The sequence below is a fragment of the Crocodylus siamensis genome, chromosome 3 (genome assembly GCF_052110815.1).
Source record: "Crocodylus siamensis isolate JL-2025a chromosome 3, ASM5211081v1, whole genome shotgun sequence".
Classification (NCBI taxonomy): Eukaryota; Metazoa; Chordata; order Crocodylia; family Crocodylidae; genus Crocodylus; species Crocodylus siamensis.
Genome location: NC_143397.1, coordinates 37,311,551 through 37,423,989, shown reverse-complemented (window position 1 = coordinate 37,423,989; position 112,439 = coordinate 37,311,551). Strand labels below are relative to the sequence as shown.

Here is a 112,439-nt window from a genome sequence, read left to right as displayed (position 1 = left end):
AAAGCTAAGAAAGATGGATGCTGCCTTCCATGTTTTGACTAGCATCAATATGAAGTTGAGAAAAAATGATGTCACCAAACTAATCTACCAAGAAATTATATAATTAAGATGTTGTGTCATAGGAATCTATCTGTTCTTAAGAATTACCAGAGTTTACTGGAATTTATTATAGAACTGGAATAAAAGAGCTGCTTAGCATAGTCACAGATAACATTAAACTGTATTGCCAAATAGCATTTCACAAGTCTGGAAATATACGTAGTCTGAGGGAAGTAAACATTTAAAATAATGTAAGTTCAATTTATATAAAATATCAATAGTACCTTGGTTTCAAACAATTATTATAAGCTTCTGAACAGAGATGTGGTTAGCTGTGTTAGTCTGAAGTCAGGCAGGGGACACCTTGAAGTGTAACTAGTTCAGAAAGGCATGAACTTTCATGGGCACCAACCTAGTTCATCAGATGCTAACCTGATGACTGGTATAGAAGTAATTGGCTTACTTGACTAGAAAAACAGACAAAGACCAGAAGTGCTGATACTGCTTAATTCAGTTAAATGTTCTGAGATAAGGAATCCTGCACACCTTGGGTTATCCTTAGGTTGTCTTGATATCTTGCCCTGTGCATAGATAGTTTGTTTAAGTAAACTTCCTAAATTTCTGTGTAATTTACTATTGTTTTGTTTCTCTAAGGTGTATTTTTTTTATCTCTTTCTCTGTCTTAAGTATAAATACGCTTGTAACCTTAGAGTCTGAGAAATCCTTTGAAACAGACAAGCGGGTGATTCCCCTTGCTGTATGGAATTCTCCCTGCAATCACAGTATAGCCTTAAATAAAGAAAAGCTGGCTCTGTCAGTTCTGATTCAACCACAACGCGAAGTTTGATTTCTTCCACGCTGGCAAGAAGTTTCTGATTAAGCTATATTATTTGTTTTTTGAAGGTGGTAGTACCCAGAGCTCTTGGTGGGGCCATGCTGTACCACTGACTTTGAGGGGAATAGGACAGGGCCCAGCAACATCCTCGCATTTGTGACGAAATTCAATGTCCATAAAAAAATGTTTAACAGCACGAGCCAACAACAGTACAGGCACAGGTGTCTTCCACAGGTATGTTAACTTTTCTAAGGGGCTGCAATCTACCCTATTAAGTATGCTTCACTAAAAAAGAACTTTAAGCATGTTTTGGACTTAACAGATATTAAGCTGGTCCCCAGCTATACTATCCCACTGTGCTTGAATTTGGTCAGGTTCTTAATATAGTTAGGCCTAAATCATAGTTCTAACTAACAGCAGAATTCCTAAGACTTCAAGGAAACACAGATTTGGTTTTCACACTGGTCTTCCAGCACCGTTAAATACTAATCTTGAGCTTGCCTTTAGCAGAAACTACTATTCATTCCATATTTCTATTGCTTAGACGCACAAAATCTAAAAAGCTACTTGGCTCTCTTTAATAGTCCCTGTGTGCCATATACATCCTCAGTTGCATCAGAATAGGTCTGGATACAAAGGACTGAATACTAGTCAGTAAATATACAGTTCAGCAAATTTTTCTGGTTTTCCAACTTTTTAACTAGTCAGGTATTAATTTGTAAGTGAAACACTATGAATAGCAGTAATTGTCAAACAAATGATTCTGCCACAAGTTATATACTGAAATAGAGATTTTTATGCGACTAACATGATCCAAATGCATCAAGGATTCATAACATCCAAGGGCATTATAAATATACTAAATGTTAAATAATTAAATATTTTGGGGTTTTTTCAGTCAATGAGAAGAATCAGTTGGGAATTGGAAGGTTATTTTCCAGGAAGTCTAATTTTAGAGCAGCTTTTAGACTGTGTGTAAACAGTTCCTGTTTAACTATAGGCTCAGGAAAGTAATATATAGTAATCTAAACAAGTGTCTAACTCATTCATAATACAACACAATCTCTGAAACTACAAAGCTATATACTGGAATTTCAAATCTGGAGAGCTCTTTCCAGAGGAGCTGTGTTTTACATATAGTATTTTGAAATACATGTACTATTATAGTTCATTAACTGACATTAGCAGATACAACACAATGTGGCTCTTAATTTTCCACACAATTTGGTGTCATTGTATTGGACCAGGATTTTGGCAACACAAATGCACAAAATCAGTTGACTCTTGGGATTTTCTAGTTCTGTATTGACAGTATATTATCAGGATTGGGAAAGAATCAAAATGTCTAACTTTTTAGTATCTACAACACGTGATTAAGAATGAAGAAGTAAAGGGTAAAAACAACAACTTCCATGAATTCATAGACCAAGTGTGCCATAAATGTCTGATCCTGATTTCATTTTTAACAGGGATAGAGGCCACAGATAATCTATTGAGTTATACAGTATGAAAACAGCATCAGAATAGTTTTAAAACTTTAAAGCAGTGTACTTCTTTAATCTGAGCATTGAAATAATCGCATATATATAGCTTATAAAACAGATTGTCCTGGGATTTTGATTACAAATATAACATCTACATGTTTGGCACTTCCTGGATAACATTCAGCTTCTGCAGGTTTCCTTATCCCTTGGCATTACCAAACATTTTTCTTCTTTTAAATTCCAAGTGTATTTAAGATGTGGAGTCGACATCTGTAGTTTTACCTATTTCATGTACATCATTTTCTTTACAATGCATGGTCCCAGGGGGCCAGGAATATGATTTTCTAAGTGATCTCAATGAATTTTTAAGTAGTTTTGTATTGCAAGTTGAGCAAGTGCTGTTCTGAGAACCAGGATTTTGGCAACAAGAATATGCACAATGAGATGATTCTTGGGATTCTGTGGTGCTGTATTGACAGTTCTCCTGAGTTATGCTCTCTCCTGAAAGATTATTTTCTTTACTTTGCTTTGAAGTTTCCTCTTTTAATTCCATTGCACGGGCCAGCATGTAACTAACCTTTCTCTGATGAGCCAAAGCTTCCTCTTTATCATTCAGCTATGTGAATATTTCAAAAAGAAAAATGAAAACAAGTTTATAAATTAAGAACAAAACATTGCATGCATTTCAACAGTATTTACATTCATTTAAGGAGAGCACTGCCAAGGCCCAATATGCTCCTTGAATGCTTTTCATGATACTAACCAAATCTACTAACACCCGAAGTGCTTCATGAGGATTATCCAATTCTTCCATTTTCCTACAATCTGCATCAGAAATGAGCATGCCTGCTAATTTTTGTCCCAGACTTTTCTTGTTCCCTTGTAAAGTGATGTGTCCTAAGAAAGAGAATAAATTTCACCTGAAATTCATGAATGTGAACACTGTTTTTTTTTTAAGAAGATAAAAAAAAGGCTGAATTTAGGTTTACAGAGATACTCTAAAGCAAAATATTGCACCTTGTCATAGATAAAGTACAACTCAAATCATCATTTCCTTTACTGGATGCAATAATGTAGTTTTGCCTACAAGGATGTCTTGGCCCACACTAATGATATAACAGTCTTCCAATTGTAAACATGGGTGAATAAAATGGAAAATGTATAACTGCATGAAAACACACTTTAGCTCAGGTGTGGGCAAAATACAGCCCGTGGGCTGGATTTAGTCCAACTGATTGTATCTGGCCCACGGATCGGCTGCCAAAGTCTTAGGATCTGGCCTGCAGGGAGCCAGTTCTGGCTGCTGTGTCATGCCAGGTGGGCAGGCACACCTTAGCCCCATCCCCAGCTTACACCAGCTCCCACCCATGCACCAATTTCACTGCCTGTCCCTTCCTTCAACTAATGTGTTCCTAAAAATGGTTCCAGGAGTACACGCATACATCATTAGAAGCATGCTGGGTGCACACTGGTATCAGCTGTAGACGCTGCCTGCAGGTTCCTGTTGTGGAATCAGGGCAACTGCCTGGGACCGCAGTGTCAAAGATTAAAGTCTTTGATTTCGGATGCCGATGGCAAAAGGTCAGATGGTAAAAGGTGAGAGACTAACACAACAAACTCTGTAATTGTAGTCTCACACTATTATTCTTTAGTTTGTAACAGTACTGCATATATACACCCCTGTCTGTGCCTCATTTCAAATCACTTGAGCTCCCATACGAGAGAGAGAAACTGACCTTGACAGCCCAGCACGAAAGATAAAGTACCTATAGTAACGAGATTAGCTGACTTTAATGAAACTGTAAGATCAGAATAATGTCGTGCTTACCCTCTTGTGACCAAACAGGCTCAGTACCACCTAAACTAAAAGAAAAGCCCCACCTTTTTTGAAGGATGGGCTGCCAGCATGAAACCTGAGCAAACAAAGAAAGCACAAGTGCCAACCTGTTAATTATTCATGCCTGGCATATAGTAATTGGCTACCCTGGCTAAGTATAACTTTGAAAGAACTTCCGCCCAAAGCGGAGAACTTTCCACACACACGCCCAGGAGACACCGTTTGTAAAGTGGCCTCTTACAAACATCTCCCCACCTCCGATCTTTATCTCGGCGTAACCCCGTCCTTGCTGGCTCAATTATCTCCCTCGTTATCTTTCTTATCAAGAGTTCTCGGTAATCTGCAGACTGCAACGGTTTGTGTGAATCGCTCGGAATCTGCAACAAGCAACTTTCTTACCCACCCTGTAAATGCCGGGTAACATGATATCTGCATGCTGTAACTGAATAAATCAACTCCTCTGCCTATGCTGCATCACATCAGTAGCGTAAGTAAAATAAACTTTCTGTGTAACCATCATGCTTTAAATCATCTGACTCCTGCTCGCCGTTAACCCCCACCTGTCCGGTCATAAATCCCTCCTCGCACCAAGCCGGTCGTGCTGACGCAGGCTTGCAGGTCAAAGGTGCACCGGCATCAAAGGTGCGACGCAGCTGACGTGCTGATGCAGTAACATCACCTGTGGACCCAGGAAGACATTCTGGTCCACAGGGGGAAGCTGCCGCCTGTGTCTACAGCGATGCTGGCACCTGTCTATCGCCACTTCCAGCATGAGCTGGCATAAGCTGTGGCGTGCGCTGCAGGCACAAGATGGTTGTGTTTGGGGGGGGGGAGGGGGCAGGAGGCAGAGAAGGGTAGCCTTGTCCATGATGAGTGGCAGTGGCTGGTGCTAGGCACCAGGCAAAAGCAGGACCTGGCAGCAGGAGCATTTGCCACTTCTGGGGCCCTTCTGGCTATGATTGCCTGGAGGCTGCACCGGCACTGCCCTGCAGCCTCTCCCCACTGCTGCCACCCCATGCCAGCTATATAGAGAGATCTGGGGAGCCGTTACAGGGAGGTACTAATCTGGCCTGCAACCGCTCCCCAAAACTTTATATGGGCCATGGGCCCAAATAATTGCCCACCCCTGCCTCAGCTCTTGTAAAAACAGCAAAAAAATACTAAGGGATTAAGGATATTAAACAACAGTTAGGTCAATAGTTCAGTGATGATTAACTAAAATAAGTGCAAGCAATACTGAATGGGGGTATAGGTTGTAGCCATGTTGTCCAAGGACATAGGCAGGCAAGGTCCTGAGCTGAAGAGCCAGAAACACTGAATTACATTAAATATGTGATAAATGTCCAACTCTAAAAATACCAAAGGCCACACCTAGTACATAAAAAGTTTTTTAAATCCACCATCCTTTCTATATTTGTTGAAGTAGCCCAAGAACATGCAACTGTGTGAAACCCACCCCCCGTTTAGCAGCTACTGGTATTTTTATGAAAAAAATTAATCTGATGTCATTACATTCTAAATTTTTGTCCATGAAAATACACCAGTACTTGCTACGTGGGTGGGGGGCAGTGTTCACATTCACATAGATGTTCTTGAGCTACTTCAACAAATATAGAAAGGATGGTGAGTTCTATATGCTATACAGGTTTCCCTCACCAGCCCCTGGGCTTAGGTTCCTGAAAGTTCCTATGGTTGGCAAGACAAAAGGCTTATGGGAAAAATCGCAGGCAGCAAGCTGATGTGCAGCCACAGAACACCGTGGTTACTCAAAACTGTATCACAGTAGCCAAAAGGGTATATAGAATATTAAGCATAGATATGCATATCCATGGTTGGCAAAACCGTGGCTGATGAGGGAAACCTGTAAACAAAAAACACAGCAAACTTCAAAGTATAGTATTAATGATAACAAAAAGAACTGAAAATAAGTTCTATTTCCAGCTCTGGCATGAATTTGTGACCCGAGACAAAGCATTTAAATATTCTATGCCTTGCTTTTCCTCCCTATGCAATAAATATATTGATACTCGCCCCATTTGAACAGTTCTTTAAGATCCAAGTATGATCTTGCTAAGTATTATCATTACAAATGTTTTCTAAATATATGTAAGTTTATTTTATATTACACAATATTTCCGGGAACTTCAGCACAAATATCTGGGCTTAATTCAATCTTTTTTATCCTACATATTTATCATCCACTCATAAAACTTACATAGAAGTGATCTGCATCACATTATATTAGGATAAAAAACACTGTTGATAGCAACTAAAATGGTCAGATTAAACATTAAACTAGGCTCGTTGGGGGAGGGGGAGGGGGAGGGAGAGGACCAAGAGAGCCACAGACCACCGAATGAAGAGACACCCACAAGAACAGCCCAGCCAAGACAGGTGATGAGCACAAGAAATACCCAGGTAAGAGACAGGGGCCTGGATAGCCCTGGGATTGGCGGGGAGGCGCATATACCCTCAGGAGGCCTTAAATGCCTCTGCACTAATGCTTGTAGTATGGGGAACAAGCAGGAGGAACTTGCCCTCCTGCTAGCTAACACAACTCAGACATAGTGGGGCTCACTGAAACTTTGTGGGATCCAACGCATGACATCAAGGGCTATAAACTGTATAGGCAGGATAGAACAGGGAGGAAAGGTGGGGGTGTGGTGCTCTACGTCAAATAGCAATACACATCCTCTGCAAACAGCACTGGGTCTGAGGTAGGGCAGGCGGAGGTGCTCTGGGTCAGAATACAAGGGGGTGGTGGGGAAAGGGACCTAACGGTGGAGGCCTACTATGGGCCACCTAACCAGGGGAAAGAGCTGGACATGGAACTCTCAGGTCAGCTCACAGAGGCAGTTAAGTCAAGGGACGTGGTCATCATGGGTGACCTAAACTACCTGGACCAGCTGAGTTACAGGACCTCCATCTAACCCAGGAGGTGCACAGTCCCACCAGGGGGAAAAGCCTTGTTAGACCTGGTCCTGGCCACAGGCAATGATCTGGTGAGGGGACTGCGGGTGCTCAACTACCTGGGCGATAGTGATCATCGCCTACTGGAATTTACCATTCAATGCAGGGTGTCAAAGGCCTGCAGCAAGGCAGCAGCCCTGGACTTCAGGAGGATAGATATCAATTAGGTAAGAAGACTAGGGCTCGTTCCTTGGGCCCACACTGTTCAATATCTTTATCAGTGACTTGGACAAGGGGGTGAAAAGCACCTTGTTCAAGTTTGCAGAGAATACTAAGATGCAGAGAGAAGCAAGCACACTAGAAGAGAGGGACAAGCTGCAACCAGATCTGGACAGGTTACAGAGGTGGGTGGATGAGAACAGGATGGGTTAACAACACTGACAAGTGCAAGGTGTTGCACCTGGGGAGGAAGAACCAGCAGCATACCTACAGGCTGGGGAACTCCCTTCTTGTCAGCAGAGGCAGAAAAGGATCTTGGAGTCGCTACTGATTCCAAGATGAACACAGGCCACCAATGTGGGGACACAGTCAAGAAGGCTAACCGCACCTTGTCATGCATCCATAGATGCATCACGAGCAGGTCCAAGAATCCTCCCCCTCTGTGCAACGCTGGTCAGGCCGCAGTTGGAGTACTGTGTCCAGTTCTGGGTGCTGCACTTCAGGAGCGGTGTGGATAGCATTGAGAGGGTCCAGAGGAGGGCCACTCACATGATCAGGGGCCAGCAGAATAGGCCCTATGAGGAGAGGCTACGGGACCTAACTGTTCAGCCTCCACAAAAGAAGGCTGAGAGGGGATCTGGTGGCTGCCTATAAAATCTGCCAAGGGGGACCAGCAGGCAATGGGAGAGTCCCTGTTCCCCCAAGCACTACTGGGAGTAACAAGGAACAATGGCCATAAGTTGACTGAGAATAGATTCAGGCTAGACATCAAGAGACACTACTTCACAGTCAGGGTGGCTAGGATCTGGAACCAACTTGCAAGGGAAATGGTGCTCGCTCCTACCCTGGGGGTCTTCAAAAGGTGGCTAGACAACCACCTAGCCAGGGTCATTTGACCCGAGCATCCTTTCCTGCCCATGGCAGGGGGTCAGACTTGATGATCTGCTTAGGTCCCTTCTGACCCTACCAACTATGAAACATGCCCAAAACTTTGGTGTGTAATAACCTCTCATAAATCTTGAAGTCAACAGAAAACTTGCAATTCCAATTATATTCCATTTATGACAAACTGTAAAATATGTTTTTAGATTTTCTGTTTTTAAACAGAAAAACTCCAACTAGAGGACAGCATAATGATGAATTTGCAGTGTTCACATAACATCCCCCCCTTTACCCTGGAATCCTGGATCAGCTATCAGACCATAAATGTAATTTAACTAGAATGACTAAGAGTGCATGTGCAGCAGAGAGAGCATGCCCATGCATGCACAACTCATGAAGTTACTTCTCTTTTTTCCTACCAAATACACCAAGTATAGGCACATGCGCACAATCATACAACATGCATAGTTACCATCCTCTTTTAGACGCTTCCAGTTTATAAATTTTGTTTCTTTTTTACGGAGCTTATTCACTTGTGTGAACCTCAGAGCCTGGTCCTTCCTCTGCATTAACTGCTGCTCAAATGCAATCCTGAAGGCATCTGCCATTACGTAAGCTTCATCTTTACTTTTCTTCAGATGTTCAATCTATTTGTAATTGAGAGAACGTTTAAGATGTGTTACAGAAGTTGGGAAGCCTAAACATAATTTAAAAAAAGGACAGACTACATCCATTAAAACCTTACAGAACCACTCTGTACTCTGTCCCGGTAACCCCCTGCTAACCCGATACACGCACACGCAGGCAGGGCCGGGGGGCGCACGCACACACCTAGGCAGGCCTGGGGGGGGGGGCCCCACACGCGCACGCAGAGGCTCCTTTTACATGTTACAAGTATTGTATTACCTCGAGATCAGCTACGTGTGCAAATTACACTGGCAATAAAGTGCTCTTTTGCTGTATAAGCTCTGAGGATTTCTTGGTATAGTCAACCTATGAAACTTAGCTCTAGTGTAGACTAGATCAAAGTTAAATTTAATAGGGATGGTTAATAGGCAGGGCCGGGGGGGCATGCGCGCATGCACCTAGGCAGGGCCGGGCATGCTCGCACGTGTGGGTAGGGTCAGATTGGGGGGGGGGGGGTGCTTGCGCTCATGTGTGGGCAGGGTCAGTGGGTGTAGGGAAGAGGGGGCAGGGGTTGTGTGTTCATAGGATGAGTCCCACATACACACCCCACCATACACATGCACCCACACCTCCCCTTGCAATGCCATTCACACAGCCCTGCACACCCACATCCCCTCATACACCGCTGCCATCCTCCCCCAACACACAATCCCACACAAACCCAATACCCAGACACCACCACAAGCCTATACGCACCCCCACATATAAGACTTCAGTTTAAGATATTGTTCAATCACCTCTGTGTACACTACACAAACATGTAAACCAGGGTAAAATATTTTTTTAATCAAATTAATGAATACTACAGATGTTTGCTTTTTAGAATATAATTTGCTATTTTTCTGGTTCCAAGATAGCAAAACCCCTTGCTGAATGGAGTACTTCCAGGGGCAGTCCTTTATAGCCTGCCAGAACTCAGTGAAACATCCCTCCGCCCAAAATAATTGCCCGCCCAATCCCCTGTGTGACTGCCATTCCTAAACCCTCCCAAATGACTCACTTAAAAAAAAAAAAAAAAATTAAGCAGGATATGAAATCCTTCCTCTCCCCTTCACTGTTGATATGCATACTCTGCCCCTTATGCCTTTATGGTAGCACTGTTTAATTTTGGGACAGCTTGAAGAGTAGCAAGAAAAATCACATATCACTTGTACTCAGAACTGCTATCATTCCATAGCTGTGTATGTATGCAAAAGAATCACGTTATTAGAAACTGATGAAAAAGTATCATGGGAGCAACTCAGGAAAAAATAGTGCCATGATATTAGTTAGGCTCCTTTTACATGTTACAAGTATTGTATTACCTTGAGATCAGCTACATGTGCAAAGTAGCTATTATACAATACAAAGCTCCAACCAGCTATGAAGTTAGAACTCGAAAATATGTACCAACTTCATAGCTAGTTGCTATCAAGATTTAATTTGCATTTGTAGCAGGGGCTGGGAGTCCCACAGCTGGGGACTCTGGGTCTCAGCAGCACCCCACAGCTAGGGTGCTTGGTCCCTGCAGTGTACCTCCTTGAAAGCCCCCATGGTGGGAGGATCACTGCTGAGGCAATATCCCAGCCCTCAGGATGTGTGAAATGCCACGGTGGGAGCATTGCCATAGGAGTGATCCCCCCTCCCTCCCCCACCCCAGGAGGCAGAGAAACCCCCAGAGCTGGAGGATCACTCCAGGGCTCTCTCTCCTTCACAAGGGTGCAGGCAACCACAGGGCTGGAGGATTGCTGTAGGGGTGATCCTCCAGCTCCAGGGGTTTCCAGCATCCCTGGTGATCCTCCCACCCTAAGGGTTTCATATACTCCTGGGGCAGGCAGAACCCCTGCAGCTGTGAGCCCCTCACCTGGGGTGTGTGGGCCTCCCGATTGCTGGAACTTGTTTCTTGCTGGTGTGGTAGGAGCCTAGGATTGGGCTCCCCCTGCACCAGAAAGAAGACATGATGAGATTTAATGCACGATCCCACATTTGCACGTCCTGCCATGTATGTGTGGCACAACAGGAGGCGTGATCATGTGAACTGCGCATTAGATCACATTATGCCTTTACCTGCATGTGTGGCAGGGTCTTTATTTTCAACATTGCTACTTGAATAGGAATTTCAAACCTATACCTATAGAAGCTTGAGGAAGGGTACTATCTTTGAAGAATGCAAAATAAATTTACCACTTCCTATCCTTTGAAAAATTAAAAATAAATTTACCAAATTACAGATTAACAAAATTTATGCTTTAATTGATACATATTGGATTTTTCCTCTCAAAATATACTGCAATTTATATGGAAAGTGATTCCTAAAAATGAAAAAAAAATTTAAAATTGTAGACTTTGCTTCTTGATTTGAACAGAGAAGCTGGGGGGAGGGAGATTTAAAATCAAGTCATACTTTTTTTGGCCTAGTTTTTGCATTTATATTTTTAATCTCATGATTTTAATAGCCTCATTCAGGATTCTTTAACCATTGGGAATGACAAGACTGCAGTTTTGATTCAAGACAAACATTTTTCATGGATTACTGAAGATTGTGTAGAGTCCAAATATGATAATCTGGATCTAAAGTGTCATATCAGACTCAACAGAAAACTGCCATGCGATAATTTAGATATCAATTCTACAGCCCACCCATGACATCACTGCTGGAAAAAAAAAAGTCCCATACTGATTGGGAGGCAAAAATATTACCCAATATCTAGCCAAGTTCATTTTCTAGCAACTGCTAAACCATCCCTATTAAATTTAACTTTGATCTAGTCTACACTAGAGCTAAGTTTCATAGGTTGGCTATACCAACAAATCCTCACAGCTTATACAGCAAAAGAGCACTTTATTGCCACTGTAATTGCATTTTTTGGGATCTTCTGCCAGCACGGAAGTATTACTAAAAAAACAAAAAAAATCCAAAAACAAACAAACAAAAAAACCTCTCCCCTACCTAGCATTAGTCAAGCAGCAAAAGTTTCTAGACTATGATTATTATTTGTATGACCCACAGCACATACCAATATTGATTTTCAGAAGTTTTGAAACCTTTTGTTTTTTAAATACATTTGATTGCTCAACTAGCAGCTGATTTGGAATATTTTCTTGAAAATGAAACATCTGTTCTGCTCCACATCCAAGCAATACTGTCTTACCTCTTGTTTGAGCTGCAGGAGCTTTTTTCGAGTTACAGCTGACATTTTGGCACAGGAACAGGGCTCTCCAGAAGGATTACAGGTGCAGGCTCCAAGAACTGCCAACTTCAAATTCAAAAGCATTACACCAGTTACTCAACTATGTTCACATTAAAATAAAATCTAAAGAATCCAGTCTGTTTGAAGCAAAAATACCCAGAGATCATAGTGGTTGGTGGGGGTCAAAGAAACCAAACATGATTATGTATGCCTGTTTAAACTTGAAATGTGACAAGTAATATTTGCTAAATACACTTTACAAAAACATTAGATTTGTTGTGGTTCCCAAGTTCCTTTATACATAACCATTTACAATACAGCCTATAATACTCATTATGGCAATTCAGTGCTTGGTTTGAAGTCTTGCTGCAGTATGTCAAAGGTGAGAGCTGAAGGGGGATTTGGGTATTCTCTATTCAGGGCTCATCCACATGGAAAAATAAGATAATTAAACTAATGATGTGAGGTTAAGGAATGTTCATTAAAGCATAATAAAACTTAAAAAAACTTCTCATTCAGAAATGACATAGATTTAGTTTACTGTACGAAGATTAAATTGCAACCTAAAGCCACTTTACTTCTAAATGAGTGTACTCGTATAGGATTTTTAGTGTTATTACAAATATTCCTTAACTTCTCACCTTTAGTTAATTCATCTTAATTTCCTGAATATTTCTGAAAATGGGACCCCTAGTAACTGAATAAAAGGAATCAGGAAAGGACTGCATCATAGCCAGGCTAGAAAGAACACTTTTGGGAGCAGGGAATCTATTTGCTATAACATGTGATTGCCCTTGCGAATGTTTGCACTCTTAGCTTGGGAAATTCAGTTTTGCATACATTAAAATGATCTCTGAAAAATCCATCAGACCTTTAATCATATAAACTAGATTCATAGCCATCACTGTTTTTGCCACATTTACAGCATAACAGACAGGATAATGGACCATTTACAGCTTCAAATGCACAGGAGCCAGCTGCAAAAGCAGCTCCCACCGAACTGAAGGGGGACAGAGAAAAGATTCAATGGACTATTTATACTTTAATAGGGTTTTCAGGGAATAGATCTGTTTTCTTGTTAAGAAAAAACGTTAAGCTTCAAGACAAAGTAATAGCCACGCAAGCTTGATGTTTCTTCCTTCCCTAAAGTAGCCTCAAAGCATCCAAATGCTCAAGTTTGGATGCTACTATTGCAAACCTGTAGGGGCATGTTTACTATTTGCTACTAAAAGTCCATATTGTATTCTCAAAAATTATCCAAGTGAATGTACTGGAAAGAAATCTATCTCCTGAAACTTTGTTACATAGTAAGCAAATTCAGCAAACCCAAAACATACTTCTAAGCTACCTTTATTAAAAAAAGGGAGGGACGAAGGAAAACTCCTACTTACTTCAAGCCCTGTAATGTCTGTAAATCCAGTTTTAAAAGACATGTTTTCCTGAACAACCTTCTGTTGTTTCACATCAAGCATTGCAAGAAATTCCAAGCGCTGCTGACTCAGAACTATGAAATCAAACATTAAAATTAAATTTGTTATTCTAATCGCTCAATGCCTAACTACGCTCAAATTAAACAGTTCAGTTAAGTGTTTAAACATCAGGTTAAGAATATGTAAACTCCATAGAACGGTGATGTTGAGTATACTGCGAAAGTGAAAGAAGTGTGCTGTGAGATTCTTCCTGGGTAGAGGTAAATGCTCTCCTCCCCCATCCAGAACCCTGCCCCCACTCCAGCTGTTCCAATGTCACCTGCGGCTGCTCCTCTGGGGACTGCCACTGCTGCTGCCACCTTCTCCTGCCCTTCCGTGTCCCTAAGTAGCTCCAATCCCATCCCCCAACCCACACTCTCAGTAGCATGGTCTCTTGCAAGCATATGGACACAGACAGAGCCACACTTTGCTGCTGGGCTCAGCCCCTCCAAACTCCTAAATTGCAGAAGGAGCCGCAAGGATGGTCCCGGGCATGAGATCCTGCAGGAGTGGCCTCAGCAGCAGGGGGCTGCCCAGTGCCCCCTGAGGTATAGGGCCAGGAGGGGACAGACAATGGAAAGAGCAAGGCACAGTAGGGTGAGGGCCTGCCCCCACTGCCCTTAAGTGGTACCAGCTAGATCAGTGATTCCCAATTTCCTTAGCCTTAAGGCTCCACTTCATATCTTTTTGGAATTTAGATCCAGCTCAGTGATTTTTTAGCTGGGGTGCTACAAAATTCAAAAACAGTTATGGATGGGTGCCTTAAAGGGTAAAAAGGCTGAAACCATTGGTAAGGAGACTAATACTTTTCTTTAAGGAAAGAGGTGTTTGGTGTCATTTTTTAAAGAGTACATCTCAGAACTGGTATGATTTCCTCTTGTAGGTGATGGAAATATGTTATATGTTTTGAAAAACACACACACACACACACACACACACTTTTTCAGGTGTAAGAGTGCCACCAATTTCAATCTGGAAAAAAAGCACCTCTGGGTATAATAAAATATGGGAGAAACTGCCCAGAGAAAAAGTGTCTCAAACCTGAGCAATCTTTCCTCCTTCTAGGACAAGAATCTAAAGTGCTTTCATAAAGAGGACTGTATTTTAAACAGCTATTATATCACAACATGCCTCTTCACTTATTTGCCAAACACACAATCACTTCTGTTCCAATTACAACTACAGTAATTGTTCGAAAAATATTGCATGGAAAACATTTAGCACCTTTTTGATATTTGGAAATAAAGTGAAAGAGTTTGCACCATCCATCTCTCTACAGGCTTCAGTCTAAGATCCTCTGCTCTAAAATAAGTAACCTATGTATCCTACAGTTCATGCAGTGGAAACCTTCTAGCTGAGTTATTAAAACTAGGATCCTCACTTCCCTGGGAAGTCATAAATGCTTGCATGGTGATGTTCATAAGAACAAGAGTTTGCCCTGGCTTTCTTGGGCTCCCTGCATCCAGCATAACAGGGAGACATTGCCTTCTGTGCCCAAGTCAGCAGTGTAAGGATGCAGACAGGTGCCTGGGGCACACGAACAGTAGTGACTCTGGTTGCTGCTTCAATCACAATTATGATTGCACGGCTGCTGGCAGCAGATGCTTTTTTCTGCATCCCCTTCAAGTCGGCACCCAGGACTGTTATCCCATTTGCCTAGCCACTGCCTCAAGTGGCCACTTTTCAGTGGTTTTATATATTTTGAAGTACTTCACGATTTTTGGAATAAAATCTACGCTACGCTATACACGTGTGCACATTTCTGTATGTATAGGTTTGTACATCATTATAGCTTTATATATCATATAATTTATAATAATTCAGCAATACATGATATAATAAAACAATTTTTATATTTTGTACTTGGATGTAAGAGTTTGCTCTAAAGTAAACTCTGAACTTTTAAACCTTTTTTTTGTTATAGTTTCATAGTTTCATAGTAGCTAGAGTCGGAAGGGACCTAGGTAGATCATCTAGTCCGACCCCCTGCCTTAGCAGGAAAGAGCACCGGGGTCAGATGACCCCGGCAAGGTGCTCATCTAACTTCCTTTTAAAAATCCCCAGGCTAGGAGCCTGCACCACTTCCCCTGGAAGCTGGTTCCAGGCCCTAGCCGCCCTGACTGTGAAGTAGCGCCTCCTAATATCTAATCTAAACTTACCCTCCGCCAGTTTGTGACCGTTATTCCTGGTCACTCCTGGCAGCGCACGGGGGAACAGGGACTCTCCCAATACCTGCTGATCCCCCCTGACCAGTTTGTAGCAGGCCACAAGGTCCCCCCTTAACCTTCTCTTGTGGAGGCTAAACAGGTTCAGGTCCCGTAGCCTCTCCTCATAAGGCCTGCCCTGCTGACCCCTGATCATACGAGTGGCCCTCCTCTGAACTCTTTCCATATTGTCCACGTCCCTCTTGAAGTGTGGCGCCCAGAACTGGACGCAGTACTCCAGCTGCGGCCTGACCATATCTTCATAGATTCTCCCAATTTTACTGTCTTTCTACTCCATCTTCCAAAAGATGGACTATAAGCACTGGTTTCATTTGAAACAATGTTATTTTGTTTACTGGCACTCTTGATAATATTATTATTACTGTTGTCTTTTTCATGCCAACTGCATAGTTTTCTCACAATATTCTAAGAGAGCAGTTGAACGTGAACACACACATGCAAAATAAACAAATCTCCACTTTATTCTTTTGTTCCCAAAATTTGTCATTGTGTCAAAGAAAGAAGTCAAAGTTAAGTTTGCTTCCAAATTCCCTACTTTATAGTAAGAGGTGTAACAAACAAGTGAATAGAAGGCAAGGATTTTTGCAGATGATCTTATTAAAATGCTGGTTTTTAGCATTTTACTTGAATTCCAATTTTACTCCAAACAAACCTCAACAGAAATCAGAAGTCAAATTAAATCTAATAAATACGAAACACCATTCACCATTTTAACATAATAAAAAGTAAACATTAATAATCTGAATAAATGTATGTTAAACTATGTAACAATTTAAAAGGTATATGTAATGTATATTTATGGTTAACCAATAAATATCAATTTTAGTGTAAAAGCTACATGTAGTAGTAAATCAGCACAATTAAATGTGTACCAGATGGTGATGACCAACCTTTTCTCTGGCAAACAACCCAAATACAAAACCAAATAAAAGTGATTTAAATCAATGTTTCTTGCTTGTTAACGTAAATGATCATTGAAATCTAGTTGGTTTATATCAATCTACATCCTAGTCCATTTCCTTCCTATACACTCATATCTTACTATTGTACATACATATACATTTATAAAATATATATATAGCTGTAAGTTGAGATCTCCAAGCACTACCTGTTAACACAGATCTCTACACCCAAAATTAAACAAAGCAAAATCTGATGATCATCATAGAGCCATCATGGGATGAGAATCCACTGGTTCTAAGAGTGACAAAGTTCTACACTAGGAGTAATGCTGTCTTTAACATGCACACAATTCCCTTTAATACCATCTTGACTTCCATCCCATGACATGTCAGTGATATTACACCCTCCCCCAGTAGTACTCAGGGGGAAATGACTAGGTGTGGGGGTCAGGTTGAGGTTTGGGGCCTAAACATGAACAAAAGAAAAAGAAAGGAGCTCTTTTAATATTACACTCATTTGAGCTATTACATACCATCCATTCAGATATCACAGTCTATTGCTAATGGAACCCCTTGTGAGGAATTACTACTCTTTAGCATATTCAGCCCAAAATTTTAAAGTAAACATCCTTCCTCCCACATCCCAAAAATAACACTAAAACCATGGAATACAGTCATTTGTCATCAAGCAGAGGCTGCAGGATAAGTGTACTTTTTCAGCTCTACAATAGCATTGCTGAAGTTACAAGTTATGAATTCTTGTCTTTAGTTATTGGGTCCTGGAGCTTCAAAATTCATGAAATAATTTGCTAAGTATGGCAAATTCTAATCTGGTAGTATAGTTAAGGCTAAAGCATTCCCATGTGTAACCACTAAAAACAGGTACCTTGATTATGCTTCTCTCTTAATAGCTATGTCAAAACAGTTAAATCCTTTTTCATAATTTGATAAGATTAATTTTTAAGAGATGTAAAACTACCAAGAAAATTTGCACTTTCTTACTTGTATTTTCAGATTTAAGACTTTTAACTTCATCTGTTCTCAGTTTCAGTGTTTCCTTAAGAGCTGCATTTTCACAATATATCCTGCAGACGTTGGAAACAGAGTTTTATTGCCTTTGAAAAAGTTATTAAAATGGACACACAAGTTAACAGACAAGCCCACATATACACGCATCTTAAAATGTTATATGTAGTATTTTTGTAAATTATAATCAGGAGTAGAGAAACATAAAAGAAACTTCTTAATCTTAAAATTTTTCATTTGTGTTTTTGACAAAAATGTTCCCTTTCTTGTCTGTGAAAGTTTTACACAACAACGAAGGAGCAAAGAAAATATTTAAAAAAATGAAGATATAAACCCACAAAAACCTGGTACATTGGTCAGCAGCCAGTAAGTAATGGAGAACTACTTTTCATTCATTTCGGAGGAGAAAGGTGAACAGAAACCCTTGATACCAAGATGATGACAACATATTACAAGAGGCAATGAATTCTAGCAGGAGATTTTAATAATATTTATAACCCCGCTATTTTAATAGAAACATAAGTCCTTGTTACATATTTTAAGAATGTGAAAATACACCTTCAAAGCCTTTTCAAAAAATACTTAATACTTACACATTTATGATTTTTAAGGATACCTGAAAACACATCATCTAGAGAGACTACAGAAGATCAGTATCCTATTGTCGCTATGAACAGTCATTAAGACATGCAATTGTGAATTTTTAAATCTTTCTCTTAAAGGAGAAAACTGAAGGTTTCTTGTTGCAGGTTGGCAGCCTTCCAGCCTGCAAAAAGCTGCTTGGGGCTGGGGAAAGCAGGAGGAGGGCGACTGGAAGCACAGGGTGCCACGTGCATCTGCGTGTGCACATGCATGTGGTCAGCATACAGTCAGGCAGGGTGATGGGAGCAGCCCTGGCAGCTGCATGCAGGTAAGTCTACAGTGGGTGGGGTTGGAGTGGTGGCAGAGATGTGCGGAGGGGTGGGTGCCTGCTGGTGCTGGTGGGAGGTGTCTAGAAGTGGGGGCTGCGATGGGGCAGGCAGCTGCCAGTGAACCCAGCTCCGTACTGTTGCCAATGGGGCCCGCCCAGAACCACCTGCCCCTCCAGCAAGGAAAAGGGGTGGTAAGGTCTTTTGAGAGCACGGGCAGTGGGGAGCTGCATCGCCAGGCCAGTGACAACAAGTGCCAGTGCCCATGTTGTCAGGGGCAGGGCAGCTGGGAAACGCTGCCTAGGGTGCCATGGTCAGGCTACCTGATGCAGCATAGGAGCCCCAACCCAGGGTGGGTGTGCCATAGACACTCCCTCCTCCTTCCTCTAGCCTGCGCCAGGATCAGACTTGTGCCGCCACTGCCTGCATAGGCCTCACCTGGAGCTCCTCACCCTGCTTTTTCTGCCTGCAGCACAGCCAAGCCAGAGCCACACCCCACTTCACACTGCTGCTTTGGAGTATGGCGCTGGTCCTCCCTGTTGCACCCCAGCCCCAGCCAGGGGCGCAGGGCAGTGTGTGGTGTCCCAGTCACAGCCTGTGGTTATGCATGAGGTATGCTGCAAGCATCTCATGCTGGAGGCTGTCCCCCTGTGTCTTGCAAACCACCATCCTGTGAGTCTGCATGGGAACAGGGCAACTGGGGGCCCCCCCTCCAGCAGGGCCTGTGGGTTAGGAGTGAAGGGTACTGGCAGGGCCAGGGGGCCGCAGCTCAGTAGTGAGGGGCACCAGGGGACCGTAGGCTGGGAATGAGGGGCACTTGCTCGGCCAGGGGGGTGTTGCAGATTGGGAGTGAGGAGCTCTAGCACAGATGAGAGCTGTGGGGTTGAGAGTGAGAGGCAGCAGCAGGGACTAGAGGCTGTGGTTTGGGAATGATGGGCACTGGCAGGGATGGGGGCCTGCGGGTTGGAAGTGAGGGGCACCGGGGAACAGAGGACTGTGGGTCAGGAGCAAGCAACAACGGCATAGCACGGCACAGCTGTGGGGGCAGGGGGAAGAGGGGGGAGGACTTGGCTTGGGAATGAAGGGCAACAGCATGGGCAGGGGCAAGACACCAGCATATCAGGGCTACTCAGCTTTGTAAAGTTTGGAGGGGAGGGGGAAGCCACAGCTGGACCCCCATCCTAGTGAGTGAAAGGGGCAGGGGCAGCTATTTTTCCATGGTAAAAAAACAAAAATCAAACCCCCGAAATATGTAAGTATTTAGGATTAATTTTATTATAATGATTGAGGCACTGGTAGGCTTCCAAAATGCTTTAAAAATATAAATATATCAATAAAGCATTTGGGTGTATTGATTTTCAACACAGTGTTGTGTTTCATTCTAATCACAAAAATGAGGATTTGGGACTTTTTAAAAGCAGAAAATTCAGAGTTGTTTTTTTTTAAGTTACAGTATTTGGGATTTTTAGAGAGAAAACCAGGATCCCTGCTGATAAGCAGAAGACTCATTTTGACTATGTAGCTGAAATACAAAGATACACAATCTTATCTAGTTGTTTCAAACATCAGAATATTTTTTGCAAAGCTGAATGAACTCATGAGCTTAAGGGAACACTGGTGATACTGCTGACTTTGCTGGAAAAGCGATAAGGAAAAAAACAAACTTAAAAACGACTAATTTCCATGTTTTTATCCACTCGTTCTATGCTTATTTAAAAAATTTAAATAGTCTTCACTAAAATATCTTACTCCACTTTTTGGGACTTCAGATACATTTTTTAATTTTAAATAACCAAAAGAAAATCATCTGGTTACTGCTCATCATTGTTCACAAGCGTGTTACTGATATAATATTTTTTGGCATACCCTACCACGTGACTGTCATCATCAGTAAACAACTCTTATTTAAAACAGTCATCAAGTAGGAGTATCACATTCCACTTGAGCTCTACTCTGACTCATACATCATGTAAAAAATAAAACAAGCAGTCATTAATCACTGCGTGATTTTTCCACATGAATGCATGTAGCAGCATTATTTTCTATTTTTCATTAAAGAACAAATGAATGAACAGTTTTAAGCCAGACAGCTAGTAGGACAAATTAGTCAGACTGAACTGAAAACTCACACTGGCAAAGCCACTTGACACAGAATAAAATTTTCAAGACTAGGGAATTAACAATTATGGTCTTCCAATTGAAAAACCCACCCCAAAGAAACAGGCATGACTAGGCTACTAGGGAGGACTGGTATATTTTCTGAGATCCAGAATGAAATTAGAAAAAGCAAACAAACAACCCCCACCAGAGAATCTCATATGACTACACCAATTATAATTAAGAGGTGTACAAGATGCAGTAAAATCCCCGTTATCCGGCATTTTACTATCTGGAATTTCCGGCCGGACGCAGGGGAGGAGGGAAGCTTGCATGCAGCATCCGCCACCACCCTGCACTGCCACTGCTCCATGTGCAGCTGCTGCCACCCTCACTTTCAATCCCATCTCCACATCTGTCCTGCACTCCCCAAGAACCAGCATTTTTAGTGCCTGGCAACCCCCGCTCCTCACTCATGCCAGATTCCAGGGATTTTACTATATTTAAAAGATGGAAGATTACATAATTGGATTCAAATACCTATCATATTTTTCTGTCCAAGTCTCTTCTATGTTTTTAAATCGATCCTGATCATATTCAATCTCCCATTGCAAAGCATTTATTTCCTAGAGAAAAAAAAAAGCTACAGCAATGGTCCATTATAAGAACAACATCATAACACAACTTTAAACATGTCACTCTCCCTATACCTACCTCTTTGATCCAAACAGCTGCTTAATTCTCAGCACCATCTCCCTTAACATCAGAGTTCAGTTCTACTCTGCAAGGTGCCAGTTAGTCACTAACCCACCCAGTAATTCTCAGATTCAATTTAAAAAGTACTTGCCTTAGAAAACTTAAGTGTCAATTCCTAACTAGTCTTGTAAAATCATCAAAATAAGAGCAATAAAAATATACACACTTAAACTAATCCTATAGAAAGCATCTAAAGGTAGGCTCTACATTCAGTTGTGAACTATAGGGAGGTCTTTTGCAATATCTTCAGATACTAAAATACATTTGTTTAGTCAAATTACTGCAGAAGTCTGTGTGGACACTTATTTGATTTAAACCAGACTTATTTTGGTGTAGTTTAAAAAACAGATCAGAAATAGATTTAAACTTATCTGAAATAAAACACCCAATTTGTAGTTGGATGTTTTTACTTAAAGAAATTATTTAAATTCTTTGTTTGTTTAATAAAAATCACTTACAGCAAAACAAAAATTAATAAAATGCACTTTTTTCTGTTTGTATCTAGCATTAAAAGCTAGTTTTGTGCACGTTAAAAAAATTCTTAGTTTCCAATCATGTGCCACTTGACATAGAAGTAAGATATTTTTTAGTAAATAAGAAACATCATTAATACATGTTACAACATAATAAAAGTCTGAATAATTGCATCAAGATATATCAACTTATTGTATATGTATAGACAACATGCGTCTATCTGACTAACAAGTACTACCTATAGTATTAACCTTTAAGAAGCAATAATTCTTTTTGAAGGAGAACAGCTAAATAATATGAATGCAAAAACAGATTAAAAATGCTAACATTTTTAATGATTCCTGCTTGCTGATTTAAAAAGTAACTCAATTTGGTGGCTCAGATCAAATCAGCAGAACCTTCAGTGTAGTTGTTAACTATACTAAAACCTTAAATAATGTCCAAGATCCTGCTATGCCACACACTGTAATTGCTATAGTATGTTTTTTTGACAGTTTTATTTTTAGCATGAAAAGATCTTTAGGCTAGTTACAGTTTGATAAGAAGTTAATTCAATCATTTTCCAATTGCATTCATACAGTCTCTTTACCTATGGTTTATAACCTTACATCTCATGGTAGCCTTCAAAAGATCCAGTAGCACACCAGAGCACTCCAGCACTCTGCTTGAGAATCACTATTCTATACTATATTCCAGGGATCAAAAGCCTTTTGCTAGCATGCCTGGAACTTGAGATCAAGCTGTGGCTGTGAGCTGGAAGTCTCTACCCATCACCCTCCAGGGGCCAGCCAGGTGCCTGCACTCATTTTTGTTGTAGATGCTTAACCCCTTCACAGTGAGGGTAGTGCAGCAGGCTTTGCAGCAAAAGAGAAAGCTCCAGAGGGGATAGGTGGCATCATGAAGCTCTATGCCACTGATCCCCCATGCCAGGTTGGACCTTTGAGAGCTAGACTGGATTTTTTTTCAGTCTAGATCCAGCCTGCAGGCCATAGGTTACCAATCCCTGCATTAGTCAGGTGGAATGCTGTCTCGTAACATATTACTGTACAAAATGTACTGCATGAGTTCTCATATGCAATTCTTACAGATAGAAGAAAATTCCATGTTAATATCCAAATGCAATGTTTTGCACTTGTCCAGTTCCCACCAATGTATCTGTACACTGTTCACATATTTGACATTGCATATTACAACCTGGTAACATTACCTAGAAACACCAATAGATAAAAAAGTTCAATGGTTGACTGCAGTGATACAAATTCATTTAATAAAAAAAATTAAAAAATAAAATAGACAGTATTTTCAGATTGAACAGGGTAAAATCACTTGCCCTAAAGTCCTTCTGCAATTACATCCTCCTGTTTTTAATAGGAAAAAAGTCCATGAACAAAAGTGGACACTGTTTAAAACTCAGGTTTTCAAAGGAAATGGAATTTTGGTACATCAAATAATCCCAGCATAAGTAATTTTACTTGAAAAATAATGTAAATTACTATCAAGTCTCATTAAATGCACAAAGTAAACCCACTGGAAGCATAGTACTCTCTTCTCACTTCTTTAAGATAGTCTAATACATTATTTGTAAATCATGATGGGTAAAAGTTGGCCAAGCCTAAGTGCAATAAATTAACACTGCCACTTACAGCTACAGGGATAGAACCACCATCAGTCAAATCCAAGCAGAAACTAAGACCTGTATTATGCCCCAAAATAGCAAGACCATCTATTCATTATAAAATAATGTAGCAGATCTCAGGAGGAAAAGAAATGTCTGTACATTTACCTTTTCTAAAGTTCGCTTTTCTTCCTCAGCTTTTTGAAGCATTGCCTTTGTATGACTAGTGGCTTTATTAAACACAGCCTGCAAAAAAAAAAAAGCAGCAGCTGATATAGTCAAGCCTCAGGCTTTATAAACTAATTAAGTCATTGTATTATTTTATATTGTCTGGAGTTGCAAAACTAGGATCATAAATAATAATTAAAATATGACTAGTTCATGTACAGGTTAAGGGCAAAGGAAATAAGGTAAGAATTGGAATATATGATTTTAAGTTCCAGTATCTGAAACTTGTAAAAGGCAAGGCTGGAACTCACTAGCATATAAGTACATCTTTTGGGAAAGCTGGGATCACTAGCTCAAATGACTTTTGAAAGACAAAACCTTACATATGTGACTAACAGCACCTAAGAAAACCTTGCTTCCCGCAAAAGCAGTACACAAACCCCTAAAAAAAAATGTCAACTATATTGCAGTTGGTTTTAAGAGTACCTCTCAGTTGAGGGATATGATCAGACTAGACTTTGCCTCTTTCTGTAACTGCCATATTGAAATATTAATAGATGCTAATATATTAAAGTTGCTAACTGAATAGTTATTGTAGCAGGTGTTGGCAACTCATAGTGTAAGACCAAATTTAGGCCACAGAGACATTTTATCTGGCCCCTGGAGATGGGGTTCCTTTGCGGCACTTCAGCAGTTGATGGTTACTCTCACATTTGGGTCAGATGGTGGGGAGAGTTGTCAGTGCCAGTTCTGCAGGCTGCGCTGGAAGCAGTCCATGCTGCAGGCTAAGCTCTGACCCCCGCCCCAAAAAAAAACACACACACACACACCAAACTTTGCCAATGCTTTAAAATTAAAACCTTGTTATTTAATTTAGCTTTTTATTATTTATTTTTAAATAAACATCACTGATTTCAAAACAGTTCTTACCATGTTTTGTAGAATTCTTAATGCTTCACCTTTCCCTTCAAGTTGTCTTTGTGATGTTTCCAGTTCAACTTTTAAAATCTCTATCTCCTGGGGTAAAAAAAAAGAAAATAGTGAGTAAAAGCCAAGATATTTTTCTTAAGTCTCAATTACAGCAGGATTTATCATCAAATGTGACCTTTTCAAGCAATAATCTTTTCCTATTATGTTTTAAAGCCTGCTTCCAATTACTTAACACTAATGAGAGTGCACATTAAAGTGAAATCTATACTAAAAATACACAGTTAAGTAATCTTTGTATTCTCTGCAAATGTATTTTGAAAATAAGTTACTGTATTTTGCAGTTGTCACTCCCATGGTCAATTATTTATTCTGAGACAGCCCTCCGTGTGCTATATTCTGCTCACTTTCTTTAATTTTGCTACAGTTCCAGTGAACTTTGTGCTTCTGGATGGCTCCTGGAACATTACTAGAACACGACTTCAAACTAGCTCTCTGATTTGCAAAGCCCATGTCTATCTGGGGATCTTTGAGTATTTCTAGATCTCCAAATAAAACGTTGCACTCTATTTTAATACAGTAAATACAGATTTCAAAAGCAGCACACTTGGGACTAGTACTAACCTCTAGAGCTTCTTGTAGGTGCTGCTTTAATTCTTCATTCGGCACTTCAGAATTAGACTCTGTATAAAATTGATGAGAGACACCAAGACATTCACAGAACTCCCCTTGTTTTCTTGTTTCTTTACTTTTACATTGGTAAGAAAGCATTACAGCCTTATTAAATCAGTCTTTGTACTTTTCTGAGGCTAAATAAAAATTATTAAACATACAATAAAACTGTACGTATGAATTAATCTATAATATTTCAGTTGCAAAACAATCAAGTTAGAAAAAATGCAGCCCTAACGAAATATGAACAACTGAAACCCTGTTTTTCCCCCCAGAAGAAACCCCCAAAGACGTTCCATTTTAAACTATTTTTTCCAACATATTTAAACTAATGTTTTAGATTTTTAGCAATTAAAAAATAAGACATCAGGTGTCCACAAAAATCTCAATTCTGCAAGCTGTTTGTACTGAAGTATGTGGAGGGGAGTACTCTTTCCTTTTACAAATATAAATCCCAGGTGGTTTTTGTGGACTCTGATTTTTTTCTAGGCCCTGAACCTGCATTGAGTTCCCCAATCAAAGCCCTGCTGAATTGAACATGGAGCCACATGCGCTCCGAATCCATTTGCCTGAGCTCATTATATGACAGAGGTCTAGACAGACTGCCAACACCAGCAGAGTAAAACTAACTGGAAGTGTTCTATTCCCATAAATTTCCCACACATTCTGCTAACAACACAGGAAAAGAGTAAGTATATGTGATGGTTTGCCATGTGAAGTGGAAGGCAGCGGGGATAAAAATCAAAAACAAAACCATGGGGAAAAAAACTCGGGCTGCAGATAAGAAGGAATATCTTTAAAAAAAAAAAAACAAAAAAACTGACACCCAGGGGACAAAGTAGTAAGAAATGATAGAGTAACCTTTTTAACTTTGAGATTGTGGCTGCACTACTATCCCAATTATGTATCAAGAGACTTAATGCTTAGCTGAAAACTGATGGTCAGATACAATCCAAGAGGTGATAAATATAAACAAAGCTCAGCCATGAGGAAGTTGAACAGGACCACATCATTCCATTTCCACTCTAAATAAAGGAAAGAAAAGAGTTCACTCCCTTCCCCTCCCAATTTCCTGCTTCTCTACCAAACTTTGGAAAGCAAAGTCCATTCCACATAAGGAAGGGCCGCAGACGGATAGCCGGAAGAAATAAACACGAACATAGCTTCCACCCCTAATGTCAATAGCTTCTGAAGGAGGTGAAGGGAGAGACCATTTCAGCAGACAACTGAAATTGTAGCTCCATGGATTTGGCTGCACCTGCATATACCACTTCAGTATCTATCACATCAAATCAGTTCACAAAAGTCTAATTAAAATTAACATTTTTATACATCAGTTTACACAGTCTATATATTTTATAAAAAGTATCAAGGTGTTGGCTAGCAGCATAAGAACTAAGATACAGGTAGTATAATAAAGGCTCTTAAACATTTGTGTTCTTTTAAAAGCAACCTTAACTTTACAGTTACCAGACATAAGTTGGATAAGACTACACAACACTTACTTATAAAATCATACCAGATACCAAGACATTATGCAAACACTATGCATCTTGGAACCTTTCAATCATTCTCAAAATTTTATATATAAAAGCACACCCCCACAACTGTAAAGTACAATACTACCTCAATCTTATAAACAAAGATATTTTCAAGACAAATAATGAATTAGTAATGAGTCTTACCAGAACTATTTTGTCGGCTGAAACTAGCAGCTCCAATTATTCCAAACTTCTTAGATGAAACATCATATAACCCATTACATTTTGAACAGTGAAAAACAGCCACATCCTTTTCTTCCATTTTCTTCATGGAGAGAAAAGGGCTGAAAATCTTATCGGAACCTTTCCTAGATCTAAATGTGTGCACATTTAAACCACCCATTTCATAGACACCACCAGGTCTTCTTCCAAGTCCATTTCCCAAGTCTCCACATGTCATGTCATCTTCTTCACTTTCCTCTGCCTCCTCATCCTCTTGCTTTTCCTGTAAAGCGAGCACCTCGCTCATTGTCAACTTCAACAGCAGTTCCCTCAGAGATGTGTATTTCTATTCTGAAAGGAATAAGATCTTCAGATGAAGTAGCAGAGCACCACCGCTTTTTACCAGCATGTTCAGGATTGCAGAAAATGTCTGTTATGCATAAAAAGAAACCAAAAAAATTTACACCATTCTCCCATAAAATTAGCTGCTAGGTATGGAAGACAGATTCCAGGAATTAGAATTAACATTAAACAAACAACTGAAACAGAAGCAGCAAATATTTTGACTCTGTTCACAGGATGTTTCTAATAAATAAATGCATAACTGCATTCCAATCTCTGCCAACAAAGCCAAAGAGAACACACCCAACTGTTACTTAAAAGAAGCAGCACTGTTCACAATTCACTGGGTACAAGAGACCTATCCAGTTGTGTTCTGCATGTGGTTTATGCATAAATAGATAATTTGTATCAAATATAAAAATAAATCTCTTCCAAACTTCAAGTATAATGCCTTCAGTTTGAACTTAATTCCATGTAGACACCCTCAATCCCTGGCCTGCAGAGCTATGTAATCTAGTCCAAAGGTATCCCTATGGGTCCACAAATTTAGCAGTAGGGAGTGGCACCAATTAACACCCGCACTGCTCCCTGGCTGGATCAGCCCTAGCCAGACTGATCCCATGCTAAAGGATTGTTCACATGCAGCTGGGTTGAGCCGGGGGGCCCTATCCAGGTGCACAGATCTGGCCTGGACAGGGCCTGATATACCCATTTGGCTGTACTGGCCCCACTGACCTGATCTGGCCAGCAGATGGACCTGGCCCCATTCACCCTGCCTGCAGGCAGGAAAGATGGGGCACCACTGCAATTTCAAAGGTTTTACAATCCTCAGTGCTGAGCTGTAAAATCAAACGAACCTTTATAAAACAGCAAATTTTGGTTTTTTTTAGCCTTCCCTTACTCCCAGAGCATCTTTATTCCATTTATATTGTTGTGGCCTGTTGAAACTTCCCCCAGTCAACTGCATTCATAACAGCTATTACTCTGCTAGCCACAATTAGAGGCATACACGCATTTCTAAATGACATCCCTCCCTCCGAGTTTACCTCTCAGTTTTCAACAACACAAGTGATGCTGGGACGACCAAGCTCGTGGTTCAATTCAGAGCAAGGTCCCCATTCATCTCCCAGGCACCTCCACTGAGCCCACGGCCACATCACCTGTGTGCCAGGCACAGCAGTTAAGACTGGAAAGGACACATCTAAAAACCGAGCCTTAACTCTTCTGCGGACAGGGACTTCATTAGCTGAGCTGAATAGCAAGTCTTCCCCCGAAACCCCCTGCTTGCACGGCGGGACAGGTCGCCCCCGCCCCCACAAAGGAAGCTCTGGGCGGCTTAGGAGACCCGAAAGCACCGTGGCATTAGGAGAGGAAAATGACAAATGCCTTTCAAGTGGGCCTGACCGCCCGGCGAAGACAAGCCGGAAGCAGCAGCAGCGACGCCCCGGAGCCGGGAGGGGGAGCGGGCGCCGGAGCGCGCCGAGCCGCCCTGTTGGCTGCCCCCGCCCGGGGAGGGGAAGGGCCGGGCCCGGCCCGCGCGGGAAGCCGAGGGGCTCCAGAGGCTCTCGGCAGCACCCGCTCGCGCGGCGGGGGGGAGGACCCCCGCTGCCCGGGCAGAGCCCTCCTACCTCCGCCCCGCCAACCTGCGCTCCGGCCGCCAGGCACTGCCCCGGCTCCGCCCCGCGGGGCCGCACCTGGGCCGCCGCCACCTCCCCCGGGCACGGAGGCCATAGACGCGCGGGCCGCCACGGGGTGGAGGTGTGGCTGAAGGAGGGGGAGTAAACGGCCGGCGAACATCAGGGCCCTGCCACACCTGCAAGCTGGAGAGAAACCAGGCCTGCGGGTGTTTCACTTCTTTTTTTTTTTCTTTTCAATTAAAGCAACAAAAACGTCAAAGTTCCAACCACGACAGATCCAAGAATTGCAACACAAAAAGCAGTGTGTCTATATCCACCCGCAGTACTTCTGGGGGTGTTACACCTGCTCCAGATGTCTGAGTCCTGTGGCACTGCACAGTCGTAGTGAGCCCTGCTGGTGACCTACGTTTATGGGAGATTAGCCAATTAAATGAATATCATGACTTTGTACCTGTGGGCCCTCTAAATTGATGCCCTGGGTTGCCAATTAATTGCATTGTAGATGTAGCAGGGGCCTAAAATTATGTGCCCCCCTCCTTTCTCATTCAAACAATCACCCTGAAAAGCAACTAGCCGAGAAAGGTGTTTAGTCTCAAATCAGGATAGAGATGCACCTTATAGACCAATTTGTTCAGTGGGCTCTGACCAGATGTGAGCAAATGAATCACACAGGGGATTCCAGGTGACTCCCCACCCCTATTCCCACAAGTTGTGCTTCATTCAATCCAAAATTCAGTCTACAAGGTGCACCTCTACCCTGTCTTCTTATGAATGATGGGACCACTTGTTCCTGATCCAGTGTTGGGTCCAGTTCTATTATCAAGTTTTTTCTGTCCTTGACCCCCATGACACAAGGTAAATGAAAAGCAATGCTTAGTGTTCAACATATAGACACTTTTTCAAAGTGGTACATAAGGACTCGCATGCTGTATTTCATGTTATGAGCATATATATTTTTAATTATACTCCTTTCAAATAAAAAAAATGCTGTCAGACTGTTGGTTGATGGTTGCACTGCCATAAATTCAACTCCTTACTTCACAGGCCATCTAGGGTTGAATGGCAGAAAAGAATCACCAGAGCGCCCCAAGGGATGACGAGGTCGAACGGTCACAAACTCCTGCAAGACCGTTTCAGGCTGGACATAAGGAAGAATTTCTTTACTGTCCGAGCCCCCAAGGTCTGGAACAGTCTGCCAGCGGAGGTGGTTCAAGCGCCTACATTGAACACCTTCAAGAGTAAATTGGATGCTTATCTTGGTGGGATCCTATCACCCCAGCTGACTTCCTGCCCTTTGGGCAGGGGGCTGGACTCGATGATCTCCTGAGGTCCCTTCCAGCCCTGATGTCTATGAAATCTATGAAATCAGGCAGAAAAACAAAGTCCAAAAGGTTCTCTCTTCTCTACACAATTAAGAAGCAGCATTGATAAACACTGGAAAGAACAGTATCTAAAAGGCCTGAAGTCTGGATATAGATAAAACAACCTTAAGGTATCTGCTAAGCATGATACAGACACTTTCATAATGCTTCACACTACACTTGCAAAGTAGAAGTGTTATTCTCATTTTGCATACTAGAAGTATAGTAAAGAAGAGTGACTTGTCCAAGACTACACAGGAAATTTGTAGTAGAGGTAGAAACAGAGAGAAATTTGGCCATATTACCATCTTTGAACTATCTACTTCAAGTAAATAAGCATTTCATCATGGATGCATATACAAAGCCTTATATTATGGTTAGGGACCTACCTAATTCATGGGGGTCTGCTCCCCTTATTTTGCATACCAGTTGATTTTTGTGACAGAGCACAGCAGAGCCCCTCCATGCTTCTGCTTGGCTGAGGGGTCCCAGAAGCCCCACCTCTCCCTGGAGATTGATAATAGCCATCTGTCAATCTCCAGGGAGGAGTGAGACTTCTGGGGCCCCTCAATCAGATGTGTGTGTGGGGGGGGGAGCCCTGCTGCACTCAGCAGTGAACATTTTCCCCTTTCCTTCTCCCTCCCTGCCCTTGTGCTTCAAGACACCAGGACTTCCTGCCTCTGTTTTCAGCTTCCTCTTCCCCCTGCCCTTGCTCCCCGATTTGCTGGCAGTTTTCCAGCTTTTTTTGCTGCCCCTGCACTTTTTTTGCAAGGACCTGGTTTTTTTTTTACTAAGGACCTACCAATTCGCAGCTTCTGCAAAAAATGTAAAATCACAAACTTGGCACACCCCTAATTATAGTACATCTATATGAACAGTTTGTTAAGATTGTTAAAATATTTCCCTAAATTTGCAGGTGCTAAATTGAAGCCACTCAACGGCTGCATTGTCCCTCCTAGATCCCAAGTATTTCAGTCCGTAGGCAAGCAATGGTCCCACTGAGTTCAGTGGAAGTGCAACTTGTAGGATCTGGCTCAGATGACTACTGTGAAAAAATACAAGGCAAATCCACTCAACATTAAACACTAGCCTCCTTCAGAGATCTTGATGGTTTGTCTACATCCATGGAAACTAATTTTGATAAGAATCTTTAAATAGTAGCCAAATACCCTAACACTTTTCTAGATTAAAAAAAATGCCAATGCATATAGCAGTACAATAATAGGGACAAAGTTCTGAAGGAACAGAGATTTTATGGGTCACCGGAATGGGTGAACCATGAACGTTTAATTCAGCTTTCACTGTAACTGCTTTTTATGTCTTCATACATAATTTCTACAAAATGATGTACTGCAAATACTGTCGCATTACTGTCAAAAGGGAGATCTTTTATTATTTTATTGTAAAATACAAAAAATGCTTCATATATGCCCCCATCTCAAAGTTTCTGAAGCTTTTAAATACCTAAGCAATTAAAAAACTGCTTGTAAAATCAGCATATCACTTACCTCCACCATAATCATTCTTTAAAATATAAGAGCTTCACTTCATTAACATTCTAAGCTTTCTTCTTTTAAATAGTCAATTTGTGCTCTTGACATCCTCTGCAATACACCACGCTCCTCAGTATGTTAATTCATCTTTTAGCAACTGACATTTCTCACTACGATCAGTCATTCAGATTCTTACAGTTTCACAAAGAGAAAAATAACACTATTTTTTGGTTACTCAGAAATATAGGGCTGGAAGAAACCTGCTGGAAGGGACCTCATGCCCCTTCCTATTGCAAACTACCACATCATATAATCCTTTCTTTATAAACTAGCCAGCTTCACTGGAAGCCAATTCTTTTTTTTTTTTTGGTCCCAATATTCCTCCTGGGAAGCTCTTTGACAGTCTCACTGGTATGATGGGTAGATGTTTTCTTCTAACTTCCAGCTTATATTGACTAAAATATAAATTAAAAAGTTAATTTACTAAGCAAGAATTATGAATGTCTTTTATTGGATGGGCCGAAGAGGAGAAAATAACTTAAGTGGATCAAGTTTTAGTTGTTGTCTTTCATCCACTGCTCGATCCACTGTGTAATTTGATCTAAATTCCGCTCTAGGTCCTCTGGTGTATTGCTGGGCAACTGGTGTACAATCTCTTCTTTGTAAGATAACATGGCTTCTTCATAAATCGTCTGAAAAATTTCACACTGAATGTTGTCTTGTAGTTTTTTCCCTTTGTACCCTCTGGAAAAAAACCCCAACAAAGCCACAATTGTTTAGATATACAAATAAAAAGAGGAGTCAATTATAATCATTTTATACAATACTAAAATTCTGTATCCCCAAGTGGCTTTTGCGAAGCTGCCTGACAATACTGGCTGCATACAGGTCCTATATTTCTACTAAGAGAATCACCACTCTTCCAGCAGAAATTCGGAGTGTGCAAGCACTTAAATTTCTCCCTGAGAAAATATGTCCCTGCCAGCAGAAAGATCTTCCAGGCTGATACCTGGAAGATCTCCCCTGCAAGAGAGACTCTTTCACAAGAATAAACACCTGGTATTTGCCCTGCTCTGGGGAAGGCCCAGGGAGCAGTGGAGGGGATGTCTGTAGGCTGAATGTCTGTACTGGTTCTTCTTCTGAAAGGATTTATAGCAGTAGAAATTTCTCAGAAATAGGAAATAAATGATTTTCTCAAAAATTTCCATTGCCAGAAATGAGTATCTGTTCATACCCACAGTGTCTTTCCATTACTGTACTGACCTACCTGCTTTCAAGCCTGTCATATAGAAATGAATTTTCAGTACGAAGTACAAATACTATATGAAACCACCGTTCTGGGAAGAAGTCACAGCCATGATAATCAACAATAATTCCACCTTCGCTCATTTTGTCTTCCAGCTCGTCAATTACCTACCAAAGAAACAAAGGCCTGTAAAATCTAACTACACCTTATCTGGCATTACACGAGTGACAAACATACATTGGACAAGTTTGAAGTCGAACTTACCCGATCTTCATCCAAAATTGGACATTCATATTCCTCATCAAAACCTTCATATAATTCCCCTAAAGGAAAAAAAAGGTAATTTAGAAATATATTTATAACATTCATACATTGACAAATAAAATGCAAATATTTTAGACCCCATAAAATTCACTATTCTTCCCCCCCAAAAAGCATAAACATCAAGAACAGCATTGTCTTGAACATAAAAGAACTTTTCATACTACAAGCCATTGAGTAATAAAATATGTCTCTACACTGCAAAGTTATATGGGTGGGCAAAGCGAGAAAGTGAACTTGGCTAAGGGTCGCCAAGGTAGTAAGACCAACTGCTCACCCTACACCTTTAAAAAGATGTGGGCAACATCCTCCATGTGTTTGTCTCCTGGTTTTCTTAAGGCCTTAAGTAACAATCCTCGCTTCTTTAAGTAGTCCTTTTGATTAGACAGGCTCTGATCAATCATCTAAATCTGTCAGGTTCTGTCTTATGCATACATCATATCAATGTCATGACATGACTGTGACCACCAGGAACGCTCAAATGAATGGGAAATTTACAACAGGGTCTTAAGGGCATTGAAAATGTTCGTATTACATGAACTAGCATTTTTCATATCATTAACATAAAGCACATTTGTAAAGGAATAGAGGAGAAAGTACGCATCAAATCTTGATCATAGCATTTTCTGACTCTAGTACTTTATTACTCTACCTCAGTTTTTCTTATATCCCTTGGCTGCTGTTGTTTTGTTTACTTATTTCATATAACTCTGCCTCCTTCTCAGGCTGATAAAGGAGGATGAGCATGGACTGCCATAAAAACCTATAGAAAAAACCCTCATTAAGTAACATTTGGGGAAGAAGGAAAGGAGAAACAAGAGATTGTTTGATGGGGAAACTCAGGAGGAAAAAAATTGTAGTGGACATTGGTCTGAACTGCTCATTAACACACTCAAAATGATGCACAGACATATAAACAAGAGTAAGTACCTATCTGTCTAAGCAAGGAAAACATGGGTTATTTTTGTGTTAACATCAACATGAACACAAAGCTGGTGTTTATCGCAACGGAAGTCACTATACATGAGCTCTCCTTAACCAATCCAAGCAAGTAGTTCTCTTTAAAGAATTCACGTACATTCAATCAATATCCAGATATCCACCATGTTTTATACGTAGCTAATAAGTGCTCTACTGGGTCATACCATCATAAATACAACCCACCTTCTTTTGCCAGGTCCCCCACGTTGATGTATGTCAGCCCTGCTCTTGCGGCAAGCTCCTTGCCCAGTGTAGTTTTCCCCACGCCAGGTGTACCTAGGAGATGCATCGCAAAGCATGAAGTCATAAGAATACTTTAATCAATATGGATGCAGCAATACATTACTATACAATGTGCAGGTGTCAAAGGAAACTTGCTAATGAACCAGAGACAATGATGCTCCAGTGACTTCAAAAGAGCAGGGGAAGTCCGCTCCATACGAGGCAGCTCCCAGCAAGCCCCAGGGGAAGTCTGCTGCGAGTCACTCAGAGCCGGCCGCTGTCCTGCAGACGCCGCAATCCGAAGAGCGAATGCCAGGCAGCTCCTGCGGGCCGCGGGAGAGTGCTGCGACCAGACGGACGTCCCAGCCCCCGCTCCCCGCTCCCCACCTGTCAGCAGGACGTTGGGCCGCTTCATTCCGCTGCCAGGAGAGCGCCGTCACCGTAGCAACACGTGCGCGAGGCCTTCCGCCACCTTGCGGCGCACGCAATAGACGTCACCGGGGCGGGGCGCGCAGGCGTCACCATGCTGGAGCCGGCCGACGCACGACCCCGCCCCCACAGGTAGCACCACCGTAAGGCCGGCCCAGCGCCTCCGGCCCATTCGGTTCCGGTGCACGGGGGTGGCTGCACAGGTGCCTGTGCCCCGCCCCCGAGAGGCGAGTGACGGGAGGGGGCGGGGCCTGAGGACCACTGCCCCTACTATGCCAACTCTGCCCTGCTCCTCTGGCCGTTGGGGAAGATAAGTCGCGCTTAGCCCGCTATACGGGCCCGTGTCGTGACCTGGCTCCCCGCCCTCCCGGTCTGGTGTTTTTCTTGGAAGACGGAAGTTTTGTTGCTTTTCTTGCCCCCCGGCTCCAAGTGGTGGGGCTGACTCGCTGCAGGGGACGCAGCGCATGGGGCGAGGCAGATTGATGATGTCTGAAAACTCTGGAAGGAAACCAGCTGCAGTCCAGGTAGGTAGCGAATGACCTGCGATTTGAAGCAGGAAAGGCCAGAGAGGCTCCCTCTGTCGTCCTGGCCAGCGGTGCTGCTGGCTCACAAGTGGTGCAAAGCAACTAGCCAAAACTTCACTTGGGATTCACCCGCAAATGAGAAGCAAGGCCAGGTCGGGATGCAGTCATGGACCAGACACAAAGGGAAGGGAGGGAAGATCTCTTTTTCTGTTCCCTGGTGACTTCTTAGTGTGCTCTTCGAACAGTTTCTGTATCTTGCTCCTTGCCTGGTTTTCATTCTCTGTACAAGTCTGTAGTTTGTGTTAAGGCTTAGACCAACTGAGGTACCAAATGCTTTTTATAATCTGCTTTCTCTATGACTATCACTTCCCTTATTGGTGGTTAGAGCAAGCCTTTTATCAGGTCTTTTAGCTTGAAAGACGGTCTCTCTCTGCCCCTTCTCCCCCCAAAAAAGAAAAAAAAGAACTAAAATGACAGCTCTCTGGAGGACAAAGGTTCAATTTCAGTGAAGTGTTCAAGGTTTTGAAGCTTGTGGGTCATCCCTCTCCCCCATCTTTAAAATAAAAACAAAACCTTTCAGTTGCTTTTACCAAAACAGCTGTGCTTGAAATGACAGGATTGAAACTTGAGCGTTTTTGGTTCAGAAACGCCTTTTGGTTCTTGGTTCTCTGGTCACTGCTCACAAGAGAAATCAATTTGCACTGTGGCTTGATAATTGGCAAAGCCATTTTCAAGATCCTCCTTTGCCTGATTCTGGGCATAATATTTTGTCAAAGATTACTCTGAGCACATTGCCCGTAACTATTGGCAGGGCTACGTGCCTTCTGTAAAATACGTGACTGGTTTTCACCCATCTTCACAAGATTCTGTTTCAAAATCTGTATCAACATGTGATCTCCTAATACAGGGGTCAGCAACGTTTTTGGGCAGAATGGAAAAAAAGCAGCAACCTTGATGTATAAGAAGTTGGTGTGCTGGGGCAGATGCCTGGAAGGGACCCGATCCTTGTTGTGGCAGCCAGGGCCGTCCTGGGGTGGGGGGAGAATCGGGACGTCTGCCCCAGGCCCCGCAGACAGTGCTGTACAGGCCCCACTACGGCTGCCACATGCCGCCAGCTCCGGCCACTTCCTCAAACAACCCCCCCCCCCCCCCACGCGCTCTGTCAGCTCCAGCTACCCACCACCCCCGTGCTCCTCCAGTGCGGCCGCTTGCCCCCCCCATCCTCATGCAGGCTGATATATCCTGGGCCCTGCGCACCCCTAGGGACGGCTCTGGTGGCTGCACAACAACAGCCCCTTCCCCGAGGCGCGAGTGCCAAGCAAAATGCCTTCACATGCCACGTTTGGACATGTGTGCTGGGGGTTGCCTATCCCTGTCACATTGGTTCCAATGCCTCCATCTGGGTTTTTTTATTTTCCTGACAACCTTCTTTTCCATGTTCCTTACCTTTGCATCCTACACGTGGAAACTTAATCACAATACATACAAATGTTGGTATAATACCAAAAAAACCCAACCAAAGTACAGAGACAGTGTAAAATTAAGCAGAACAAAGTTAACATAAGGGCCTTTCTACAGTGGCCACATTTATTTTTAACTTGCTCTGAGCCTTGTTTTTCTTTTGTCTTTTAATTTGAGAATAGTGAACTGCTACAATTCCCTGTACTAACATGCTGACAAGTATGAGGCCATGTCTGTTGATTTTTGTTGGGATGCATAGGGCATTTCATTCTAGAACTTCATTAAGGGTGAGAAGTGCATTGTTTGTTTATAACCACAATTATCAGTTTTCCACATGTGATATTTATATGATAGCAATGTCACGGCTCTATAAAAGTTGGTTGTTAATGAAAATCTTCTAGAGACAGATTTATCTGCTAGAAATGGCACATTATCTATAGTCAACTGTAAGTAATAAAGAACATAAAATTTAAATTGTCTAGCATTTACCTTTTAACATGGTGTGTTTTTTTGTTTGTTTGTTTGTTTTTTTGTTCTTAGGGGACAGATTGGTTGGCACATTCATTTGATGATTTCTTTGGGAACACAGATACCTCGTCAAGTACCCTTCCTGTGAAATTACCTGGGGAAGTCAAGCAGCCTCAGAAGAGAAAAGATCATTTCTCTGTGCCAGAAAATAGCAAAAACATAGTTCTTGCTAGAAAGAAGGGAAAGGCATCTTCAGTACATCAGATTTGTAATCGAGCCAAACAAAATCAAAACCAATCTCAAAATGAACCATGGGTGGATAAATACAAACCAGAAACTCGGGTACAAAACTGTTAGAATTTCAGCTTGTATGATAAAAACCATAAAAACATCTCGGTGTAACTTTTAATATTCCTTGCTCTCTACTAACTAGTCCTACCCAGATGCAGTTTCTAAATGTTGTGGCTTATCCCATCAGAGCGCAGTCTGTGGTATTAGCAGATTACGCTAGTTCTTTATTTGCTGAAGTACTATTACTGGTGTGTTTCAAAACTCTCAGTGTATGGACTATCTATCCCACAGGATTGGATCACTTAGTGAAATGAACAATTAATATAAATTGCATATTCAAGGTATTTAACCTAAAAATACTTCATCTATGGACAAAAACAAATAAATGAGTTGAAAGTATACAAACTTGCAGAAAAGCTTAGCAAAAAATCATGTTAATGTTTTAATATTTCCATGCTTTTAGAATGATGCTTTCCTGAAATGGTGATGTAGGCTTGTAAATAGGAAATAAAGTTGTATCTCTGAGATTATCGCAAAGCTTATTTTCTTCTTGGACATTGGAAAGCTGACAATTAAAGGAAGAGGAAGAAATAAATACATGCTAGATTATCTTTAATTGCTGCAATTAGGATCTTTTTAAATTGTCAAGATTAGATACAGATTTCCCATTTAGCATTTCTGCAGGCATGAATGCTGTTTCTGAACTATATCAATAAAAGCACCTAAAATCCACAGTTAGATATACATTTCACATACTTTATCCTTGTTCTAGAGTGATCTTGCTGTGCATAAGAAGAAGGTTGAAGAAGTTGAAACCTGGTTAAAATCTCAAATATTTGAAAGGCAACCAAAGCAGGTAATGCTAATGCATAATTTGTTTGTTTTTAAATATCTGACCAATAACGATGTTTTATAAGAATTCATCTTAAGTAATTGTACAGGCTACTCTAGACATGTTTTTTATCCATGTTCTTGTAGCAGAGTCATTGAAATAGAATGGAGGTTGTAGAGTACAAGAAGCTTCTCTGGTAGTATATGCTGGTATAAGAATTCTGAGAACATAGGCTAGAAGTTTACATTTAAAACTTATTGTTCCCATGTCCCTTCAGTCCTTATACTTCTGAAAGGAATGGCTATGTTATATTCTTCCTGCTTCATTGGCTGGGTAGTTCATCATTATTTTTTATCAATTTTCACCATTTCACAGCATCATTGAAAATTACAGGATTGAACTTCTGTGATTGAGTGAAATAACTAGCTTTGAATTTCACAAAACAAAATTTCTTTTCTAGAACTGGTTGTTGTAAAAAGGATTCTTTTTTCCCCTAACACTGTATTGTCAGTGTCTCCAGTTATATCAAAATAATATTGCTGACACTGGGTTCTGTAATCTGTCACTGGTGTTTTTAAAAACATATAAAACTGAATTGCTTCTTTCCAGGTGAACTTATGCGTTTGCTAACTGTGGGCCATTTGGTTCAGAATTCTAAAATGGCAAGGTTGCACATGCTTATTTCTTCTTTTTTACCCTCTCCCTCTGAATTGTAGCAAAATTGTATTTTCTGCTTTGCAGATCAGTTCTATAGCTGCCTAGTTATTAGTATATAGTATATAATATCAAAGTCACATTTGATGTAAAACGATTGAGGTTTTTGTATAATTCAGTGAATGAGGAGAAACGCATATATACAAATATTTTCCATTTTAATCAAGTTTTAATAGTGTATTTTTAATACTGAAAATAAGCATTTCACAGCTACTGTGAAGCTCTGCTTTCTAGACTGTCTCCAGGATGTGGTGCTTGGATCCCAGTGCTGGACCTGTGCTTTTGATTTGCTGAGCTTGAGCAGAGTCAAAGTACTTGCCTCTGACTTCAAGTATATAAGCACACTCTTGGGACCTAGACAGGATTGGTGCCCCATTTCGTAGTCATTTCACAAACCAGTTGCCTAGGTTTGAGACTAGCGCCAGTTCACTGTCCCCAGTAGCTGAAACAGACCATTCCCATAACTGTAGCCTTTTAGGTCCTCTGGCTTATAGTTTGTTTCATCAGAGATACGTGATAGTTGAAGCAAATAAACACAGATTTATGCTTGGGGCCTTACATCATTCTTTGTTGTAGAAAGCTTGGAAGATACATGGGTCTAGGCAGAACATAAATGCCAGCATATGAATTGATGTCTAAATTTTCTCCTCATTCTTGGCAGGCAAGTTTCTTTGGGTAGATGTGATTATCTTTTATTTGACTGACTAAATACTTGGAAAAATATTCTTTGCAAGCTTTTGGGCATAAACACCCTTCTTCAGGCAGTAGGAGATTCTGTTGCTGAGTCTCCCACTGCCTGAAGAAAGGTGTTTGTGCCCAAAAGCTTGCAAAGAACCTTTTTCCAAGTATTTAGTTGGTCAAATAAAAGATATCACATCTACTGAAAGAAACTTGCCTGCCTATGTCCTTAGACCAGCATGGCTACAATCAACAACCCTCATCATTCTTGAGCATTCCTTGGATTTGGATAAGTTCCCTTTTAGGACTCCAGTGCTCCCAGCCAGATCTTAGTTATAAATTAAGGAGACTTTTTCTGATTTTTACAGTTAACAGCCTTGCCTGTTCCTGCAGTCAAAAATGGTTCTCTTTACCTCTAAAATCTGCCTGTGTTCTTTCCTCTCAACAGGGAGTTCCTTGAGTTTTCAAATACTAGCACCTGGTTTCTTTGTTCTCCTGCTCCAGCCTCCTTGTCTGCTGGTGAATAAGGTTGAATTGTTCTTCCCTGGCATCAGCTTGTCACCTGTTCTAAGTTGCTCCAGTTTGAATGGGAGCTACTTATAGAAATGATCCTCTGTTGTCCCTGCACTGGGGAGAGACGTGATAACCAGTTTTGTTGGTATCTAATATGGCATTCAGTGAGAACAGGAATCTTGTAAAAAAAATCAATCTGCCTTTGTAAGTTGGACCTAAATAGATTTCCCCAAATGATAAAACAGTAGAGTTGTTCTCAGACCACGGAACCGGTAACCCAGCACTTCATCTCAAGGCCCTTACTAGTTTTGGTTAATGGTGTTGCCTTTGTTTCAGGGTGGCTCTGTTTTACTGTTAACTGGTCCCCCAGGTTGTGGAAAGACTGCAACTGTACAAATATTAGTTCGAGATCTTGGTATTCAGGTGCATGAATGGATCAACCCAATATCTCTAGATTTTACGAAAGAAGATTTCAAGGAAAGTTTTAACCAGGGTGAGTTTTTGGGGGTTTTTTTGGCTATTGCTGTATTCCAACTACTCTTTTAGTCTGTCAACTTTAAAGCTCTATACATATAAAAACATTTAAATGAGTTTTAATTTGAATTTGTCCTTCCAAAAAATTAGGTGCTAAAACATAGTTGGTTTAAAGATCGTCTGTAGCCTGATTTTGATATGCAAAGTCAAATTAAGTCTTCATAATGATATTTAAAATTATTTAATACAAATATTCTGCTTAAAGCTGTTTGTTTGAATGTATTTTTTTTAAGGAATTATCCCCAGAACTGTGTGAAATTCATTGCGGTAGAGAAGGGCCTCCTTTAATGTCCTGGGCACCACTTAAACCTTTCAGGAAAAACTGAAATAGAATTAAAGAGCCCTTTGCCAAGTTTTCTGTTCTGGCATAAACTTTACTTTTCAGCAATGATTTATAATATATTTGAGAGGTGTACTTGACCATTACTGTGTAGTAGCTACCGACAGAATGTACCAATGAGGATTCATTAATTCTAGTAGTGTTTATATAATAGGTGATGTAACATGAAATGTATATTTTTAACTTTTTTTTTCCCCGGGTCAGAATCAAGCTTCCGTATACTTCCTAGTCAAGCCCAGGCAACACTCTTTCAAGACTTTTTGTTAAGAGCAAATAAGTATATCAGACTTCAGATGCTTGGGGAATCCACTGAGACTGATAAAAAGCTTATTCTCATTGAAGTAAGTGAATTTTGGGGGTGGGAGGCAGGGTCTTTGTAAAAGGGTTGGTATACTGCACTCCCTCCAGAACTGAAAGACCTGGCTGGAACTCTTAATGTAGCAGACCAAATTCTGTTTAATTACCCATATGAGTATTTGGTCTGAGTTGACAGCATACCCGCATAAGTTGTCTACTACCAAAAGAAAATTCAAAGTAATATTGAAGAGGAGCATCCCTGAGTATGCATAGCTTGAGAATTGACCAGAAAGGGAAGTTACCACCAGCTTGGTACTTTGTATATAAACAAGTCCTGGAAGATTTTTTTTTTTTTTTAAATACTTTAATTCTCTTTGGTTTTCGTTTTACACATATCAAGACTGTAAATATAAAGCCTATTCCTTCTGTTTTGTTGTAGGTCAGTCTTACAAGTCTCACATGGTTTTGGCATGTTAATGAACCCTATTCTTACTTTAAGGGCCCAAGAACATAGTCAGTTATACAGATGTTTTTATTTGACACCTATTTAAATTGGATTTAAAGAGCTCAAATAAAAATCATCTTCTGTGATTGTGTTGTCTGTCTTGTCTCCAAATTTGTTATTTTTTCTGATCTCCAGAATCTTCCAGGAAATTAAATAGATGAGACCCAGATTTTTAATTTGGAAAATAAGAAGAAATATTTTTGGGAATGTGGGGGGGGCGGGGAAAGAGAAACTTAATATAGAAATCAATAACATACATTTAATATTAAAAGTAAAAGTTACTAAAGGGACCCAGAAAAAATGAGTTTATGGCACTTGTGGAAGATTTTCTATGTCAAGTTTATTTGAAGAGTTCTTTATATAATTGCACAATTATCAGCTCAGCTAACCACACATGTACTTTGTTATACCCAGACTCAGTAGAAATATACTCTCTAAGTACATAATGTACTATAACCTTCACTTCCTCAGAGGACATAGAGACTTGAATTACATTGCTTCATTTATTTTCAATAGGATATGCCTAACCAGTTCTACCGTGACCGTAGCAGTCTGCATGAAATTCTGAGGTGAGTTTTGAGTAACTTTATTATAGGTACTACACCTTAATAACTGTTAGTATGCTAATTTGTGACCCATATTTTGTGTTTTAGGAGGTTTGTACGTACAGGTAGATGTCCCCTTGTGTTTATAATCTCAGACAGTTTCAGTGGAGACAGCAACCACAGGTTACTATTCCCAAAGGAAATTTTAGAAGAACTATGTATAGTTAATATAAGGTAAGATCTATTGCCAAATAAATGTTGAACAGAGTAAGTATGAAACTGACAGTGTAACTAACACAGCTTCTTGTGAAAATTTGACAGTTTCAACCCTGTGGCTCCAACAATGATGATGAAAGTTCTTAATCGAATAACTACAACAGAAGCCAATATGGTAAGCTACAAAACCTGCTTAACTTCCACATGGTCAGCTCAAAACATTTCAGGCTGATTATTTAATAGTGTTTTAGTTTAATTTCTTGACCACAAGAGAAGAAGAGCCTGGTTTTCAAAAGGGCTTTCCACAATAACATCCGTAGCCCAGCAGGAAGTTTTGGCCTAGTAGCCAAAGTGACTCTCTTGAAGAATCTTCTGTATGTTATAAAAACACTGTGCTAAAGAAGAAAACAAAAATTATAAGTAAAAGTCCTTGCGCTTGGCAGTAATTTTTGCACTAGAAGTCTAATTCGAGCTGATTTGCATACTTTTTTGATAGTTCTTTATTTCAAGTGATGCAATTCTTTTAAATTTGTTTTTTCTTGTAGAACGGGGAGAGAATTTCTGTTGCTGATAAAACCTCTTTAGAGTTGATTTGCAAAGGCTGTTCTGGTGATATTAGAAGTGCAATAAATAGCCTTCAGTTTTCTTCTTTGAAAGGTAAGTATAAGGCTTTTTTCAGTATTTGGCATAGTTTCTCCTCATTTCTGATGCAGTGATATTCTTCACTTTTCTAGAATGATGATTTAACTGGATTTCAAGAAAAAAAAATACAAAAAAACCCACATTGTCCTGTACTATCAGCAGAGATAAAAAGGACAAAGCTTTTGACAAGTGTGCTTAAGCACTTTTTCCTCCCATGCCTTAATATGGTAAAATTATTGCTTACATTAGCCAGCTAAATTTTGAAGTTTATATATAGTCCTGTGCCCCTTCTGTCCTCCCAGGGCACCTCCCCTGCCTCTTCTGGTAGAGGTACAGAGGGGCATACGGCTCCAGTCTCCTGGGCCAGCAGGAGGACACTCCAAGAGAGTGGGGGCTGAAGAGCATTTGCTGACAGTTTGCTTTGCTTCCCCCCACCACTGTCATTTACAGCCCTTTGTTGCACTTCATGACTGGAGAGCATGCCAATGCATGTAGCTGCAGTATTTTTGCAGAGCTCTAGCAAGGGAGTTAAAATACAGAGGCTGTACATTAGGGCTGTGCGAAGCTTTGGGTGCAGATTCAAGCTGGAGGAGATTTGGCCTGATTTGGTGTCTGAATCTGAATTGAATCAAACCAATGAAAAGGTCCAAAGCGATTCATAGATGCCAGGGTCAGAAGGAACCTCAACAGATCATTGAGTCCAACCCCCTGCCTAGGCAGGAAACAGTGCTGGGGTCAGATGACCCCAGCCTAGATGCCTATCTAGCCTTCTCTTGAAGACCCCCAAGGCAGGGGAGAGCACCACCTCCCTTGGAAGCTCATTCCAAATTTTGGCCACCCTTACCATGAAAATTTTTTTTTTTCTGATATCTAGCTTAAATCTGTTCTCTGTCAGTTTGTGACCAGTGTTCCTTTTTACCCCAAGAGGTGCCCTGGTGAGCAGAGAATCTTCAATCCCTTGCTGCCTTCCCCTAACAAATTTGAAGGCAGCCACTAGATCATCTCGTAGCTTTCTCTTGTGGAGATTGAAGGGGTCCAGGTCCCTCATTCTCTCCTCATATGGCTTGTCCTGTAAGCCCCTAACCATATGAGCAGCCCTCCTTTGGACCCTCTCAAGTCCATCAATATCTCCCTTGAAGTACGGCACCCAAAACCTGGATGCAATATTCCAATTGAGGTCTGACCAATGCCGCATACAGATGAAGTGTCACCTTGGATCTATTCATCATACATCTGCTGATGCATGATAGCGTGATTAGCTTTGCTGATGATTTTGTCACACTGATGACTCATGTTTACCTTGGAGTCCACTGTGACTCCAAGATCCCTTTCTGCTTCTGTGCTGCTGAGAGTCATTTCCCAGCCAGTAGGTGTTCTGGATATTTTTCCACACTAGGTGTAGCACTCTGCACTTGTCCTTGTTGTACTGTCCACTTTTCTAACCTATCCAGGTCTGCCTGCAATCGTTCCCTACCCTCCAGAGTGCGCACTTCACCTCACAATTTAGTATCATCCACAAACTTGGACAGAGCACACGTCACACACGCATCCAAGTTACTGATGACGATATTGAAGAGTACAGATCCAAGGACCGAACCCTGAGGGACCCCACTACCCACATCCTTCCAAGTTAATACTGACCCGTCTATTACCACTCTCTGGGTGCAGCCACTAAGCCAATTTGCCACCCACCGTACTGTATAAATATTTGTCACAGCCTTTTAATTTATTTATGAGAATGGGATGAGATACTGTATTGAAGGCCTTGCTAAAGTCAAAGAAAACAACATCCACTCTACTCCTGTGTCTAACCATTTTGGGACCGTGTCATAAAACGAAACAAGATTGGTCAGGCATGATCTACCTGCTACGAATCCATGCTCGTTTCCCTGCTATATTCTTTTTCCCAGTGGATTCACACAGATATGATCCTTCATAATCTTTTCAAAGACCTTTCCAAGGATGGAGGTGAGAGTGGCTGGCCTATAATTACTCAGATCCTCCTTTCTTGAAAAATAGGGACCACACTGGCCTTTTTCCAGTCCGCCGAGACCTGACCCGAGCACCATGAGTGCTCAGACAGCCATGGCGGTGGTTCTGCTATGACACTGGCCAATTCCTTCAGTACTCCCAGATGCAGCTCATCCAGGCCTGCTGACTTGAATACATCCAGTCCATCCAAGTGACTCTGCACCAAGTCAGTCAGTGCTGACAGTTGGTGAGCTGGTGTCCCTCCAGTGCCCATCTAAGAATGCATTAGGAAACTTATCTTGAGCCCTGTTCAAGAACGCTGAGGCAAACTCATTGACTAGCTCGGCCTTGTCCTCCCTGTCTGTCACTAATTGCTCCTTGTTCAGTAGGGGTCCTATGCTGCCCTGCACCTTTTTTACTCCCTACATACCTTAAAAAAAAAAAAAAAAAAGCCTTTTTCTTGTCTTTAATTTGTATTGCCAGCCTCAGCTTTGTAGTTGCTTTGGCCTTTTTCACTGCCTCCCTACAAGTGCAGGCCCAGTAGGTATACTCCTCCTTGGTAGCTTCCCCTTTTTTCCACTGCTTATATGCCTTCCTTTTTTTGCCTTTAAGCTCACCTGGATTTCCCTGTTTAGCCAAGGAAAGTTTTTTTTGGCTCCTTTTTCCCCCCTTTTCCCTCATACTGGGATAGTCTCCCTCTGTGCCCGAAGGATTACTTTTTTTTAGGAATGACCACCCTTCCTGGACTCCCATCTTGACAATACTCCTATCCTGCAGTGCTTCATTGTCTAGACTCTTAAGCACACTGAAGTTAGCCTTCCTAAAGTCAAGCACTTCCACCCTACTAGTTATCTTACTTACTGTACGCCATATGTTGAATTCAGTTGATTGGTGGTCACTATCCCCAAGGTGACCACAAATCCACAGCTCCCCTACCAGGTCCTCCCTTGTAGCCAACACCAAGTTTGGTAAGGCATTCCCCCTAGTGGGACTGTATACCTCCTGCATTAGGTGAAGGTCCTGCACACAGGTTAAGAACCTATGTGAACAGTTGGATTTGGCTGACTGCTCCTCCTAGCAGATGTCAGGATAGTTTAGGTCCCCCCCATGACAACTATGTCCCTAGACTGTATGGCCTCTGAGAGCTGCCTCAAGTCTAGCTTTTCCTCTTGGTGCAGTGGTCTGTAGCAGACCCCCACCACCAAGTCCATTTCCCCAAGACTTCTATGTATCCTAACCTACAATGCCTCAACTTTCTCCTCCTGATTCCATTTAGATTAGGGTACATGTATAACGCTCTTTTACATAGAGAGCAACCCCACCCCCTTTCCTCCCTACTCTGTCCCTTCTGTGCAACCTGTAGCCCTTAATGTGTACCACCCAGTCATGGGTAGGGCCCCTATCAGGTTTCTGTTAGCCCCACTAAATCAAAGTTATCTGCAAGCAGAAATGTGAGTTCTTCCTACTTGTTCCCTATGCTCCTAAGCATTAGTATAGAGGCACTTAAGCCTTTTGAATGGTGCCTTTGGTGCCCCCCCATTCTGATGCCCAATTGGGCCTCTGAATACTTACTTGGGATATACTGTTGTGTGTCTCAGAGTTTGTAGGTTCTAGACTCTCCATCTCCTGCCTCCCCATCCCCTATTGAACTTAGTTTAAAGCCCGACATAGGAGGTCAGCCAACCTATAAGAAAAGAGAATTATATGAAGCTCTCCGAATCAACTGGGAGAGCTTCATTGATTCAGGCAATTCCTGCTCGCTGCAGCAGAGAGCTGGACTCAGACTCCATGCTGTTAAGTAGAGGGTGGGGAGGGGAGGCTGGAGGAAGGGACCATGGGGTGGACCTCTGCCAGGCACCAACCCCTGCCCCTGCCCCTGCCCCCTCCCCCTCCCATAGCTGTCCCATCTGCCCCAGCTCTTTTAAAAAAAACAAAAACAAAAAAACCCCCAAAACCCAAAATCCCTGGACTCAAGCTGCTGCAGCAGCTGGTTGGTGGTTCTGGGGACTTGGGGATCACTTCCTGACTGGCAGCAGCTGGTGAGCTTTTTAAAGCAGCTGGGAGCTTTTTAAAGAACAGGGAGCTGGGAGAACAGGCAGGGCAGCCACTGAGAGTGGGTGGGGGACGGGGCTGATTTCAGCTGCAGTTGATTTGGCTGAATCGATTTGGGACAGTGATTTGAATCGTTGAATTGAATCGCTGTCCCCGGAATCAGCTGAGTCCGAAGCAAATACTAGTTGCTTTGCACACACCTACTTTACATCTTTCCATGGCTGAAGCACTCTATTTGGGTAGGGGCGGCGGGTGTTAACACTTCAAAGTGTAGCTGCACTTTCAGCTGCTTCAAATGTTATGTCTGTCCCTACCCTCTGCAGTGCCATCAATTATATAGTTAATATTATAGTATTTTTACATGCTCACATCTCGGCTTAACAATGTAACTAAAATATTATTATTAACATGGTCAGTCAGATTCCAGCATGAGTCGAATATTTGACACACATTTATGATATTACATAATATAACTTTTATAGCAAGTATGACAAAGGTGGTATTAGTAAAGCAGTAACACTGTTGGTGTTTCTATGAGAAGATGTATATATTTTTTGTATTTAGTCCACTTACATATGCCCTCCAAATAAATAAGTATGCTATTTCATTATTAACAAGAAAGAAATTTCTAAGCCACTGAGAGAGGATCTGTTTGGAACTGAAAAATCAGTCAACTGAATGAATATTGGGATTAATATTTCTTAAGTGGTTTTACTGCTGTTCTGAATACTTCCTTTATGTAAGTTGTCTTTTGCTTTGATTGATAGACTACTCCTCAGAGACAAACTTATGGTCAAGGAATAAAGGGAGTTCTACATTAAAATGTGAAATAGCATCTAGAGCCAAGAAGAAAAAGAAGTCTGATAATGTTTTAGAAAGCCAGGCAGTACAAGCAGTTGGTGGGAAAGATGCCTCTATCTTTCTTTTCCATGCCTTGGGAAAAATACTTTACTGCAAAAGTAAGAGAACTTTTATTACCCTGTTATTCCTCTTGATTTCATTGTGAAACAACTAACATTCTGTAGCTAGTGATTAGGTTTGCGGAGTTAATTTAGTGGCACATAATTCTAGGAAATATGTGTTAAAAGTCTGCCACAACCATGCAGTTGGTCCAAGAAAAGATATCCCTCACAAAAGTCCTTGCTTCCTGTGTAAGTAAACTGTTGGTTTGGTAACTAATAACTTCAGCAATTGCCAATAGCCTTTTTTAAAGTAATAAAATAGCAGTTGCTAGTTATCCAAGTATCCCAGGTATATGATGTACACTTGGCATGGGCCATGTATATACTTATGCCCTCTGTTGCCAGTCCTTGCCCAACCACCAGACTGTGGGCATCCCTAGGTAGCCAAAGTACTCACTGGGCATGTCTACACTATGCCCTACAGCGACGTAGTGATGCACTACATTGCAGTACAGTGTGCTGCATTGCCGTAGCGATCATACAGGTCTACGTGCGATTGCTAGCTCATCGGTGTAGCAGCGTGCTCCCTGCCTATAGTGCATGGCAGTGTAGTAGGGAAATCTTCACATGTGCCGCTCGTGTGGTGCAATAGGGGCAGTTACTGCGCCGTGTTTTAGTACTTCTAAAAGAAAGTGCTAAAACACAGTACAGAAACAAAACTGCTGTACAGCCACATGTCCACTGTATTCCCATAACACAGGAACTCTAGGAAGCCCCAACTGCAAAGATGGAGTGCATCAGCGAGCAGAAAATGCAGGAGTTTCTTGGCTATAGCAACTAGGTGATGGCAAAAGCCTTTACTTAGTAGAGATAGAGTTAACTACCAGCAAGAAGTAGGGTTCTGACACCTAAAGAGAGCTTTGAATATGAATGCACTCAACTTCGGTCAGGAGAACTAGTGTTTGGCCTGTAAAATATTGTGGTGTAAAACAAGGCTGTAATCAATCACAAACTGTGTTCCAAAGAGGTGATGAGAAAATGGTGGAAGACAGCGGAAATCATTTTCAGTAATTATATTATGCATGATGTGTGATGTCATTAACTTTATTTCTGACTAGATAGCACAGGGCAATTAAGTAATATTGCTTTGATAAACCATGTGCTATCGAAAGAAGCTAGCAGTTCTTAATGTAGTTATTAATTGCCAAGAAATGCCTGACGGTTTCATTGTTATAAATCACAAATCATTCTTTGTATTTTAGTAAATAATTAATTATTTACATGGTTCACTTGGCTCTGAGCTCGTTATCAACAACACACAAGTTGAAATTTATATTTAAATTAATTTTTGTTTCTGGGCTAATGTTCAGCACAAATGTAGTTTTTTGGATTTTAATGTTAAAAGACTGAAACACTGTTTACTTGTAGGAGAACCGCTATCCTATTCAGAATCTCCTCAGCTACCCTCTCACTTATCAGAACATGAACGTGACACCTTACTTGTTCAACCTGAGGTAAAAGCTTTCATTAATCATTTCATGCTGGGTTTTTGTTTTGTTTTGGTTTTTTTAAAGTTGTAAAAACACAACTTGGTATTTATGCATGTTAAAAAATGCAGGATCCACTGTAAAATGTAAATAAAACTGAAGGATGGATATATGTATGTGTATGTAATAGGTAACCAAACATAGGAAAATTTACCAGGGAGTTTTTTCTTTCACCCTGTCATGAACATGAACTAATTTGTATACTTCTTTTATTAAATAGGATGTAGTAGAAAAATCGCATATGAATGGAGACCTGTTCAATTTATACCTTCACCAAAACTATGTAGAATTTTTCATGGATATAGATGATATTGTGAGAGCCAGCGAATATTTGAGTACTGCTGACTTCCTCTGCAGTACCTGGAGTGTAAGTTGTGTTTTTTTTGTTTCTTTTAACTTTCATGCCCCAAACTACATATTAATAATGTATAGTCAAAATAAAAATATTTTTTTCCCATTTTAAATCCTTGAACTAGGGAAATTTTAAGTACTCACAGGATGTAGGCAAAATTAAAATTATAAGAGTAGAAAAGAGGTTTGTTATGCAGTTTAATGCATTTTTCATGTGCTTTTCATTAATATGTTGCTGTAGTTTTTTTAGGATTTTGACAAATGCATTTTAGAAGTAATTTATAGAATATGCCTTTATATGAAATAACTGATTCCATTTATTCTTTCATCTTAGTAGTACTCTCTTGGTAATCTAATGTGTCAAGTGTAGGTGCAGAAAAAATACAGATTAACAGCAGTGTTTGTTCACCTTTAGTCTTCTATACTGTCACTTGCTTCACATTTTGATAATGCCTTAATTTGTTTTAGTCACGACCTACTCTCCAGCAGTACAGCGCATCTGTAGCTACAAGAGGTGTGATTCATTCAAACAGGGCTCGAGCTTTTGCCCATTGCCAAGGAGGAATGGGTTTTCGACCTTTGCATAAACCACAGTGGTTTCTAATCAATAAAAAGGTAATATCTCGGATTTTAAGGAGAGATCCTTTGTGGCTGAATTTCTCTTAATGACTTGCAGTAGTATTTATGATAAACTTTATATGAAAAACAGCATATTGGTATAGCACTATGCATGCAAATGCATCTTTTAAAAAAAAATGTTGGTTTTAGTTTAGGTATGGAAATAAATCTGGATTTTTTTCTATTAATGAAAAAATAACGTGATTTGCAAAAGGAAACTTTCAAAAACAAGATTTCAGAGTTAGCCTTTAAATATAAGTTAAAGACAAAAAAAAAAGTTATCTTGGACTCAGGCTAATTAAGCTACTTCAAATTGTTTGTGTAAGCTCAACAATTACCATATATACCCATATCCAAGATGACTTGGAATTCAAGATGAGCCCATGCCCTTATAAATTTTTTCATGTATAGAATCTAATATGTTTCTGATTTTTTCCTTGTATAGAATTTAATAATTGGGGGCTTTGTTTTAAATTTGTTCTCCCTACCCCTTCACTACTGTGGTAGGGAAGGCGGTGGAGGAAAGCCAGACCACTGCCCCTTGTTTTCCCTGTGCCTATCTCCTTTGCTTCTTTTTTTCCCCTTCAATGCCTATCCTCCCTTTGCCTCTGTATGCCTATGCCTACCCCTTGGCCCCATCCCATGCCTGCCCACTACCCTGTTGCCTGCTGCAGCTGTGCTTTAGCTCTAGGGCAGGCAATGACAGCAGCAGCTCCCAGTCAGGCTGAGTCAGAGCTAGAAGGATTGGAGCCAGAGCAAAAGATAAGTGGGGGAGGAAGGGGCCGGCTACACAGTCTCCCCCACATTCTCCATCAAGCCACATGTGGGTTTTCACCATTGCCCATATTCTGCTGCGCTCTCCTGGCAAGCCTCCTCCCCTGCCAGATGAGCCGCTTGGACTCGGGGCAGGTGATGGCTCAGCTCTGGCTTCAGCCCGGAGCCTGGGGCTGAGGCTGGAACTGAGGAACCCACCACAAATATAAGGAAAGGCTTTCCCTACCCCATGTGGATTAAGGGGACCTCGACTTGGATTTGATTAAGTATGGTATTAATGTACGTGGCACTATCGTGATTTTTGCTGTTTATTACAGAGAACTCAATCATGAGATCACAAGGCTTTTGTGGGTACCTGGGCAGCAGGGCCAGGTCTGGTGGTAGACAGGCAGCAGCAGCCAGGCAAAGTGACCCTCCACCGCTGCAAAGCCTGCTGGGAAGTCAAGCCTGGCTGCCACACTGTCCCCACCTTGCTGCGCACCCAGGGGTGGTGGGACCAGCGATACATACTGCAGCTTAGGGTTCCCCCTATGCCTGGGACAGATTGTACTGACGGACCTGCTGCTGGCTGGATAGAATCCCTTGGTGGGCCGGATCTGGCCTGCAGGCTGTTTTGCCCACCTGTGCTGTAATTAAATTGTAAGAAGCTTTAGGAAATGTAAGTGCAATGCAAAACGTTAATACAATATCTATGAAAAAGCATAAATAAATCTGGTTTAGTATTTTGGCCACGTTTTTCAGACCGTTTTTGGTAGAGCAATCCAAGAGCTTATGATGAAGCTTGTTACGCTGTTTACAGTGAGGAATGCTTAGCTTGCTGTTTATTACACCTTGCAGCATAGTATATTAACATCCACAATTAGACATCCATAATCTATAACATCCTGAGGGATAGCCAGGAGCCAAAATAAGGATTTTGTTGTTTGTTTTGAAATGTTAACGAAGCTTTTGTGTATTGTGTCTTCACTTATTTTTTTCCAATTCTTTAGTATCAAGAAAATTGCCTTGCTGCAAAGTCTCTCTTCTCAAGTTTCTGTTTACCACCGTTGTGTCTTCAGACTGAACTGTTACCTTATCTTGCCATGCTGACAAATCCAATGAGAAATCAAGGTAATATCAACATCATTTCATATTTTAAAAGTTAGATCTTCATCACAGTACATTTTGAAAATGCCTGTGAACCAAAAATGAAATGCAGTCTTCCCTAGATATGAGGCTGATTGTATACATGTGCATAGGACCCCCAAATTCTTTTCCGGAAGCATCTTTTAAAGCTGGTACTGTTTTGTTCTGTTAAAGTTCTAGGAAGCTTAATGTTTATAGTACAGCTTTCCACTAAAATGATCAAAAAACATAATTAGCACAAAAGATGTAACTTAGGCGTATAACTATGTTGATAAAGTTATGTTTTATAAATATGTCTGGTGCTGTACAAACAGGTTTGCTAAGGTCCCTGTGCTGCAGGGACTGATTTCAGGCAGCAAGAAAAAATACTTTGAAGGATTGAGGCTCTGAGTCCCATTCCATACACCTTTTTTAGTTCCCATACTAATAAGTAGTGACTAACAGGGAATTAATTATTATAGGTGCTAATTAACGACTGATTCAATAAGAATAAATTAAGACAGGATGCTGGATTATCTGTAGGAGAGGCCTATATACATTTAAAAGGTGTAAAAATGTACAGTAAATCTTCACTTGCATGTATGGACTCCTCCCCCAGGTCAGATTGCTTTTATCCAGGATGTTGGAAAGCTTCCCTTGAAAAGATACTTCCAAAGGTAAATTTTAAAACAAAAATTATAGTGTGTGTCAAGATCTCTGATATGTGACATTTTCTCTTTCATTTGAGCCCTGATCATCTGAAATCTTAACTGTTGCAACCTTTCCTTTCTTGCCTTGATCTCTGCAATTTTTTAAGAAAACATGCTGCTAAGTCAATGACTCTCTTTTGCATCATCAGAAGGTAGCTCTCTTTCCTATGTTTCCACAGTTCTTAATACAAAGAGGCTCTAACCTGAGTTTTTTGTATGTTACTGCAATACTTGTATTCAGTGACTGCAAATGAATTTAAAAGCCAAAAAAAATAGCTCGTTGAAGCCATTTTTTCCTCATTACATGTGAAATCACCTTGATACTTTTGTTAGATCTCTATATGACTCCAATACTGGATAAGTAATAAAGTTATAAAACACTGAAACAGTTACATGGGTATACAATTATAAATTCATAGATTTCATAGATATTAGGGCTGGAAGGGACCTTGTAAGATCATTGTGTCCAGCCCCCTGCCTGAGGGGCAGGAAGTCAGGTAAGGTCAAATGATCCCAGCAAGATAAACATCCAAATGTTTCTTAAATTATGTTCTGAAAAACTAAGTTTTAAGGAGCCCCTATTCTCTTGGGTAGTAAAAATACTGTTTTGGGCTTGTGTAATGTTAGATTGACTTCTTGGGGGATGTATGGTGTTACCAAGTGGGCACAGCAACAGCAGATCTGTTGTTTTGTGGCAAGTTTATAGTCTACTACATGAAGTCACTGAATTTCCGCTAAGACTGTCTTGTACAGCCCTAAAAGAAATGTACAGTTATTCTTTAACTGATGACCAAAGTCTCCTTCATCACAGAATGCATACACCTTGTGTGACAATACTACATGGTCTTCTGAGTGAGCCTCAGCCCAGTGAACCTTTCTAGGGGTAGGATGATAGCAAGGCTTCCTCCTTTTCTCAGCTGTTGATCTTCAAGAGACCAGGAGTCTTTTAATTGTGGTGGTATGAGATGAACTGGAATGAGCTACCAATTAATTTTACTTGCCATACTGGTCACTGAACAGTCATCAAATGGATATGACTTTTTTAACTACTGCCCAGTGAAGTGAAATTTGAAATAATGATCTTTAAGTGAAGCCTCTGCTTTTTGAATTATGCTGTTCCCCAAGAAATGTAATTAATTGAAAGCCTGTGAAATGATTCTGCAGATGCATGGGAAGACATTCCAAACTGTTAGACTGGTGTTTCTTGCAGTCCCACTAATTAAAGTGAACACTTTTTATTATTGTCAAATTTTAGATTGCGGGGGGGGGGGCAGGTGTCTATTTGAAATACATCATTAAACAGTAATATGTTAATAGATGCAGTAAGGCTCTGTTATTTAAAGAGAATTTTCTCTGCAGGACCACTTTCTTACTGATGAGACTTCAGGTTATAATTTGCTCATTATTTTGGAGAAGAGGTGGGGAGGGGGGAAGCTGGTCCATATGTGCATCAATAATACTGAACACATTGGTGTTTTAGTACTGCTTTGAAACCCTGAGTGGGTAGGAGCATTGTCATAGCAAGAAGTTAGAATACTGGTATGTGGTAGACAAGGTTCTTTGGGTGAATCTGATCTTTTATTAGACCAACTTAAGTAGCTGGAAAACAATTTAAGCAACCTTGCTTAAAAAATTTTTTTCAACTACTTAAGTTGATCTAATGAAATATCAGATTCACCCAAAGAACCTTGCCTGCCTATGTCTTTACACCAGCACGGTTACAACCTACACCCCTGTAACGTGGTATGTGGTAGTGATTGATGAAGGTTAGTATCAGGGCCAGGTTTGTCAACAACTTCAGTCCAAAAGAAGTTTATGTTCATAAACTAAATTTTGTAGGTGATATTAAATCAGGGGTATCTTGAATACCAGTCATGATAAAAGTTCAAAAAGACTTAGCTCAGAAAAACAAAATGGAAAACAAATTGTATCCCTTCCTTCCCTTGGTGTGCTTGTCTATTAGATGAATGCTAAGGAGCAGTGGCATCTTTTTTGTTTTTAGTGGCACACAGTACGTTAGTCGTTTTTTTTCACACATACCATTGAATTTGTAATGATTCATACTTTTGTGAGAGAAAATAATGGGAATCCCCCATTCAATAATCAGTGTCAGGAGCAGTCTAAAGCAGTAATAGTAGACTTTGGAAATGAGAGTGCAGCAACAGCTACGATACAAGGCAGCCCTTAAGACGGGAGCGTATTATACTTTTACACAACTCTGCAAGTGGGCCTGGAATGTTGTGTTATTTGGGACACCCAGTCTGTACAATTGGGCAGTGTTTAAGGATAAAAACTTATGAGTATATTTTTATGAAGAATGTATATGACTTAGCTGAACTACGATTTTTAATGTGATTTATAGCAGTGCAAGGATATTTGAAAGCTATAAACATTAAGGAAGAAGAAATATTCCATGTGATATGTGGGGGACCTCTTCCATTTCAACTTCTGCGCCTGTGAGAGAATAAAGCTTTTGTTATTGATGTTTGTAATGATCATGATTTTTCAGGTTAAAGCTTGAAACACTGACAGATAAGGATCCTGGAATGCCAGACTTTGACAGTAATTATGAAGGGGACGTTGCTGGTGCACAAGCAGTGGAGATGTTTGTACAGATAGAGAATAACAAAACAAATGAGGCTGAACTAGGTGGATTCCCTCTTACTTCCAGCCAACCTGGTAGAAATGATCTACCAGGCAGCCAGCCTCAACCTGTTACAGCTCAAGCAATCATGGAGGAAGATGAATTAAAGATAGAGGAATACGATAGTGACTGAATGCATCAACATTTTAACCTATTGGTTTAATGTTGCTTACCGGATTCTTCATCTTGTGTTTTGTGGCAAAACATTTATACTTGAATAACTGTAACATTGATGGCTTTTTTATGAAGAATGGGACAAATCTAGACTGTACTTCAGTTGCTGCTATAGCTGTTTACATGAGTGTGGGCTACAGGATCAAGTCAAGCACGTATTGGGACAACGTTAAGGGGCTATGGTTAGGCAGTTTTCCTTGACTTCGCAATACAGGGTCCTTGGTGTGTCTAGATTATAACGTTTTTGCTCCCTGCCTACCTGAGCCATCAAATAATTCTATATTGTTTAAACAATATAAAATAAAACTTTATAAATAACTAGCTGAAATAGTTTGAAAGAGAACTATTGATGGAGAGTGTAACACACAGGTTACTTTTACACTTCTCATTTGATATACCCAATGTACAGAAACTCTTATTTCTTTGTACACATTTAATCTTTTTGTTGAAGGTCTAACTACATCTCACAATTTTAAGGAATGCTACTATTTGGATCCTTTAATCCTTTTGAGGGAATAGAGTATAAAATGTACATTGTAATAATAAAAAAAGTAATGTAAATAAAACCCCCTCTAAATATGTTACTTATTGCTATTTTATACTCTCTGCTGCAAGTAATTTATGTTTTATAAACTAAAGCATGTGTTGTACAGTAGATTTGTCTCTGATATTTTTCTTTTTGGAAAAGTATTTGTTTGAATTTATCAAGGAAAATATATTATTAAAATGAAAAAGCTGCTTCTCTTGTATCCTGACAAAGCCTTTCCCGTCCCCTGAAACCATCTAAATGTAGGGAGAGGAGAATGAATAGGTTGAAGGTGGGAGACACTGTCTGGATAAACGACGACAGGAGCCGGCTCTCCGCTGTCTGAGCACCGCGGTGCTGTGAGCTTCGCGTGCTGAAGAAGGGACCGAAGTGCCTCTTTGCCGGTGCCCATCCCCCGGGGTGAGGCCCGGGGAAGAGGGCTCACAATGACCCTCGTCCCTGCGGCTCCCCGGCGCTGCCGAGGGGCACCTCTGGGCCGGCCATGGGCCCTGCTGACCGCCAGGGTTGGAACCCCAGCGCGGGGCGGAGCCGCCAGGTGTGCCCCGGGGCGGGGCTTCGGCGGCACGTGACGGGGCGGGGCGGGGCAGCCCCTCGGGCGGCTGCAGCCAGGTGAGCGCGGACAGTCCAACGGTCTCGCCCCTCCCCCGCCGAGGCAGCGAGCGGCGGCGCGGGGTGGGGTGCCCCGGGGGGCCGTTCCGGGAGCGGCGAGCGGGGCCGCTGCACGGGCTGTGACGTCAGGGCGGGCCGGGCTATGTCCGGCGCGGGGCAGCGCGGCGAGGCGGGGGACGCGGATGCGGACGCGGCCTCGCGGGGCTCGGGGGACGTGGAGCCGCCGCCTCTGCCGCTGCTGCCGCCCTTCGGGCCCGACTTCTACCCCAGCGACAGCGAGGAGGAGGCGCCGGCGCCGCCGCCCCACATCAAGCCGGTGCGGCGCTTTGTGCCCGACTCGTGGAAGAAGTTCTTCAGCGGGCAGCGCCATGTCCCCAAGTGGGGCCAGGTCCAGCCCCAGCCTGTGGGCACCCGCTGCTCTCCACCGCCCTCCCTGCCACCAGGCCCCGAGTCAGGTGCCAGCACCTATCCAGACCCCTCTGGTGTGTCAGGGGGCAGCTGCCCTTGGCGCCTCGAAACAGAGGCCATTCTCCCATCAGAGCCCAGTGGGGCGGCACGGGCCTACAGCGAGGAAGTGGAAGCCTACCGCCAGCGCTACGGCTACATGAAGTCGTGGGCAGGGCTGCTGCGCATCCTCGGAGTGGTTCAGCTGCTCCTGGGCGCTGCAGTGTTCGCCTGCGTCACTGCCTACGTGCACAAGGATAATGAGTGGTACAACATGTTTGGGTACTCGCAGCCCTATGCCTTTGGGGCCAGCAGCATGTACGGAGGCTATTATTATAGCGGACCAAAAACCCCTTTTGTGCTGGTGGTGGCAGGGTTGGTTTGGCTCGTGACGGTCGTGCTGTTGGTCCTGGGCATGTCAATGTACTATCGGACCATTCTTCTGGACTCCAACTGGTGGCCTTTGACCGAATTTGGAATCAACGTTGCCTTGTTCATTTTGTACATGACTGCTGCCATCGTGTACGTAAACGACGCTAACCGGGGTGGACTCTGCTACTACCCGCTATTTAACACACCACTTAACGCATCCTTTTGCCGCATAGAAGGGGGACAGACAGCAGCAATGATCTTTCTGTTTGTCACCACGATTGTCTACCTTATTAGCGCCATAGTTTGCCTAAAGCTGTGGAGACATGAAGGAGCAAGGAGGCACAGAGAACTGATGGATCAAGAGGTGAGTCACAGCTTATCAGACAAAGGTTAAATCATTTCTCTTTTGTGCAGCTAATGTGATCATTGCAGGGGAACTCGGGAGGAAGCTGTGAGGCTGCCAGTGGGTGGCTTTGTCACTCGGAACAAGTCATCATGGCTTTAGTTTTCTTAACAGGAATATTGACAACTTTCAATAGCTGACATTGTTGAAAGGCTTTGAAACCGAACCCATTGGCAAGCCATTGAAATCTCTGCTGTGTAGTGATTTCAGTGGAGTTTGGATCAGGCTGTTCTTGCAGTACTTATAAATACTTCACTTCCGTCAACAGGAGAACTGCTTCCTGATACCTACTCTTTTCCTGAACAAAAGGGAGGGAAGAGGAATAGAAACTGACGGAGTTAACACTTTAGTAGGAGGCATTAAAACAACACAGTCTTTGAAAATGGGACTTGGTGTACCTAGTAAGAGCCGGCTATGAAAGACTGAGTTTTGTGTAGTGTGGGTAACTCTAAACCACTGCAATTGATGTTTTTGTGTTTTAGCTTCTTTCCTTCTAGTAAATCAGCTACAGGTGCACTGATATATCAGTGTCATATTGGATTGGCACTGATAAAAGGAAAATTAACATAATCAGCTACTGGATTTTTGTGGCTTGTGTAGCTAATAATGTCACTGATAAATATAATATGCCTTCTGGTCAGGGCCCCAAGACTGCATGCATGCCTGCAGCCATACACATGCACATGGCCAGGAATGCAACTGGGCACCGTGGAGAGCAGCGCCCTGCAGAAAAGTCTGTTGAGGGGAAAGGACATGGGGAGGGGGAAGGAGCATGGCAAGGCAGATCAAGGTTCCCGCAGTGAGTGAGGCTGGGGCTGGGGGCACTGCTGAGCCAGGGCAGCGAATGGAACCTCCGTTTTCTTGTGCAGGGACTGGGACTTCCCCGCTGTGATGCCAGACGGACTCGAGGGGAATGCCTCCAGACCTCAGGTTGAGGAGGACCGGGTTAGAGAGCTTCTGGAGGGGCTAGATGTGTTCAAGTCAGCAGGTCCAGATGCTCTCCACCCCAGGGTGTTGAGGGAGCTAGCTGGGGTTATTGCAGGGCCCTTGGCAGGGCTTTACAAGCGCTCATGGTGCTCGGGCCAGGTGCCAGATGATTGGAAGATAGCTAACATGGTCCCCATCTTCAAAAAAGGGAAGAGAGAAGACCTGGGCAACTATAGGTCTGTCAGTCTTACCTCAATCCTAGGGAAACTCTTTGAGAAGATCCTCAAGGAGCACATCTGTGATGGGCCAGCTTCAGGGATGATGCTCAAGGGCAACCAACATGGTTTCATTAGGTGCAGGTCATATCAGACCAATATGATTGCCTTTTCTGATCAGGTCACAAAGGCAATGGATGCAGGTGTCGCCATGGACGTAATCTTTCTAGACTTCAGCAAGGACTTTGACACCATCTCCCACCCCATCCTCATTAAAACACTAGGCGACTGTGGCATTGATGCCTACACAGTCAGATGGATTGCAGGTTGGCTCAAGGGTCGTACTCAGAGGGTGGTGGTGGATGGGTCATATTCAACCTGGGGGGAAGTGGGCAGCGGAGTCCCCCAGGGCTCGGTCCTGGGACCTGCGCTGTTCAATTTCTTCATCAGCGATTTGGACGATGGAGTGAAAAGCAACCTGTTTAAATTCGCTGATGGTACCAAAATTTGGGGTGAGGTGAGCACGCTAGTAGGGAGCAAGATCTGGATAGGTTACAGGAGTGGGCTAACATAAACAGAATGCGTTTCAGTACTGACAGGGTGCTGCACACTTATAGAATGGGAAACTCCCTGCTTGAGAGCACGGAGGCAGAAAGGGATCTTGGAGTCATTATTGACTCCAAGATGAGCATGAGCCGACAATGTGAGGTCATGGTTGGCAGGGCTAACCAGACCTTGTCATGCATCCACAGATGCATCTCAAGTAGAGCTGTGGAAGAAATCAAACTTCACGTTGTGGTTGAATCAGAACTGACAGAGCCAGCTTTTCTTTATTTAGAGCTATACTGTGATCACAGGGAGAATTCCATACAGCAAGGGGAATCACCCTTGTCTGTTTCAAAGGTTGTCTCAAACTCTCTAAGTTTACAAGCGTATTTATACCAAAAACAGAGAAAGAGATAAAAAATACACCTTGGAGAAACAAAAACAATAGTAAATTACACAGAAACTTAGAAAGTTTACTTAAACAATTATCTATGCATAGGGCTATCCCAAGGCATGCAGGAATGCACAGAGCAAGATATCAAGATAGCCCAAGGAATGCAGGAACGCGGATTCCTTATCTCAGAACGTTTGAATTAAGCAGTATCAGCATGTCTGGTCTCTGTCTGTTTTTCTAGTCAAGTAAGCCAATTACTTCTACAGAGCCAAGGAAGTGATCCACCCCCTCTATGCGACTGCGTCCAGTTCTGTGCGCCCCACTTCAGGAGGGATGTGGACAACATTGAAAGGGTCCAGAGAAGGGCCACCCGCATGATCTGGGGACAACAGGGCAGACCCTACAATGAAAGACTGCGGGACCTAAACCTGTTCAGCCTTCACAAGAGAAGGCTGAGGGGGGACCTGGTGACTGTCTATAAACTCACTAGGGGGGACTAGAAGGGTTTGGGGGAGACACTGTTTCCCCTAGCGCCCCCTGGCATAACAAGGAATAATGGACACAAATTACTGTAGAGTAAGTTTAGATTAGACATCCACAAGAACTACTTCACAGTTAGGGCAGCTAGAAGCTGGAACCAACTTCCAAGGGAAGTGGTGCTGGCTCCTAACCTGGGCGTCTTTAAGAAGAGGCTTGATGCCTACCTGGCTGGACTCATTTGAGCCCAGTTTTTCTCCCGCCCAGGCGGGGGGTCAGACTTGAAGATCTACAAGATCCCTTCCGACCCTACTTCTATGATTCTTTGAACCCAGGGGCAAGAAGTGGGATAGAGCCATGGGTGGTTTGTTCAGGGGGCGTGGGGCAGGATGGGGGTGTACAGCAGCAGAAAGCCATTCTCCATCCTGCCCCACACCCCCTGGACAAGCCACCTACGGCTCCATCCCACTTCCTGCCCTGTCCCTGGGTCCCATTTAGTGCCCTGGCTCAACAGTGTCCCCCAGCCTCATTCCCTCCCTCACAGTGGGGGCCTTGATCTGCCCTCCCGTGCTCCTTGCCCTCCCCCACACCTCTTTCTCTCCACAGACTTGCTTTCAGGGCACTGCTCTCCACGCTGTCTGGCTGGATTCCTGTAAATCTGTTATCAGATCAGTATCGGCTGGTATGCATGGTGAGTAATCAGCTATCAGTATCGGCCAAGAAAATCTTTATCTGTCCACCCCTATAATTACACAACTTGTCTGTGAGAAGCCAAAGCTAAATCTAGTCAGTACAGTAAAATCTGCATTATCTGGCACCTTACAAGCTGGCATGCTCTATTAACTGGCATGCCGGCTTGTAAGGCAAAAACAAAACCAGAAGCGCCTACCGTGGCACTTCCGGTTTCGCCAAGCCCCCACAGCCCGGGGCATAGCAGACTGCACGGGGCCGGCCTCCCTGTGCCTCGGGTCCTGTGGGAGAGGCGGCAATGCAGCCGGAAGGGCGACAACGCCCCGGATGCAGCAGCCTGAACAGGCAAAGACGCCTGTTTGGTCTTCTCAGTTAACCGGCATGTTTTGTTATCTGGCACCCCCCCATTCCTCATGGGTGCTGGATAACAAAACTTTTGTTACAGTTTTTTTGTGTTTCTGATAATGGTTTTCTGATTTGTATAGTGAAAAAGGATTCCAGATTCTCAATTCTAGAGAAGATAACTTAGTTTGGCAATTGGTAAAATTTTAAGAATCCAATATTTGCATCTGAAGCAAATTTTACAGTGTTAGCTTTTAGGTTCTAGGTCAGTTTTCAGGTCTGTTCTGCATTCTTACCTGCTGTTCTCCAGGAGCCCGCGTTCCAGTTATTTGCTTGGAAATACCTTCAGAAATTTCTTATAGTGGGTCGTTAGGCTGACCTGAGAGATTCTTGGTGTTTATTTCCGAAAGCATGAAAGAGTTTGCTAACATCCCTTTCAAACCAATGAGAAAGAGTTGCCCCCTCTTCCCTGCCCCAGTAATCTTAACAAAATAATATGGACAAAAATATGTGAAAGTAATAGGTGCTAAGGAGGCAATGGGAGTATTTAATCTAAAATTCACTGAATGGCTACAATACTATTGTTTTTACTCTTTAATTATGTGATATTTTCAAGAGAGGTTTGAAGAAACTTAATGTTATTATAATTTCTATTGGGGCTTTCCAACTTTATTTGACCCCATGGGCTGGATCTGGCATGTAGGGCTTCTCATGGACAAGCCCTACATGCCAGATCCAGCCTACCTCTAGTGGCTGCCAACGTCATGACATTTGCATAGCTCCAGAACCATGGGGAGGGTGAATGCTGCCACCATTTCCTCCACTTCTCTTTTCCTTGCTGTCTATTTGAGTTGCCAGTGGTGATTGAAGACCCCAAATATGGCAGTGAGCAAAGAGTTAGGATGTGAGTGGCAGCAGTGTTCAGCCTCAAGTGGAGCCCTGAGAAAATCACAGATTTCTTGTAGAAAATTCACAGCACATGCTCAGGTAAAGTATCATTTTTCACGGAATATTCATGGAACTACACTTGATCTTGGCAAATGGGTCCTGGTAGTTCCGTGAAAATGGTACTTTACCAGCACACGTGCTGCCTGTGTGGCAGGCACTGTAAGTAGTTGGAGAAAATATTATTTGGGGGGGGGAGGGGGGAGCTGACCCCCACCTGACCCCTGCTCCTCCCTTCCATGGGACTTGCTAAACCAGCACATGCTGCAGCTGTAAGCCACGGCGGAGAAGCAGTTGTACACCGAGTGCCACCAAGCGCTGCAGGATGGCAGCACTGCGGTGCTACTGCTGTCACCAGCTGCTGCAAAAAGTTTTGGGGAAAATAAGCCTCGTCAGCCCTGGTCTTCAGCAAATCTATGGCAGGCACATCTCCTCTCCACCCCAACCGACAGTCCCCAAGCCCTGGCCCTCCCAATTCTCTTCCCCCACCTGCACTTACCTTACACTTACTTTCATCTGGCTGCCTGGCTGAATCCTGGCCACACACTCAGCAGCCTCTTGGAGGCTGAGAAAGCCTGGGCTTCCCTTTACAGGCTGGAACGCTGCCAGCCTACAAAAAGAAACCTGTGCTTTTGCACGTTGTTCTGGCACAGGCTTGCAACCCTTAAAAATCATAGAGTGGAGCTAATTTCATGGTGTCCATGAAAAAGCTCCAGCGGTGGCACAGGTCACCACTTGGACAGCCTTGATATATATATTATTTATTTATAATAAAATATTAGTAGAGCTCATAAATGCTTGATTGTTATAAGGTTAAGTATTTATGCGTTAGTGTAGTTGCAGACTGTCCATACACTTAACCTTTTATGTTGAACAAGAAACTCATTCTTATTTTCTTTCTCCTTTTTTTATTAGATGAAAACACAAACTGTATCACCAAAAAGGATGGTAAGAATCAAATTTATCTTTGTAATTTACTGATATTTCAAAATTTATCTTTGAAATTTATTGATATTTCAAAATGCATAAATGTGGGGTTTTCATAGTTTCATAGTAGTTAGGGGTCAGAAGGGACCTGAATAGATCATCTAGTCTACCCCCCCCACCACTGGCTGGAGCACACACTGGGTTCGTCCAACCTCTTTTTGAATTTACCCAAGGTAGGAGCGAGCGCCACTTCCCTAGGAAGTTGGTTCCAGATCCTAGCCACCCTAACAGTGAAATAGTGCCTCCTAATCTCTAACCTGAACCTGTTCTCCAGCAGCTTCTGGCCATTGTTCCTCATCACCCCTGGTGCTGCTGGGGGAATAGGACCCTTCCTATTTGCTGCTGATCTCCCCTAACGAGTTTGTGGGCAGCCACCAAGTGCCCCCTCAGCCTCCGCTTGCTGAGGCTGAACAGGTTCAGTCCCTCAGCCTCTCCTCATAGGACCTGCCCTGTTGCCCTCCAACCAAGTGGGTGCCTCTGAACTCTCTCAAGGCAAGCTTCCTTCTTAAAGTGTGGTGCCCAGAACTGGACCCAGTACTCCAATTGAGGCCAGATCAGTGTCGCGTAGAGGGGAAGTATCACCTGTCTGGATTGGCTTGAGATGCATCTTTGGATGCACGACAAGGTACAGTTGGCTTTGCTGGCTGCGGTCTGGCATTGGCAGCTCATGTTCATCTTGGAGTCAGTAATGACTCCAAGATCCCTTTCCGCCTCTGTGCTCACAAGGGGGGAGCTGCCCAGCTTGTATGTATGCTGTGGATTACATCTCCCCAGGTGCAGCACCCTGCATTTATCTACATTGAACCCCATCCTATTACCATCCACCCACTTCCGTAGTCTGTCTAAATCTAATTGCAGCCTATCTCTCCCTTCAAGCCTGCCTACCTCTCCCCACATCTTGGTGTCATCGGCAGACTTGGACAACATGTTTTTTCACCCCCCTCGTCCAAGTCGCTGATGATGATGTTGAACAGCGTAGGCTCCAGGACCAAGCCCTGGGGTATTTCGTGACTCTTAGAGTTTCTGATTGACTTGATTACCTGGGAATAGGTTGAGTAGGGACTGGCCAGAAAAAGTAAATTTGCAGTAGTCCATACAGGAGTCGCATTTTGAACAGCTGTAAATAGATGTCACATTTGATGTTGGCCAAATTATGCTGGGGTTTGACCTGGATCAAAACAGGAGTGGCACAGTCATTTACACACATTGATAGTGTATTTTATTCTGCATACTTTGGCAAGAATTCAAATGGGACAGGAAACTTACATCTGTTGGGTTGTGGCACAAAATGTTTTCTCCTGGGACAAATGCGTCATCTATTTATGGCCTAGGTTCTGTGCTCAAGACTGATGGAAAGCGCCTATTTTGGTTGTTGAGGGAAGCAGCAATGAGAGATACTTGCAGGGACAGTTTGGTTGACATTTTATAGATGCTGCCCTGTGAGTACTCTAGCCAGTGCTTTCTTGACTATGGTAAGTAAAGGAGCTCCCCCAAAAAACTGGTAGCACATCATCCTTTACTGCACCTTTCTTCTAGGTCCCAATGACTTGGGCTTTCTCAATTTTATCTTTGCCTTCCAGTCACACCTGTTTTCAGGACGCTTTGTTTACGATCTCTGTCTCAATTTCGTCCAGGTGCTCTCCTGCCCTTTTTTATCTGGGCATGTCAGTATCTGCATTGAGAAAACATTTTAGAATATTTGTGCACAGCACCAGCTCTACTGCTTCTCCAAATTTGTTTTAGGCTCAGCACTTCCATTAGTTTGCTTTGGTGTTTCCTTTGAGAAGTTCATCCTTCTCCCCCCTGCCTTTTTTTCTTTTTTGTAGGTGGAAGGGGAAGAAAGGGTTAGTTAAAATGCTTAATAAAGGTGGAAGGTAATTCATTGTTTTCAAATCTTGGCCATGTTGTGGAATTTGGATATTGTCTAAGATGACCCAGGTTAGGTGTCGCCTATCTTGATATATGTATGATATATCTGCACATGTAATATGACAAGCATTAGAAGCGCCTCTAAGCCCTCTCTGAGGCAATCTAGAACATATTTCAGGTAAACCTTTCAAGCTGAAGCCTGAATTGACCAAAAATGCTGAGGATTGGGATTTGGTGCCAACACTGCCTTGCATCACCACTCAAACCCTTCCTCTGCTTGATAATAAGATCAGGGCAGCTTTGCCATAAACTGCTTTGCACTATCACTAGCAAAGACAGGAGCTCCAGATCTCTGCACTTGAAGTCAAAAGTACCAAGTGCTGTCTCTGCAAATAAGGCAGAGCCTCTGAATAAATTGTTGAAGAGGTGAGAGAAGCTTAGTTGCTCCCCAGTCTGTCTGTCTGTATTGAGTCCCTCTTAGGATTTTCTGTTTTCATGCTCAAAATAGATTGGGGAGCAGTGATTCTGGACACGTATGTGCTCAGTGATCTAACCCAGATGCCCCTATAGATCTTTGTGGGGCAGCACAAACCCCACGGTGTCAGTTATGAGATATTCAGGGTTCATATGCCTCACTCTATATTAGCAGAAGCCAGGAGATTTTAGTTCATCCAGAACAATGTGTATGCCCAAAATATAGTGTTTCTATTGCAGAAAGATGCTAGTACCCTTAGTGTGTCTTGTACTGGGATTTCAGAACAGATGGGGTTGATGCTTCCCAGATCACTTAGTACAACACTTCTCATGCAGGTTTTGATCTGTTCTCCTAGAGCAGTGATTCTCAATCAGGGTGCCATGTCCTTTCAAAGGTGCTGTGAGTTGCCATGCAATGTTAGCACTGTTGAGTGTAAAATCATGATTAACAAGACAAACCAGGGATTTCAAATATGAATCCAGCATTAAAAACATCCTGACCTATTGTGATATTTTTATAATAAAAGAATTGCTGTATTTGTTTTTTTCTGTAGCCAAAAAATGAATGAAAACGAAGACCTGGCATTTCCCAAGGAGTGCCTTGAATCTAACTGAAGATTAAGTTTAAAAAGGTTGAGAACCTCTGCCAAAGACCCTGAGGGCTTCATACTATGCTAATCCTTCTCAGAAACCATTATTTTCCCAGTCGCGTACTACAACACTAAGTCAGGTTTCTTATATGCTCCAGCAGGACCCTCAGTGTGCTCTCTGGAATACCTTATTAGCTCTAGGGAAAGATTGTTGATGGCTGAGAGAGAAGAAGCCGGTTGCTTTGAACTTCCTTTTTTTCTAGCATTCTGTTGCACAATGAAAATTAAAGACTGTCAACATACCTGAGGCAGGTTCCTTTAAATTACTTTCCCCAGACAAGTATTTCCAAATCCCCACAGAAAGTATATCAAGAAGTTAGCCTTGGTACTGAAGCCGATGTAAGGTGATGGTTCTGTGAGAAATGTCACTAACGTACTTAGTTTTCAGATTTTCTTTTCATTTATAGTAATGCTTATAAGAGAGATGAGATTTGGGAGGAGTTTGGGATGCTGTTTTAATACCTGCAACTTTTAACTCTTCCCTAAAATGTGTTTTGTATATGTGCATGCATGTATTGTATATGAGATAAAATTGACTAACTGTTTACTTTTAAAACTTAGTATGAAAATGATGACAGACCACAAGAAGAAGTCAGTTACAGGAAGTTAAAATCAGTGGAAGTGAAACCTGAGCTACTCAATGGCCACATACCAGCAGGCCACATTCCTAAGCCTATAGTGATGCCAGACTACTTAGCGTAAGTGTCTTAACAATACTTTCCATTAAATTTCTCCACTGAGTTTAGCAGGGTGGGGTGGGATTTCACCCCCCAGTGTCTCATCTAACAATTTCAGCCTTTATATCATACTTCATTCTCTGTGGGTCTCAGACTTCTTCCTGAAATGAATGTTAACTACTGGGTCCCTGTCTGTCTTGTATGTAAATGCGGAATAGTTGGAAAAATTAATATTTAAAATGGAAAGTTTGGTTCAGTATTAAATCCAAAGTTAAGCTAATTATCAAGTAAATGGGGATGAACATAAATATAGAAAAATAAATCAAAAACAAAAGTACAGGAAATTCCACTACTTAAGCTTGAACCAGCTGGTGACAAATCTGTAACATAGCCCTTCTTTAAAGTGTGTAACTGAACCTGTAATTGGCAAAAATAAAGTTTGAGGTTTGACACTTAATGACTGGATATGGGATCCTGGAGTAGGAAAACTGAGGCACAATCTTTTATTGTTTGTAGGCTCTCTGGTAAGTAATATTCTTTTACTAGTATTTAACTATTTATGGCGTTGGGTCAGTTTTCTGCTTGAATTTAAAAGTGACCTGTGGAGTAGATTTGTCTCTTTACTACTTTGACGTACCTTTAGATGCAAGATTGCTATAATGTCTTAATGCAGATGTCTGAAATAGTAAACAATAAACATAGCACATGGGAGCAAATATATTACTTTCTTAATATTTCTAAGAAGTTAAAGAAATATTCCTTGCACTGATCGTACCTAGTGCTGCCTCCTTTATCTCTGACTTCTCTGCACATTCCTGGTCATATTTGTTGCTTTGTAATTTTTTTTCTGCTCATTTTACCTATTTTTTGATTTATTGGTCAGTAATTACTACAGAACTTAGAGAACTGTAATTTTTTAAAAATTCTGATCTTGCTTTTCTCCAAGCAGAGAGATCCAGCAGTAATGTCCTTTGACTTCAACTATTTTCAGGGAAGATTTCTGAAGTTACTTTTTTTCCTTAACATGAAACGGGCATTCCATTTTTTTTACAAACAGCAGTTTCAAATGTAGTTTCCTTTGCCTCTTAAACAGAAAAAGGACAAATTATATTTCAATCCAGGTAATCCAAAACTATTTTTTTGACTTTCTAAACAGGGAAACAAATATCCTCAGGCACTCAGAGAGAGACTTCTGATGTTAAAGAAATAATCATGGTTTTTAAATCAACTCTTATATCCACCTTTTTATCATGGTTAAATCTTGTAAAAACGGTATAATGAAAATTCAGTTGTTGGTATGATTTTCCTGTAGCATTATATGCATTACAGTGTCCAGTATGACAAGTTAAGCAAGTGCTGATAACTTCTGGCCAAGGAAATTTAAGATATGGTTAAAATTCATACAAAATTAATAGCCTCTTCAAACTGATAGATCAGCAGCTAGTTTCACAAGGTACATTTTAGGGAATACTAATTTGTGTAATCAACTCTGCATTTCAAAATCGTATGTATAACATGCTGAAAGTTTTGTGTAATATTAACAACAATTACTTAGGAAATCAAATTCACAATTTTTGGGAAAGTTATCATTCTGGTGCAAGTGATAGATTTTTTTGTTTGGGTTTTTTTTTTTATAGGAAATACCCAGCCATTCAGACAGATGAGATGCGAGAGCGCTATAAAGCTGTGTTCAATGATCAGTTTGCTGAGTATAAAGAGCTCTCTGCTGAAGTTCAAGCTGTCTTAAAAAAATTTGATGAACTAGATGCATGGATGAGAAAGTTGCCTCATCACTCTGGAAGCATGCTTGTAAGTACCTAAATAGAAAGAAAAGAAACTCAAAGTCGTTTATAAAGTAACTCAGAGTTGTGATGTAGAAAACGAAGAACAGAAGAGACTAACGAACTCCACTTCCTTTTGTCACTGGTTGCTGAAAAAGCTGTTGGTGGAACCATTTGGCAGTTTTGAAAAATCTTTAGATGCTTTTGGACTAGGACCAGTGTTTCAAATCTGGATATCAGCTCTGTGCATTAATCCATATGTAGCCATAAGAGTAAATGGATGCTTATTAGAAAAAAATCCCCTTTAAGAAGTGTATATCAAGAATGCCCATTATCATCCCTCCTTTTTGCTGTGAAACCATTTGTTCAAACAGTCAGAAATAATCTGAACATGCAGGGAATAAACATAGTACAAAAAGAGCATAAATTAGCATTATATGCAGATGATGTTAGGTTATACTTTACAAAACCAATTAATGCACTATCTGAACAACAGAAAGAAATAATAAAATATGACAACATTTCAGAATTTTAAATTAACTATGAAAAATCAGAGCTTCTACATTATTGCTATCGGACCAGGCATCCAAAAGGTAGCAAAGATATATAGATATCCATATATAGACATCTATATATGGATATATGGGTAACTACATTAAAACACTTAGAGGTGAATATTACTAAAAAAAATGGCAGCACTTGTACAGTTTTAATTAAATTCCTTTGATTTAAAGAATCAAATTGGGTCAAAATATGAAATGTCATAGTTAAGTAGATTCACACCAGTCAAAATGAGTATTTCAGCTTTGATTAATTTTCTGTTCCAAACTACTTATAGTACGAACAAATCTCTTAGTTGAGTGGCAGGCTATGATAAATAAATGTATTTAGGGAAATAAGAAGCCTAGATTAAAAAATTCCATCCTGCAAAGAGCTCAGCAAAAGGGGAGATTGATGCTTCCAAACATTCGATGTTACTACCAAGCCAGTGAACTTAGAAATCTGGTGTACTGGATAACACCAATCACAATAAACCAGAGTAAAGATGGAGCAAACATGCTGTCCAGCAGTCAAACAACCTATTACCATGGCTAAAAAAATTTCCAGGCAAAATTCTGTATATAATTGCTAGGGGTGCACCGATAGAGATTTTGGGGGCTGATACCAATAGTCGATATATAAGGAGGCATGTCAGCTGATACCAATCTGATTTCCAGTACAGTTGCCTCCAGGTGGTGAGTCTGTTGTGGTAGAAGGGGTGTGGGGGCGCAGATCAATGCCCCTGCAGTGAGGAAAGGAGGCGGTAGGGGCAGGCGCTAACTGTGGGGGGATGGGGGCACAGGATGGAGGCACAGCTAATGGGGATGGAACAACTCCCACCACTGCTTGCACTCCAGGAAGGCAGGGGGGTTATGCCCCCAAGATCTGTGTGGGGCAGGCTGCAGCCGGCACTGCACATCTCTTCTTGGTGGCACTGGAAGGGGCTGCAACCACCCCAGATTTTGCCACTGCTCCACTCCTAGCCCTGCACCACCAGGTGCAGCCCGGATCTATGTCCTGCTTCTACCCACATGCTGGGAAGAGCAGAGACTGTGTCCAGTGGCAGCACTGGGAGCAGAGCAGCAGTGAAATTTGGGGTGGCTGCAGCCCCTCTGTGCCGCTGGTATTTGCTCCGAGCCCAGCCCCTGCTAAGAAAAGCCATGCAGCACTGGCTGCAGCCTGCCCTGCCCCACCTCACACACATGTGGGGGGCATACCCCCTTGACCTCCCAGGGTGCAAGCAGTGGTGGAAGCCACCCCCCCTTGGAGCCGTGCCTCCATTCCACGCCCCCACCCCCTTGGGCAGCCCTTGGCCCCTCCCTCCCTCACCGTGGAGGCATTGATCTGCCTCCCCCACACCCCTTCCCTTCCCCCTCCCCTTCTGACTTAACAGATGGAGGCAGCTCTCCACATTCTTGGCTTTGCTCTGTGCTGCGCTGTAGCTGCACACAGCACGGGTATTTATCAGCCCTCTCAGGACGATACCCGATGCAAAAATTTTCTTTTATCGGTATTGACACCAGTCTGTACCGTATCTGTGACCAATGTATCTGTGCACCTCTAATAACTGCCCCTTTATGAAAATAACAATGAAAACCAGGGTCAACACGTATAAGAAATTAAGCTCATAGCATCTATAATAATAATATTGAATTTAATCCTGATAATTTATTAGGAAGCTTTAATATCTGGAAACGTTGTTATCATATGCATTGGATAGTTATTTAAAGAAAATATATTTAGATTTTTTTTTTTTAAGTGTTTGTACTGCAGGTGACATTACAATTTATTTTTTTCTAATACCTGCAAGTAGAATGCTTTTCAATATACTCCTAAAGAAAAGTAAACCTCAGTAGACAGAATTTGAGAAAAATATTGGTCATGCATATGATACATACAAGTCTATTTTCTGTGTTTATATAAAAGCAATTTTAAATAGCTATATAGTGAAAAAACACAAAGTGGGCTAGTGATATTGGAATAGAAAGTGATGCTGTAGATTGGGAGACCACCTGGAACAATGGGAGACCACCTCCTCACACATCCATGTGCACAACAATAAAAGAAACCTTTGATATAGGATTTTAAATTATCTGGACCCACTTAAAATTAAATGCGTTTATGATATAGGTGCAGGCAAATGATGGGGGGAATATAATCAGTTGGGAGAATTCCATCACATGCGGTGGATATGTCCCAGAATTAAACTGTTGTGGAAGAAAGTTAGAGACGTGGTAATGGAAATAAGAGGATTCCAATTATCAGATAACCCCTTAGTGTTCCTTTTGAACCTTCCTAAGAACTCTGCAACACAAGTGTCATGGGGAATTAATTCCTTGTTTTCTAGTGGCTGAAAGAATTACAGTTGCAAAGCCTGGAAGAGAAGTAACACTCCTAACTGACTGTTTTAAAAAAAAGTTTGGGAAGTTTTAGTAATGGAAAAGGTCTCCTGTTGAGTCAGCATTCTGCAGGAGAGAAGGTATAAAGATGCTTACTTTGAAATCTGGCAAAAAGTTTTGGGATTTTCTGAGAAAGAATTATCTTCTGTGTCCAAGCCAGAACCTTTGAGAAACATTTTTGAATACTGAAATGCAAGTTCTTTGAGTTAACACTTAAGTTTTAAATTTATTCTTAAAAGCAGAGATGGGTAGAAGATAATGAAATTTGTGTTATGCAGTCTTAGGAAAAAGGATGGGATGAATTGTTGCACAGAGCTGAAAGAACACAGGGGCTTGCTAATAGCAGAAATATTGACAAACTGTTGGAGACTGAGGCTAGGGACAGAAATTACCTATAAACTGGTACAAAGTGATCAGACACCTGTTCAGATCTGTAACACAACAGGAGTTCAATGCACATAAGCCTCTTTCAAAATGGCTGAAACCAGTGTAAGGTAAGCACTGATAAATGTAGTATCAGACTTAACTGATTTAAGTTCAGTTGTTTCATTGAGCTTATGTTCCAGATCCCCTCCAAATTCAATTTAACTCAGTCTCGCAGCAGCCCAGGATGTTTTGCACCTTCCCCACAAACCCCCTCCCTGCCACTCTCCGACAGGGAGAGTGGGCTGGCCCAAGCTGTCTGCTCCAGCAGAGCAGGGAGTTGTGCTCTAGTGCTTCCTGACCTGAACCATTGCAGGCCTGTGGCTGCATTTCTGGAACCAAAATTGAATGTCTGTTCACTTGCATATCAGTTCAATCTATGCAGTTTAGAGTAACTTGCAGAGTCAGCCTCAGGCTTTTTGATTGTCTGTACTTAACCTGGGGGAGGAAAGGAAGGGAACACACAACTTCTGTGGACATTGAATTGGTTTGTGGTAGTACTGTTGATAAGTTAATATCTATCTTTATTTATATTTTGGGGTATGGGTATGTTTTTGAATATTAAATCTCTTATGAGCTATATTAATTAATAATAACGTTTAAAAAGAAGTCTTAGCCAATTGGAAACTGTTTCTGTGTGGAGAAATATCCTACAATAAGATGACCAGGCATGCATGATGGACTTAATGTTCCCCCAGAATTGTCTTTGTATTTTAAGTCATCAATTCTGTAAAACTTAATCATGAAGAACTTCCACCCATTTTACTATTCCATCATTTCTTAGCAAACTTGAAAACAATTCAAATAAATTACTAAATTTCAGTTTTAATAAAATTTTATTGTGACATGCTCGACAATTCAACAAATTACAGTTTATGGTTAAAACAAAAACTAACAGTAATTTTAACCATATCAAATTACTTCTAACGTATGACAGAAGCATGAACAGAAGAATACTAAGCAAACATGAGTCTTATCAACTCTTAACCTCCCCTCATCCTTTTTTTTTTTTTTTTAATAGGAACAGGAAAGGATTTCAAAAGTTCTACAGGATTATAATAGAAAAAAGAATGTGAGTATGATCAGCTTTACATCTTAACACTAGCTTGTAGTACTAATCTAAGGTTAGTTGAGAGGATACAAGTCAAAAGTTAGCACAACCTGTTGGCTAGAGGTATGCCCAGCCTTCTTGCATATCCACAACTGTTAGAGAGATATGTGTTTGTCATTTAAAACTCTGGATATTAAAACTAGTGGGTAAAATTAGTACTCAACCTATCCCAATCTTCAGTGATGGTCACTTCTTCCAATAAGATTAGATCTGTAAATCAGCCTTGAAAGGAAACAGTTGAATGTCTTAAAATAAAATATTTATCAGTTTGTCAGTAGGTCCCACCTATGAGCATTTGCCTTCAGAGGGTGCCCAACATCATTCAGTTAATTCTTGGAGCCAGTACATTTCTATTTACCTGTATAAGAAAAAAACAAGAGTTTTGTCAGTGGCAGAACTACCTGGGGCACATTCTCAAATTTTCTTTTGACTCAGAAAATATTTGGTGGAGGAGCAGAATAGATAGCATTCTTGCATTGCTGGAATCCTTTACTTGATGACAGTTATGGTAGGCCAGTTTTGAATGAGGATAATTGTTTGTATCCCATTAAAATCTTGGGTAAAATGAATCTATTTATAAATTTCTTTTTTATTTGGTTCATAGTGAACATTTTAGTGCTTTTTTTTCACTGTTTTTCATTTGAGTTTGTACATAGTTTTTATTTTTATCATCGAGTAAATTATGCCAAAACACATGTGCACACAGAGAGTCTGAACAGGATTGCTGAACATAACATATTCAAATAATATTAAAAATACTTTTCTATTGAATGGTTAACATGTATGCTAAAATCACATAGTCTCACTTAAGGCCACAAAGGGAAGAAGAATGGGGATAAGAAATTATGCCCGAGGAAAAATATGTTCTTTGAGGGCAAGGATCCATATATGATTGCAGTTGACTGAGGGTTGCAAATACTAATGAATGATTGTTGTTAAAGAAAACTGAATGGTACATTGTATAAATTACAGAATTGCTTACGTATTTCTTACAGGATCCTTCCTTTCTGGAGAAAAAAGAACGCTGTGAATACCTAAAAAATAAACTGTCTCACATAAAACAACGAATTCAGGACTATGATAAAGTTATGAATTGGAATGTGCAAACTTAGAATTATCAGAACTTTATGTAGAAGATATTTACTATTTTTAACTAGAAATTATAATTTTTAAATATTTATTTACTGTAAATTTCCAGCTGTGAAACCAATTACTTTCTGAATCAATGCTTTATATGTAACCTGTTTAAATTATGTGTATTTGACAGGCTTTGCACAAAACAGGCAAAATTTGAATGCAGTTTAATGAAGTTATAGGACTTTTTTTTCAGGGCACCTATACTAATCTGATGCTTTTATTAATAGCAGATTGAGACCAAAGTCTGTTCCATTTCTTTCATTCATATGTGAAATAATGTATTCATTTTCTTTTCTCTTGGCTCTGTTTTTTAAAATGTGTACATCACCCAGCATTCAGTCATATGGCTAATAAGCAGGGATCCTTATTTTCCGATTTAAAAAGTTGCAAATTATTTTATAAAGCCCCCCAAATCCGTGATTAAAATGCAAGTCCCTCCCCCCCTCACTGCACCCCCAGTCCTGCCGGTGTCCCTCGCTCCTACCCCCCCTGCCCTGCTGGTGCCTCTTGTGCCCCTCATGCCCCACCACCACAGGCTGAGGCTCAGACTCCTGCTCTGCTGCCCTCCTGCAGGGCCTCTGCAGCTCACTGGGTGCAACCTAACACTGCAGGGAACAGCAGAGCTGCTCAGGAAAGCTGCTTGCCTCTGCAAGTTCTGCACTACCTTGGTGACATGTCCCCTCTGCGCATGGCAGCAGTGAGGGGCACAACCCCACACCTCTGTCCCTGCTGCTGCCCTAGTGCAGCATGTACCCAGGAATGCACGTAGCAACAGGGAGCCAGGCCCCCCACTGCCCCCCCGCCCCCGATGAGCTACCCGCAGCCCTGGGCCCCAAGCCCCATGCACCATCTGGCTGGGCAGCAGTCCCAGCCTTGCCCAACTCCCTCGCCATGGGGGCCTCAATCCCCACCACCACTTACCTGCTGAAGCTGCTCTCCAGGCTGCCTAGCTGCCATGTATACATACACATGGTACCCCATGTCTGACTGCCACCTCCTGCTCCCTCCCAGCCCCTTGCAGGCTGGAACTCTGCCAGCCTGCAGAGAGTTCATTGCAAAACTGCAAAATCCACAGGTTTCTCTGCTAAAATGAGAAATCTGTGTTTTACTCCTGTAAGGGGGGAAATCTGTGTTTTACTCCATTTTTCCATGGGACTTGGAAAACCCAGATCCCTGATAATAAGCATATGCACATGCACTAGGAGCTCAGGATAATGACTTGGCTTATTGCCCATATGGTATAAGATGGGCTCTTCTTATTGGATTTATTCAGCAGAGCATTTAAGAATATTGAGTATTTTCACTGATTTCAGTAAGACTATAATTGCAGTGTGTCAGAACAGACTTGATTAATTGAGGCTGCTGGAGCATGGTAATTACCCCATGGTAATTACACTCCAGTGCCTCCTGCATCTCGTGCATCATCAGCATTCCCATGCTTAAAAATAGTGGTAGAGGCACTTGAACTAAAGTTTACTGAATAAGCTTAAGTTCAAGAGCCCCCCCAGTGCCATTTTTAAGCACAGAGATGCTGATACACAAGATGCTGCAATGTTTTAATTGGAGCAATTCTCGGAGCCACTGTAATTAAAGCATCGCCACTCCCCATCCCCAAAACGCATGTAAAAGTGTCCTTAATGTCTTTAAGTGATCTGTTAAATCAGATTCATTAAGATTTTTCAGTTCTGATTGAATTTGTTGACTTAAGGATCACTTCTGTCTTATAGGGTGAGCCATAACATTCTCAAAAGTCAGTGAGTGGCAGTAGCTAGCAGAAGGGTGAAAAATTCAGTTCCAGCCTCCTTTTTTTCTCTCTCACTTTGCTGCCTAAACCTGATTATTTAACTAGGTCTTATATTTTTTCAGTTCTTTATCATGCAGACCTTCAAGAAATGGGAGTTATGTCTTTATAATGATTGAAGAACAGGGTCCTATATTAGCAACCACAGCATAGCATAATTCTAACCTCCCCTTTGCAGAGGTGAGGTAACTAATTCATACATACCCATTACTATAATACTGTGTGAATTAAGCGGTTAAACTCATGTCAAGACTGCTAATATTACTACAGAACTAGCCGTTCGGGTGATGTTAGTAGAAATGCATGTGTTTAAAATAAGAAAGGAAACACCTGTACTTTCACAGAGGAAAAGAACCCTCTTGTTGGAGTGAACTGAACTGTTGCTGGGCCAGTTAATGGTAAACTGATTCAAGTGATGATTACAGAATAAAATTTATTTCTCAGTTCAAAAGAAAAATCAGAAGCATGCAGAGTGAAAAATGGAGACATCTGATATAAGTCCCAGTAGAATATTTTGTCAGTGAATAACAGCAAAATCCTCTTTAGAAAATTCAAGGCCAGATTGTATTCTACCTATTGAGTGTCTCAGTCCATTTAAGCACTGCCCACATACTTCAAAAACAGTTCATGTAAAAGATGAGTGGACCTCCCTCCTTCTCAGTGCTTTTTTGTGACTCAATCCTAAAGGCATACTACAAAATAAATACATTCATGGATTTTCAGAGACTTAACAGGGTGAAAGGGTACCTAAAGCCACTTTGGATACTCATTAAATGGAATAGAGTCCGGCACTTAGTTTATATTTGTATACTAAAGCATATGGTGAATAAGGATTGAATTTGTAAAACTTTCTTTTATAACCATTGTAAATGTTTTAATAACTTAGTAAATCATGTCATTTTCTTGATCTTTGTATGACTTTTCATATCTTTGTATGAGCTTTTTTTTACTAAATAAATGCACTAAAATAGTCTTATGCTTCCTTCTCCTATAACCTGTTTGCTGTGAAATTTTCTAAAACAAGCATGTTGCTGGACACTTTATTCTGAGATGCATTATTTAGATTTCCAAAATCAGAATATAACCACAGTCCACATGGTCTTATTTATCATAGCATTTACTTGGAAGCAAGAGCTGTTATTAGGATTGCATCCAGGATTTTGTTAAAGATTTCTTCCTTCCCTCTTCTGCCCCCTTCTTCAACTGAATTTTTTTTAGGCTTGGTTACAACTTAAAGCACAAAAATAATGAACGCCATCTCAAGCCTAAAATAAGTAATACGACTTTGTAGCTTTCCAAATCTTTAAGAAAAGATCTATTCCAGACTCCTAAAGCTTATATCACTGTTCTTCAGCACTAGTGTCTAATTGAAGTTGGTTTAAGTTACAAACTTCTCACCTCAAAGCCCTTTGAAAGAAAATGGGGAAAACTTAAAATGAAGAACATTCTGTCAATATACATAATATCAAGTTGATGGGTACTCAGGATATGAAATATAAAAGTTTGACATCTTTGCACATTACTGCTATGGTCCTATTGCTCGTCCCACTATAAATGTACCATGTTTAAAGGCAAGAAAAAAGAAATGCAACATGCATGTTGTGTGAGCAGCAACTTATAGTCATGTTCTTCTATAGGAAATTTAAACTTGAAAACTTGTATTTGATATCTGAAATGTATGTTTTCATGTATGTATATACATACTTCAGATATTAATACAAATATATATATTTGTATAATAGGTCATTTCTTGTTAAAACTACCAGTAGTAACTCTTCTTAAAATATGTACCCAGACAAACCAATACATCTATAAAGGACTTGTTATGGGACTGAAATTAATTAGACTTGAAAGTAATTACTATACAGCCAGATGCTTTGGGGGCACTATGATATATGGTTTGGGAGTTATTCTATAAATGTATGCTTTGATTTCTACATATGTACATTGTATTGTATGCAACTGTTTTATTTGTTACAACCTAGACATGTCCTCTGTTCTGCTTGATCACCTGCTTCTTGTAAACAGACACAAACCCTGACTCCATATGCTTCTAAGACCTCCTGGGTGTGGGTGGTGACTAGGCAGAATTTAGGGACAGGTAAACAACACAGGATTAGTACAGGAATTTCCTTACCTCAGATTCCTTTTAAAAGCACTGGAGGGTTGCAGCTCTTTGTAAAATGACCAATAGTCTTGTAGACTCTCCTATGAATGCTTAGGTTTGAGTAGCCTTTCCTGCCAGCTTGGCCCGGGTGCTGTCAAAAGTGTAGTCCACTCCTCTCCCCCTCCCTCCCCCCAATAAAGTTTCTGATCTCCTTAGTCATGTGGCTAGAGACTGAGCAGCTCTAGCTCATTTCCCCCTGCTAAAATTCTGTGTATAATTGTATAATCCTTTTATGAATGTAACTAAGCTATTTTGTGGCAGTGATTTTTGTTTTTCCCCAATAGATTTATCCACAGTGAAACAGAGAAATCTATTGCCTTTTAGTGTTACTGTAAACAAAAAAAAAAATTATGCTGCTATCCAGTTGCCTTTGTCCTATGACGGAGCTTGTCCTGCTTCTCCGTGTAGTAAATCGTGTCTCCACTGTGTAAATACAGGGATGAAAATGTCTTCCAAAGTGAATGTCTCACATAGCCCATGTGCTACAATGCTATTCCAACCCCACTGTTTGGGTGACTCCACATTTGGAGAGCTTGTTTTGATTTAATTCTGTTGTTCATGGATTATTTTCTGTGAAAGCAACTGCCTTACCAGTAATTACTTGTGGCACAGCCTGTCTAAGAAGTACCTGGGCTTTTCATCCAACTGTAAGATGCAGGAGAAATAAGCTTGAAGTCTGAGGGGACTATACGAGGATAATGATGCAACAATTCCATACTAGTAAACTAAGACACAGGACATAGTATGTGTAATGAGTAGGTGGTTTAATTTAAAATACCTTTTCGTTGTTTTTCTGCAGTTTAATAATGTGTTTTTGTACTCCGAGTTTCATGTAGGTAAAAACTTAGCTTCCAGCTAATTGTTAAATATATGCTTGTAGATTTGTGGAAAGCATACTCCTCCTTCGTAATGCAGTGACCGTGCATTCAATTGGTTGCACTTCCCTGTGTTTTACAAGACTCTCTGAATTGGCACAAGATGAAAGAATGTGCGTGTGCTCCCTGATCAGGGGTTTGAATGAATTCATTTTGAATCTGTTCAAAGTGAAGAGAGGTTGATTCTGGCTGAACAAGTCTGAATTTCTCTACTCACAACATGGGTGTAGTTTGAAAAGTGGCATCTATGTTCTTTAGTAAGGGCTACTTCAGAGTGAAGAGAGACCAATGCCTGTTGAACAGGTGTGCATTTCTCTAATCACAAAACAGATTTACTTTGAAAAGTAGCATCTACACCACCAGTGTCCTTTACTAAGGGTTACATCTAGCCCAACTCCTGTATTCATAGTTTCTAGGGTCGGAAGGGACCTGAACAGATCATCAAGTCTGACCCTGCCCTGGGCAGGAACAAGTGCTGGGATCATAATACCCCAGCCAGATATCTATCCAACCTCCTCTTGAAGACCCCCAAGGTAGGGGAGAGCACCACCTCCCTTGGGACCCATTCCAGAGCCTGGCAGCCCTAAACTGTAAAAATGCCTCCCGCTCTCAATCAATTTGTGGCAGTTATTCCTTGTTATCTCAGGTGATGCCCAGGGGAACAGAGCCTCAACTACTTTCTGCTGGTCCCCCTTGGTGAATTTATAGATGGCCACCAGATCCCCTCTCAGTCTTGTCTTGTGGAGGCTGAATAGATTCAGGCCCTTCAGTCTATCTTTGTAGGGCCTGGCCTGCTGCCCCCTAACAATGTGAGTGGCCCTCCTCTGGACCCCTCAAGGCTAGCCACATCCCTCTTGAAGTGCAGCACCCAGAACTGGACTCGGTACTCCAACTGCAGCCTGACCAGCACTGCAGAGGAGAAGGATCATCTCCCTGGACCTGTTTGTGATGCATCTGTAGATGCATGACAACGTGCAGTTAGCCTTACTGACTGCTTCCTCACGTTGGTGGCTCATGTTCATCCTGGAGTCAACAATGACTCCAAGATCCCTTTCAGCCACTATGTTGATGAGAAGGGTGTTCCCCAGCCTATAGGTATGTTGCTGGTTCCTTCTCCCTAGATGCGGCACCTTGCACTTGTCTGCGTTGAATTCCGTTCTATTCTCATCCGCCCACCCCTGTAGCCTGGCTAGATGTAGTTGGATTCTGTCCCTCCCCTCAAGCATGCCCACTTCTCCCCACATCTTTGTGTCATCAGCTAATTTGGACAGCCCACCTCCATGTTACTGATAAAGATGTTGAATAGCACAGGCCCAAGGACCAAGCCCTGGGGAACTCGAAGCTTGTTGATGCTTAAGAGTGGTTCCTCATCTAAGTTGCTCCAAAAACTGATGTGTGAGCCAAGTATCCATATACCTTTCTTATCTCAAGCTTACAGGATCATCTTATTCCTCCAGTCCTGAAGCACTCAGCATCACGGACAGATATCTCACGGTGTAAACCTGTGTCTAGGCTGGCTGCAGCCTGGGATTTTTCTTGCTGCGCTTTGTGGGAAACCTATGGGAAAGCAATGGTGTTTCTGGAGCCAAATCAAATTAGTCTCAGAATTTCCCTCCTTTTATGTCTTCCTTTTTCTGATTTTGACAAACAAGTGGCATTTCCCAGTGTTAGTGGGCGACGTGGAAGAAATGCAGCTGATGGTCTACAAACCTGATGGTCATTCGCATGAACAGGCTGCTGTAAGTGTATGCTGCAGTAGCTGGAGAAGCAGGATGATACAGGCCCCTCTGCAGGAGGAAGAATCGTTCACTCCGTTATTCAGTGGACTAGAGTTCCAGTGATCAACAACAGTGCAAACGTGTTCTAACTTTGGTTCGGAAGGTACTTCCAATGGGGATCCACAGTTTATTTGGCAAAAGACTCCAGCCAATGTATATAATAGTGTACGATTCAAATCTAGTGTCTTAGATGGTATTATCTACTGAGTAGATGCATCTTTTTTCCTCGCTTGTGCCATCTAAATGGGGTTACTGTTGTGGATCCCAGTTCTCCACTGGCTTCAGTCATGCATATCTTTTTCCAACTCCACTCTCATGTCCCTCGCTACTGTATCTCTCTGTCTCATCTTTGGTCTTCCTTTTCCCCTTCTCCCTGGTAGTGCTATTCTGGTAACTTCTATTCCCATGAATTCTTCTGGACTCCTTTGAACATGCCCATACCAGGACATTCTTCTCTCTTCTACTTTCTTAAATACCTCTACTACCTTCAACCATCTTCTGATGTAAGTATTCCTCATTTTATGCATCTTTATCATTATACATCCATTAGAGAATTCTCATCTCTATCATATTCAGTCTCGTTTCTTGAGTTTTCTTCAGGGGCGATGTCTCCACTCCATACAGCAGCACAAATTCCCCTTCCTCACACACACTCCGAGTGCTCCGATTGAAGCAAGGGCCTAACTCTGGGCCTCGACATGGCACGCCGAACCCCAAAAGGGATTCAGCATGCCATGCTGAGCCCTCAAGTTTCCACTCAGGAGCCTAGCCACTACTCCGTTTGGTTCTGGGGACCATGGCAGCTTCCATGTATCATGGTGGAAAAAAAAAAATTCTTGAGGCAGAGGCACACCCAGGCTTGAACTTATAACTCTATGGCTGTAGAGTCAGCACACTCCCTGGTAAGCTAGATGAGCAAGTTGAGCCCAAGCTCTCTCCCACATCTCTGCCTTCCTTAGCACCACAGTCACATACATACATTTGCCCACCTCTGGCCCACACTTAAAAACAAAAAAACCCCCCAAAAATTCAAACCCTTGACAGACGGGCCTATTCCCTGCAACAAGAGGCCATAGGCAGCCACAGACTTTCCCCTTTTGCCTGCCAGCATCATGCACTGCCCAGGAGATACAACACAAGCCTCCAGGGCTGCTGGCTTCTTCATGATCGGGTCTTAACAGTCTCAGCTGCCCCAAAATTAAAAAAGAACAAAAAAAAACCATTTTGGCCCTCACAAGTTCCCCTTTCTCACACACACTGTGAGTGCTCTGATTGAAGCAAGGGCCTAAATCTGGGCCTCAGCATGGCATGCCAAGGCCTCAACTTTCTACCCCAGAGCCTTGCTGCTATTCCATTTGGTTCTGGGGACCATGGCAGGAAAAAACAAATCCTGGATGCAATAGTCCATCCAAGGGCCTAGGCAAACACCCAGGCTTGAACTTGCAACTCTATAGCCCCTGGATGTACACATCTTGTAGACCTTTCCCTTTAACTTCACTGATATTCTCCTGTCGCATAATATTACTGTCACCAATTTCCAATTCATCTCCCCTGCTGGTGTTTGATGAGTCAGCTCTTCATCTAACTCTGCATTTTGCTAAATGGTTGACCCCAGATACTGTCAACTTTTCAAATATGTTTCTCATTGATTATTACATTTATAAAATCAAATACCTTAGAGAAATCACAGTGCATATATTCCATTTTGCATAGACTACTCTTCATTACGCTTCCCTTTAGCACTTATCTCCATTGGACCAATCCAGCTTGAATTCCATTTAGATTGGGAGCGGGCAAAATACAGCCCATGGGCTGTATTCAGCCCTCCAGGTGACTGGATTTGGCCTGCAGCTGCCCCTGCAACACTCTGCATGGGGCTATGCCCTGCCTCCTTACACTGGGGCAGCCTGTGCTGGGCTCCTGCCAGCGCCCACCAGCCTGGGCCTCAGCCAATATGCAGCTTCTGGGAGGGTTGTTCCTGGTGTGTCTGCAGCCAGATACTGCCCTGTGCCCTCTGCCTCCAGCAGTGACTTCTGCTTCTCCTCTTGCCCCTGCCGCACCATGCCACTTTGGCAAATAGTTTCAGCTAGGTGGCTTCTACCCCAGTGCACGGGGCTCTGGCTTCAGCTCCCAGTTGCCTTCTGGTGGAAGGCAGCCGGGATTTGGAGCTGGAGCCCTGCACACCCACCAGGAGGAGTCCAACACAGTACATCAGGGTTGGAAGAGCTGCTGCTGGAGACTGGGGCGGGCACAGAGCAGCTGCCTGCTGGAAGCTGCTTCTGCCCCTGCCCTGCTATGCTATACTATTCCAGGTGGGTGGTTGAACAGCTTCAGCTGGGTGGCTTCTGCCCCAGCACCAGGGCTCCAGCTTCAGCTCCTAGCTGCCATCTGATGGGTTGGAGCCAGAGCATCACAGACTGAGGCAGAAGCCTAGCTCAAGCTGCTTGCTCACAGTGGCACAGCACGGCACAGTGCTGCAGGGGCAAGGTCAGGAACAGAAGGCACCACTGGAGGTGGCAGGGGGCAAAGAGCAGCACCCAACTGGGCTGTGAGCACTGGTGGGAGTGTGGCACCCCAGTGAGAGCAGGTATGCCCTTCCTGACACTAACCCTCCTCCTTTATCTCAGGTTGGGACTGGCATTGGATAGGTATAATTGTTCTTCTACAGCACTGAGTAGACTGTACACAATGCAAGCAACTTAAAAGGTTATTAAGGGTTAGTCTCTTTATACATTGCACAACAAAACATCACCTGTCATGTTTTGGCTCAGTAGGCACAAATTTATTTGCATTGCCTTAGGAATATGGCATTTCCTGGTACTTCATTTTATCATTCATTGTGTCCATGATTTTAGGGAAGCAAGATTAGATAATAACTCTACATTAAACTGAAAAGAAAGGACAGAAGGAGCACACTTCAAGAATTTAGTGAAACATATTTTGCATGCGGATAACATTTTTATTGAAAGAACCTGAATATATTTGATCACAAAATAAATATACTGTTTACATGTATTTTAGGTTCTGTGTTTTTCTTTTGTGTCTCTCATTCTCAATGATTTATATACACTGGTAATATATCATGTCTAAATGAAACTGTGAGGGATGAACAGCTATTCAAATTGGAATTTGTCCAACTTTGTTTCTTGCAAAAGCCTGTCACAAACATCACATCTTTTTTTGTGATCAAAAAGTGGCTTTGTGCCTGGGCTGAAAAATAGCACCAGCAATAGCATGCTGCCCTAATACACAATGCCTCAAAGCAAGGCACTTTTTCAATATTGACTCAATTACAGAAAATTACTTCATTATTTTTGCTGTTTTAATGTCTGTCTTCGGTAGGAAAATATTTCTAGCCTATGTTTGAAGAACACCACTTTCCCAGTGCTGACATGGCTGAAGCTCCTACCTAATCAAGTACTGTATCATGCAAGGCTTATTTTTATACTACTTCCACTTCTTGTGTGCATTCTGAGACCACAATAAGGCTTCCACATATCTTATGGTATAGTTGTCTGGGACTTCCTCTTTACCATCCAAGTACTGTCCAAATTTGCCTCCTTAGCTTGCAGAACTGGTAAAATACCTTGTGAGGGCATGTCTTCACTGTAGAGTTTCACAGATTTCACAGACGTCAGGGCTGGAAGGGACCTCAGAAGATCATCAAGTCCAGCTCCCTGCCCCAGCAGCAGGAAGTCAGCTGGGGGTCACAGGATCCCAGCAAGATAAGCATCCAATTTTTTCTTGAAGATGTTCAGAGTAAGTGCTTGAACCACCTCCAATGGCAGGCTGTTCCAGACCCTGGGGGTCGGACAGTAAAGAAATTCTTCCTTATGTCCAGCCTGAAACGGTCTTGCAGGAGTTAATAACCATTCGACCTTGTCATCCCTTGCGGGGCTCTGGTGAACAAACATTCCCCCAGATCCTGGTGAACACCCCTGATAAACTTATAGGTGGCCATCAGATCATGCCTGAGCCTGCGCTTTTCCAGGGTAAAGAGCCCCATGGCTCTCAGCCTGTCATAATAAGGTCTGTTTTCCTGACCTCTGATCATGCGCGTGGCTCTCCTCTGCACCTTCTCAAGCTTCTCCACATTCTTTTTGAATTGTGGAGCCCAAAACTGAACACAGTACTCCATCTGCGGCCTCACCAAGGCCGAGTACAATGGGAGAATGATGTCCTGGGATTTGCTCGAGAAGCATCTATGGATGCAAGCCAGCATTTTGGTCGCTTTACTAGCTGCAGCATCACACTGAAGGCTCATGTCCATCTTGTGGTCAATCATGACCCCCAAGTCCCTTTCATCCGTAGTGCTAACCAGCGTAGCACTGCCGAGCCTATAAGGATGTTGCAGGTTTTTCTTTCCAGGGTGGAGAACCTTACATTTTTCAGTGTTAAACACCATCAGGTTCTCATCTGCCCATTTTCTGAGCCTGTCAAGGTCAGCCTGGATCGCCCTCCTGTCCTCGGTAGTGGATGCTTTACTCCAAAGTTTGGTATCATCGGTGAACTTGGCCAGTCCACTCCTGACTCCAATGTCCACATGATTAATGAAGATGTTGAACAATATAGGCCAAAGGAGAGAGCCTTGAGGGACCCCACTGGTCACAGGGCACCACGACGATCAACTTCCATCAACCACCACCCTCTGGGTCCGACCACGGAGCCAATTCCCCAGCCAGCGGATCGTGGTAGACCCAAGCCACATTTGGCCAGTTTTGCCAAGAGACAAACATGGGGTACCAGATCAAAGGCTTTTCTGAAGTCAAGATATATGACATCAATCTCCTCTCCCTTGTCCAGGTTATAGGTCACCTGATCATAAAAGGAAATGAGATGGGTCAAGCAAAACCTACCTGCAACAAACCCGTGCTGGCTATCTCTCAGGATGTTGCCATCGGCCAGTTCGTTGATGGCCTCTTTGACGATTTTTTCTAAGACCTTCCCCAGGATAGAGGTCAGGCTGATGGGCCTGTAGTTTGCCAGATACACTTTCCTCCCTTTTTTGAAGATAGGCGCCACAATGGCCTTCTTCCAATCTTCAGGCACTTCACCAGAGCACCAGGAACTCTCAAAGATCCGTGCCAGAGGCTGAGCTATGATGCTAGCCAACTCCTTGAGTACCCTGGGGTATAAACCATCAGGGCCGGCTGACTTGAAGTTGTCCAGCCTCTCAAAGTGTTCCTTCATGTGGTCAGCATTGATGGAGGGCAAGGGATCTCCCTCACCTGGGCCTCACTGTCCCGTAATGGGCAGGGGCAACCCGTGGGACTGACGAAAAACCGACGCAAAGAACCCATTTATTAAGTTGTCTTTTTCCTGGGCGTTGGTTGTCAGTTGTCCCTTCTGATTTAGCAGGGGTCCAACGTTCCCCTTGCTTTTCCTCCAGCTTCCCATGTATCTAAACAAGGACGTTTTATTGTCCTTGATACTTGTAGCTAGTTGGAGTTCAGTCACAGCCTTGGCTTTCCTTGTTTGCTCCTTGCAGGTCCAGACCATTGTGGAATATTCCTCCTTGGGGGTGCATCCCATCCTCCATTCTTTGTAGGTCTTACTTTTTAGCTGCAGAAGGTCCTCTAGTTCCCTTGAGAGCCAAGGGGGGCTGCTCTGCCCTTTTGCTGCCTTTCCTCCAAGAAGGAATGGCATTAGCTTGTGCATCAAGGATTGCTCCCTTGAGGAGCAACCACTCTTCCTGAACTCCCCTCCCCTTTGGGTCATGGTCCCTCAGGGCCTCACTGACAAACCTCCTGAGCTTGTCAAAGCCAGCTTTCCTGACATCGAAGACTTCTGTATTGTTGGCTGTCTTGCCAGCTTTATAGCAGACGGTGAAGGTGATCAGCTCGTGATCGCTGTCACCCAGCTTCCCATCGATTGTTAGGTCGCCAGTTATGTTGTCCCTGGTTGCCAGTACCAGGTCAAGCAGCGCTTTACCTCTCGTTGGCCCGTAGACCTCTTGTGTCAAATAGAGGTCATAGAGTTGACTTGAGCTATATGCCCTCAAATTATTTTCCTCAATTTAGCATAGCTCAAGCAGCCTGTGTAGACCTTGTCTAGACCACATTACCAGCCCTGGCAGTGATGCCCTCAAACATGCTATCCCATGACAAGAAGCAATGTAGCCCTGTGTACATGGCACCAAGGATGAGTTATTTAGCACTGCAGACTGCCAGGGTCAATAAGCTGGCTCCCAGCATTGTGTGGACATGGCTACACTGCTTCAAATTGGGTAGTTTGTGCATAAAGCAATACTGCTGCTACTGTTAGGCACAGTAAATATGGAAAAGACATGACCACACTGATTCAAATATTATTTAGTTGTGGCATTATTAGCACTGTACTCAGTCAGGTATTGCACTAAGACTCCTGGGAGAGTGGCCCATGGTTCTTAGAACTGTAATGAGTTTGGTCACTCAAGTTCTTGTTTAGGAAGCTCAGACATTGGAGATAGGAAGGTACTGGAGGACTAGCAATACTGAAATAGAGCTATACTGTGTCTATACTGTAAGGGGATCAAATCAGAAGCCAACATGCTTATTCTATTCCTCTTCTTGAGCTGGTGAAGTTGAAATAAAACAATTTTACTTGTTTGAAGCATTCTTGTGCATGAAAAGGATTTGAGTTGGGGTAACAACTGGGTTATAACTTACCTCAACTTTGTAGAAAAAGGTAGTTAGCTGTGTTGGTCTGTCGTCAGACAGAAGGCAGGGCTGGGTGACATAGTAAAGCTGATACACTAGATGCAGCCTTGTCCTGTCAACTCTTTTACAAACATCATTCTAAAACATTCTCAACTAGGGTGCTGTGGTAACCTCAAGATCTTTTCAAGGGTGCTGTGGGATGCCACACAATGTTAACACTATCCGGAGTGGAAGCATGATTCACAAGATAAACCCAGAGATTCAAATAGGAATCTGTAATCTAAAAAACATTCTGCCCTGCTGTGGTCTTCCTGAGTTCTTTGCAACAGAAGAATCGCTCTATTTTTTTCCTTTAGTGAAAACTAAGAGTAGATATTTTCCGAGGTGTGCCTTCAATATATCAAGGGGTACTCTGAGTCTAAAAAGGTTGAGAAATGATGTTTTGTAAGATACAAAAATCTATCCAAGTCTGGCTGCCCCTCAGGCTAACTAGTGTGTTTAAGAGCTGTACTAGCTCTGTGCCCCACTTGAGACTATTGCTGAAAATAATCACTGCCCATGTGGTCCCACTCTGTTGGTGCATCTACATGAGCAATTAACTTGGAGCAACAAACTCCAGTACAGTTTGCACCAGAGAAAATTGCTCCCAGCTGCAATATTGACACATGTACCCAGGACCACAGCAATTGCAGCCGGGACATACCAGCCCCAGGCTGTTGGGAGGCCCGGTGGGGTGGGAGGGAGAGAACTATAGGTGACAGCATGGGGTAGCAGAGGGGCTGGCTGGGGCATGAGGGTCCTACAGTGTGGGGCTAGCCAGCAGGCATCCATATATTAACACCCTTATACTCCAGCCAGCCCTTGCCAGTCATGTGTTTCAGTACATGTTAACTACTTCACTGTAGGATAGTACTGTCCCAGAAGGTACAATTGTATGGTGGAGCTAATTAATTTAAAGCACTCTAATACTGATGCACATGAAGATTGTGGTGCTTTACTGCAGAGCTGATTAGTTAACTCTGCAGTAAAGTACACGTGTAGAAGAACCCTGTGTGTCCCAGGCCTGGAATGGAGGTGGTAAGGATTCTTTGCAGGCACCTCACACTGCCACTTGAGAAATTTCAAGCCCTCAAAATCCTTTTTATGGAAAAGCAATGGGAGATATCATTGCCCTCAGCCCCTCAGTTTCAGATTGGAATGGGAGAAGGAGCAGGTTGCCAGGGTTAATTTTTGGTTTTAACTTTCAGTGGTGTGCTGGTGTAGACATAGCCTAACTCAGGGGTGGGCAATTATTTTGGCTGGAGGACCACTTAATGAGTTATAGTGAGCTGTCATATGCTCCACACAAAATCTTTCAGAAGATATCATTAAACAAATTATAGATTTAAAAAATCATATATTAAAACTCAAACAACTATTATAACATATTTCAATTTTATTTAAAAACATAATTTTTGTCCTGAATTGTTTTGTTTTTTTTGAGTAGTGTATATAGAGGCACTTGCATAATAGCTCAAAAAAAGTCTTTTTTATATTGGGGGGAGGGGAGGGGAGGTAGGTGTGCACATATGTGTTGGGGGGCTGCCTGTGCACTGGGTCCTGGAAGCTGGCTGGGGTGGAGGAGCAGGGGGCATGTGCACCACAACTGACCTGGGCAGTGCAGGTGTGATCCTGCCCCTCCCCCCCTCCGTTTGGCCCACAGCTGCCCCCATGGTGCTTTGCATGGGATTGAATCCCACCCGAGGCATCCTGCACCACCCTCCTGCTTGCCCACAGCCCTGGCCCTAGCATCCTGGCAGGGCTGTTTCAGGCCCAGCTGCAGCCACTTGAATACTGTTTGGCTCCCCCACTCCAGCAGCTCCTCCTCCTCTTATCCCTGCTACACCATGCTGGGCAGCAGGTAGCACTGGGAATTAGTTTGCAATTTGGATCCAACCCGTGGGCTGTATTTTGCCCACCCCTGCCCTAAACCATGCCCATTTCTAAATCTAATAGCAGGAGAAGGAATGTGGCTAAGATAATTTCATAGTAGGTAGGGTCGGAAGGGACGTGAGCAGATCATCAAGTCCGACCCCCTGCAATGGGCAGGAAAGAGTGTTGAGGTCAAATGACCCCAGCAAGGTGTCTATCTAGCCTCCTTTTGAAGACCCCCAGGGTAGAAGCGAGCACCACTTCCCTTGGAAGTTGGTTCCAGATCCTAGCCTCCCTGACTATTTCATAGATTTCATAGATTTCATAGACATTAGGGCTGGAAGGGACCTCGGGAGATCGTCGAGTCCAGCCCCCTGCCCAAAGGGCAGGAAGTCAGCTGGGGTCATAGGATCCCAGCAAGATAAGCATCCAATTTACTCTTGAAGGCGTTCAATGTAGGTGCTTGAACCACCTCTGCTGGCAGACTGTTCCAGACCTTGGGGGCTCGGACAGTAAAGAAATTCTTCCTTATGTCCAGCCTGAAACGGTCTTGCAGGAGTTTGTGATCTCGTCATCCCTTGGGGTGCTCTGGTGAACAAACGTTCCCCCAGATCCTGGTGGTCACCCCTGATAAACTTATAGGTGGCCATCAGATCACCCCTGAGCCTGCGCTTTTCCAGGCTAAAGAGTCCCATGTCTCTCAGCCTGTCATCGTAAGATCTGTTTTCCTGACCTCTGATCATGCGCGTGGCTCTCCTCTGGACTCTCTCAAGCTTCTCCACATCCTTTTTGAATTGTGGAGCCCAAAACTGGACGCAGTACTCCAGCTGCGGTCTCACCAAGGCCGAGTACAAGGGGAGAATGACATCCTGGGATTTGCTCGAGAAGCATCTATGGATGCAAGCCAGCATTTTGGTCGCTTTACTAGCCGCAGCATTGCACTGCAGGCTCATGTTCATCTTGTGGTCAATGATGACTCCCAAGTCTCTTTCTTCTGTAGTGCTAATCAACGTAGCACTGCCGAGCCTATAAGGGTGCTGCAGGTTTTTCCTCCCAAGGTGGAGAACCTTGCATTTTTTGGTGTTAAACACCATCAGGTTCTCGTCTGCCCATTTGCTGAGCTTGTCCAGGTCAGCCTGGATCACCCGCCTGTCCTCTGGCGTGGATGCTTTGCCCCAAAGTTTGGTGTCATCGGCAAACTTGGCCAGTCCACTCCTGACTCCAATGTCCACATCGTTAATGAAGATGTTGAACAGTATGGGTCCCAGGACAGAGCCTTGAGGGACCCCACTGGTCACAGGGCATCACAATGAGTGACTGCCATCAATCACAACCCTCTGGGTCCGACCACGGAGCCAATTTCCCAGCCAGCGGATCGTGGTGGAGCCAAGGCCACAACTGGCCAGTTTGGCCAAGAGGTGATCATGGGATACCAGATCAAAAGCTTTTTTGAAGTCAAGATATATGACATCAATCTCATCTCCCTAGTCCAGGTGATAGGTCACCTGGTCATGGAAGGAAATGAGATTGGTCAAACAAGACCTACCCACAACAAACCCGTGCTGGCTGTCCCTTAGAATGTTAGCCTGGGCCAGTCCCTCAAGGATGGCCTCCTTAATAAACTTTTCTAGGATCTTCCCCAGGATAGAAGTCAGGCTAATGGGCCTGTAGTTAGCCGGATCCACTCTCCTCCCTTTTTTGAAGATCGGCACCACATTGGCCTTCTTCCAGTCTTCAGGCACTACACCAGAGCGCCAGGAGTTTTCAAAGATCCGTGCCAGGGGCTGGGCTATGACGCTCGCCAGCTCCTTGAGTACCCTGGGGTGCAGATTGCCAGGGCCAGCTGACTTGAAGGTATCCAGCTTCTCAAGGTGTTCCTTCACAAGGTCAGCATTTATGGAGGGTAGGGGATCCCCCCCACCCAGATTTCCCTGTCCCATAGCAGGCATGGGCATCCCGTGTGACTGATGAAAGACTGACGCAAAGTACCTATTTAATAGGTTGGCTTTTTCCTGGGCGTCAGTTGTCAGTTGCCCCATCTGGTTTAGCAGGGGTCCAACATTGCCCTTGCTTTTCCTCCAGCTCCCCACATATGAAGTACTATGAAGTAGTGCTTCCTGATATCTAGCCTGAATCTACTCTCAGTCAACTTATGGCTGTTATTCCTTGTTACTCCCAGTAGTGCTTGGGGGAACAGGGACTCTCCCCTTGCCTGCTGGTCTCCCTTGGCCAGTTTATAGATGGCCACCAGATCCCCTCTCAACCTTCTCTTGTGCAGGCTGAACAGGTTCAGGTCCCATAGCCTCTCCTTGTAGGGCCTACTCTGCTGTCCTCTGATCATGCAAGTGGCCCTCCTCTGGACCCTCTCTATGTTGTCAACATCCATCCTGAACTAGACATAGTATTCCAACTGCAGCCTGACCAATATCATATAAAGGGGGACGATCACTTCCTTGGACCTGCTCATGATGCATCTGTGGATTCATGACAAGGTGTGGTTAGATTTTCTGACTGCATCCCCACATTGGCAGCTCACGTTCATCTTGGAGTCTATAATGACTCCAAGATCCTTTTCTGCCTCTGCACTGATGACAACGGAGTTCCCCATCCTGTAAGTGTGGTGCTGGTTCTTCATCACCAGGTACATCACCTTGCACTTGTCAGTGTTGAATCCCATCCTATTCTGGTCCACCCACCCCTGTAACCTGTCCAGATCCAATTGCAGCCTGTCCCTCCCTTCTAGGATGCCCTCTTCTCCCTACATCTTAGTGTCATCTGCAAGTTTGAACAAGGTGCTTTTCTCCTCCTTGTCCAAGTAGCTGATGAAGATGTTGAACAGTGCAGGCCCGAGGTCCGAGCCCTGGGAGACCCCACTGCCCACACCCCTTCAGGTCGAAAATGACCTGTCCACCACCACTCTCTGGATATGGCCCTCCAGCCAATTGGTGACTCATCTGCTTGTGTAGGCATTGACACCACGATCTCCTAATTTTTTTAACAAGGATGGAGTGAGAGACAGTGTTGAAGGCCTTCCTAAAGTCCAGAAAGACTATGTCCACTGCGACACCCATGTCCAAGGATTTTGTGACCTGGTCATAGAAGGTCACTAGGTTAGTCTGACAGGACCTGCCTCTAATGCCTCTAGTTGGTTGCTCCTAAACATACACTCTCCTGCTTGCCCCTCGCAGATGTGCACCTGGAGAATTTTCTCAAAAAGCTTTTCCAGGACCGAGGTAAGACTAAGAGGCCTATAATTTCCTGGGTCGTCCTTCCTCCCTTCTTTGAAAATGGGAACCACATTGGCCCTTTTCCAGTCCTCTGGCACCTCGCCAGAGCACCATGAGTACTCGTAAAGTTGTGCCAGGGGTCCTGCAATGACCTCTGCTAGTTCCCTCAGCACTCTGCAGTGGAGATCATCAGGACCTGCTGATTTGAACACATCCAGTCTCACCAGAAGTTCCCTGACTAGGTCCTCTCTGACCCTGGGCCTGGCTGTGCCTCTCCTGGGACCATCAGGGATCCCGGTGGGGTGGATGATCTGGTCCCTGCTCAGAAAAATGGAGACAAAGAAATTGTTAAATAGGTTAGCTTTGTTGTCTGGTGAGACCACCAGATTTCCAAGTGTGTCCTGCAGAGGCCCCACGTTACCTGGAACCTTCTTTTTACCCCCTATGTATTTAAAAAAGGACTTCTTGTTATCCTTGATCTGGGGCACTAGTCCCAGTTCCATCTCCGCCTTGGCCTTCCTAAAAAGCCACCCTACAATCCCGAGCAACGGAGGTATAGTCCTCCCTGGTGATGGCCCCTCCCTTCCATTGGGTGTACACCTCCTTTTTGGCTTTAAGACATTCCTGGATGCTTTTGGTGAGCCATGGGGGCTTTTGAGCACTCTTGCCCCCTTTGGGCTTGGAGGAGTATCTCCTTCAGGAACAACCTCTCTTCTTGGATTCCCAACTCCCCTCCCCTCCGGGACCTCAGTGCCTCCCCTGACTAGTCTCCTTACCTCATTGAAATCCGCCCTCCTGAAGTCCAGGGTTGCTGCCTTGCCGCAGGCCTTTGACACCCTGCGCTGGATGGTAAATTCCAGTATACGATGGTCACTATCACCCAGGTGGTCAAGCACCCACAATCCCCTCACCAGGTCATTGCTTGTGGCCAGATCCAGGTCTAACAAGGCATTTCCCCTGGTGGGACTGTGCACCTCCTGGGTTAGATGGAGGTCCTGTAACACAGCTAGGAACTTATGTGAGCGGTCAGACCTGTTTCCGACTGCTCTTTCCAGCAAAAGTCCGGATAGTTTAGGTCACCCGTGATGACCACATCTCTCGACTTAACTGCCTCCATAAGCTGACCTGAGAATTCCTGGTCTAGCTCTTCTCCCTGGTTGGGTGGTGTCAGAATCCCTACTCAGAATATGGCCAGGCCAGACAAGCCTCTGGCAGGGCCCGTTGACCAGGTCAAACAGTCTCTGAGCAGGTGGAAAATTACCACCTACAGCCAGATGGAAAATTACCAGCAATAGTTATGCAGCAAGAAACAAAAGCCCGCCAAAACCCACAGCAACACGAAATATAGCAAACATGCATACTTGCAATGGTGGATAAAGTTCCCGCCAGAACTTTTATAAAAGGTGCAACGCTCCAAGCACTTATCGGAGGAACCACACGACCGAACCTCAAGTGACAAAGAGCGACTGGACTGATCACCTAGGAGCTGCCTCCCCCAGGGTGAATCCCTGAGCGACCTTCAGGTCTGCCGAACGGAGTAATCTTTATTTCTCCAGCAACAAAGATGGAACTGGGTGAGCTGCCGTGCCATTTTCGCTTAAGCACTGTAAATAGTTTAGTGTTAGCTTTACTTTATAAGGACTTTTACAGTTCAGTTTAGTTTGTTAGGTAAACTACCCTATGCCACCTACCCAGTCTGGGACTTACTGGTGGTCAGCTGCACCAAGCCCCAGGGCTTGAAAGCAAGGGATCACCACGAACCCCATGACCCGATGACCCCTTTGCATTCTACACCTATCCACACAAATAAAATTTTCCATCATATTGTTATCCTGTCTCCATGTCCTGCGTGCTTCCCTTCCTTACTGGCATTCATGAACTTTAAAACTCTGACAAGTGGTCTGTAGTATACCCCCACCGTTAAGTCCCTTTCCCCCAGACCGCCTTGTATTCTGACCCAGAGCACTTCAGTCTGCCCCTCCTCTGACCCAGTGCTGCTCGTTGAGGCTGTGAATTGTTCTTTGATATAGAACACCACATCCCCACCTTTCCTCCCTGTTCTATCCCTCCTGTATAGCCCTCGATGTTCACTGCCCAGCCGTGCATTGGATCCCACCACATTTTGGTGAGCCCTACCATGTCTGCATTTGTGTTAGCTAGCAGGAGGGCAAATTCATCCTAGCTGTTCCCCATACTATGAGCATTAATGAATACGCATTTAAGGCCTATGAAGGTGTATGCACTGCCCCCCTAATCCTGTCTGGGTCTCGTACCTTGGTAAATGATCACACACAGCTGCCTTTAACTCCCCAGCCTTAATGATCTGGTACACATTTACATTTGGGTGAAATGAAGGAGGTCTTCCATACAAAGGTATTTAGCTCAGATCCATAACTTTTACCATATTTAAGCAACTAACTCCTATACAGACAACTAATAGCCATTGACTGTAGAAGCTGATAAGTGCCTAAATATCTCTGTGAAACTGACCATCAGCCCCTTGGGGGGGAAAAAAAAACAACCCCCCCCAAAAAAACCCAGATATTATCTCATCATCCTTGCTGTGGCATGAATTTGAAACCATGTGTGAAAGAGCAGCATTTCATCTGCTCATCTCCAACTGTCTGGAACTACAGATACTATTTAGGTAGTTCAGAATCAAATTACTAGAGGAATTTAGGAGTGAAGGGGCTAGTCCCGCTGTCTTGTTCCAAAATAGGAGTCTCATGGGCTGTCTCATGATGAGTATATCAGTGTATGGTTTTCCCTTTCTTCTGACAAGCGGTACAAGCAGCAGGTGCACCCAGAGAAATATTTTCCTTCTAAGTCAAGACTGAACTAAATAGATCATAAACTTTCTCGACTGTCATGTAGTTTCTACCAGCAGCTTAATGGAACTTCTGTTGTTATATTTGAGGATGGCTTTATGATTGATGGGACCAAATTGTCCGTGGGAAGTCAATCATTGATGATAAATGGATATCAGTCAGCAGCGTGCCCTAGTTGTCAAGAAGGCTGACAGCACAGTGGGCTTCATTAGTAAGAACATTGGTTCCCACAATCTGCTGGCAATTATTCCTTTCTATTCTGCACTGGTGAGGCGACATCTGGAGCACTGTCTGGTTTTGGGGCCCCCACTACAGAAAGGATGTAGACAAGTTGGAGAGAGTCCAGTGGAGGGCAAAGAAAATGGTTAGGGTGCTGACTTCTGAGGAGAGGCTGAGGGAACTGGGCTGATTTAGTCTGCAGAAGAGAAGACTGAGAAGGGATTTGATAGCAACCTTTAACTACCTTAATGATGATTCCAAAGAGGATGGAGCTAGACAGTTCTCAGTGCCCAAGGGTCTTCTGCCAGACCTCATGAGAGGGTTCTCTGGCTCACTACTATTTCTCACCCTGTAGCCTCTTCTCTCACTCTGTAGTCCTTCTAGCTATCTCTTCCCTAGCTCCCTTCTCTGGGAGCTTTTAACTTCCCTTGGCCAGCCAATCATCTATATCAGCTGGCCCAATTATCTAGGCAGCCTGTAATTGCTTTTGACTGCCTGCAGCTGGGCTGTAGCTCCTGCAAGCCTGCAGAATTGCTATAGCCTGATGCAGGCCTATGCCAGCCAGCACGCTTCACTGCCCTTTAATTTATTTCTTTTTTCATTCAGTGAGAATAAGGGTTCATGAGAATATTTCCATGCATCTCACCGAATACACATTTAAACACAGGTACTCTAGAGATGTGGACAACATTGAAAGGGTCCAGAGGAGGCCCACCTGCATGATCTGGGGACTACAGGGCAGACCCTACAATGAGAGACTGCGGGACCTGAACCTGTTCAGCCTTCACAAGAGAAGGCTGAGGGGGGACCTGGTGACAGTCTATAAACTCACTAGGGGGGACTAGAAGGGTTTGGGAGAGACCTTGTTTCCCCTAGCGCCCCCTGGCATAACAAGGAACAATGGCCATAAGTTGTTGGAGAGTAGGTTTAGATTAGACATCTGTAAGAACTACTTCACAGTCAGGGTGGCTAGGATCTAGAACCAACTACCAAGGGAAGTGGTGCTGGCTCCTACCCTGGGGATCTTTAAGAGGAGGCTTGATGCCTACCTAGCTGGGATCATTTGAGCCCAGTTTTTTCTCCTGTCCTGGCAGGGGGCCGGACTTGAAGATTTATGAAGACCCTACTTCTATGATTCTATGATTCTAGAGCTTAAAATTTTGCAGATGAAACTATATAGAATCAGCATGGACCTGGCCTTAAAATAGCCAACAAAAATAAAATACTCCTTACAGGAATACTTTACTACTCATTGCAATAACAAAATGCAGTAAATATTCTTCACAACTATATACTGTTAATTGCAAAGTTGTTCCACTATCAGAATCTCAAAATTGTGTAGTAGAAGAATTTTGAAACAGACTTAATTTCTTTAGTCATTCTGAAATGTTTGCAGCAATAATCAGATATTGCATTTGACACTGTAAACATCTTGGAAATTTTTAGCTATTGAATTTGTTTTAAAAATATATATTCTTACTCTTAAAAGGTGATAAGGGTATTATTGCTCTTCCTTAGGAATGTTTTTAGTATTAGAACTGTCAAAATAAAAGTAGCTTTTATAAGCATTTTCATTAATAAGATAAATAATTACTAGAAAATACAAGTTGCTGTAAATGCACATTTTATAACATGCTCCATCTCAGCATAGTTTACAAACTATTGCATGTAAAAATGCATAGGAATTCCTGTGGCTGCCTCTGGCATAGGCAGAGGGAGAAAAATATTATTTGGGGGGAGCTGAGTGCTTGTGCACTTGCATGCGCATGTATACACCCCCTACCCCCCCCAGCAGGTAAGTCTGTCATGGCAAAGGGACATAGGGGGACAGATCAACACCTCCACAGTGAGGGAGGGAGTGGGGACCTGGGGCAGGTCATGGGATGCTCAGAACCTGGGTGGCTCATCCAGGGGTATGGGGGGCTCCCACCATTGCATTCATCCTGGCAGAGGCCTAGGAGACACGTTCCCCCCTGGATTTGTGTGTGGGGCAGAAATGGGCTGTTGCTACAGGCTGTGCTCTGTGCCCCATTGCCACTGCCTTGAGAGTGGCTCAGCACCATGTGCCTGCCACCACCAGGCAGGCAGGGGACACACCACAGTCAGAACACAGCAGGCACTTTGCAACGCCCTGCTCCTGGGGCAGTGGCAGCGGAGCCCAGAGCCCAGCCCACAGCTACAGCCCACCTCTGCCCTGTGCCAGGGTGCGCACAGCAGGGACCCTCTGTGCTACCACTGCTGCCCTGCATTTGTGGGGGCTAAGGCCCATTAGCCCCGGCATTCTGCTGCCTGTGGCCTCCGGTAAATACAACAACATGTAAGAGGACAGGAGACAAACCAGAATTAATACTAAAGGGGCAAGTCAGATGGGTAGAATGAAGTTGTCCAAATTGAAATAGAGCCAAAACATAGATCAAAAAGTGTCTCTGGGCCTCAGTTTAACAGGTATGAAAAATGGCAACTCCAGAAAGACCTTCTAATGGATTCTATAGAGCTACCTTATTATATATAACTGAGGTATTTATTCCAAACTGACTTTGAAGGTAAAGTTATACCTTGAAGATATGACAGCAATACTGCTTCAAGGGTAAGGCGCTTTACCTCAAAACAAGCTGCGGCTTGGTTGAGGTTGCAGTCCCACTGGGATCAGCTGACAGCCAGCTCCTCCCAATTTTTGATGCTGGCATCTATTTTCTTGCCAGTATGCATTGTAAGTAATTACTGGGAAAGCAGCAAGCCAGATGTACAAAGCCACTTTCACAGTAAATTACCTGCAAGCAACAGAATGAAATTAAAACAAGCTTTCCCAAAGGCATAGTCATTCAAACCTCAAGTACAAGCCCTAGGTAATGGGATTGGAATGGCATTGTAGTATCTAAGTTTGCTGTTGATATCCTGTGTCAGATTAAAGCATCCTGACAGGCATTGTGATAGCCATTCTGAATTCTTCTCATTTACAAGGAGTGTCTTTTTTTAAACAGATAAGTAGAAGCTATTAATTTTTCAATTCTCATTCATCATGGTGGAGTGGGGGTGAACAGGTTTTGTATCTAGTCTAGCAAATATTCATAGTAGTTTTACAAAGCCATCCTATATAGCATATTACATTTTTTTAAAATGCCTTGCAGAGCAATTGCCATAACTGGTCATGCATCCTGCTTCTGATGGGCCATTATTAATGGTTTCAGAAGGGAATTCTAGAAATTCCATCATGGTAAATTATATAATTACTCACCCAGACAGGAAGTTTCTTCACAAATCAGGTCATCAGTGGTTGCCTGACACTCAAAACACACACAAGGTTCTCTCTCTTGTAAGATATATCTATATCTATATCTATAGTCATAGGGGATGTAACTGTATTGTCTCACTGTCCATCTAAATGCCTAATTCTTTTGTGAATGTTGCTGAGCTCTTGTGTAAAAAAGGGCTATTTATTGTGTAACAAATAAATCTATTGCCCCTAGTGTTAATGTAATAAACGTCTGTGCCTGGTACCTGAATGCTTCCCTCCTATAACAGCTGCTAATTACTTCATGCATGAAATCCTATTTCCACAGTGCAAATATGGCAATAAAAATGCTGCATCTTCGGAAGTGAATGCCTCCCATTGCTACATGGCCTATGTGCTACAATGCCATTCCAATCCCATTACCTAGGTCTTGTACTTGAGGTTTGAATGACTATGCCTTTGGGGAAGCTTGTTTTAATTTCATTCTGTTGTTTGCAGGTAATTTACTGTGAAAGTGGCTTTGTACATCTGGCTTGCTGCTTTCCCAGTAATTACTTACAATGCATACTGCAAGAAAATAGTTGCCAGCATTAAAAATTGGGAGGAGCTGGCTGTCAGCTGATCCCAGTGGGACTGCAACCTCAACCAAGCCGCAGCTTGTTTTGAGGTAAAGCGCCTTACCCTTGAAGCAGACAAGAGAGACCAGAGAAAGGAAAAGGAGAGGAATCCTGGCCTGTAGCCTACTCTCCTCTGTGGAAAGATCTGCAACTTCTGTGGATGAATCTGTGGCTCAAAGACGGGACTCTTAAGTCATCAATGAGCCATGGTAGAGATCTCTTTCAAGTTACTGGTATGGTATACCATGAAGTATAATGTGTAATGAATGGATGTCTCACTTTAAAACACCCTTCTCATCTTAGTTTAATAATGTGTTATTGTACTCTGAATCACGTGTGAAAGAATTTTGCTCCCAACTAATTATTAAATATATGTGTATGTCATTTAATGGAAAAAAATACACCTCCCTAGTAACGCAGTGGAAGTGCATTTAATTTATTGCACTTACCTGTATTCTTTCACAAGACCCTTCCAGTTGGTTCACAATGAAAGAATGTGCATCCCTTAGATGAATGCATGGCTCAATTTACAACTTCTCATTGTTTCCTTGCAGTCGAATAATGTCTTCTTGTACTCCAAATCACATGTAGGTGAAAGAATTCTGCTTCTGACTAGTTGTTAAATAGCTACATGTAACATATAGATCTAATTGTTAATAACATTTACATGTCTTCCCATTGTTGCTGCTGTGGCCTGGACTTGAAAGAACATTTGAAAAGAGGACTTTTCCATCTATGATATAGTTCAGATGGACAAGAAGCCAGTCTGAGGGGGAGAGGAGAGAGCTGGCTGTACTTTAAAAGAAGCCTTACTGGGAGTTCAGGGACAAAATATCCCAACGTATCCACAAGCAAGGCAGAACACCAGCTTGGCTTAGTAGGGAACTCTTCAGTAAACTAAATCACAAAAAGGAAGCTTATAAGTGGACAAACTAGGAAAGACTACAAGAACTTTGCTCAGCCATGCAGGGATGAAGCCAGGAAAGCCAAAGTACAACTGGAGTTGCAGCTAGCAAGGGATGTGAAGGGTAATAAAAAGGGTTTTTACAAGTATGTTGGCAGCAAGAGGAGGGTATGGGAAAGCGTGGGTCCTTTACTGAATGTGGGAGACAACCTTGTGACAGAGGATACAGAAAAGGCTGAGCTCAATGCCTTTTTGGCTTCAGTCTTCACAGGCAAGGTCAGTTCTCACACTACTGCAGTGGGCAGCACAGTTTGGGGAGGAGGTGAGCAGCCAACAGTGGTGAAAGAACAGGTTAGGGACTGTTTAGAAAAGCTGGACATATACAAGTCCATGGGGATGGATGGGATGCACCCAAGGGTGCTGAAGGAGTTGGCTGATGCGATTGCAGAGCCACTGGCCATAATCTCTGAAAAGTCATGGATATCAGGAGAGGTCCCAGATGATTGGAGAAGAGCAAACATAGTGCCCATATTTAAGAAAGGGAAAAAGAAGGATCTAGGGAACTACAGACCAGTCAGCCTCACCTCAGTCCCTAGAAAAAACCATGGACCAGATCCTCAAGGAATCCATTTCTAAGCACATGGAGGAGCAGAAGGGGATTAGGAACAGTCAGCATGGATTCACCCATAGGCAACATGTGCCTCCCAAAGCTGGGGCAGGGGGCATGGCAGCCACCCACAGGCAGCAGCAGTGGTGTTGGCAGTGGGGCATGGCAGCAGCACGTGGGGACCAACTGCAGGCAGCCGCGCTGACATCAGCAGCAAGGACAAGCCAAGCAGGGACTGTCCACAGGTGGCTGTGGCAGTGGTTGCGAAGGAGGGGTAGTTCCCCTGTGGCCAGACACCCGGCAGCACTTCTCTGGGGGGCACTTGTTCTCTGCCTACTCCCCCTGCCAAAAGCATTCGTTCTCAGGGGGGCACCAGCATTCAGGGGCTACATGTGCACCCCCATATGTTCTCTACATGTTGCCTATGGATTCACTAAAGACAAGTCATGCCTGACCATCCTGATTGCCTTCTATGATGAGGTGACTGGTTCTGTGGACACAGGGAAACTAATGGATGTGGTATACCTTGATTTTAGCAAGGCTTTTGATATGGTCTCCCACAGTCTCGCAGGCAAGCTAAGGAAGTGCAGGATGGATTAATGGACTGTAAGTTTGTGTGAAGGAGGACCTTTGGGGTGCTCGCCACATGGCAGGACAAAGTAGGCTGGGACAAAGCCAGCAGAGCAGGATTCATAGATTCATAGATTCATAGATGCTAGGGTCGGAAGGGACCTCAATAGATCATCGAGTCCGACCCCCTGCATAAGCAGGAAAGAGTGCTGGGCCTACATTACCCCAGCTAGATACACATCCAACCTTCTCTTGAATACCCCCAGGGTAGGGGAGAGCACCACCTCCCTTGGGAGCCCGTTCCAGAGCTTGGCCACTCGAACTGTGAAGAAGTTCCTCCTAATATCTAATCTAAATCTGCTCTCCTCCAGCTTGTGGCCATTATTTCTTGTAACCCCCGGGGGCGCCTTGGTGAATAAATACTCACCAATTCCCTTCTGTGCCCCCCTGACGAACTTATAGGCAGCCACCAGGTCACCTCTCAACCTTCTCTTGCGGAGGCTGAAAAGGTCCAGTTTCTCTAATCTCTCCTCATAGGGCTTGGCCTGCAGGCCCTTAACCATACGAGTGGCCCTTCTCTGGACCCTCTCCAGGTTATCCGCATCTTTCTTGAAGTGCGGCGCCCAGAATTGCACGCAGTACTCCAGCTGCGGTCTGACCAGCGCCCGATAGAGGGGAAGTATCACCTCCTTGGACTTATTTGTCATGCATCTGCTGATGCACGATAAAGTGCCATTGGCTTTTCTGATGGTTTCATCACACTGCCGACTCATGTTCATCTTGGAGTCCACTAGGACTCCAAGATCCCTTTCCACTTCCGTGCCACCCAGCAGGTCATTTCCTAGGCTGTAGGTGTGCTGGACATTTTTCCTCCCTAGATGCAGCACTTTGCATTTCTCCTTGTTGAACTGCATTCTGTTGTTTTCTGCCCACTTGTCTAACCTGTCCAGGTCTGCTTGCAGCTGTTCCCTGCCCTCCGGCGTGTCCACTTCGCCCCATAGCTTAGTGTCATCTGCAAACTTGGACAGAGTACATTTCACCCCCTCGTCCAAGTCGCTGATGAAGACATTAAAGAGTATCGGTCCAAGCACCGAGCCCTGCGGGACCCCACTGCCCACACTCTTCCAGGTCGAAACCGACCCATCCACCACAACTCTCTGGGTGCGACCCTCCAGCCAATTCTCCACCCACCGGACTGTGCAGTCATCCAAGTCACAGCCCCTTAACTTGTTCACCAGTATGGGGTGGGATACCGTGTCAAAGGCCTTCCTGAAGTCCAAGTATACGACATCCACCCCTCCTCCTGCGTCGAGGCGTTTTGTGACCTGGTCATAAAAAGAGACTAGATTGGTCAGGCACGATCTACCTGCCACGAACCCGTGCTGGTTTCCCCTCAGCATAATTTGTCCTGCCAGGCTCTCACAAATGTGAGCCTTGATGATTTTCTCAAAGATTTTGCCAAGGATGGAGGTGAGACTGACTGGCCTATAGTTACCCGGGTCCTCCTTCCTCCCCTTCTTGAAAATGGGAACCACATTGGCCCTTTTCCAGTCCTCCGGGACTGGACCCGTGCGCCACGAGCGTTCAAATATTCCCGCCAGTGGCTCTGCAATGATGTCGGCCAGTGCCTTCAGTACCCTCGGATGGAGCAAAACCCCTGAATGTCAATTTTAAGGGGGCGGGGGGAAGGTGGGGAGAGGTGTGTGGCAGAGCACCTTTACGGCTACTTGCCACTTGAGGGTATTCACACGCTCTGAAGGGAGCCTGCTTTGGAGGAGCAGCAGTAGAAACCTCCCCCAGGAACTATTTCAAGGGGGAAGATATGTGGCAGGGCACTGTTGGTGCCTGCCACTTTAAGACCAGAGCCAAGCAGCCAGCAGGTGCTTGATTGAAGCAGCCATTTTAGATCTCCGGCCACCTGAATAAATAAGGTAGTTCGCTGCTGGTAGGGTAGGGCAGGTAAGGGTAGGAGCTGTAAGGGATGGTTTGGAGGGTCCTGGTCTTGGGCATGACCTAAAACTGCATTCTGCCAGGAGTGGGTGGCCTGATGAGGTTTGCAGTGGCACAGAAGCCCCCAGGAAATGCTAGGCCAGTTACCACCTCAGTGAAAGGCAGGTAGGGGCACCTTAACCCCAGCCCTCACCTTTGGGTAGGTCACTTATCAGAGGTAGTTGGGGCCAGGCATGGCAATGGGCATGTGAGCCCTGTGGTGTATAAGACCCCGTGAAGTGAGAGCAGGGGCTAGGCATAGCTGCAGCCACCTGAGCCCACCAGGGAGGGAAGCCCTGTGGCCCTAGTGAGGGGGCAGAGATGTGGAGTCCCAGTGAGGTGAGGGAAGCCAAAGGGTTGGAAGCCCAGTATGTTGGAATGTATAGAGTTGCCCCAGAAGGGGCCAGGGCAAGCTTAGACCTGGTTGGGTAATTGGCTGGCCAGTACCCCAGTGAGGGTTGCAGGAGAGGCCCAAAAGACAGTACATCTGCCACCCAAGGTATGAGCTAGCTAAGGTCTATGGCCGAAGGGGCCCACTCCAAGAGGGAGCAAGGAAGTATAAGTTGTTCGCACGTGAAAGAGACCCTGTGAGAGAGGGTGGAGTGAGAGGCCACCGGTACTAATGTGAGTGTGTCTGAGGCCTGACAATGAGGCCTAAGCTTGGTCTGGCTGTAGGCTGGGCGCATTGTCACCTGGATGTCATCTGCGAGGCTTGGGCTATGGTGTAGGGGAGGAAGAAAGCTGCAGCTAGTGCCCCTTGGCATCAGGGCAAGAATGAGAAGCCTCCTGCCTTAATTAACAACGAGGCATGGGAAATGAGACAGGTGGATGGTGTGCCCAAAAGCAGGTGGGGAAACTAGCACTGTGGCTAGTTGGGGAACCCCACTTTGCCACAGTTGGATAGAAAATTGACTGGAGCATCAGGCTCAGAGGGTAGTAATCAATAGCTCAATGTCTTGTTGGCAGCCTGTATCAAGTGGATCAAGGGGTCTGTTCTGGGGCCGGTTTTGTTCAATGTCTTTAAGCCTGTGCAAAGCAGATAATATTTGCTTCGGATTTGGATTCAGCCAGTTTGGGGGGCAGTGATTTAAATCAGAAATATCCCGAATTGATTTGACCAAATCCGACTCAGAGATTTGGCCGGTGCTGAATCTCCAAAAATCACACAGTCTCATCCCCCGCCTGCTCTCCCAGCCCAGCAATGACTGCCCCAGCTGCCTCAGCTCCCAGCACTTTTTGGGGGGAGAAAAGCCCACATTCACTGGATGCTGTCTGGCAGGAGGTGATCCCTGCTGCCCTCCACTGCCCCATGCTGCATGGGGGGGCTCTGCCTGAGCCCCCCACCCCATTGTCCCAGCCCCCCCGCCTCAGCTCCAGCCCTTTAAGAAAAAACAAAACAAAACAAAACAAAAACAGAAACCACCCAACAAGAGACAAGCCAACAAAAACAGAAAAATCCAGCCTCACTGGTTCCTGCCCAGCAGGGGGTGATCCCTGCTGCCCTACGCTGTCCCACACCATGTGGGGGGCTCTTCCACAAGCCCCGTGAAACCCAGAGGTCGCTGCAGGAGCTGGTGAGCTGGGGGGAAGGGGAGAAAGGAGGGAGAAGGGTTGTTGTTTTTTTTCTTAAAAGGGCTGGAGCTGGGGTGGGCAGGGCGGCTTGTAACAGAGCCCCCCCATGAAGCAGCGTGGGACAATGGTGGGCATCGCCCCCCTACCCAGCAGCATCTGGTGAGTGGGGGCTTTTTAGAAAAAAAAGCTGGAAGCTGGGGTGGGGTGTGGCAGCAGGCAGGGGATGGGGCCTGGCAGGGGTCCCCCCCCCATGGTTTCTTCCTCCTCCAGCCCCACCGCTCTGCCCCCTACTTACCAGCACAGAGTCCAGGTCTAGCTCCCTGCTGCAGCGATCAGGAACTGCCCAAATCATCAAAAAAAACCCCCAAACAAATGAACAAAAAAACCCAAAAAACCCCTCACACCTCTCCAAATCTTTTCTGAATAGATTCAGAGAGCTTCAAATTGATTTGGACCTTTCTATTGGTCCCTGATTCAATTCAGGTTTGGAGATTCGGCCACTGAGTCAGGCCGAATCTCCTCCAAGTTGAATTCAAGGACCTGGAAGATGGCATAGAGTACACCCTCAGCAAGTTTGTAGATGACGCCAAACTGGGGTAGTAGTAGACATACTGGAGGGTAGGACTAGGATTCAGAATGATCTAGATAAATTGGAGGATTGAGCCAAAATTAAATCTCATGAGGTTCAACAAGGACAAGTGCAAAGTCCTGCACTTAAGATGGAATGACCCCATGTACCAGTACAGGCTGGGGGCTGACTGGCTGAGCAGCAGCTCTGCAGAAGAGGACCTGGGGGTTACAGTGGACAATAAACCAAATTTAAGTCAACAGTATGCCCTCATTGCTAAGAAGGCTAATGGTATATAGGACTGCATTGGTAGGAGTGTAGCCAGCAAGTCAAGAGAAGTGATTTCTTCCCCTCTATTCAGCACAGGTGAGGCCACATCTGGAGTACTGTGTTCAGTTTTGGGCCCCCCCCTACAGAAAGGATGTGGACAAGTTGGAGAGAGTCCAGTGGAGGGCAAAAGTGTGTGGGGGATGGGGCACATGACTTCTGAGGAAACTGGGCTTATTTAGTATGGAAGAGAGAAGACTGAGAGGGAATTTAATAGCAGCCTTAAATTACTTGAAGGGTGGTTCAAAATAGGATGGAGCTAAACTTTTCAGTGGTGGCAGATGACAGAACAAGGAGCAATGGTCTCAAGTAGCAGCAAGGGAAGTTAGGTTAGATATTAGGAAGAATCCTCTCTAGGAGGGTAGTAAAACACTGGAACAGGTTACCCAGAGAGGTGGTAGACTCTCCATTCTTCAAGGTTTAAGACCTGACTAGATAAAGCCTTGGCTGGGATGGTCTAGTTGGTGATGATCCTGCTTTGAGCTGATGGTTGGACTAGATAACCTCCTGGGGTCCCTTCCAGCCCTAATTTTCTAGGATTCTAAGAAGCAAATCATTAGAGTAGTAACTTGTTCAGGAAAGTAGGATCATTCTTTGCACTCTTGTTCTAAAAATGGAATTCAAGAACGTATGCGCTATTAATAGGTGTGTCAGTACATGTTTAGGCCTCTCCTCTGAGGAATGCTGCAAGCACCAGGAACTCCTTTGCAACACTTTCAGTCCACTGCTGACTCAGAAGAAACCTGCTACGGGCTGTCACGAACACCGTTTCCTCCAACAGTATAACCAAGTTCTGAATGTTAAAACTGAGGATGGATTTATCCTGGTGCAGCCCAAAATGGCTTCAGGATAGATAACTTTTGAGTTGTCTAAACTTCTAGTTCCGTTACTAGAAGAGGCTTATCTTATCAAATTTTGCCAACCAGGATAGGAAGTTAGCAGGGCTGGGATTTGTCCAGTCAGTACAGAATGCTCAAGACCTTGTTTTCTTTTCTTGCTCTGTGCAATAGTTGTAACGTTTTGTTAAATAGGAAATGATTTCTCTTCACTTATTATAGGTCTCTTCTCATTGTTCCTGAATGCACCGTGAAGATGCAGATCCTGCAAAAAACTACAGGTGTTTAATTTTTCATACATGAGAAAACCCACTGAAGTCAATGGAATTGTCTACATGCCTCAGTTTGTAGTGTAGTGTAGAAGACATCTGAAAGAAGTATTAAGATGTGCCACTAAGGTACTTGCATTTAAATGCCACCAGGATCTGAACTGCTTTAGCTAAATCAGCCTACTATAAAATAATTCTGATTCTGTTCAAAGTGTATTTCATGGTGCTTCCTTATAGATTGCAGGTTGACAGTTTAGCATGTTATTTTTTATTTAGTAATTAATCTGTTGCTCCAGTTAACAATTCTGTAGCAGAACTGGGAGAAGGCATTCATATGCAGTGGGTACATGATTAATGCTATTGATCAAAGATCTGTTTTGAATGACTACAAATTATATACTGGAAGTATCTGTTGAACGTTCTGAAGAAGCTAGTAATCAGGACATGACAGTTATAAACCACAATCAAGTATTGACCTACTTCTGTAGACAAACCACATGGCTCAATTTATTTATTGTTGGTTGAACTCCAAGACAAACTGCTCCCTCTCACTAAGTGTATGAAGCCAAAATATTGGAGATCAGGGAAATTAAATAGATACTGCTCCTGCAAATGGCTGTAAGACAGATGCTAAAGGTTTTGAACATTCAGAAGGAACCAAGTGGATGGTTTTATATTTGCCCCCCTCACTCGACTGAGAAACAGAGCCCTGGGCAGATATGGAGGTTTGACCACACATTGCAATTTGCAAAGTCAGGGTGAAGGCTTTATCCTTGGGCCAAGATTTCAGAGGGAAATAACTGAAATTAAAGGTCCTAAATCTGTCTTTTGGGAACCGGGTGTTTAGCCCTTGGGTGCAGCACGGTTCTGCCCCAGAAGTTTTCCTGACCGCCCTTCTGGAACCAAAGACAGGCATTTAGAGGCCTGCCATTCAAATGCCCAGGTGGATTTTGGCAGCTAGAACTCAGATTTAAAAAATATATATATATTAAAGGTGTTTTTACAGTTCTTAAAATCCTGGCAAGCATTACACAGCATGGATGCTGGTCTCCAAGCCTCCCTTTCAATAATTCTGATAAAAAACAGTGATTCAACTTGAGGGGAAGGTAGGATTTATGATACCCACTGCTCTTTGCCACTTTTTTTTTTAAAAACATGACAGGTAAAAGAAGTGGACCCGAATAGGTCTGTGCAACTCCCCACAACTACACTTCCAAAAACTGATGCAGTCTTTAGTTCCTTTGATAGCAGCTACATGGTAAAACTTGCCCTCCCAAGCACCAAGACCCTCCAGGACATTGTACTGCTCTGAGCAGGCTGCTCTCTTAACCAAAAGAAGAGAGTGCAGCTTCAGCTGCACCAGCTAGTTTAGAGCCAAGATAGGAGGCACCATCACTCAGTGATTAAGGTGGGATGATTAGCCCTGCTATCTGAAGGTTGTTACACTGCTCTTTGTTTCAGAGGCAGGTGACCTGGAGCCTTTGTAAGTCCTTGCTACTACTATATAAAAGTTTTTAATCAAGAGGGAATGGGAGAAATTCTACTAATTCTAGAAACTTTTGGTATAGGGGACACTTTATTTAATAGTCAGGCTATACTTTTATGTTATATAATTATTTCAGTAACACTGGACTGGGATTAGTTGCGTCCAAGTTTAATTCCAACACTTTAGTAATAAGTAATTGTTTACTAAGCGAGAGAATCTTTTATCTTGCTTTAACTGTTATTTAGTACATACCTACCTACCTTGCTTTAAAAAACCTGTAGCCTAATTAGCCAAGAATGATGGGACCAACCAACAATTCACCTAAGTACATGGACATGGTGCTGCTACCACCAGATGACATTAATAGTCTCTAGATATATTTGTAATAATGCCATGAAGTAGGGGGCTTTCTGATCACTTTACAAGAAGTGGATGTATAGCTGGTATGTTCATGGAGTTGATTCAGTTTAAAATTAGAAGAATAATCAAAAGCATATAGAAAACAATGTTTTGGGATTTCAAAAGGAAAGGTTTTCAAACAAAGGAACTAGTTAGGAAAGTCACCTGGACTGAGAATCTCAGGGACTTGGATGTGGCAGAGACTTGCAATTTTTTCAAATCAAGGAACTAAAATTATGAGGACTCTACCCCAAGTGGTGAGGGAAAGGTTTTAGGAAAGGGCTCTACCGAACTGAATAAACACCTACCTCAAGAAGGATATTAGGAATAGGAAAAGAACTGATCAGCAAAGAGAACTTAGAGGCCAAGAAGGGTAGGCACAGAGTGAGAATTACTAAAAATCAAGTGGAGTTAAACCTTGCAAATGCTATTAAAACAAACACCAAAAAGTTGTGCAGCTGTAGACAAGATGAGCTCAAGGAAAGAAGAAATGGGTTACCCCTCTCCAGTGAGGAAAATGTAATGATTATCAAGGTATGCCCCAAGATGCAAATGAATGCTTGGCTTCAGTTTTGAAAAAGGGCAAAGATGTTGAAGATGGAGACCAAAACAAGATGGATGGGAGACAGTGATCATCGCTTGCTGGAATTCACCATCCAGCGTAAGGTGGCAAAGGGCTGCAGCAAGGCAACAGCCCTAGACTTTAGGGGGGCTGACTTCAACAAGCTAAGGAGGATCGTTGGGGAAGTGCTGAGGACCCAGAGGGGAAGGGACTCAGATGTCGAAGGTGAGTGGTTGCTCCTTAAGGAGACGATCCTCCATGCCCAAAGGGAGGTAATCCCAACAAGGGTCAAAGGGAGCAGGAGGGCACATAAACCCCCATGGCTCACTAAGAGCATCCGGGAATGCCTCCTTGCTAAAAGGGAGGCATATACGCAATGGAGAGATGGGGTCATCACCAAGAAGGACTATGTTACAGTCGCCCGAGGATGTAGGGGGGCAGTCAGGAGGGCCAAGGCAGAGTTGGAGATAGGACTAGCTTCCCGGATTAAGGACAATAAGAAGTCCTTCTTCAAATACATAGGGGGTAAAAAGAGGGTCCCGGGTAATGTGGGGCCCCTGCAGGACACGATGGGCAACTTAGTCATCACGCCAGATGACAAAGCTAACATATTTAACGATTTCTTTGCCTCTGTCTTCCTAAGTAGGGACCAGTTCAGCCACCTCCCTGCTGGGCCCCCCTCGGGCCCCGAGAGAGACACGCCTGGGCCAGGGGTTAGCGAGGAGTTAGTTAGGGTACTTCTGGAGAGGCTGGACGTGTTCAAGTCCGCTGGTCCGGACGATCTTCACCCTAGGGTTCTACAGGAACTGGCCGAGGTCATTGCGGGACCCCTGGCGCGGCTCTATGAGCACTCGTGGTGCTCTGGTGAGGTGCCGGAGGACTGGAAGAGGGCCAATGTGGTCCCTATCTTCAAAAAGGGAAAAAAAGAGGACCCGGGAAATTACAGGCCAGTTAGTCTTACCTCAATCCCGGGTAAGCTCTTTGAAAAAATTATCCTGGCACACATCCAGGAGGGCCTTGCGGGGGAATGCATGCTCAGGGGCAACCAACATGGGTTTATCAGTGGCAGGTCTTGTCAGACCAACCTGGTGGCCTTTTACGATCAGGTCACCAAATCATTAGACGCAGGGGTTGCTGTGGATGTAGTCTTTTTGGACTTCCGGAAGGCTTTCGACACTGTCTCTCACCCTGTCCTCATCAAAAAGCTGGGAGACTGTGGTGTCGATGCCCACACGGTCAAATGGGTCGCCAACTGGTTGGAGGGCCGCACCCAGAGGGTGGTAGTGGATGGGTTCTTCTCGACCTGGAAGGATGTGGGCAGTGGGGTTCCGCAGGGCTCGGTCCTCGGGCCCGCACTGTTCAACATCTTCATCAGTGACTTGGATGACGGGGTAGAAAGCACCCTGTTCAAGTTTGCTGATGACACTAAGATGTGGGGGGATGTGGGTGCACTAGAAGGGTGCAATAAGCTACAAGCTGACCTTGACAGGTTGCAACGGTGGGCGGATGAGAATAGGATGGGGTTTAACACTGATAAGTGCAAGGTGTTGCACATGGGGAGGAAGAACCGGCACCACACTTACAGGTTGGGGAACTCCCCTCTTGCCAGCACGGAGACGGAAAAGGATCTTGGAGTCGTCATTGACTCCACGAT

General features: G+C 43.3%; 4 protein-coding genes across 11 annotated transcripts; 2 read left to right on the top strand and 2 right to left on the bottom strand.

The window, feature by feature from the left end:
- Positions 1 to 2,172: 2,172 nt before the first annotated feature.
- Positions 2,173 to 29,129, bottom strand: CCDC125 (coiled-coil domain containing 125). 7 transcript variants are annotated; one of them, XM_090038154.1, is made up of 12 exons: positions 28,976 to 29,129; positions 26,988 to 27,356; positions 25,255 to 25,313; positions 24,634 to 24,720; positions 23,704 to 23,781; positions 21,231 to 21,316; positions 17,662 to 17,744; positions 13,455 to 13,567; positions 12,025 to 12,129; positions 8,679 to 8,853; positions 3,122 to 3,255; positions 2,173 to 2,974 (listed from the first exon to the last, which is right to left on the bottom strand). In XM_090038154.1, exons 2-12 carry the CDS (start codon positions 27,310 to 27,312, stop codon positions 2,609 to 2,611), a joined length of 1,611 nt encoding a protein of 536 aa, XP_089894280.1. In that variant the 5' UTR covers positions 27,313 to 27,356; positions 28,976 to 29,129; the 3' UTR covers positions 2,173 to 2,608. The 7 variants fall into 7 exon arrangements, with proteins under 7 accessions (XP_089894280.1, XP_089894287.1, XP_089894285.1 ...); XM_090038161.1 differs by having other exon boundaries at positions 26,988 to 27,351; positions 28,976 to 29,077; XM_090038159.1 differs by having other exon boundaries at positions 28,991 to 29,066.
- Positions 29,130 to 32,330: 3,201 nt separating this feature from the next.
- Positions 32,331 to 35,131, bottom strand: AK6 (adenylate kinase 6). The gene is made up of 5 exons (XM_090038153.1): positions 34,996 to 35,131; positions 34,570 to 34,662; positions 33,349 to 33,407; positions 33,106 to 33,251; positions 32,331 to 32,582 (listed from the first exon to the last, which is right to left on the bottom strand). Exons 1-5 carry the CDS (start codon positions 35,021 to 35,023, stop codon positions 32,393 to 32,395), a joined length of 516 nt encoding a protein of 171 aa, XP_089894279.1. The 5' UTR covers positions 35,024 to 35,131; the 3' UTR covers positions 32,331 to 32,392.
- A 297-nt stretch (positions 35,132 to 35,428) lies between these two features.
- On the top strand, positions 35,429 to 57,171 carry RAD17 (RAD17 checkpoint clamp loader component). Of its 2 annotated transcripts, XM_090038151.1 has the most exons (16): positions 35,429 to 35,561; positions 37,563 to 37,832; positions 38,554 to 38,637; positions 40,855 to 41,011; positions 41,597 to 41,733; positions 42,711 to 42,763; positions 42,848 to 42,973; positions 43,061 to 43,130; positions 43,501 to 43,612; positions 48,388 to 48,579; positions 49,951 to 50,036; positions 50,290 to 50,436; positions 50,889 to 51,035; positions 52,802 to 52,922; positions 53,536 to 53,593; positions 56,136 to 57,171. In XM_090038151.1, the coding sequence occupies exons 1-16, from the start codon at positions 35,502 to 35,504 to the stop codon at positions 56,401 to 56,403; spliced, it is 2,088 nt and encodes a 695-aa protein (XP_089894277.1). In that variant the 5' UTR covers positions 35,429 to 35,501; the 3' UTR covers positions 56,404 to 57,171. The 2 variants fall into 2 exon arrangements, with proteins under 2 accessions (XP_089894277.1, XP_089894278.1); XM_090038152.1 differs by lacking the exon at positions 53,536 to 53,593 and having other exon boundaries at positions 56,136 to 56,258.
- Positions 57,172 to 57,575: 404 nt separating this feature from the next.
- Positions 57,576 to 78,198, top strand: MARVELD2 (MARVEL domain containing 2). Its single transcript, XM_090038150.1, has 6 exons — positions 57,576 to 58,780; positions 64,271 to 64,303; positions 67,897 to 68,033; positions 69,650 to 69,821; positions 74,177 to 74,227; positions 75,262 to 78,198. Exons 1-6 carry the CDS (start codon positions 57,743 to 57,745, stop codon positions 75,376 to 75,378), a joined length of 1,548 nt encoding a protein of 515 aa, XP_089894276.1. The 5' UTR covers positions 57,576 to 57,742; the 3' UTR covers positions 75,379 to 78,198.
- Positions 78,199 to 112,439: the final 34,241 nt, after the last annotated feature.

Coding starts and splice junctions, on each gene's coding strand:
- AK6 (XM_090038153.1), bottom strand. CDS start 35,023: ATGAAGCGGCCCAACGTCCTGCTGACAG. Junction 34,663..34,995: donor GCCCAACGTCCTGCTGACAG/GTGGGGAGCGGG, acceptor TGCATCTCCTAG/GTACACCTGGCGTGGGGAAA. Junction 32,583..33,105: donor TATGACAGGCTTGAAAGCAG/GTAGGTCAGTAC, acceptor GTTTTTTTCCAG/AGGGTACAAAGGGAAAAAAC.
- RAD17 (XM_090038151.1), top strand. CDS start 35,502: ATGGGGCGAGGCAGATTGATGATGTCTGAAAACTCTGGAAGGAAACCA. Junction 35,562..37,562: donor GGAAACCAGCTGCAGTCCAG/GTAGGTAGCGAA, acceptor TTTTGTTCTTAG/GGGACAGATTGGTTGGCACA. Junction 37,833..38,553: donor AATACAAACCAGAAACTCGG/GTACAAAACTGT, acceptor TCCTTGTTCTAG/AGTGATCTTGCTGTGCATAA.
- CCDC125 (XM_090038154.1), bottom strand. CDS start 27,312: ATGAGCGAGGTGCTCGCTTTACAGGAAAAGCAAGAGGATGAGGAGGCA. Junction 12,130..13,454: donor CAGACATTACAGGGCTTGAA/GTAAGTAGGAGT, acceptor TTGAATTTGAAG/TTGGCAGTTCTTGGAGCCTG. Junction 2,975..3,121: donor TTCGGGTGTTAGTAGATTTG/GTTAGTATCATG, acceptor ATATTCACATAG/CTGAATGATAAAGAGGAAGC.
- MARVELD2 (XM_090038150.1), top strand. CDS start 57,743: ATGTCCGGCGCGGGGCAGCGCGGCGAGGCGGGGGACGCGGATGCGGAC. Junction 58,781..64,270: donor GAGAACTGATGGATCAAGAG/GTGAGTCACAGC, acceptor TTTTTTTATTAG/ATGAAAACACAAACTGTATC. Junction 74,228..75,261: donor ATTATAATAGAAAAAAGAAT/GTGAGTATGATC, acceptor TATTTCTTACAG/GATCCTTCCTTTCTGGAGAA.